Source organism: Hyaena hyaena, unplaced genomic scaffold (assembly GCF_003009895.1).
Source record: "Hyaena hyaena isolate Hyena2069 unplaced genomic scaffold, ASM300989v1 scaffold_748, whole genome shotgun sequence".
Taxonomy (NCBI): Eukaryota; Metazoa; Chordata; class Mammalia; order Carnivora; family Hyaenidae; genus Hyaena; species Hyaena hyaena.
In genome coordinates, this window is record NW_024081382.1 from 749,441 (window position 1) to 893,619 (window position 144,179).

The 144,179-nt window shown below is 43.6% G+C and overlaps 2 protein-coding genes and 1 pseudogene across 2 annotated transcripts in view; 2 read left to right on the forward strand and 1 right to left on the reverse strand.

Annotated features, from left to right (window-relative positions):
* Nucleotides 1-45,258: 45,258 nt before the first annotated feature.
* On the reverse strand, nt 45,259-80,599 carry DDX1 (DEAD-box helicase 1). Its single transcript, XM_039218317.1, has 26 exons — nt 80,510-80,599; nt 77,181-77,232; nt 76,826-76,889; nt 75,892-75,921; nt 74,809-74,905; nt 72,511-72,558; nt 70,735-70,818; nt 70,423-70,506; nt 69,963-70,039; nt 69,216-69,288; nt 67,479-67,555; nt 67,252-67,366; nt 66,371-66,509; nt 60,957-61,017; nt 57,563-57,661; nt 56,659-56,748; nt 55,766-55,954; nt 55,088-55,139; nt 52,987-53,133; nt 49,507-49,598; nt 48,146-48,218; nt 47,922-47,994; nt 47,798-47,840; nt 46,671-46,766; nt 46,277-46,397; nt 45,259-45,593 (listed from the first exon to the last, which is right to left on the reverse strand). The coding sequence occupies exons 1-26, from the start codon at nt 80,523-80,525 to the stop codon at nt 45,463-45,465; spliced, it is 2,223 nt and encodes a 740-aa protein (XP_039074248.1). The 5' UTR covers nt 80,526-80,599; the 3' UTR covers nt 45,259-45,462.
* LOC120221050 lies at nt 63,146-64,077 on the forward strand (annotated as a pseudogene).
* A 23,743-nt stretch (nt 80,600-104,342) lies between the features above and the next one.
* Nucleotides 104,343-144,179, forward strand: part of NBAS (NBAS subunit of NRZ tethering complex) — a 93,983-nt gene continuing 54,146 nt past the window's right edge. Inside the window, exons 1-9 of the mRNA XM_039218316.1 lie at nt 104,343-104,484; nt 106,784-106,838; nt 109,006-109,042; nt 111,794-111,871; nt 112,454-112,501; nt 117,094-117,137; nt 127,209-127,342; nt 129,720-129,853; nt 131,321-131,419. Coding sequence (XP_039074247.1) covers nt 104,368-104,484; nt 106,784-106,838; nt 109,006-109,042; nt 111,794-111,871; nt 112,454-112,501; nt 117,094-117,137; nt 127,209-127,342; nt 129,720-129,853; nt 131,321-131,419 — 746 coding nt within the window. The 5' untranslated portion in view covers nt 104,343-104,367. The remainder of the gene's footprint in view (nt 104,485-106,783; nt 106,839-109,005; nt 109,043-111,793; nt 111,872-112,453; nt 112,502-117,093; nt 117,138-127,208; nt 127,343-129,719; nt 129,854-131,320; nt 131,420-144,179) is intronic.

Genomic DNA, 144,179 nt, shown 5'->3' on the forward strand with positions numbered 1-144,179 from the left:
CAGATATGTAAGGAATGGTGATAGTAATGTTTCCATATTTGTGCAGAAAACCAAAACACTGATGTCTTTTATCAGACAGAATGAAAATAATTGAAAGAATAAACGAGGATTGTTGACAAGTCATACCCCACGGAAAAGAAATTTTAAGACAAATGACCTGAATAACATACTTCCCTCACATGGTCCAGCTTGGCATGCAGTAGATCTGAGGTCCTACGGTCAGCCCGGCGTGTCACTAGCAGGGCGACAGCTAGGTTTGTAGTCAGTTGTTTACTGTGGAGTCCATTTTTTTTGGAAATAATCAAATTGATACTTTTATACTACTACCTGGTAAGACTCTTTTTCTCCGTTTCTCCTCATCCTCCACCACTACTATTGCTGAGTTGGGGAGAATGAGAAGTACACTGTGGCTAGGAAAATGGGAAGAAGATGGAGAGAAATGGTCCAAAGTTGAGCCCAGGGCCAGAGGAAGCCACAAAGGACCCTGAGAGGTCAACATAGCTTAGGTGTGAAGTATGTTAAATTCAATTCAACAAATACGTGTTGAGATCCCACTGAAGACATTGACGAAGGATCTGATGGGGGCTCCTTCCACAGCTCATTATCTGGTGGAAATAAATCACTGCATTACTATGTTGTCCTTGTATTAGACCAGCAAAGAGTCCTAGGGAAACTGCAGGTGATTCTCATTGTATGGAGAATAATTGGAAACCCCCTGAGACGATGTAATATTTGAGCTCAACTTAGAACTATAAAGCAGTGTATGCCGGTGGCATAAGGGAAAATAGGGGATTCCAGGCAAAGTAAATAGGATGCCTAGACCTGCACGGAATGCTTAGGCAAGATCCCATGAAATATGTGTGATATGCATGGGGGTAAAGTTGAGGGGTGTGTAAGTTAGGAAGAGTTTGTTATGCTGCAGTGACAAACACCCCCGAATCTCAGTTGCTTATAACATGAAGGATTGAAGAGGCTCCATGTCCCTCATGGCCAGTGATGGACACGTTCATCCATGTCACCTAACTCCAGGGCCTTGGCTGATAAAACAGCCACTGTCTAGAACCACTTGTCCGATATAGTAGGTAGTAGCCCCAAGAGGCTACTTAAATTTTGAATAGACACATATGGCTAGTAGCTACCATATTGGGCAGCATAGATATTATAGAACATTTCCATCATTGCAGAAATTTCTACTGGACAGCTTGGTCTAGAACAGGGGTCTGCAAACTATAGCCCATGGACCAAATTAAATCTGCACTTGTTTCTATAAATAAAAATTTTTATTGGAGCACAGCCATGCTTATTCATTTGTATACTATCTGTGATGGCTTTCACAAAACAGGGGTAGAGCTGAGAAGCTACAGAAGAGACCATATAGCCCACAGGGTTGAACACGACCATTGTCCCAGTTGTCATGGTAGAGGGGGAAAGGGACCAGCTGTTTACCTCTGCTCACAATGCAGAGCCAAAACTAGTTGTTTGCCCCCAGACAACCAGATGGGATCAGGAAGTGCAGTATTTACCATTCTCCCAGAAGGATGGGAGACTGGAAACATTTGGCACTCTGTGACAACCACAGGGGACATGGCATAAAGTTGAACTGAGTCTACAGGACCCAGAGGTTTGGCTGTTATGCTGACAGGGTGAGGCATTATCAGATGAGGAAAGGGATGGGTCCATGATGTATATCGGCACCAGAGGCTGTTGGGAAATGGATGAGAGTGACCAATACTGGCAGGAAGGAAGCCAGGGAAGAAAAGGGGGGAATCAAGAGATGCATGGTACATCCCCAGCTCCAGAAACTCCCCTAGGCTTGGTCTATTCCCAAGGACCCACAGTTCTGCCCTAACCAGGTAGTAGCTTATTCCCGAGGCAGAGACTAACGATTGCAGATTGATTCGGGCACTTATTTTCCAAGTGCTTGGCACATAGTCACACATTGAACCTTCCCAACACACCTATGAGGTGGGTACTATTTTATCTCCATTTTCCAAACGAGGAACCTGAGGCCCAGCGGGATAAATAACCTGCCCAAGGTCACACAGTGAGTGAGCGGTGGAGCAGGAATGGAGGAGTGGAGCCCACGCATCTGGCTGCTCTGGGGTCCTGCGCAGGGAGCACCATCCACCTGCCACCATCGCGGGACATGGATCGCTGGCCTGGCGGCTCTTCAGGTCCCCTGATCCGGCTCCATGACTCTGTAGAAAACTACCCAAATTTATGGATTATGTGGACTGTTGCCTTTTACTCTCCAAAACACATTAAGTGATTTTGTCTGGAAATGTTTTACAAGCCCCAATTATGCCTCCTACATTCCCTCCCCGGTACAGCCCAGGTCCCCAGCCAGGACTGTAAAAGAGCCTTTTCTTCTTTCTAAAGCCTCTTAACTCTCTGCCCCCAGAGAGGGCTGGTTCTCCCCGAGTCTGGGAAAAGCAAAGCTCCCGTTCTGGCCCACGGGGAGATTTTAGACGGACCGTCATGTCTCAGCTCAGCTCTCCCCCTTTTCACGAGACTCTTTAATTAGGTTCAGAAACATGTTTATGATCCTGAGAACCAGCCCGTGTTATATTAGGCAAGTTCAAAGCTCCATTTCCCCCCAGCAACTCTCAGAACATTTCAGTCAACTCAGAGGCCTGGCTCAGAGCCAACTCTGAACAAAATCAGATTGTGGGCAAACAGCGCCTCCAGCACCCCCCTGCCCCAGGCAGCTTTGGAGAGGCGATGGGCTTCCGGCTTGGACAGAGCTGGGTCTTCACACCAGCCCCTCTCCACCAGCGGAATGACCTTGAACACCTTACTAAACCGCTCTGACTGCGGTATTCTAATCCGGGCAATGTGTGTATTTGGAATTTAGAACAGACTTAGGGTAGCTATGAAGATCATGAACTTGAAAAGACAGGTTCCTCTTCCTTGTTGGGCCTGTTCCTGACCCTTCTAGGGGCCTGAAGGGGTCGTGCTCTCAGGACAGGTAGGCAACCGCCATGCACGGGAGCCGGGACCCTTGTCTATTCCCGGAGACACTCTCCCCTCCCCGTGTAGACCTCAGCTTCCAACAGGGGCCTGTGTTCCAGGTGGCGTGAAAACCTTCACAGTGCCAGGAAATGTGTTTCTGCAGCTGGGAGCAGCCCACGTAAGCAGAACCCACGACACAAAGTCACAGTAGAACACGGCACAGATTCCCCAGACAGAGCCCATCTCATCTCACTGCTCAGAAAACCGGGTATGATTCTTATTCCCATGTTTGCTTTCTAATAACGGCTTTATTGGCCTAGGATTCCCGTCCCATACAATTCACCCATTTATGGTGTACAATTCCGTGCTTTTGAGCGCAGTCACAGAGGTTTACGTGGCCATCACTGCAATCAGTTGTTGACCAGTTCATCAGCCCAAAAGAAGCCCATACCCATTAGCACTTGCTCCCCATTCCCCCCCGCCCCCCACTCCCAGCCTAAGCAACCACTAATCTACTTTCTGTCTCTGCGGATTTGCCTATTTGGGACATTTCCTATCAATGGAATCACGTAATATGTGGGTTTTCGTGTCTGGCTTCTTTCACTTCATGTAATGTGTTCAAGGTTCCTCCACACCGCAGCACATCAGTCTCGCTGGCCTTGTCTGCCTCCTGCCTCCCTGGCTCCCCCTGCCTGCTCTAGGTGGGACTGCAGCCTGTGGCCACTGGCCCACCTCCCTGTTAGGGTTTCCCAAACACCAGGCGCCCCTCCCTCTGGAATGCTCTGCGCAGGCCACCTTGGGGGTGCGCAGCCCTCAGCCCACTGCCCCCTGCCCCAGGAAATACATTTCTCAGTTCTTTCCACAATTTGAAAGGTTTTAAGACAAACTGGCCTGCTGTTGACAGCACTAATTCCTTTCTTCCTCTCCAATGCTCCTGTCTCTTCTCTCTTTTTTTTTTCACTCGAAAGGAATTCTTTTTTTTTTTTTTTTTTTTTTTGATGTTGTGTGTATGGGTTTTTTCCCTGCCTCCAGCTGTCACTTTGGTATGGGGATTGATGTTAAGTAGCACTTACCGGCTCTATGTTCCAATTGCTTTATATACAGTATGTCATGGACTCTCCATGGGGCAGGCATCATTATCCCCACTTTTTTTCATTATCCCCATTTTATTTTTTTTTTTAATGTTTTATTTATTTTTGAGAGAGAGATAGAGACAGCATGAGCAGGGGAGGGTCAGAGAGAGCGGGAGATACAGAATCTGAAATAGGCTCCAGGCTCTGAGCTAGCTGTCAGCACAGAGCCCGATGCAGGGCTCGAACCTACAACCTGTGAGATCATGACCTGAGCTGAAGTCAGACACTTAACTGACTGAGCCACCCAGGCACCCCTCATTATCCCCATTTTATAAATGAAGGCACTGAGGCTCTGAAAGACACTCGGATTTTCCAAGACCACCCCAGTAAATGGCAGAGTCAGGATTAGACCCTTATCTGCCTGGCTTATTCTGCCTCCCCAGGGACCAAAGTCTGTGACCAGCTGGTGGTAGTTCTGACAATTTTGCCCAGTGGCTTAGACACGGTCAAACTCCCTGCAGGCTGTGGGAGCAAGTGCACATTCATGGTTGCTCAGGGAGGGTCAACCCACAGGCCTTCCTGACCTCTGCAAGAAAGAGGCCACAGAAGTGGCTTTGTTAATATGAGGTCTTCTAGAGGGAGGTGTTTAAAGACCTGTTTCGTAGCACTTTGTTCTAATCATCAATGAAATAAGCCATTGATATCCTCGTTATTTATCTCTCTACACTCTATCCCTGGACCCAAAATCTTTGATGGATGCTACTACCTACAGAAGCATTCCCAAGCTTCCTCCCTTGGCACAAAAGGCACTTCTTGATTAGGGGGACCGTCTTCTCTGACACTGGGTCCCTGTGATGCCCTCCTTGATCCTCATTGTCCACCTCTCGAAATCTTTCCAAATGATGATGTCAAGTGAAAATATTTACAAGCTGAGCTGAAGCACAGTGGAAGCACTAGACAATCAGAGGGGTAGGTAGGCACTGAGTGACGTGGCTCCTTACTACCAGACAAAGGCATGGAGGTTGGGTCCTGAAGATCACGGAGAGATTCCAAGATGATTAGTGCAGGGTCAGATCTGGGTGCTAGGTCAAAAAGAATGGATTTGTAAGGAAATGAAAAGGCTATTAATAAGCAGGCTGGCAGCCTCCTCTTTACCTGTGAAGTGGCTGGTGAGAAGCTGCCGGAGAAGATGAAGAACATGAAGCAAGTAGAGAAGATAGGTGTGGGTCAACAAGAGGTGGCCATAGCAAATACCACTCCCGTTCCAGGAAGCCTCAGTATTGGGAACCATGAAGAGCTGTCCACTGGGTAGCCCAGGATGCCAACAAAGAGGGTGAGGTGAGGGCAGAGAGGTGGCCCCCAAATCAGCTGACAAGTAAATTGGCCAAAGAAGCAAAGGGGGGCCTTGGGGAAAGAGAAGAGGGTAACTTGCATGAGTTACCTATCGCTATATAATAAATCACCCAAGATTTATGGCCACAGTCCTTTATTACCTGTTATAGGTTCCAGAAGTTTGAATTTTGAAGTGGTTGGACTAGGGAACCCTCTCATGAGGTTATGGTCAGATGCCATCTGGAGCTAGCCAACTGGGAGACCCTTCTAGACCCTTCCGGGGCCACTCCCACACATGCCTGGTGAGTCGGTCACAAGCCTCAGCCAGTCTACATGCAGGTCCCTCCAGCAGCTGCTTGAGTATCCTCATGGCATGGTGCTGGCTTTCCCCACGTGACTGACTCCAGAGATCAGGGCAAGACCTTTGATAATTGTATGACCTGGGCTCAGAGGTCATCACTTCCGCCATGTTCTATTGATCAGAAGCAGTCACTCCTGACTCAGTGTGAGAGGAGACCACTCAGGAATGTGATTCCTGAGAAGCAAGGATTCTTCTGGCCACCTTGGAGGATCTCTACTACAAAATGCAGTTATGAAGCCTCTACTCTGTGCTGTGAAAGGTAGTCATCATTGGTCAAGAATCTACATTACTGTTATCTCATTACTCCCTCAAGATCTCCAGCACGGGCACCTTGCTTGTGCTGGGTAATAACTCAATTAAAAATGTTGGATAAGTGGCCAATCCTTCCAGATTTTATAACCCCTACCCTCCACCTTCCCATCCCCTCTGTTTGCAGTCGATGAGACAACTGAGGCCCAGGGCTATTAGGCAACTTGCCCAAGGTCACACAGCCAGTGAAAGAATGAGCTGTGACTCAAGGCCAAAAATCCTTGACATCAAAGCCAGCGTGCTCGCTGTTCCACTAGGCCCCCTTCACAGACACCATCTGTCAGTAAAGAGGATGCTTCCAGCCTCCTAGGCTGGGGGGACCTCAGAACTATATCTCTAGCAGGAGACAGCCTCTCAGGGGCTCTTCTCAAGAACTGAGGCCTCTAAAGGCTGAGGCCTCCCCCCAGAGAGTGAGGCCAAGCCAGCCTCCAAGAGACCAAGGAAAGCACTGAGTCATGTGTTTATACCTTTGCCTATTCTACCTGCGTTTTCCTCTTCCTGTATACAACTCCCAACAGACTATTCCGGACTCTCATCCCTCAGGAACTTCCGGTTTCAGAGCCAGAGTCTCCAGCCAGGCCAAGGAGGAAGGATGGGGACCTCAGGGGACTCAGGGAGCTGGAGCCCACGCTTGGGTTAAACCTTCCTTTCCAGTGGATTTGGAAATCCCCGTTTCCTACTGCATCCCCAGCAAGCTCCTGTGCAGGCCTCCCAGCCACGCCTGGGTGTGCTCCCAGGCTAGCCCCGGGCTCCATCTAGGAGGCCCTTTCCCCCCAGAGCACTGGAGAGAAGCATGGGCAACAGTCAAGACCAATGGCTTCGAGTCTCAACCTTGCCACTTACCAGCTACAGCTTAGTAACATGAACCTCTCTGAGCTTCAGTTTTGTTCTACTTAAAAATACCGGGCTTCCTTCTCTCCCTCGGCACTGCCTATGCCAGTGGCAGCCATCTTTTACTAGGCATCATGGCCACCCTCAGATTTCTGGTGAAGCCTGGGATCATTAAAAAGAAGATCAACAAGTTCATCCAGCACCAGTCAGACCCATATGTCAAAATTAAATGCAACTGAAGGAAACCCAGAGGCATTGGTGAAATGGTGGGCAGAAGATCTAAGGGCCAGATCTTGATGCCCAACAGTGGTTACGGGGGCAACAAGAAAATAAAGCACAGGGGTGCCTGGGTGGCTTAGTCGGTTAAGCGTCCGACTTTCGCTTAGGTCATGATCTCGCGGTTCGTGGGTTCGAGCCCCGTGTCGGGCCCTGTGCTGACTGCCAGCTCAGAGCCTGGAGCCTGTTTCAGTCTGTGACTCCCTCTCTCTCTGACCCTCCCCTGCTCACGCTGTCTCTCTCTCTGTCTCTCCCCTAGAAATAAATAAAACATTTAAAAAAACAAAAAAACAAAAAAGAAAAGAAAAGAAAGCACATTCTGCTCCGGAAGTTCCTGGTCCACCACGTCAAGGAGCTTGAAGTGCTGCTGATTTACAAGAAGTCATACTGCACAGAAATCACTCACAATGTCTCCTCCCAGACCCACCAAGCCATTGTGGAAAGAGCAGCCCAGCTGGCCACCAGAGTCGCCAATCCCAATGTCAGACCACCCAGCAAAGAAAATGGATAGACAGACAGTTTATGCGCACGTCATATTTCTGCTAATAAAACCATAAAACTAAAAAACAGAAAAAAACAATGTACGATGTAGGGGTAAAAGCATCCTGCCGTTTGCAGTGGTGACCTCGACCCGTGGTAAGCGGTCTGATATTTTGCCCCACCTCCTCCCTTCAGCAAGAATTGCCTGGGTTGGTTTAAAGACTAGAAGCAACGTGTCGTAAAGGCCTGCTCATCGTAAGCATACAGTATTTTCCACAGTGGCACGGTGCTGTCCTTCGGCCTTCCACATCTACCTGTCCTTCAGGGCCTAAGGCATCACTTCCAGTTTCTAGAACACCAGCCGACTCAGCACCCTCGGTGCCCTGGAGCTTTTCTAAGGTGGGGACAGCCACATAGGTGGCCCCAAACACACATACTGTTTCTTCCTGTGTATCTATTCACAGCCACCGGCGCCTTAACTTGCTTTGCAGATTTCAGAGTTAGCATTTGGCAAAGAAGTTTCGCGTCACTTTATTCTCCTTCATAGATTGAGGACATCAAATATCTAGTGAGTGAATGAACGAGCGAGCACAGACACCTTCAGAACTTTTAGAAGACCATCGGCTGGGCCAGCCTGGGGCTGGCAGCGGGGAGCAGAGCAGCACTCGGGCCTGTTGGTGGTCTCGGTGTTGATGGAGGAGAGTCAGCAGAGCCTCACCCCTGCCCTCCCTCAGCCCTCCCCTCCCACTGTCCACACACCCCCTCCCCATTCCCTATCCGTGTCTCCCCACTCCATATCACACGTGAGCCCCCAGCTGTTTCCTGCGGGGCCCCGGATCAGTTGACCCTAAGAACAGCACAGCCGACAGCCCACTCCCCACTTCCTCACTCGGGCCTCCCACCCGGTCACCTTGCCACACTCAGAAGGCGGTTACAGTTGCCTGTCGATTTTTAAACGATGCCCCGTTCCCACACGCTACTTCTAAAATGCTGCTTTGACTGGGTGAAGAATTCTTTTCTTTTCTTTTTTTTTTCCCCCTAGAATGGAATTTGCAGTGTGTTTTCCCAACCCACCCCCATCAGACTTGAGTGAAATGAACTCTGGGCATGCCTGCTTCTTCCAGCGAGCCTCGCCTGATCTGAGGACAGTCATTAACTTGTTATTCTAAGTAATCCTCTGCTGAAAGCTATGAGCCGCCTGTGGTGGACGAGAGCAGACTTTTCAAGCACAAAAACGTCAGACTCGCCGGCTCACAGGACAGACAGCTTCCCGGGAGGAGGGCAGTAGCAGAGAGGGCAGCCTTCCTCCCAGACAGGACAGAAATAGCCATTACGGATCAAGAGCATTTGAGGGTGGCCATGCTACATACTCTTGTCATTGCCTGGGGAGTAGTTCATCAGCCCCCCACTCACTCACATTTAGGTCACTGTCATCAACAGTGGCTTCCCCACCTATCACATCAGATTAACGGATTACATCCCCTGCCTAACGTCCTGAAACCTGGCCCAACCCTGTTATTGTACCTTCTTTGAGGCCTTCCTCACTTGACTATTTGCTGTCAGTTCCTTCTCTGACCACATCCCTCTGCTTATCAACCCCCCAATTCTATTAGGCTCCTCTAAGCCAAAAATCTCATGTGCACCCTTCTGTTCCCGGTGCCCAAGGCATCGTTCCCCACTTTTCTGATAACAAATCCACGCTGACTTTCAAGGCAACTCACATCTCTTGGGCAGAATGTGCTGTTCCCAAACACCTACCTGCATCCTTAGCGTGTTGAGATCATTCGCGTTCACATCTGGTTTTCCCCACCATGGCTCCTCCCATGAACTTGGCTCCTTCCTCTCTGTTCACCTAGGCCCTGCACCTGATAGGTCTTGAGCCCACGTTTGTTTGGTCAATGTAAGAAAAACTGACTGAACGTATGTCTACTGGAGGGAGGTACTGGGATAAGATACTGTAACCAACGAAAGAAGAAATAGAATGTCAGTCCAGCATTCTAGACCTGAATGAGCATATGAATATGTGAACTTATAAAAATTCAATAATCCATAGTCAAAAGTAATGAAACAAACAAACAAAGAGACACGGGGCAGGGCTTCTAGGGAGCTTACAATCTAGTTCCCAGATTCACGTAAAGGATTCACATTTCACAAGTCTGCATGTCCCCAGCCAAGTAAGCACCCAGATGCTCTAGAGGAGGCCATCTCTGTGGCCCAGGTAGTCAGGGAAGTCTTCCTGGAGGAGGTGCAGCTTGAGCTGGGTCTCGAAGGATAGGCAGGACTCAGAGATAAAGAGACCTTCCAAGCACAGGGAAGAGAATGAGCACAGCGGAGACGTGGGAAAGTGAATTCAGGAAGCTGCCCCTACAAAATAATAATAATTAATCTTACTAAAGGGTTCTGTGAGCCGAGAAGCTATTATAAGGCTTTGCAGATACTGTACGGTTTTGTTGTGGTGGTGGCGCTAATTTCAAATGAGGTGAAGGCCTTGATCAACAGCCACTCCAACCAAATCTTCTCCTGATTAGACAAGGGTGCACACCCAGACAAGTGGTAAAGCAAATTGTCTCTTAATACATTGGTTTCAACTTGGTATGAGATATGCTTGCTTAATATTCTTCAGTATCTTTTGCCAAAGGATAAGGCAGTGTAAGGCTAGTGGAAAGGGCACAAGTATGTATTCCTCAAGTTCATAGCCTGACTCCACTTTTTTCCCCAGTGATGAGGCCATGAGCTCATCATCATTATCACCAACATTCACCCAGTGCCAGCTTGGTGCCAGGCACTGTTGTAAGCAAACCTGTACTAAAAACCTATATCATTTTATCATCCCCATTTTCCAGATGAGGAAACTGATGTGCAGAGAATAAATAACTTCCCTAGAGCGATCTGTAGCTAACGATGGAAGAGCTGGGATTTGAACCCACGTAGTTTGACTCCATGAGCCCCACCCTGAACTGTTTGAGCCTCAGCTCCTCATCTGTAAAATGAGGATAGTAGTCACCAACCGCTCACTGGTGCTTCTACACGGCGTGAAGCTGCATCACTGCCTGAGTGTCCTGGAGAATGAAAACAAAAGCCCCTTTAATGTTTCCAGAAGCATCACCTTCTCCCACTACTGAAGTGCCTCCGATCCAGTCTAAGCTCGAACAGACATTGCTCTTGTCTTCACCATTCTCTTCTCGAGCCTGTTTCTGAGTGGCCATTCTGTGCACCTCCCTGCTGCCTGCTCCCACAAATTCTTTTTATCTCCCAACCCTCCACTGTCCCAACATGCAGCCTTTGATGGGCAAACGTGCACACAGCTGCTGCCTCGCCGAATTCCAGCCCAGAAGCTCCAAGCGCCTCTTCCGATTTCCCCCCTTTAAATGCCAGGCAAGTTCCTGGAGGAGACCGGGGCTGCCAGACTGACGGGGACTGTGCTGTGGCCCTGGCACGCAGAGGAGGCAGATAGGTCATGCCTAGACCCCCAAACCTTCCTCTCCAAGCTCTCACCTGCTAGGTCTGCCTCTGAAATTAATGACAGAGCCAAGCTTAGCAGACATTTTGGTCTTCTCTGCAAGCAGAGACATGTTCCTTCCTCGAATGGAATTTGACGTCTCCAATAATAATAAACAAAAAAAAAAACAAGGGGCATTTTTTTTCTTCTTGCCTGCTACGCACTGAGCGCTATTTGAGGTCATTCACATAGACATTTTAATTGAACGACTGCACTCTCTCCTCTGGATTAAGAACTGTTCCACAGCCCTCCCTGCCCCCATTTCACATATGAGGAAGCTGGCATCTCCTTCCCTTTAGTGACCCTATAAATAAACAGCACTCGGTGCCTGGTACAGGAAATGCTCTGTGTATCAGGGAAAATCATTCACCAAGACAAGCACGGATGTTAATGTTACGAGCACTGTGTGGTTGGAATATATTATCACCAGCTCAAGCATGATAATGCTCAGCCACCCCAGGCCAGGAAATGTAAGCACAGGGATGACTGGGTAGTCTTCCCATGCCTCCCTTGCCTGCTCCCAAGGGCCGAGGCTGCCCAGAGAGGGAGCTTGTCCCCCTCCTCTGATCCCCAGGAAGTGGTCACCGCATGGCCGTGCCTACAAAGCACTAGGAAAATGGGCAGGTGGAGGTCAGGCCTGGAGGGTGTGGCTAATGGTGATGGAGCACTTAGCGCAGGGATTTGTGTGTGTGTTGTTTACTTGGGTATCCCCAGGGCGTAGATGCATGACCGGTACACAGTAGGCACCCAATAAATACTTACTGAATGAATGAGTGAGTAAATGAATGAATGAGTGACTGAGTGAATGAATGAATGGATGGATGGATGGATGAATAGATGGATGAATGAGGTAAGTAACTTACTCATGAGCAATCAGCTAGGAAAGTTGGAATCTAAACCCAGGGTTGACTTTTGAGGTTCGTACGAGCATCTACTTACTGCCCAGAGACACACAGATGCAGACGAGGCAGAGATGCCTGAGGGTCCTTCCCCTGCAATGGAGAGAGGATGAGTGGTCAGTCTGATGGGCAGCCTACAGTCTTGTGGCCAGAGCACTGGACAGGACATCGGCCAACCCAGTTCCTGGCCCTGCAACGGCCATACTTGGATCTGCACTGTTGGGCAGATCCCTTCCCCTGTGTGGTCCTCACTGTACCCAGAGGTAAAATGGAGCTGTTAATGCCCGCCGGCTCCCACAAAGAGAATCAAATGCAATAACACAGGCAAAAGTATTTTCTTCATTGCAAAGGCAAATTACATACCAATTGAGCCAAGCGTCCCCGGCCTTTGCTCTCCCACCCACACCGAGCATCCAGTGGGCACTGTCAGCTTTTGCACGTCAAGAGCTCAGCTGATGGGCAGGGCTCTCGCACTGCATGAGTCTATGAGGCTCCATCACATAGGCATCAGAGTCCATTGAACCGCCTGCACACCTCCAGGGAATGAATGGCCAGTGCACAGCCTACGCAACGGGGCCCAGTAGTTCTCGATCAGGGCCTGCTTTGGGTGAGACCATGAAGTCAGTACTGTAATGAGCAAGAAGGTAAGAAAGTTGTTCCCTGCCGCTAGGAGCTCTCAGAGAGGAGGCAGTCATTTCCAGAGAGCAGGGCTGGTGAGGTCTCCCTGGACCTGGCAGGCTGCCCGCACCAGGATTTGAGGATCTAGATCGGCTCTCCCATGCTCTCCAGACCCAAGGCCTTGCCTGCATTTCTTCTCACCCAGGGATAGGTGAGTCCTCAGGCCCATGGGAGGGTGTAGAAGAGGTGGGGGAGAGGCCGCCCCCCTGGCTGCTGACCCCTGCTGGCCCCCACCCCCTCCTCAGCTCACAGCCACACAGTGTGGACGAGGGAGCTCAGAATCAACCCATCAGGCCCTAAGAGCCTGAGAGCGGAGGCCCACCCAAGGTCATGATGTAAGACAAGCTCTGAGGCCAGACCTGGATGTCACTGCTTCCGGCCCCGTTCTTTCTGCGGCCCCACACACATCGACACTAGCGCTGAACTTAGCTGGAATCCCAAGGGAAGAAATTTCACCTACTGTCAAAACATCCAAACATATTAAAACGGTTAGAAATCCTTCTACTGGCTGGGAATCTATGGCCGGGATTTGGGGAAAGGACAGGGGCGGGGGGTTCTCTGGCCACACCACAGTCCGCCCTGGGCATCCCAGCCCCATGCTGTGCTTTCTGGGGATGGGGGCTTCTCCCGGGGTGGGGGGTCCGTCACACCTTCAGGCTTCCACACCTGTTCTGACACTGGCCATTGCGATGGCCCCAGCCTGATGCTCGGTCACCTCCAGTGTGGCATTCTAAGCTCCCCGAGGGAAGGAACCGATGCCTGTTCACACGTGAGCCCTCCCAGAGAGGTGGTACCCTGTCGCCCTGGGTCCCCTGAGTCAGGTGCAAACCGTAGGCTGACCCCCACCATGCCTCCCACCCAGCCCCTCGGGGCTGGCACGGCATCAAGGTTCCGTTAAAAGGGGCCCTCGGAGCGCTTGCATGTGGCCCGGGGTCCGAGCCCCTCATTAGGCCAAGGCCGCTCTCATGTAAGGCCTTTAATGTGGTGCGATGGTATTTTTCAGGCTTCTTTTCAGAAAGAAAAAGTTAATAACGTGAAAGCTTTATTACCCCTCTCTTCCCCCCTCCGAGACATGCCCTTTGGTGGTGGAACGCCGGGCTAGTTAAGGCCGAGGCCCGGGACTTCCTTCTCTCTGGGAACGGCTGTAATTACGCACACGGAGAGGCCAGAGCAGTAAAGAGGCAACACACGAGGCCGCCTTCACCTCGGAGGCTGGAGGAGGCTAGGTGTTGGCCGCCGTGCCCCGGTCTGCAAAGCAGAAACATATGGGGAATCCATTACCTGCTCTACAAAGGAGGCGGCCTTGCTAATAAACATATTTACTGGGTTAAATAAATACGCCGAGGGTTGTTAAAAGCCTGGCCTGTGCCTTAAAGTCACCAACATTTTTCATTTGTCAGAAAGGGGCTTTTGGAAGCTTTCAGGCGGCTTGCCTTCCTGCCCGTGTTTATGCCTCCACTGCGCCTCTCCGCTCCTCCTGACCACGGGGAAAGAAAGGGGCTTTGTCTGGCAGCACGGGGGCCCTGCGGGTGGGCCGGCCCATAGCACAGGCCGAGTGAGCCCTGGGCCGCGGGCAGAGGGATCCCTGCCCGGAGCTGGTTCGAGGCCCAGCCGGTGGGGAAAGGCATCTTTCCGCGGTGACATGGCCTCCGGATCCCAAACACAGCATTCACCGGCATGACCATGGAGTGCCATAGAGCCTTCACGGCTACATGCTTTATTTATTTAATATTGTGGTACAATGCACACACGGTTTACCGTTTCAACCGTTTTAAAATGGCACTTCGTACACTCGTAACATTGTGCAGCCGTCACTACTGCCTACGTCCAGAGCTCTGTCATGGCCCTGACAGGAAGCCTTTGTACTCGTCAGCCTCCATTTCCTGCTCTCCCCTGACAGTCGCAAATCTGTTTTGTGTCCTGTGCATTTGGCTGTGTTGGAGCATTTCGTATAAATGGAATCATATGATATGTGGCTTTGGTGTCCCTCCCGCTTCACCTAGCATGTTATCAAGGCTCACGTGTTATAGCACGTATCAGCACCACGTTTTGCTTTCTGGTGGAATGTTCCTCCCCTGTGTGGACAGACCACGTTTGGCGGAGCCACTCATCGGCCTCCAGACATGTACTCTCTTCCTGCCTTTGGCTATTGTGAGCCGTGCTGCCGTGAACTTGTATAAGTGTTTGTTTGAACACTAGCGGCAGACCCAGGAGAAAGATTGGCGAGCCGTATCGTAATTCTGTTGAACTTGCTAAGGAACGGCCAGACTATGGGCTGTGGTCTTCATTCCTGGTAAGAAGTGGAGGAGCAAGAAACACCTTTTACTCAAAATCTCAAGTTCTGATAAGACATGGACCTGACATTTTCAAAGGTGGGAGAAAGCTGACATTTGATGTCCCAGGCACCTACTTCCACGGCCCCCATAGAAGCACCCCACTATTACAGGGACTATCGTCTTCATGATACAGACCAGGAAGCCGAGGGGTTTATGGTCACACCACATATGTATGCCAGGGATTTAAAGCCTGGTCCTTTAGACCATGGAATAGTTTACTTTTTCTTTTTTTTAAGATTTTTTAATGTTTATTCATGTTTGAGAGACAGAGATAGAGTGCGCGTGGGGGAGGGACAGAGAGAGACGGAGACACAGAATCTAAAGCAGGCTCCAGGCTCTGAGCTGTCAGCACAGAGACCAATGTGGAGTTTGAACTCACAAACCAGGAGACCATGACCTGAGCCAAAGTCGGATGCTTAACTGACTGAGCCACCCAGGTACCCTGAAATAGTTTCCTCTTTCCATCACCCTCAGTGACTTGAGAATCTAGAAGGAATGGCATGAGCTCCTAGGGCCCCAAGAAGATCTCAACGAATTGTTAAATGACATTCTAGATAATGCCACACAGCAGGTGAGCTGAGGCCTGGGCAGCTGCAGCTCTGCTGTATCCTAAGGGGGAACAGGACTCTGGAAGTGTCCCCTGAGCTCTAGTCAGTTGGGGAAGCAAATGGCTTCTGACATCACATACTCAAGGACACCAGGGTGACTTATTTGTCCCTCACCAAAAGGGTTTATCTTCTTCCCAAAGAGGATGCTATCACATTAAAATAGTATTTGTTGATTCTAGAAACATGGTAAGTTCCGCACACATGCACTCTTCAGTGCTAATTGTTGTGTGTATGTAACCTCACTTGTAGACCCTTTCCATGGTAAGAGTCCATTTAGCAACAGTTTTGCTAAATCAAGCATAATGTTATCATGTCCATTTCTCCCTTTGACTGGTATTTGTTTCACTATCTTATCTAGATTTTATTGCCATACCCCAAGTAATTTCTCTCAGCATATTTTAGTCTAATCCTTGCTTTCACTTTATTTTTGTAAATTTTTAAACTTTATTTATTTTGAGAGAGAGAGGCAGAGAGAGAGAGGGAGAGAGATCCAAAACAGGCTCCGTGCTGTCAGCACAGAGCTTGATGTGGGGCTCGAACTCATGAACCGCAAGATCGTGACCTGACCCAAAATCCAAAGTCAGTCAGACACTCCAGCAGACTGAGTCATCCAGGTGCCTCTACTTTCTCTTTAATCCTTTAGCTTCTTGTACATCAGCCAGTTCACACACACACACACACACACACACACACAAGCACATACAAGCACACAGAGACGTATACACAGAGACATATGCAGATACACACAGAAATACACATACATGCATGCACACAACACATACACACAGACACACGCATGCATGCACACACACAGACACACAAGCACATGCATGCACACATGTGTGAAAACACACGTAAATATGCATATGTGCATAGATATACCCACACGGGCACACATATGTGCACACACATGCCTTCATTCACATATACACATGCACATGCATGCACATGCACACATACATACACACAGAGACACAGACATGTACCCAGTTATACACGCACAAACTCCTATACCTGCCTATGCCTCTGGTGGCCATACTTGACCTCTCGGACCACTAGCCAGTCCCCATGGTCCAGCAGACATGACAGAGTCAGGGGAAGGAGTCTAGGTTTTGGCATCACTACCCCTGGGCTTGAGGCCCAGCTGCAACACCAACCCTCTAAGTGTGGTTAAGCAACACACGTCGCTCATCTTTGCCTCCATTGTCTCATCTGTGATGATAATGTAACTAACTCATGCAGGGTTGTTAGGAGAATTTAATTAAATAAAGTTTCTTTAAAAAAATTTTTTTTTAATGTTTATTTTCGAAAGAGAGACAGCATGAGTGAGGGAAGGGCAGAGAGAGAGCGAGACACAGAATCTGAACCAGGCTCCAGGCTCTGAGCTGACAGCACAGAGCCTGATGCGGGGCTCAAACCCACGAACCGTGAGATCATGACCTGAGCCAAAATTGGATGCTTAACCAAGGTAGTCGCCCAGGTGCCCCTCATTAAATAATGTTTCTAAAAGCCCAATGCTCAGCACAGCAGCTGGCTTGGGATAAATAGCATTGTGTTTTCTCTTATTCCAGGGTGGGAGGTGAGGGGGGTGGGGGGAGTTAGGGGAAAGGAAGGAAAAAAGGAACGAAACAAACTGAAATCATTCCATAAACTGTGGAGCGTGTTACTCCTGTATATATATGTCATAGAGATCACAACTGTTATTCAGATACTATAACTTCGTTAGAACTTAATCTCATTGTAGCCTAAACTGTAGATAATCTAAGACACCATTCAACAGCCAAGTTAAGGGATTTTGGAAAAATGAAAACCTGAATGTTCCACCAAATTCTGAAAGCTGCCTCCTACCCGGAAGTCCACGTAGGTGGGAAAGAAAGCCTTCAACACCCCCAAGGCCACTTTAGACTGGACACAACTTTCTGGCTTAGATCCACATCATTCTACTCTTTGCAGTGAAACTAGGCTGCAAAGGTAAATGCCTTCCTTTGGGAACACCAAACAGGGAAATGTAGAAAAGGCGTTGTGCGATAATGAGCAGAAGTTTGCCATCAGTTTGATGCTTGTCAGATTCTCTAAAGATGAGCTATGTGTGGCAAAGCCCCTTCTTTCAAGTCGTGTTTACGGTTGGTTAAGTAAGCAATGGAGTCATCTGTGACCTCCCCTCTCCGGCCGGTGACTGGAGACAGCAACAAGCCCATCTGATGTGAAATGATTTGGACAGTAAGTAAATAAATCCCACCTTGATAAGCTGGCCTCTGCTGGAGCTCTCCCACGGGCCCTAAACATTTTGATTAAGGCCTGATGAGGGCTTCCCAGGAGGAGGCCAGTTACTCCTCTTCCCTGGAGGTCCCTGCAAACAGAGCCTTGCCCCGTCCGTTGGCAATAATTTAGGTGGAAGACAGTAAGTACGGAAAGGGTGACCATTTTAGGTCCCTTCCGCCAAGGAGTCTTAGAGACAATATCCGATTCCCATCAGAGGCAGCCAACTCAACTTTGGAGTGTTGGACTTACCCAGATTTCCGCTCCCTAGATGCATGGATGGATAAATAGATGTGTGGCCAGGGGAGAGCATTTTACGCTTGTTTTGCCCAAGCAATTTTCATAAGCCCAAGTGCATGATGTATCTCCCATCTGAAAGGCAGATTCCCAGAGCAGACATACAAACACAAAAATTGCTGCTTTCTTGGGTAAGGAGTGTCTCTTCCTGTTTGGGGAATCTCCTCTGCTCTTGGTGGAAACTTTTTTCTTTTCCCAATGAGAGATGGAAATGTTTTATTTATGTGCAGCTTTTCCTAGGTTTATACCTATTTCCTAATCATGAACCATTCAAAAACATTGCCCCAAAGCAAGAAGCCGTTTCCTTTAAAATGCCCCCAAACTAACAGCTTGCATTTTTTCCCCGTGTTTTGAGCTGTTCCAAGCTCTTTTCTGTATCGCATCTCATTCCAAGCTGAGAAGATGTCCTTCAGCACAATGCAGTGGTCACAACCACATCCAGTTCACTAGACAGCCAGACTGCTTGGACTCAAGTCTTATCTCTACACCTATCAATCATGTGACCCTGGGCAGGTCCATTCCATGCTTTGTACCTACTTTTCCTCCTCATACAGCGGGGATGATATTGTTATCTAAATGAAGTTTACATGAGTGGATCCATGTAAAGCACCTATGATAGCAAGGACTCACTGATCTTCTAGCAACTCACAGCAGACTTCAAAAGGTGATCAAGCAGATACAGTTCAATTTTTTTGGCAGATTTCCCATTTGGCAGAAGAAGAGGGTAGAGATTTTCCAAGGCCCATGGTGAGAGGGACAGCCAACCTCAAGCTAGAACCCAAGATGCCCCCTCAAGGCTTTTTGCAGACATCAAACTCATGCTCAACTACCCCATTACTGCTCAATATTGAGTGAGCTAATTGTGGTCCAAAGTTATTTATTACTGGAAATTCTAAGAGAGCATTTGCCCAACAATGAGAATTTCAGCTGTTTGCCCAAGCCCAGAACACAGGTCCACAGAGATGGGCTTCATTGGGAAAGCTCCAGGGACCTCGAAGTCAAGTTCTCTTCTCTTCCACTCCTGTTTGGATTTGGATCGAGTGGTGCTTCTTGCTTTCTTTCTCTCTTTTATTTTTATTTTAGAGCGAGAGCACACAAGTGGAGCAGAGGGCCAAAAGGAGAGAGAGAGAATCTCAAGCAGGCTTCATGCTCAGCACAGTGCCCAAAGTGGGGCTTGATCCCATGACCCTGGGATCATGACCTGAGCCAAAATCAAGAGTCTGATGCTCAATGAGCTAAACTGCTCAGGCGCCCCTCTCTTTGTTATTCTTATTTTACTAATGAGAAAGGAACTTTTCAGAAAAATAATGTTTTTAGATGATAAATTATAATACATTCTATAGTGTTAAAAAAGTAGGAGATAGCTGGAAAATAAAAGAAGAATAAAATTTTTAACCGTCCAAAATTCTATAGCTCAGAAATCATCATTGTTTGGGTATATTCTTTTCATGCCTTTTTCTATGTGATAAGAATATGTACATTTTTTTCCTTTTACATCATTTGGATTTTGGTGATGGTAATGGACGGGGTGGTTTATGTAACATATTGCAAGCATCTTGTTTGTTCACCTTTTAATTGCTTTGGGGTTAATTCCCCAAAATATAGACAAAATAGCAGAGTGCAAGGGTGAAAAGCAAAGACAGCTTGGGTTTGAGTCCTGGCTCTGGCACTTGTTAGCTGGGTGGCCTTTAACAGGTTACTTAGCTTTGCTGGGTCTCAGTTTTCTCTGGGCAAGATAAGAATAGTACACACTCCAGAGGATTGACGTACTTATGGAATCGGATGAGTTAATGTTAGAAGCAGTAGAGGTGTTGCTTGGTGATGCATTTATTTTATTAGTCTGGACTAGAGCTACATTCCTTGTAGGATTTTTGACTGCAAACAGACACAAACCAACATAAACCAAAAGAAGACTTGATAGGATGTTGGGTAAGACATCTAGTCTTCCACTGGGAAGGCCATTTGGATGATGACCACACGCATTACTTGAGTACCTGCTGTGTACCAGACACAAGGACTATTCCAGGCACCTCTCACACCCATGTCATTTGTCTTCATGAAGCAGCTATAAGGCTCTTCTGTATATTCAGCATCTAAGTGTCAGGATTAAATGATTTGTTCAAGATCACAGCTAAGGAAGTAGTTGAACCAAGATTCAAGCCCAAGTCTGACTTACTTAATGGTGTGTCTCACTCATTCATTCATTCATTCGTTCATTCATTCAGTATTCTACAATGCTTACTCTACACCAGATGAGGGTTTTTTTGATGAGCACTCAGACATGGTCCCTGTCAGCATGGAGCTTACAATCTAATGGGAGAGAAAGACGTGTGTCCTGTTACTACACAAATAAAAGTGACATTGTAGCTGTAATATGGGCTCTAGAGGAGAGGTCTGTGGTGTTCTGAGAGCCTGTACTAGGGAGTTGACCTTGACACAGAGGTGATAAAGATGCTGTTAAGAAAGTAATGCCTGAGCAGAGATGGGATGTGAGTGGAGTTGATGGCCAGGGCCTGGGAATGGGGGTGGGGGGTGAGTGGATAGGAGCACTTCAGGAAGAAGAAACTGCAAAGGTTCTATGAAAGAAAGAAGAATGAGCTTGTGAGAGACTGACACCCACCAAAGGATATATTTGAAATGGGGAAAAGCAGAGAGGGCTGGAGAGGTGCATCGAGTCAGAGGAGGGGATGGGCCATATAAGGTTTTCAAGTTAACCAAGGAGTTTTGGCTTCTCCTAAGGTCAATGGAAGTCTTTAAAGGATTGAAACCAGGGAGACAACGCTGTTAGATTTCACTTCAAAGATGTCATCCTGGTTTCAATGGGGAGAATACATCAGGGTGGTAACTGGTTTACCAATCTTGATGGCCAACATGGCAATGGCCCAACATGGCGATGGCCCAACATGGCGACGGCAGTAGCTAAGGCCAGGGACATGGAGAGATGTGAACAGACTCAGGAGAACTTTGGGAGGTAACGCTTACAGAGTTTGGTGAGAGACTGGATATGGAAAGAGAAGGAGGGGGAGGGGTGGAAAATGATGTCAGGACTTCCAGCTGATCTAACTCAGACAGTGATGGTGCTATTCACTGACCTGGTGGTTACTGGGAAGATTCAGATTTAGGAAGGGTTATCATCAGTTTTGGATACGTTAAGTTTGAGGTGTCTTTAAAATATCTCCCCAGGGGCACTTGGGTGGCTCAGTCGGTTAAGCGTCTGACTTTGGCTCAGGTCACGATCTCACGGTTCATAGGTTCGAGCCACACATGAGGCTCTGTGCTGACAGCTAGCTCAGAGCCTGGAGTCTGCTTTGGATTCTGTGTCTCCCTCTCTCTCTGACCCTCCCCTGCTCGCGCTGTCTCTCTCTGACCCTCAAAAATAAATAAAAAACATTAAAAAATTTTTTAATTTTTTTTAATTTTTCTTTTTGTGTTTTATTTATTTCTAGGAGAGAGAGAGAGAGACAGCGTGAGCAGGGGAGGGTCAGAGAGAGAGGGAGTCACAGACTGAAACAGTCTCCAGGCTCCGAGCTGGCAGTCAGCGCAGAACATGACGTGGGCCTCAAACCCACAAATCTCGAGATCATGACCTAAGCGAAAGTCGGACGCCTAACCGACTAAGCCACCCAGGCGCCCCTAAAAATTTTTTTTTAATTTAAAAAAAAAAATATCTCCCCAAATAAAATACAGAGGTCTGGAGTTTACAAGAGAGGCCTGGGATGGAATTGTGTAAATGGGCATCATTACCTATGAATAAAGGTTAGTGGGCATTTGTCATTCTTTTGGGCTCTCCCCCATCTAAACCCCCTTCCATGTTTGGGAAATCCTTCACCTTATGAGGCAAAGCCCACCACCCACTGTAGAAGCCAAGAAAACCAGCTTGGGGATGACCTACAACAGTTTGGATCTAAGCCCACATCTCCCAAGACCTCTGTGGTCCCTCCATCTCTTGGTTTGGCTTGGCATTGAATTAGCTCCTCCTACATGCAAGGGCAAGTCTTTCCCCATTTATAGCTAACTAGACCAAGGTGCAGGGTCAAAAGAGAGGTTGTCCGTGGCTTGCTAAAGAGAAAGAGCTGGGGACAAGCTAGCCATGTAGCCTTGGATAAGCCCCCTCCACCCACACTCCTACTTTTGCCAGTCGTACGTGGGGAGGGGACCTCAGGGCTCTTCAAGGCCCTGACTGCCCCTATTATGCTCTGATGTTGTCTAAGGACAACCAGCCAGAGCAATTACCTAGTTAATTCAGACAGGGGAATTATCTTACTGGGATGAGAAAGCAGATTTTATTTTTCTGGCCCTGAATAATCGAGACCGTTCATCCCCAAAGCTGTAAATATGCCACCCAAAATAGCAAAGAATTGAAAGAAAATGAGCTCATCAGCAGATTGAAAACAAAGTTTCTTTCTTTCTCATTAACAATAGATTTTTTTTTTAATCTACAGTTTTCTTCAGTATGAACTTTAGTTCATTTTGCTTACCTAGGCTAATGTAATAAAACAGTCCCGGGGGTAACAGTTACTGATAACTGAGACAAAACAGAAGCAGTCAGGGTACTGAGAGGTTTTGCCTGAAGAATAGATCAGTGCTGTCCGATAGAACTTTCTGCGGTGATAGAAGTGTCCTATTCTGTGCTGTAAGTCAGTAGCTACTAACCACGTGTGGCTATTGGATAGTTGAAGTGTGGCCGGTGCGAGTAAAGAACAGAATTTTTTTATTTTAATGAATTTAAATTAAATTTAAAGAGCCACATGAGGCTAGTGGCTACCGTACTGGACAGGGCAGAAGACTTTGGCAGCCGAGTGGACCTTCCCACGGACATGTCTTCTGTCCCTACCAGAAGCCCCATTTCCAGAAGCTAGTCATTTGGAGTTTGGGGAAAGGGGGTCAGGGGGTGGGGACAGAATTCACTCTTTCCCAGTGCCGTGTGTGGGTTTATTAATTGCCTACATGATTGCTTTTGTTAGAAGACTACCTCTCTGAACCGAGAATTAGGAGCTCTGAATTTGAAGCCATTTATTAGGCTTAAATTTATGTGGTGTGAAATGTGTTAGATCATTTGCTCATCAGTAGGTTGTCTAGAAAAAAGGCCCATCTACAAAGGCTTTTCAGGGTGAAGGTCACCAGTGTAATCAGAAACATACCAAGCCTGGCCTCCAGCAAAAGATTGTGTGCTTTCAAGTAAATTTTGAGTTTGCAAAGTGGCCTTTTGAAGACCTTGCCATTGGTAACATTTCCTCTCTTATGAAAAAAGGGGGAAAAAAGCAATTATTTTTCACTATTGTTCAACGTAACTGAAAGGTAGAAGCCTCTCTGGGGGTTCACCGTTGGAAATATGGAGCGTACAGGACTTCCCTGCTGATAGGAAGCCATCGAAGCCAATGGGCAGATGGCGGAATCCAGTAAGAAAGCTTGACCAGATTCCGGACAAATCGTGCACTAGGAATGGCCAAACACCGCAGGGGTCAACGGCACGGCTGGAAATTTGCTGCAGCTTACGAGAGGAAACAATTTGTCTTAGGCGGGAGATCGGTTCATTCACTCCCCAAGTGCTGCCCGTGGGCCCCACGAGGCTTGGAGCAGGGCTCCGGGGACAGCTGCTGGCCCGGGTCTCACAGCGTGCCATCCCTTGTGACTGTGTTTCCCAGACTCGTCTGATCCTAAGAGTCATCCCAGGCACATTTTAAAACATGGATTCCCAGCCCCTTCTCTCCAAATACCCTGATTCTGTAGGTCTGTGGCCGGTCCTGAAAACAAGTGGTTTCAAGGAGCGTCCCTAGAAGACTCTTGTTAAAGGCAACTTGGGAACTCTCTCCAAGCGAATGCATCTTCTCTCCACCCATAGCTCTTCCTCATCATCTCACTCACTCCAGCGAGAACAGAGGAGCACCCTAGGCCCTGGACCTCCCTGGCCGTGTCACGAAGCCCAGCTGAGGGTCTCTGCCTTGTCCCTTCACACCTGGACTGGGACAACGGTCCCTAACCCCGCTCCAGTCCCAATTCTTCCATCTCTGACGCCATTCTCCGCAAAGCTGTCAGCGTGATCTTTTCAAAACACAAAGCTGAAGTTGTCTCACTCTTGCTAAAACCACATTGTGGCTCCCAGTGCCTGGGAACAGAGGCTCCCGGCAGCCCCCAGCTGTCCCCTCCCCGTTCTGCAGCCCCTGTTGGGGGCATGGATGTTACTGCTTCACCTTCAAGTCTCACCACACACACACCTTCTCTGTGACGTCTTTCCAGATCCTGCCAGATCGTATCGTCTGCCTGCCTCTGGCCAGAGCACAGGTGGAGAGAAACGGACGTAGGAATTGAGACTGAGAAATATAAATGGTCCCAGCGGCCAGAGTGTGGGCCACAGTGAGACCTGCATGGGGAAGAAAAGGCAGCCTGGGTGGGGAAAGGCATTAATGCCAGCTGTAGAGTCTGGCTTTTATTCTGTAGGAATGGGGACAAAATCTGGATAAGCATTGCTTCATCTCGAGGAAGAGGCACAGACAGCCGGGGGGCGGTGGGGGGGAGGAAGGGAGCGGGGGATGGGAGGGTGGTGAGTGGAGGTTGTTATTCTTTTATTTGTTTTTTACTGTGTATTCTGGAAAATGTCTAAAATGTTTCAAAATAGGGAAAATAGAATCATGAAGCCTCATAAATATTCAAGGATTAATTGGATCTGGAACATTCTATTCAATCAAGGGGAAACGGGGGGAGCTTCAAACTGACATATTCCAATAATAACCACCGAGGCCCAGGCGCCTCTACCTCCAAGGCCTCCGCACGCCTGACTCACACCTTCTCAAGGCTCCCACCTCATTCGGGAAATTGCTGCCCAGAGGGACAGAGGGGAGCTGCACCCCTTGCCCTGGCGTGGGGCCGCCGTCTCCCCAGGAGGCTCTGGGCCAAGCTGGCAAGGGCAACAGCAGCACACTTTCCTTCCATCCGATCCCATAAGGTGTTCGATGCCGGAAGAGACAGTGGGCACCGCAGTGCGTTAGAGCAGCGGCAGGTGCTGGACAGAGAGGGGAGGGCGGGCTGGACAGACAGCCTCGGGGGCCCTGCCGTGAGCCTGGAGGTGGGGCGGCCACGCAGGGCTCCCGGGGAGGAGAGTGACAGGCTCAGACTGTGGTTTGGGAAGAGCAGAGTGGCGGAGCGGAGGCCACGAGCCTGGAGCCTGGAGTCAGGGCGTCTTGACGACCGCGTCCACGAGAAGGATGTCCCTTAAGCGAACGCTGTGGCAGAGGGCAGGTGAGGAGCTGTGTGCCGAGGTAAGGGGAGGAACTCCACAGGCCTTCCTTGGGGACCACGGCCGAGGGGGCGGTCAGAGACAGCACCAGCTCCCTCCCCGGGAAACCTCCGGACTCGAGCCCCTGCCCCCCTCAGTGCTCCATTAATGCTAACCACCTGGCGCCTGCCATTTGGTGGCCTGACGCTGGCCAGGCCTCCTCGGCCACCTTTCATGTGACGTTCCTCCCTCTTTGGCTTTCACAGGACCAAGGGTTACTGCCCGCGGTGCTGGGAGATGAGAAGCAGGCCCCAAGGGGGGAAGGGAGTCTGCTGGGACCCTCAGCTTCCCTGGGGCAGGAGCCACAGCTCTGGTTCCCAGAGAATTCAACGCTGCCGGAGCTGGACAGGAGGTGTGAAGGCCATGGAGGGGGTTATTTGCACAGTCCCCTCCATGTGGGGGCCCAGAGAAGGCTGAGACGCTGCCTGCCAAAACAGTGGCCACAGTGTGTCACCAAAAGGCAGGGAAAAGGTCTTCTGATGGCACCCAAGCTTTTCTGAGAAACCCAGGGATACTGACGATTGTCAGCCGTGGGTGTCATTGCCCGCACCCCTTCGAGGAGGACATTCTTCACGTCTGCAGGGCGTGTTTGCAAACCCCTTTGGTCTCCAGCCTCTGCAGACCACGAGGGAGTAAAGTATTAGGTATCATTTCTGGTGCTATTACTGTAGTGGGGAGATTATTCAGAAGGTTCTTAGTCATTTTAGGCATAAATCTCTGACAGCCAAGCTAATCCAAGAGGCAGGGAGAGAAGACGGCACTGGGGGTCCAGGAGGGCCAAATCCCAGTCCTGAGGCTGACACTTTCCATCCAAGTGACCTTGGCTTAGTCATGGATCTCTAATTCCTCCAGCAGGGACAACGTGTGCCTATCATGCTGGGCTTTGTGAGGCTTAAATGAGGTGACGGTTGTGAAATCCTTTTGTGGGGAGCTGGCAGGGAGAAGGGCGCCAGCATTTCCTAGGTGTCAGCCACGCATCGGGGGCTCGGGCAGGCTATCCCCGCTGATCTCCAGCAAACGTGGAAGGTAACTGGTTTTGTCCCTCTGTTACAAATGGTGGTGTGTAACGTGTCTCACATCACGCAGCCCAGACGTGGCTACAAGTTTTGAATCTGGGCTGTTACTCTCCACCATGTCACAGAAGGCGTGCAAGGGCTAAATTACTGCAGGGACCCCCGTCCAAAGCTCGGCCATTGAAGAATCCCACAGTGGGGGCTGGGTTCCAGAGTGTCTGGGTTCCCAGGGCATGCGAGACACACACCTCACCCCCAAGGGGCAGCAGGGAGGACCCGATGGCAGTGTCGGATGTCTGTGGGAACTGTCGAGTTCGCTGGTCATTTGGAACTGCGTCTCTTTGAGGGCTGATTTACGTGCAGTGCAGCCCTTGAGGCTGGCCTGTTTGATCTCCGGCCTGAGAGCTAAGTGCACGAGTGTGGCCATCCCGCCCCCATCCCAAGGGGCTCCCATCACCAGCCATGCCTGGCTTGGCCCAGGAGGGCCAGACAAATAGATGGGGCCAGGCTTACAGGCCTGGTGGGCATCAGGAGGTGAAGAGCTGGGGAGAATGTTCTTCAGTATTATTTCCAGGGAGACAGAGCAGGATGGCAGAAAGAACTTGATCTCCGAGTCAGAGATCCCAAAATTTTGATCCCAAGTGCAGACTTACCAGTTGGGAGTCTCTGGGGACATTTCTCGACAGCCCCTTGCGTCTCCGTTTCCTTATTTGTAAATAAGTGGAGGTGGGATGGCCTACTTTGATGATGGGTCTAGAGCCCCTGCTTTAGGGAAGGCACTCAATGAAAAGTATCTGTCATTGTTATCATTTAATCTGAAAACCAGCCCTGTGACAATAGCCCTACTGCTAATCATTGGCCCCCAACTCTAGTTTGGCTTAGTTAAATGAAAGGGAGGGTCACGGGGCTGTTTTTCGAGGTGGCCAGCCCGTGCATCCTGCCGCCGAGCCCCAAGCTAGGGCTGGGGAACTGACTTTTGATTCCTGCCCTGCCTTGGATCTGCTGTGCACCTGAACCCTCTGAGCGGAGCCATGTGGCAGGCAGGTAGGCGGGGACTTAGATGCAGCTCCCGCAACTTCAGGCTGCAGACGAGCTTATGGGGTCGAGAGCATTGGCCTCACCTGGTGAGAGTTCTCTACAATCAGGGCTTGTTTAACACCTGTGCAGAGAACTGAAGACTCTGGAGCGCTGAGGGGCACCTGGGTGGCTTAGTCGGTTAAGCGTCCGACTTTCACTTAGGTCACGATCTCGCGGTTCGTGGGTTCGAGCCCCACGTCGGGCTCTGTGCTGACTGCCAGCTCAGAGCCTGGAGCCTGTTTCAGAGTCTGTGTCTCCCTCTCTCTCTGACCCTCCCCTGCTCACGCTGTCTCTCTCTCTCTCTCTCCTAGAAATAAATTAAAAAATATTAAAAAAAAAAAAAGACTCTGGAGCGCTGGAAGGGATACTGTCTGGGCAGTTAGTCTTTTTTAAAAGAGAGACAAAGCAAAAGTATAGCAGCAGTGACAAAGCAGGTACCATGAAGCTCCCGCAGATGGTCAAATCAGGGCCTGCAGTATCAGGGGAGAGACGCGTAGGGCGTGCGAAGAAGGCCCCCCCCTCTGCGGGAGGGACCTGCTCCCCTCCGCCTCCTCCTGGGCCAGGCGCACCTGCACCGGCCCCAGCACACGAGTGCACATCTATCCTCAATGATCTCTGTTGGTTCATTCATAGCCCGGTTTTGTGTCACGATGCAGGCCTGCCTGTAAGTCTCTGCTGACCAGAGGTGGCCGGACCATCCCTCCTGGCCCCTCCAGGCTGGCTGTTCCAGCTTCCTGTGCCTCCCCGTGAGCCCCCCAGTGTGTCCGACTATGTCTGCCCCATGTGGTAAGTCCCTGGAAGTGATAAAGGAAGAGGGAGGCCCAGCCCCGTCTGTAAGTCCTGGCAAGCTGCTGCACCTAAAGACGCTGCTTGATATGCCAATCAGCCACAGGATAAATGTGGGACTGAGCCAGGAGAGGCAGAGCTAACATATGAAAACAGAGAAAGAGAGAAAATATAAAAGAACCAAATTCACACTGTATACAGGACCAAGAAGGTGCCATCGAGCCCTGAGGGACAGGAAGCAAAAAAGGAAGCCGGGAGCCCAGGTGTATCAGGCAACCCCGGCCTCCCTTCACCACGCTGGAGGCTGTCAGCAGCAAAGTGCGACCACAGTTCGCCATGGATCAGCTGCTGTATCTCCCAGGACAGACGGGTCCTAAGACTAGATGCTCAGAAACTGGAGGGAGGGATCACGGTCCTCTATGAGCTGAAAAGCAAAACATCTGGGGCAAAGAACAGGATTGAAGCTGTGGAGCCCTGATGTTCTGCAGCAAGGTCATCTCTACCGGGGTAAAAGCCACAGATTTGGGCTCAAGGTGCCAATTTGGGAAGGAAGGTCTACTGGCTGGGAAGGGCTAGGGGCAGGATGGAAATGCAGCTGGGCTGCTCCTAAGGCCTCACAGCTGCCAACCTGTAAGGCCTCCCTTTGCTATATTAATAGAGGTCAAACATCCAGTTCTGAGGAGGTGAGGACCCTGCTTCATTCCACACCAACAGGTGCTACTTCTGCATTGCATTGGTCCTGGGTTCCATCTCTTAATCATTTTGAAATTCAGACCAAAGTGGCCAGGACAAGGAGGACCCTGAAGTCATGTCAAAGAAGCCCAACTATTCAGGTCGTGATCTCACGGTTTGTGAGTTTGAGCCCCACATCGGGCTCTGCGCTGACAGCTCGGAGCCTGGAGCCTGCTTTGTCTCCCCCTCTCTCTGCCCCTCCCCCGCTCACGCTCTTTGTCTGTCTCTCTCAAAAAATAAGTAGACATTAAAAAAATTTTAATGTTTAAAAAGAGGCCTAGTTAAAGGGGTGCTGGCTCTTTGGTCTGGAGAAAAAGAGCCCAGTGGGAGATACTTCTGAAGGACTCGAAGGAGTAGAGATTTATCTGGTGTAGGTGGGTGGAAAAGTGAGGAGCAGTGGAGAGAATTATAGGATCTATATTTCAACATAGAGCTGGAATTGGTCCCAGCAGTGAACCCACAGCCTTGCGCAGAGTGAGCTTCCCATCTCTGGAAGCATGCAACTGGCATGAGCCAACACCGTGTGCGTGGTGAATCCCTCTCTCTTTTTCTGTATCCTTGAGATAAGATTCTGTGGTTACAGACGAATTCTTCCAGCGGAGACACCCGCGGGTGCAACGCAAAATGTGCCTGAGCAGATGCGCAAGCCCCGGCTGCCAGGCTCTTTTCCAGCAACGCGGGCTGTATGTGCTCATTAAGTCCGAGACACCAGCCTTGGGTCCACAGCAGAGGTGATGTCACTGTGGAAACACGAACATTCCGGCCCACACCTTTCCAGGTCACCGAGCTGTCCCTGCAGCAGGAAGAAGTATTTCCTGGCTCTGGTCCCTCTCAGGGGTCCCCCGCCTGGTATCCTGTTTCTCGTCTGTCAGGGCCATCCTGTGATGGTCACCAGGGTCCCCAAGAGGCCACGGGCCTGGCAGAGCCATCGGTGCCGACCACAGACATCACAGCGCCCGGGTCAGCCGGGGGCCCGGGGAGGAGCCGGCGCCGCTGGGGACCAGCCTGGGAGCAGCCTTCCCACAGCGGGAGGCCGGCCGGCCCCAGAGAAGGTCCCCCTGCCTTCCTGACACCACCCTCGGTCCCCCGCGGCTACGTCTCTAATAAAAGCCCTTTCCCAGTGTGCGGGAGGCTGTCCCTGCGACCACGAGCCAGGCCACATAACTGGCGGGAAGCCCCCACAGGGCAGGCTAAGACACGGCTGCTCTCAGAGATTGAGGCCGGGCATCTGTCCCCGAGGAGTGCTCTGTGTGGAAGGGGCTTACACCCAGTGGGGAAGGGGTTTCTGTCCCCCGGCGGGAGCCTGAGCACAGCAGCCAGGACTGGCTGGCACAAATGGACTGTGGCCGCTCGGGCCTGTCCACACCGGAGCCCATTCCCGAGGGAGGAGTCGGTGGTCGGCCAGCTCTGCGTTTAGGGAACCCCGAGCCTGAATACACGGGGTGTGGTGTGACCGGCCACAGGTCTTAAAGTGACCAAAATCATGAGAGACAAACAGTAACCTAAGGAAGTGGGACAGAGCACTCAGGGGATGTTGTTCAATATGCAGATGGGAAAGCTGAGGCCCTGGTCAGGCTAGCTTTTTCCTCCTCTATGTTCTAAAGCCCATTTCGGTAGCATCCCTGAGCAAAGCCACCAGGCTGCAGGTCTCTAGGGTGTCAGTCATTCCCGTCCCACGGGGACAGTCACCCTTGCCTGAGGCGTCATCCAGCCCCTGACGGAAGCAGGGCTGTCCTTCTAGACGGCCCACCAGCACCAGCGCCTGGGTCTGGTCCCCACACTGAGGGTGTGATTGCTCCTGGGTGTGGATTTGCCACGTAGTGTTTTCAGGTTAGAGGCACAGCCCTACCCATTCCCAAGAGAAAATCCGAACCCCAGAAGAACCCAGCGTGCTGGGCTTGGCCAAGCACCACGTCTGTGAGGCAGATTCTGCCCCGCAGAACGGTGGCCCTCTCGGGTCCGGCGGGTGCCCACCCCCCCCACAGGACACCCTGGCGCCGCTTTCCTCAGCCGGGTCTATGGCTTCACCTACGAGATTTGGATGTAGACAGACACGCACGGGTGGACCTTTCCTTACCGTGCTGTGTGGAAGGTAAAGTGGAAGACTCTCCTTCCTTGATCAACAACTGCTTGTCCCTCAAGACACAAACCCAGTTTCACCTTCCGATGGCCTCCCTGATTTCCAGGGCCCAGATGCCAACTCGCTGCTCACCAGCCTTGGCTGGGGGAAAATGTATGCAACCTCGCTGAACCTAGTCATTTTCATCAGGATAGACACCCACGCTGACCCCCTCTGCATCTAGCGCTGCCCACCTGCTGTGGGTATCGGGTGTTTGGTGTAGTGGGTACTGGGACGTCTCCATGCCCCTTCCTTCCAACCACAGCTCTGCAGTGGGGACCTGAGCAAGCATGTGACTGAGGCCTGGCCAATTGTGTGCCAAGTGCCCCAGCCACAGTGGTCATGAGTGGGCATAGGTTCCAGACTGTTCAAATCATCATACTATATCGGGGTCTTGTGCGCATCAGCTCTCTGCTTTAGCTGGACTTGGCGGGTCTGAGCCTGGGACTGTCACCGGCCATCATATGCAGCCTGAGAATGAAGCCAACATGGGTAACACCAGAGCCCAAGAATGCAGAGAAACCAAGGCTCGTTGAGTTCGTGTGCGGCCCTGGATGGAGGCCCCTTTGAGGCCACTCTGCGTCTGGGCTTCTCGGTTATGTAGGCCGATACCTTCACTTTTAGGCTTTAGCCAGGTTGAGTTGAATTTTTTGTCTCTTATAACTGGGGGTTCCTAACTGATGCATAGTGAAGTCTCTCATCTTCTCTCATACCATCTGAGTGAAGCAGGAATCGCTCCTGGGGTATCTCCAGGGTGGTGGGGGCGGCGCACTGCACGCTGACAAGGAATATATGTGTTTAAATAAGCTGGTGTTCCCATCTCCAAGCACGAGCTCCTCCATCTCCTCTGACGCCCCCAGGTCGGGCCTGGTGCTCTGGGCTGTCCGTGTTCTGTCATCACGGCTGTGGCTCCTTTTGTGCTCTGTCTGCTTGTCTATCTCCCAAACATTAGGAGGAAAAGGACTGGGTACACGTCTTTTCTGTGTGCACGGTGCAAGCAGGTGGTGGGGAGTAGATGATGAACAGAGTTGATGAGAAAAAGTCACATGCATGGACACCAGATTCACATAATGCTGCCATCAGACATATACACTGTATGTGGCAGAGGGTGTTAGCTGCCTCCTCAAAAACCACCTAACCTTTCTGGCTTAGACACAGCACGCCAATGTGCCCAGATATTAAAGAAGGAAGGAGGGAAGGAAGGAAGGAAGGAAGGGAGGGAGGAAGGAAGGAAGGAAGGGAGGGAGGAAGGAAGGAAGGAAGGAAGGGGAAAGAAAGAAAACCTACATGGTCTGGCCTTCCTTGCAGAGATGTGACCCCAAGTTCTGGCTAACAAGATGTAACAGAAGTTGTTGGGTCAGACTCTGAGAAGACTCTTCAAAAGGATGACAATCAGATAGGAGATTCCCTTTGGCCCTTCTTCCCCCCGCTCCCCACCACCTTTATTTTGATTTAGTGCAGATGTGATGGCTGGAGCCCCAGCAGCAAACTAAGACCACGAGGCATCTTTGAGGATGGAAGCTATGAGCTCAGTACAGCAGAGCAGAAGGAACCCAGAATCTAATGTAAAGGACCAATCACACCAGCTTCAGACTGCCTGTCTCCATACTCTGTTTACATTAACACACACACACACACGCTAAATCCTTTGTGTTTAAGCCACCGTTTTTAATACACTGCTGTATGTAAATGAACCTCATCCTGCTGTATCACCAAATTTTTATACTAATATTCATTGATAATAGGTATTTCTTTTATTCTAATTATAAAATGAACATTTTAAATCCGTGTCCAACATCTTGCACAGTGCATGTGCTCCAGATCTCCAGGCGGTATTAACAGCGGGAGACGCGGACATACGAACAAGCGGAGGGAGACGTTTTACAGTTACCTCACTTTTTCTGGGAAAAAAAGGGGGGATATTATTTTAATGATTTTATGGCATGGAAATTAGAGGTTGCTAATTTTAAAGTTAGAGTTAAAACTTCTATTTCCTTATGCTTAATTCCGGTTCCTTCCGCCCCATCAGCAGCAGGTGGGAGGGCCCTGGGTGATCAGAGTAATTCCTCCACGTCTTCCTGCCACAGAGCCTGAGTGGATCAAAAGGCCAGAAGAATGGGGAGACTTTTCTCCCTCAAAACGGCTCCTCGGCCCCTTGAAATGAATGAGCAGCTTCTTTAACAGACTTTTCCTCCAGCTCACATTCCCCACGGTTGGTGAGGCAGAAAATTCACAAGAACAAAGCTCTTGCCCTAAAAAGATCTTCTTTTCAATTTAGGGTCAATTCCACATTTGGGGCTTCCAGGAGAGTCACCTTTAAATTAAGAAAAGAAAAAAAGGGGGCTGTTGCGTATAAGCCGGGGAAATCACACACATGAGTGTGCACGGCGCCCGCCCTCCCGCCCCGCACCACACACACACCCTTCATGGGAAACTCACAACGCTGTTCCTCACGCAGGCTCCCAAGAGGCAGGGCTGTGCCAGAAACCACTGGACCCGGGAGTCCCCAGATGGATTCGTTTTCCTCCCCACTGTGCGTCCTTGGGTGACTTCTAGGGGCCTCGAGTAGTCCTTCTGGAAAATGGGCCAACAGCCTGCATCCCGCCTTCCTCACACAGCCCTTGTCTGTCCGAGATCTGCCCTTTGTGAAGGCGCTCAGCCTCCCCCCCCGGCCCGTGCCCCCCAGGAGAGTGGCCTCGTTTCTCCAGCCTCAACATGTGGTAGCATTCTGGCATATAATCTACCTGGGATCACCTTCTCCCCTCAGCCTTTCGGGACATATCAGCATGCACTTGGGTTAATTAAAGTCAACATTCTTTACATTTCACCCCTTATAAAATGTCAGAAAGCTAGATTCCACACGGAGCCCCATCTGGCTCTGTGGGGGTGCCAAGGCTGAACCCCTGTTCCTAACCTATCGGTCTGGGGCGAGATTCAGCACCTTGTGTCCTGCGACCAGCTGCTCCCGGAGCCGGCCCGCCCTCGCCAGGAGTGGAAACGGGCACCGGGGGAGGGGTGGCCGGGCGGCCAGTGCACACCCAGGGGCCAGGTCAAGGTGATCGAGTTTCTCGCTCTAGTCGGAAGCCCCATCACCCCCTGGCTCCAGGGTCATAAACTCAATCTTAGGGCTTGAGCTGTAACACGGTTCATTTCTGGGCCAAATCCCTGAAGCTGAGGGTTTATTTTTAAGGACAAGCAGTTTGCTGTTTTCAGCGTTTCTCATCAGAAATAGTGCAATTCAGCCCGATCTGCATGGGAAGCATCATTTATCATCTCACACAGATGGTTGGCTGAGGGTGGGGAGGAGGTTTACTTTCCATTTTAGTTCAGCAAACATTTCCTGAGCCCCTGCGTGTGCCAGGCAGTGGGGATCACAGATGAGGAGGGCAGAGCTCCCGGCCCCTGAGGCACAGTGCAGGGAAGGGCAGACCCCCAGCCTCCACTTCGGCAACAGTGGCGCGGCCGGGAGTCCTGGCTCTGCCGTTTACCACCGAGGTCACACTGGGAAACCGCCTCTTTCCAAGGTTGGCCAACTATGTTGATCTTTTCAAAAACCAACTTTGGTTTTGTTGGTTTTCTATTTCCTATTTCGCTAATTTCCATTCTCATCTTTATTATTTCCTTCCTTCTGCTTGCTTTGGGTTATTTCATCTCCTCACCGCTCCCCTCCACACATGCCTTAAAGGAGAAGATTAGGTTGATTAGAAATCTTTCTTAATATAGTCACTCACATGGGGCACCTGGGTGGCCCAGTCGGCTAAGCGTCTGACTTTGGCTCAGGTCATGACCTCACAGTTCGTGGGTTCGAGCCCAGCGTCAGGCTCTGTGCTGATTGTCAGCTCAGAGCCTGGAGGTTGTTTCAGATTCTGTGTCCTCTCTCTCTGAACCTCCCCTGCTCACGCTGTCTCTCTCTCTCTCTCTCTCTCAGAAATGAATAAAAAACAATAAAAAAGAATATAGTCACTCACAGCTATAAATTTCCCTTCAAGCACTGCTTTACCCACATCCCATAAGAGTTCCTATGCCGTGTTTCTGTTTTCCGTGAGCTCAGAGTATTTTCTCTTTTCCCCTTTGGTTTCTCCTTGGACTCACGAGTTGGTGAGCAGTATGCTGTTTAATTCACGAAGTTCCCAAAGTCCTCTGTTACTGATTTCTAGTTTCATCCCAATGTGACTGAAGAACATATTTCACATAATTTCAAATGTCCAGAAGATTACTTTATGTCCAAGGCTATGGTCCGCCTTGGAGAATGGGCCATGTGCACCTGAGAAGAATGTGTATATTGCTGTTGCTGGGTGGAATGTTCTAGAGATGCCTGTCCAGTCCAGTTTATCGTGTCGTTCAAGACTTCTATTTCCTTATTCATCTCCTGTCTAATTGTTCTGTCTTTTGTTAAACGTGGGATCCCGAAGTTTCCGAGTACAATTGCTGAATTGTTACATCACTTCCTCGGACCTCTGTTTCCTTGGGGGAAAAGGATTATTCCTGTCCTATAGAGGAGTAGATGTAAAGGATGCAGAGTGTGGTGGCACAGCTTGCCACACACTGGATGTCACTGCTGTGTCGCAGAACGACTGGACGGAGTAGAGCACAGTGGGGGTGAAGATTTCCTCCAAAGGTGGGTCTCAGCTAAGCCAGCATAGCTTCAGCCCAGAAAGCATAAGTCCTCTTAAAGAGAAAGATGATGCTCAAAGCCTGTTTTTCCTGTGGCCTTATATTCAACGTATGCAGATCTATCCAAAACAAACACTAAGTAGCAAACAAATCCTAACCTCTCATCTTTATTTTGTTGGCTAATGTCTAAGATCCCCTCATAGCAGTTTCTTGTGATAATTCATCCATCCACCCATCCTTCCTTCCTTCCTTCCTTCTCAACAAATGTTTGCGAATATTCTCTGGGCCACACTCTGCCCCAAGTATGGAGGATACTGAAACCAGACCTGCTGGAAAGGACTGACCCTATATGGGGAGAGGCACTGACATGTAAGCTAGCGAAGGAGGAAAAGGTTTGCCGGGCACATGACCTGCCTGGGCGGGAGTGGGGGTGGGGGGTGGGGGGAGGAGGAGACAAGACACAATGTTAACAAAACTGAAAACCCCCCCAGCCCCGCGGGTCCCCACAGGTAGGAGGGCCCCTGGAGGAAAAAGGAAAACAAGGGGATGTTACACAACGTGAGTCATCAGCCTCAAATAACCAAGAACCGCACAGGCAGAAAGTTCTTGACTTGGAAGTTTGCCAACATCAATGCTACAGAAATAACCATGATGAATTCACATATTTCTGTGCACGTATCGGTCCACCATAACACGGAAATCTCAGCCATCGGAAATTGGAGCTTTGGGCCCCATATGTTCAAAATCATGCTCGTATTTTGGTCAAGATTTTCCTGAGGAAGCTAAAAGTTCCATTTTCCTATTGAAAGTGGCACCGGTCTTCCGCTCTGGCCTGGATGAGACACAGAAGAACAGCTCCTGCTCGGGTAAGAAGTCACATCTACAGAAGTGTTGCCGTCGGGGAAGTTGATGGACTCTCCCCATAGCCTGAAGGTAGGCTGGTCAGCAACACTCACCGTGTGCCCACCGTGTACGCTGCAGGGAGAGGGGAGCCCAGATCCCCACCCTTCACTGGAAGAGCTTTTGATCCACCTGAAAACACTGGAGAAAAAGAATCACAGAACAGTTTTTGGTTTTTGGTTTGTTTGTTTATTTTTTTTAAATGAAGAGCTACCTAAAGTATAAAGGAAAAACAAAGAGTAACATGCTGGAAAGCTTCCTCGGGCAGAGCCTAGGGATGGAAAAGCACAGGCTCCAGGGCCTGATAGACCACCTGATGGACTTGGCCTTCTCTCTCTCTGGGCCTTGGATTTTGTATCTGCAAAAAAAAACAAAAACAAACAAACAAAAAACCCTCTGGCTTTTACATGAGGCAGAATATAAAATACCTGGCTCATGGTAGGTATTCAAAAACATGGAGTTCTCTTGCCCCCACGAAGGAGGTAGAAGTGACTCAGATCGTTAGGATGGGTGGCATCCTGACAGGCAGGGGGTAGGCGGGAAGGTCTACCGGGAGGCAACAGCAGCCATGCAATCCCAGCAGCAGGAACAGCCGGGCACATATGTGGTGAAGAGCCTGCCCTCAAATTCTGGCTCCACTGCTATTAGCCAGGTCATCTTAAGCAAGCACTAACTGCTGCGTACCTCAGTTTCCTCACCTGTAAAATGGAAATACTAATAGAACCTATTTCCTGAAGTTGTTAGAAGATTTCATAAAGACAAGTAAGTAATCACACAGGATACCTGGTACATGGTGAACGGTCAGGTAATGTTGGCTATTTTTTTAATGTTTATTTATTTATTTTTGAGAGAGAGAGAGAATGAGTGGGAAAGGGGCGGAGAGAGAGGGAGAGAGAGAATCCCAAGCAAGCTGTCAGCACAGATCCTGATGCAGGGCTTCAACTCATGAACTGTGAGATCGTGACCTGAGCCAAAACCAAGAGTCAGAGGCTTAACCAACTGAGCCCCCCAGGCGCCCCAAAGTTACCTGTTTTTATTATGTATGGAAGGGAATGAGGTTCAGTATGAATTGCGGAACAAAGGACATCACAATAGTAAGGCTGGAGTCACATTTTAGAGAATCCTAAGTGCCCAAGTTAGTCTGGACTTAATTAAGGAGATAAAAGCCCATTGCAGGTTCCTGAATGGAGGTTGACACAGATTAATTATACGTTGAAAATGATAGAATCAAATGAGTTCCTGTCATAGCTTTAAATTACACCAGAAAAGGCTGTTCTTGAATAGTGACTCAAGTCTCCTCCTGTCTCTACCCCTCAAAGATGGTATTCTTTGGAAAAAAAAAAAAGGAGAAGGCAAATGGCAGATCGTATATCTGGTCATTTTTCTGGTCTCTCAATTTACAGTCCCATGAAGTCACGCGGTCGCCAGGGACACTGGCACTTGGGGATGTCCCATCATTCTGACGTCTCAAATTAAGTAGCCATGAGCTACTTTCTGAAGTGACTAGGCTCATTGTTTAGGCTGTCTGTCTAAGCCCACACATCCTGCCCTCACCCCCACCCGGACCCACCCACACACAGGCAGGCGAAGTCAGTCGGGGACCATTCCGCAAATCCCCACCGTGCTCTCCAAGGGCAATGCCGTAATTCCTAGGATCAGCAGAGTGTCAGGAAGGTGAGTGGGTGAGAACACGACTCCCCACCTCACTTCATTCAGATGTGGGCCGTTAGAGACAGGCAGAATCAAAGGAAACGACTGACTGAGGAAAAGCATTCTGCATTCTAGAGATGGTAATGAGAAGGGCAATTAGCATAAGTGCAATTTTGACATGTGTGGAAGTTCTTTGTACCGAGAACTCCAAACGCTGGGTCTGGGACAAAGTTGGTGCCCACGATCCTGGAAGCACTTTGTGACAGGGGAAACCACTGGACCACAAACCGTGTGCAGCCAACTCGTGGAAAAAATCCGAATGCACGTTTCTTGGCCTTCAGGATCCAGTGAAAAAGACCACAGACTCTGACAGATGTAATGGGAAGTAATTCCTTTGAATCTATGATTTGCTTAGCAGGGAAAAAAAAAAAAAAAAAAAAAAGGAAGTCAGGTAATCCTTAACTGACCCCAAGTGGTAAAAATACACCAGCCTAAGTGTGCAGCTCTTTGTGGGTATTCACGGTGTGACACTAGCGCCACCTGCTGCACTCAATGGGGGAATGACGGCGCACAGACCCACCAGAGCTAGCATAGGCGGGCCCTGCGGCATTCATTCATGTCATTTTGTAGGAAAGTATTCTTTTGGTGCTGGGTGGTGAGACGCCAGTGGGAAAGTAAATAACAATTTGTGGATGGAAGCAAAGATCGAGTTTGTTATTAGAGCCAATAGAACTAATATTTTAACTGAACAGTATTTAGTGATCTGGGTATAATCCTGGGTCTCCAAATTGCTAGCCTTTTGGGAGCTAACGTACCTCGAGTTCCAGCCTGTGTAGACTGCGGGTTAGCCAGTTCTGTCTAAATATGTCAAAAAATCTTGGGAGTGCCTGCGGAACCTGACCGCCACTAAGCCCGAGTGTCATCTTTCTAAGCTTTGGTTTAGACCACTGTTCCCAAGAGGTTTCTTGTCTCCCGCCCCCTGCAATTTGTAACAATTTCCCACTGGCTGGGGTCCTAAGGAAACCCCACACCCTCCGACAGCACTGTGTCAAAACACAGATAGAGCCTTCCCTTTTTTTTTTTTTTTAATGTTTTTATTTATTTCTGAGAGAGATAGAGAGACAGCGTGAGCAGGGCAGGGTCAGAAAGAGAGAGGGAGGCACAGAATCCGAAGCAGGCTCCGGGCTCTGAGCTGTCAGCACAGAGCCCGACAGGGGGCTCGAACCCACAAGCCGTGAGATCATGACCTGAGCCGAAGTCAGACGCTTAACCAACTGAGCCACCCGGGCGCCCCAAGAGCCTTCCCTTTAATACCTGATTTGTCCTGACATGCCTACTTGACAGCAAGGTAGCAAACGTTTGCGGATGCCAAGGGGACCGCCATGTAGAAAAGAAAACCCAAAGTCATCATCAGACCCTCTTGCTCCCACACTCAACTGCCCCCATCCCTACCAGCTTGCTCTCTCTGACTCCACCCTCCATCCTGGCAATTCTTATTCTGATCAGGATTTCCCGTGCTGGACTCTCTTGCGGGAGACCCTGACCCACCACAAAGATACTAGAAAGCCCTTAACACCCAATTTATCGCCTTACGGAGAGACAACCTCCGGCTGCCTCCTCAAAGTCCTACTTTGGCAGCAGCAAGCATCTATCCTTTGGTTGGGATTTAAGGAAACACGGCTAAGAACCAGTCAGAACCTTTCCCGGTGGACAGGAGGAGTAACCAAGTGGCGGAACAAGATTTAAGGTAAAATAATGGGTTGAACCAATGATTTTCCAGAACTCTGTAAGGTAGCTGTGAGGCATTAGAAAGGTTTTAAGTAAAAACAAAGTGGCAATGTCAAAAACAAAAAGAAAACAATTAAAAGGGCCAAACAGGTTCTGAAAGATTGAAGCATCCTTAAAAGATATGCCTGAATCCCCAGAATAACTATTTTGAAGGGAACTAAACTCTTCTGGCTACAAAATTTATTTTTTAAAATAATCTTAGTTTCTCAAAAATGATACATGATACCATTTTCATAAAATGGTTTTTTGGGGGCACATGGATAGATTAATCGGTTAAGTGTCCGACTTCAGCTCAAGTCATGATCTCACAGTTCATGGGTTCCAGCCCCACATCGGGCTCTGTACTGAACACTTCCTCAGAGCCTGGAGCCTGCTTCAGATTCTGTGTCTCGTTCTCTCTCTGCCCCTCCTTCATTCGTACTCTGTCTCACTCTGTCTCTCAAAAATAAATAAGTGTAAAAAAAAAATTTAATAAATAAGAATGCTTTTTCTACGATAACCTCCACTGCATAATACAATAGCAAAGCGTCCCCGAACCTGAACTATACTTAACCTTAAGACCTGTACCAGCTCAGGCCTGTGCAGAGGACACACAATGATTTGCGACAGGATCGAGAACCCCCTGGAGTCAGGCTCGGGTTAAAGCAGCAGCTCTGCATCCTGGCAGTGTACTGGCATCGCCTGGGCTACCCAGACCCCACTCCAGAACGATAAAATCAGAATTTCTGGAGGTGAAGGGCAGACATCGGAACCATCGCTGAAAGCTCCCCCCAAGTGATCGCAATGTGCGGCCAGGATCGAGAGCCAGTAACCTCAGGACAGGAAGCAAGGTCTCGCTTTTGGTATAAAGACTGCAGACCAGCAGTGAATGACTGATGATTCTAGAACAGCAAGCCTCTCTCTCAGGTATCAGTTTGAATCATCTTGCCTGAGTCTTAGGGTAAAAGATTGCAGTGAGAATTATCCTTCTAAGGGCGGCTTCTCTGTAACAGTGTTTCTTGCTCTGCGGTCCAAGGTGCACACGTGCCGCCATCTTCTGAGGAATTTGTTAAAATGCCCTTCCCGGGGCCCACCTGGCATCTGCTGACCTCTGCGTGTGATTAACTTGAAGCTGGTGACTGAGGCCAAGGTCAGATCCGGGCCTGTCCGACTCCAGGTTCTTCCAAATCCCCTCAACACTACTGACCACTGAGAGTACAACCCAGTCAGAGAAACCAGAGCCTGAGATGATCTTAATGGAGAGGTAATTATTTAAAGCAACAGAATGGAAAACAACAGCAAAAGTTCCCCTTCCACTCCTCCCTCCAAAGGAATCCTCTATCAATTACTGTAGAGTAGCAAAATAGTATCCCTCCCTTTCCTTCCTGTTCCACTACATTTTTTCCCTTCTAACAAATATTCCTTTTTCCCCCCAAATAAGGTCACTTGGAAAAATCCCTGGTACGTGTCAGCATCTATAAGAACATAATAAAATCACTGCATAGGGAACCTGCCCCAGAGCTCAGGTTCTATTTCCCCGCGCGGCCCTTGAACCTCACGTCTCCCACGCAGGCCGTGGGAAAGTGTGTAGTTCCCTCTTACATCAGAATAAGGTGAAAACTGTAACTAAGTGGTTTGCCCCTTTAGAACTGGCTGGGAGACAGCTTTTTTTTACTTTTAATCCATGTTGTCCTCAGTCACTGCCACATACACTTCTACTTAAACAAAAAAGAAAAGAAGAGAAAGAAAGAAAAAGAAAGGGAGAGAGAGAGAGAGAGAGAGAGAGAAAGAAAGAAAGAAAGAAAGAAAGAAAGAAAGAAAGAAAGAAAGAAAGAGCAAGCAAATTACAGCAAGCTGAGGCCTTGTCTGTAGATGAGCCAGGAGTGGGGGGAGGGCGCAGGTAAGTAAGGAGTTGTGTGCAAAGAAGCGGCGCGTGAGACATGGGCGACCTCCGCACACCACTAACAATTCACACACCGTACAAAAAGTCAGTACGGAAACAAACTTTAAATGCAAAAAATACTTTGGAAAATAAATTGTACAGAATTTTTCCTGTATTGTCAGTGTGAATGCCAACAAGGACAACCTTGCAGAAAGTGACCTGGTAATGACCTTGACAAGTGTTCATAAGCACCATTCATTTTAATTCGACAATCCAGTTTCCAGGAACCTGGTAGAAAGCCACCCAAAGAGAGAACGAGAGTGTTCACAGCATGGAACAACATAAATATTAGAAAACATGGTAGAAGTACTCATCCGCTGGACTTTGCTGAATGCTCATCATAATCCTGAATGATGAGAGTTATTTTCGCCACTTCTATAAACAAAGAAACTACATCAGAGAGGCTGAGGAGCTGGCCTTGTGTCTTCCGGCTCACATGCGTTAGGGCCGGATTCACACCCAGGTTCACACCCTCCTCAGTCCCCTCAGTGTTCAAGGGCAGCAAGAACGCACGTCACATAAATCACAGCACATTCCATGGATTACGCAGCCATCATTTACAACAAGAGAGGTACTCAGGTCAAATGAAGATACAAAATTGTATACGCAGTGGGACCTAAACTGTATGCCAAAGACCTCAAAGAAAAAAATGAACCAGTGTTACCGAGTGATTCCCTCTGAGAGCGGGAACAGAAGTCAAACGTATGGAGGGGTGGGTATCGCTAACCTGAAATTTCCATTTCTGTTTATAATCGGAAAGTATGTACTAATGAGGGAAGCAAGGTTTTGGCAATCGTATAACTAATGCCACTGGTTAGAGAGAGTCCTTGAGAATCCATTCTCTTTCACACAATGATGCATAAGTGGAGACAGAGAAGCTCAGCTAAGTTTATTAAAATCTGAAATAGAGGGGGGGAAAGGCCCCAAACACAAAACCAGTCACTTTGAAAGTGTAACTTGACCAATCAAAGCCTGAAGCTGGCTTCCAAGAGAACAGTGAATGCAAGGTGCCGGGCCTCCCACGGCCCCAGCCACGTCCGGGGTAAGGTGCGGGTGGGGCAGGCCTGCAGCGGGGAGGCTGACGGCAGAGCTACAGGCACAGGTCTGCGGGTTCGTCTCGGAGCTCTCACCCCTGCATAGGAAACAACGCTGAAGCTGAGCCAGGACGACGGACAGGCGGTTGATATTGAACATTCTCCAGCCTTGCCTGTGCCCCTACAGCCCTGTATCGGCTTGGGTGGAGACCTAACGGTACGGTGGCTCAGAAGCTACTGTGCCAGGCCAGCCAGGGAGGGTGGCAGGTCCCCTCCGGGGGCCTCCAGGTTGTCTGGCCGCCATGTTGTGCCCTAAGTGTGACACTCTCTTAACGTGGATGCCGGCTCACTAATAGCACAGCCACGTTCCGGCTTGGGAGAATAGAGACAAAGCAGGTAATGCGACCTAGAGGTCGTACCCATCACTCTGACTCGTACCGCACTGACCAGGACCTGAGAAAGACGGTCTCCAGCGAGGCGACCTGGTACCGACTAAACTCGGGAGGTGCTATTTCTAAGAAGGGGGCAACTGGCATCTCTCATGGCACAGTGAGCATCTCCAGGCGGACGCTTAACAGTTTCTTAGCATGAACCCAGAGGCCTGAGGAATGGGTATCTGGAGGCAGGGACGAGGCGTGACAGGAAGGCTTCCTGAGGTGAGGAGAAAGGGCAGGCGGGGCGTCCAGGCCAGGTCACACACAGCCTGCCCTTCTAGAACCTGTGCTGCCCCGGTCAGGACGGCCAGATGGTCGTTCGAAGAGGAGATCGCCCACTCCACGCCTCCCGGCCCTTGGCAGCTGCCCGCCCGGCCCACCCGCCCCCTTCCAAACGCAGACAAGGAGCAGAAGCTGACCAGGGAACCCAGGCTGCAGGTCCGGGGCCGCAAACCGGGCCACGCGGCCATATGGTCCTCGCAACGGCGCGGCTGCGCCCAGAAGACGAGGGCGCGAGCAAGGTGAGGCCTGTCCAGGCTCCAGCGTGTGAACGGTCCAGATGGGTCTTTCCTCTGCCGTTATACTGGCTCGAGACTCCCTTTCTAAAGCAGTGACGAAAGTATGCGACCACTGCAGAGAGCTGTCACCGCCCAGCTCCGAGGTCGGCTGGGGTCGTCCTAGGAAATCTCCAACGAACACGGGCAAAACGTGACAGAACGGGACCCCGCCTCGTTTCACACAGACTGTGACGATATACTGGGCAGTGGTTTTCCACTGTTAACGTCTACACTGACTCTCACTCAAGATTTTGTCTGAAGAAACGATTTCAGTGCTAAGAGGTCTGAAAACCATCACACAAGAAATCAGAAGGGCCCAGGGGCGCCTGGGTGGCTTAGTCAGTTAAGCGTCCGACTTTCGCTCAGGTCATGATCTCGCGGTTCGTGGGTTCGAGCCCCGCGTCGGGCTCTGTGCTGACTGCCAGCTCGGAGCCTGGAGCCTGTTTCAGTCTCTGACTCCCTCTCTCTCTGACCCTCCCCTGCTCACGCTGTCTCTCTCTCTCTCTCCTAGAAATAAATAAAACATTAAAAAAAAAATTTTTTTAAAAGAAATCAGAAGAGCCCGTGTGCTTAAGGAGTCCAAGACAGGAACAGCACTTTACTGAGACACAAAATAACCATTCAATTGTATCTGTTTAAATTTTTCCCGTTCCTTCTGGTATTTCAGGGAAAAGGGATTGAGGAAACGTATTCCAGAGAACTGTGCTTAATTTTAAAACCTAGAGTGGCAGCAGAATAATTTCATCTTCATGACTGACTATCCTCTACAAAGAAAAGTTTCCTACAAAGAAGGTAAACTGTCCAAGACCCACCTTCAGGGTCACGGTCACAAGTCAGTCCTCACTCTGAGACACGGACCCTCCTGCCTCTCTCAAAGTCTCCAGGCCCTACAACTAACCAGGTGGTCCTTCTGCCTTGGCATCACCCAATTTTCTCTCCTGTCACGAGTCGCTTGTAGCTTGGGTGCTCACCCAGCCAACTATAACCATCTCAAGAACGTCTCCATTCAGAACCACTTCCTGTGAAAATGTCTACTCAGGATACCCACTGTTGGCTCCACACAGGTGCTCCAGCAAATTCACATACCCACAGACGTGACTTCATAAACCCACAGTTTTCTTGAAAAAGGAAAACTATCAAATTACTTTAAAAATAAGACACAAACCTTCATAAAAATATAGTCATCGAATTTATTACTCTCATTAGGTTGCCATTTTATGAAGAATTCCTGACACTGATGTTTTTTGACATGCAAGAGTTAGCATTAATAGCTTATGTTACTATAAATACTACTGCTTGGAAGCAGTACAACTGTTTTAGAGTTTTAAGACTACAGACTTTTATTATTCAAATCTTATTCAGTTTATGTTAAAATCAGAAGGTTCTGAACAGCTGGTTAGGAAGGTAGCCAAGATGCAGGAAAGATGTCTGCGCCTCCTTTTCAAGGGCAGCCAACTCTTGAACCGTAGGTGCCAAAATATCCACGTGGCCTTTATAGTTTCCACCTGCATCACACAAAGAAATTATAAACTCATATAAATGACAGGCTCGAAAAAACTTGTCAGCGATACTTTGGCTCAATCACATCCGCTTCAACATTGCTTCTAGCAATAAACATGTACTACTGGGCAAATTATCTCCAAAAGTGAGTTTTAAAAATGTAAAATCAACATAAACAAACAATTGGGCCTCACTAAGAGTGTCTCAACACCCCTAGCAACCCCTCCCCTCTTTTTTTTTTTTTTTTTTGGTTTGGAAACCACTAGCTTAGTAGTCTGAATCTTAACAAAAATCTTCAGGAATGAACTAAGGGCATTCCAGGCAAAGGGAATGGCAGTACATCGGGTTACCACTTGAATTAAATCAAAGGTTTTCAATCTTGTTCAAAATTGCCATTATAGTTTTGCTTTCTAATAATTCCATAAATGTTCAACTACTCATTATGACACAAATACCTCAAGAGACACAGGTAAGCTGCTGTCCTTCGTTGGCACACAAATCACACAACCAAAAAGTGCAACAAGACAGGTCTAGATAAACTGCCATGAGGGCTGTAAGGCGGAGATGATCAACATGTCACAGTACACACTTAGCCCGGTGAGAAGAGATGGCACACGCTTCTGCACACTGACGCTCAGAAAGGACACATTCGCACTTAGAACAGAAATGAAAGTAACTCAAAGCTTACCACCAGCGGCCCTTTTTTGGCCGTAGGTAACTTTCCCATCAAATTCATCCACTGGTACCTTTATATCTGGTTCAACCTGAGAAATGGTGCAATTCAGATGTTCTTCTATCTCAGATAGCAACTAAGAAGGGCAGGGAATGAAAAGCATTTTTAAGTAAAAATTTCATTTTGACAGAGTTGCATTTTAATAGCATCAAATAAACCAGGAAGACTATAATACTTAGTATAAGTGGAAGTCAGATTCCTGAAGAGAGAAATTTGCGAGTTACAATCTACAAACTATAACATTATAATAAATTACTTCTCCTCACAATAGATAAAAACCGAGGCATAATTTTTATAACTAAACACAGTCTATTTTTGCCAATTTCAGTTAAGTTTTCATGAGTCTTACCTGCATCTCATTGTACCATATGGTACAGCCGCCATCGTCCTTAAGTCTCGTGTTGTAACAGCCCTTCCCACGGCTGCTACATACATGGTACCAAACCTACGTTAAAGACCGAAAAAGATTAACATGTACAGAGACTGAAACATGCCAGCTACCTTTATTCCCAATTAGTTTCTTAGTGTTTTCTGTCCCCAGGGAACAAGAGAGATAAACTGCCGTGTGGTGTGTTGGCCACTCACGACCAGCACTCAGGAGCCATTAAGTGGGAATCCTGAAGGAGTTCTTTTGGAGAATCATCCCCAAGCTTTCCTAAAATGCGTGTCATTATAGAAAGGAATTCTCAGGTAAAAACAAGGATGGACAAGATATACTGAGATTGTATCACAAATGAAGCCCACATGTTTTCTCTAAGAAATAAAGCAAATAGCAAAAAGCAAAATGAACAATGAGTTTGAACACGAAGTTTGTGGGAGCTCCTTATTCTTTCAGCTTTCCTGTAAATTTTTATCAAATTATATTTCCAAATAAGAGTCTTCTGTGGCATGTCAAGGAGGATTTAAATAGCTTTTGGTGAAATCAAGTATATTAAAGCTATTAGTAAAAAGCACATTTTGCATTTTTCCTTTCTAAACATGATCCTGTTGCTCCATTCAAAAATATAGAAAAAAGATGCCATTAAAAAGTTCAATGATATTCCAGGGGTGCCTGGGTGGCTCAGTCGGTTGAGCATCTGACTTTGGCTCAGGTCATGATCTCGCCATTCCCGAGTTCGAGCCCCGCGTCGGGCTCTGTGCTGACAGCTCAGAGCCTGGGACCTGCTTCAGATTCTGTGTCTCCCTCTCTCTCTGTCCCTCCCCCGCTCACCCTCTGTCTCTCTCATAAACATTAAAAAAATTTCTTTAATAAAAAAAAGTTCAGTTATATTCCATATGTATCTGAATTCAGTGCAAATGGAAAAATCAAACTGCTTTTATTTCCGACATCTAAAACACCACAAACAACGATGATAATACAGCACAGAAAAGATTGCCTTTTCTCTCTCTGCCCCTCCCCCACTCACACTCTCTCATAAACATTAAAAAAAAAGTTCAATTATATTCCATATGCAACTGAATTCAGTTTACATTTACCTTTTCTTTCTCTGTTGCCACCAGGGAAATGGCCAGGCCCATCCTGAAAGATCAGAGTCCTCATTAGACTTTATTCAAGAAGGAGGCACATATAAAAAGAAAAGAAGAAAAACGCCAGCAGCACCTTTCAGCCCTTCCCACTCTGCCAATTCGGTGGACGTAGTTTTGCTTCTCATCAGGCAAGGTGACATTTATAACTGAAAATAAAAACAATCATTACCAATTGCCATTAGTTCTACAATTTTCAAACATACTAGATATTCGATGTTCTAAATATTTCAAATGTATTCGAGAGTGAGTCTGAATCCCATAAAATGTAAACCGCAGGGATCAGAACTTGCTTCTTACCGTAGGGAACACCATGGATGTCAATTCCTCTGGCAGCTACATCTGTGCAGATCAAGAACCTCACATCTCCTTTCTAAAAAGAACAGAGAAGGAATTTACTGGTACGTATACTAAACAATAAGCACGTGTACTATCATTCCACTAAATGAAACCTCTGATAACCAACGTGTCACTATCAGACTAGAGGTCCGGATATTCATAATTCACTGTACCATGTTTTAAATTTTTAAGTCATGATCTGCTAAAATAAGACACTGAATATATCAATAATTGGATTCATTTTTTATTTTCTTTTTTCCCACACCAAAGATATTAAACTGCTATAATGTGGCTTCATCTTTAGAAATCCTGACTGGTAATTCAAGACAGATAAAACAAAATGTTAAAATATAAGCATTATCTTTACCCTTGTATTACAATAAAGTCAGAATACTTTATTCTGACTTTTACCTTGAGGTGACACTTTTTGTGACAAGAGACAAAATCCTAAAGAGAAGGGACCACAGAGGGGGCCCCTGTGCTGTCACCAAGGAAATACAAATTAGCCTTTGGATGTCATTTGTGCCCCCAAGGCACCGCAGAGTGAGAGACAGGAAGGGGAAGGGCATGCTGACCTGGGCCCAGGAAAAGGCCCAGCGTAGAGAAGCGCACACGACGTGGCTCAAGTGCGACGCGGCTCAAGTGCGGCCAGGCGACACGCTCTACTACCCACGTCAAGTCTGCTCAGCATGAAAGCATAATCCAAAGTCCCTCAGCCCAGCACTTCCCACCTTCCCCTCCCATGGCGGATCTGAGAGAAAATGATATTCGTACTCTGCACTGGGGCAAACGCACTGGTGAGCCGTGAGAGCACGGGGGATGGGGGATCAAACCCTACCCACCTCCACCAAGAGCTGCACCGCCTGTTCAGGGCTGCAAGCACGTAACCAGGACAGTGTGCCCCGAACAATTACGAATAGTCTTAATTCCACAAAACCATATTCTGACACCTGTCTTAATTAATCTATAAATTCTCTATGGAGATTAGTACAAACTATTTAAAAAAAAAAAAAAAAAGACTCCCAGACTTGGGTTAACTATCCCATGATGCTTCTCCTAAAAATGTCCACCTGAAAGAATTTATCTAAACCTTCGTTAGGTTGAAGATTCGTATTCCAGTGGTGGTGTGCCGAAGAGAGCTTTTAAGTCAGCAGTGACGGCTAAAGGGACTAAGCCCTGCCACGGGGAGGCTGCGCCAACAGGGTAAACGTCTTTCGAAATTCCTAGGACGACTGCTTTAATAATATTTACTGGAACTAATAAAACCAGCTACGATTCCCCTCTTATGTATCAAGGAAATGCAGTCAACTCAGTATTAGTACCTTAAATCTTTCCAAGTTTTGCTTCCTCTCATGAGGCTTTCTGTCACCATGAAGACAAACACACGAGAACTGGTGTCCTTTTTTATCAGGCCCTAGTGAAAAGAACATTCAACAGTTAACCTGGAAAACATTATACCTAAGACCATGTAAAAAACCAATCGCACTCAGACTGCACTGTCACCATAGAATTCCACAGAAATCTATACCCCAATGTGCCATGAACCACGGTTAACACAATTTCTATCACAGGCGAAATGCCATTGAAACAAACTCTGTGAGCATTAAAACTGATTGGCTTTGAAGGAAAGTTTAAATCACTCTTCCTGAACTACAGAAGTAGACAGAACAGTATACCAACGAAGATGTGTCAGTGAAATGAAAACATGTGTTTATACCAGGAACCTCATCTGTCCTGTATAAAGCAAAGAACCAAAAAGTAGACCACAGAGATCAATCTTGGAAGAACCAAAACAGGCATTATGAAGTTCAGGCCCTTCCTAAAAGGCCACTCCCACAACCCCACCCTCCTCAAGGTATCCTCAGCAGCTTAGTTATCTGGTCCCCGACCAAAGTGCAGGTTAGAAGAACCAAGCTGGTCAGATGGAGAGAGATGACCATAGGGCAGGGGCAGTGGTAGCCAATCCTAGAAAAGCTCAAGCAGATACAGTAACAAGAGCAGTATAATCCAGGCTAGAGTAAGAGCAAACAACCTTCTAGAACTTAACAGAATGTACAGGCTCCACTGTGAGATAGCCCAGAGTAACAATTATGCCATAATTACTCTTCATAATAAATTTTAGGTTCAATACAATATACTTCAGAACTCAAGAAAAACAGAGTATGAAAGCTATCCACCCAAAATGACTAACACCAGAACTGATTACACAGAGGAGAAATAGCATGAATCAGAATTTGCAGAGGCTTACAGCTGGCCTACCACATTCTGAATTCAAGTGGCTTAGGAAAGGACCACAGACACACTCCTACTCCCCAGCTGAGCTGTGTAGAGCGAAGGGAGGGACCCTTGACTTCCCCCTCTTTTAAACCTCTGAAGTGTAGTATATAGTGTGCTGTGTTATTTTGGTTTTAATAATGGTTTGGAGAGTTGGTTTTTAGGTAAAGGTATTCAGAATATTTAGGGAAGGAAGATGAAAGGAACCAAGGAATATTACTGCTTGATTAACGGCATTCCCAACCAAATAACCAAATCCTCCATTTAAACCAACATGGACAGGAAGCAGTATTTATTACGAAACAGTCACTATAACTAAAACAACCAAGCAAGTCTGTTTCCCATGACTTGGGGGGGAAAAAGATACTAAACTATTCACTGTAATGAACAATGTAATGTGTTTTTTATATGACCATTACTTCAAATCTTTTTATATTTTCCACTTTCTTTTAGAGTCTTTGGTCTCCTTGGTGTACAATTATAAAGAGATGTGTTAGAGTTTTTCCCATTATGAAAACAGGATTTTTCTGTTACCTCATACATCTATCAAATTTTGCTTTATATGTATTTTACATTTACTATATTTTAAGAAAATGTTTTAATGTTTATTTTTGAGAGCGAGAGACAGAGCACAAGATGGGGAGGGGCAGAGAAAGACACACAGAATCCAAAGCAGGCTCCAGGCTCTGGGCTGTCAGCACAGAGCCCAAGATCATGACCGGAGGTGAAGTCAGATCCTTAAGCGACTGAGCCACCCAGGCACCCCTATATTTTCAAACACAGCAACAATGAATTAATTACAAAAGTGAACAGCTATATTTTCACCTCCTGGATAACACCATTAACATTTACTATATTTGCTTTATTCCATATCTGTCCCTTTATCCTATTAATTCATTTTTATATTTCTGATGCATTTTACTGTAGACTACAAATATCTATACACAGTTTAGCATGCATTTCATTAACTAGAATGCAGTTATTTGTTTAGGTTTTATTGTTTTCCTTCAACATGAAATACTACAAAACAAGGAAATGTACAAATCTTAAGTATATATTTGCTGAGTTTTGACAAATGCATGTACCCATATAGCTTGAAGCCCTACCCAGACAGAGAATATGCATGTCAGCCCACAAACAACCTGCATGCCCTTTCCCAGATAACTGCCACTCCCGTTCCCCTAGGGAAAACCACTGTAGACTAGTTCTGATTCTTCTAGAACTTCACAAGTGGAATCATTACAGCACATACACACTCACACATACACACACACACATATATATATATAGACACACACATACACACTCTTGTGTAAGAAACCTTTCATTCAGCATCATGCCTGAGATTCACCCATAGTTGCTGCATCCACCAGTAGTCCATTCCTTTGTACTGCTGAGCAGTATTCCACTGGATAAATATTTCACATCTGGTTTAAGCTATTCCCCTACTGATGGCCACTTAATGTATATTCAGTTTGGAGCTATTATAAAGAAAGATGCTATGACCATTCTTGCCCACATGTTCTCACTATATCTTGGGTAAATATTTAGGAGTTGGATTACTAAGCCATAAGACACCAATGTTAATCTTATTAAAACATATAAGACCGTTTATCAAGGTGGCTGGACAACAGTGTATGAATGCGCCAGTTGCTCCACATCCTTGCTAAACTGTGGCACTGTATCTGAATCTAGCTATTCCAATGAGCATACATGGTATTAACTGTGATTTTGTATTTCCCTAATGACAGGACATGCTGATCATTTTTTCACGTTGGTTCATATGTATCATGTCATAAAGAGCATTTAACATTAGAACCATCATGTAGTCATTGTAGATTAAATACTTTATTACATAGTGACCTTCTTTATTTCTAGTTAAGATTTTTGTCCTAAATTCTACTGCATCTCTTATTAATACAGCTAAACCAAGTTTCTTCTGATTAGTAGTTTACCGGATACATTTTTTCAGCCTCTTTTGATCTTTCCACGTCCTCAGGTTTTAAGTAGGTCTCTTGTAAACAGCATACAGTTAGATTTTATCCAGTTTAACAATCTATGCCTTTTAACAGAGGACTTCAGTCCACTGATATATACTAGAGCATTCACTCATACATTCAGATTTTTCCATCAGCCATTTTACTCTGTAGTTTCTAACCATTCTGCTTTTTCTCATTTTTTTCCTCTTCCTTTCTGAGCCTTTTTTAGATGGCTTTTCCTCACTTATTGGTTTAGAAGACATATACACTCTATTACTTAATGATTACACTTAAATCTTTAATATGAAGTTAAATAATAACATTACCTTTCTTCAACGGAAAGCAGTGCCTCTGCAATGAAACTGTACCTGCGTGGAAAGCTGGTTCCTAGGGCTTATCACATGAAAAAGTACTGGATAAGCACAGCCCTGACACAGCGCCAGCGCTGCTTTAAATTCTGTGCACGCATTCTAGACCGCATCAACATGAGACTAATAATCTATTAAATGAGGAAATAAACACAATTTATTTCAAGTGAGGAAACATTACCTCCTCCTTGTTGCATAAAATATTGCTCCAAGTTATCACAGTCAATTTTGGTTCTACAGAAAATAATTGCTTGATCCATCTTGTGTTCCTTGATCGCCCGGACAGCATACTCCCCCTTCAGGATTTTAATAGCTTCAGACCACATCTCTTGAATACCACCACCACCACAACAACAAAAAAGAATTTTAATTTAAAATGGTTATAAACACACATAATTACAGTTACAGACTTACAGCTTTACTCACCTAAAAAACTCTACTTTAATATAACTATTATAGACAACAATAAGACATATTAAGATAGGATGAAATGGTGAGAATATCCATTCACTCATTTTTACTTAAGTTTTATTTTTATTTATTTTGAGAGAAGAGAGTACATGTGTGAGAGGAGGAGCGGCAGAGAGAGGGGGACAGACAGAATCCCAAGCAGGCTCTGCCCTGTCAGCACAGAGCCCAATGTGGGGCTCGATCCCACAAACTGAGATCATGACCTATGCCAAAATCAAGATGCTTAACCCAATGAGCCACCCAGTCACCCCAACTCGTTTATTTTTATTGCTGTTAATATAGGTTTATGTCATTTTATAGTGTACCAAAAACACCTATACCACACCTTTTGTGAGGGAAAACGGACATATAAACACACAAACAGAACTTCATATCTACAACAAAACTTTGTTCTTACCTCCCATGGAGATGTTTACTCAATTATTTTAACCTCTTTTGAAAATAATTAATGGACTTTTTAAATCAATCTAACACCAGAAAGCTCATGCTTCTTGCTACAGAATAAAAACCGTTTAACAAACCTAGTAATTTCTTAGTCATCATCCACCCAATCTCTATTTTTCAGTGTGAAGCTGCACTACAGTTACTCAACTATCTAATGCAAACTTTTAATTCTGTAATCCATCATATAGCTAAAGGCTCTCTGGTCATAGCTAATTGTTGCATAAACTAAGCAAAATATTTATAGGAAAAAATATACGAAGAAGTAAAGTCTGCATCTTATGACACGCCTGCCCTAACAGTGGGAGAGCATGCTACTTTGACCTACCAAGGTGTCTGCTCTTCAACAAGAAGGCTGGCTGAACACGCACCTGACGAATGTGGGACTGCACACAAAACTGAATCAAAGGAACTCTATTTAATCAGGATTTCAGAGAACTCACCTTTTAGATATTGATCATAAACCTACCAATGAATCCAACTATAGTGACGGCAGTCTAGCCCTTCCCGGTGACCCACCTGAGACATCGGACCCCATGCATAGGGCGCGAGGGCCCGAGGTCACTCTAGGTGACAGGCACTATCCTTCCCATACGGTGTACCTTCACAGACCTTTAAAACATTATGCACCTGAAACACAGGGTCTCTGCTCTGCACAGGAGTATCTTCAATGAATCAGGACTTAGTGGCAGACTTTTTAAAAACTGGTAAATCTTTCATGACATGGAGTGTCAGTTTAGGAGGAGGAACAAGTCCTAGAGACAGATGGTGGGAATGACTGCAACGTAGGGATGTACTTCATGCCACTGAGCTTGACCACTTCAAAACAGTTAAAACGGGAAATTTTGTGTTGGGAATATTCTACCACACACAAAAAGAACAAATAAACGATTTCAAGATCATGTCTGTATCTTTCATAAAGTTGTAAACTAGACACACTTTTCTTTGTTAATTCCCTGAGTGAAGAATCTACGTGACATTTCTCCTGGGATTCATGGCCAATATAAAATCTGTTGCCAGAGAAGTCTGCTGATACCCTCCGATCAGTAAGAATTCCATAATCCAAAATATCTGAGTCAGATGCCAGGAGACTAACATCTGAAATCTAGTGATTAATACTGCTCTGAGCTGACTGACACCAGTCAACTTTTTCCCCCATTTCTTTACTACTTCTGTTGCCTTTATTTTCAGCATTCCCGTTCTAATTTTGTAGGTCACCTCAAATCCTTCATGAGAACAGATAGGGCATAAATTCAGTAAGACCAACCAATTTGTTTTCAAAATCTTTCAGCCCCATTCATTCATGAATTCATTCACCCATCCATTCATTCATTCACTCACTCATGCATTTATTTACTCATTCAACTTACCTGGACTATTGGCACCAGGCCTTGTGTTATCTTTTGCATGTACATCGTCAGTCTATGAAAAGACAAGGATAAAAACAGGGTGGCAAGTGGGTAAGGAAGGATTCCTTTTTTTCTTTTTAAAGGGAAAGCTGTTTCTAACTTTAGATACAGACCTATATCTTTATAGCATGTGGGCAAAACCATTCTTCAGATTCAGAAAAACACTTTATAAACTGAGGCCAATCAATTTTAAATGTAACAATAAAGATGCAAAGGTGGCTCTTAGAATACTGTACATTTACCATAATTTTACAAAGGTAAATCTAAGATCAGTGGGAAAAATGACCAGACAGGCACATGAAATTGATTTTTAGGAAAATAAGGAGCCTCAAAAGGACACCAAAATACTACTAAAAACGGCAATCATTATATCTGAAATTAGATCTATATACACACGTAATCATCTATTTATAAAAACTATATCAAGATGATCATAAAAGTAACTCTTACAGAGGAAAAAATAAAAGTTGAGCCCATCATTTATTCCAAGCCCTCAAGGCCTGAACTTTTCTGGTCAATGTGCTAGACTCCTCTTTTCTTACGTACAGTATCTGGCTGGAAGAATCACTAAGAGCCCAAGGTGAAGCTAGTTTATGAATGTTTTATTCTACACAAATGTTAACACTCTAAAGTACTTACTCTAATGTGGTTTTTCCCAAGCCTTTCCCAGAGTCTGTCAGTTTTGGGATTCACTGGGACAACCACATGGTGCACGGTATCCGGAACAGAATCTTCTCCTTTTAAATCAACCCATGTGGGAAAATGCATGATCTTCTCAGACAGCTTCTTTACATCGAAAGAGTGCAAAGTAGCAGAGCAAACAATCACCTAAGGAAACAAGAAATCAAAATTTAGGTAAACTTTTATAATAATAATTCCACCTAATGTGGGGCCCAAAGTATGTCAACCTGGAAGCTAAAGATGGTTTAACACCTGCCCCTAAAGCAGCAACTAGTGGCATGACTCTGGGCAGGCTGACCTCGGAGCTGCAGCCCCTCACCGCCATGGAGACCACGCCTCGATTCCATGAGGTCCGACAAAAACTACTAAAGATGAAAAGGTTTCTGAAGATCTAAAATCGTAAGTTACTATGTGTCCCCTCCCTTCCCCTTAAAGCCCCCACACCTCTCAAATTCTCCCTAGGAAACAAGGGTGAGAAAAATAAGAGTAATATTTTAAGAAATAATTACAAAGGAAATGACTGTTTTTCAACAGCTCAAGATATTTTCCCCTCAAAAAGGAAGCTGTACTCAGTCTGGAACATAAACGCTACATGCTCTATAGAAAACAACTAAGAATGTTTTATTTATCGGCTTCAGTGACCTAATTTCCTCAAGCTCCCTCCTTCATTTCTACGGGCAGCTTTTAAGACTATTTGTGTGTACTATGTAGTCAGGTAATGAAGAAAACGCTTTCTACGGCAGTTAACTTAATCAGAAGACACGGAGACAAGATGTAAATGTAAAACAAAACAAGCATAAACACATAACAACTGTCTACATGTATTTTAAGATGTATCAGTCATTTCATACCTGAAGTCTTTTCCCATCAGAGGTAATCTGAGGAATCTGACTGTGAATCCTATTTATAAAATCAGAGTAACCTTGAGAAAGAAGTCCATCCTGAAGGAGAAGCAAAGAAAGCATAAATTTTTAAATCAACACCTAAACCTTTCTGTTGAAAATCAACTGTAGAAAGATAATGGGAATGAATTCATAAGCGTATGTATCCCCACCATATTATCAAAATGATTATTTTCTATCAGATAAAGACAAATTATAAATGCAGCTTTCAATTCCATGTAACTAAAATATGAAAAAGGTGACAATAAACAATCCAAAAACTATAATGTTTTTAGAGTTAATAGCTCCTACACATCCTTAAACATAGTATTTTAACTTGGAAAACTGAAAACAAAAATCATCTGTGTTATAAAGCTACCTCAACCCATCTTGAAAATACTTTAGAAGTGTGTCAGACATTAATGTCCTTACAGTTCACATTTTACAACTATGACATAAAGAAATAATTGTACTGTGTAATTTATGTACCAACAAAGACTGCTATTTGGAGTAAAAAAACCAGTCCATGTATCTATTAATAAGAGTGGTTAAACAAACCATGAAGTATCCATATAATAGAGCACCAGTCAGCCTTTAAAACCTGTTTACAAATAAGAATGTGAAATACTTACAATGCTACATTTAAAGAAAAAAAAAGATTCCCCAGATTCTACATAGCCTGATTTACTATATAAAACAATATTAACATAAATACAAGGAGTGGATGAAAATATACCAAACTGGTAACAATGATTATTTCTATGTGTTGGGATCATGAATGAATTGTATTTTTTCATCATTCTACATATTTTTACCTCCAAAAACATAAGCAAACATTTTTTTTTTTTTAAAGCATGACTATACTCCAACATACAGCTTCATCCAGGACCAAGAATCTAACTTGAGACAAGTTCAGCTTTCCCGTTGACACCAAGTCATCTAGTCTTCCCGGGGTGCCGACGACTATATCGACCTGAAACATATCAAAAGCAGCACCTACTGAAAACTGAAGCACTATTATGATCACCATAAAACAGCAGCCAACAAGGGTCTACTTACAAAGAAAACATGCACAGTGAAGCAGTTACAGTCAACTCTAAATTCAGAGAAAAGGAGCTGTAGAAAATGCTCTATTATCAAACCTGTATTTGGTGTGAAATTAATGTGAAGACTTTAGTAACTGATTTTGACATCCTTAACTGCTATATATAGTCTAATATAAAACAATATATATATATATACAGTCTAATATATAAAATAATTTATAAAACTACATACAATCTAGTATATAAAATACATAAATGTTTTCCAAGTGAAAACCAGATGAATCTTATGGGAACTCTGAAATCAAACCAGGAGTCGATTCCCAGCTCCACCATTACCCAGCTGTATGACCTCAACTTATTTAATTAATCTCTTCTAGTTTCAAATTTCTCATTTTTGAAATCTGCTTTGCAAGATGGCTGTGACAACTGAGAGATGAGATTCATAAGGCACTAGATGCCTAGTGTGCCAGGTGCTCGATAAATGCGGTTATAATTAATCACGACGGTGCTCTGACCACCCAGGCACACAATCATAATTACTCTTTGTCAAGTGCTTATAATGAACAGGCACTGTGCTAATGTTTTACAAGTACTGTATCATCTCATGACCACTACAGAAAACATTACTATTTTTATTCCTATTTTTAAATGAGCAAACTGAAGTCTAGAACACTAAAGTCGTAAGAATTTAAATGATACAGCTCCTAAGTACCCAAACTAAATTTCAAACTCAAAGTCCAAACCTGAGAAAAGGTCTAAGTCAAATAAGAACAAGTTTTATTTTTTTTATTATAAAATTTTTCAAATATACACCAAGGGAACAGAACAATGAACCCCCACATCAGTACAAATCATGAACATTTAGCATTCACACACACGTCTTTTAATCAAGCTCATAGGTACAGTGATCAGGAACACGGGCTTTGAAGGAAGGCCTACCGACAAGTCATAAGATCTTGGGCAAGTGACCTAATATTTCGTATAAGCTCTCTTCCCAGTCTGTAAAAATGGAGAGGAGCATCATTTTAGAGGGCCACCATGGGAACTGAATAAGAAAATGTAGGTAAGCATTTAGCTGTGCTTGGTTCAGTTCTACAAAGCAGCCAATAAAGGTAGATGGTTTTTAAAGTATATGAATGGATGTATGTGTGAGCACAAATAAAATATTACATCAAACCATTCAATAAATTAGACAACTCAAAACAAAACTTCTACTTGATTAATAGGCATGAAAACTCACTGCTATCCTTCACTTGTTGTCTCCACTGTAGATTAAAAACATAACTTTCTCCTAACAAATTTATCACCAGGTCTCATTAGTTCAGTATCTCAGACACTTGAAGAAGCACAATACTGTGTTGGACTTTTAATTTGAACCAAGAGAAGGCATTTATATTCCCACGAAAAGTAAAACAGACATTTCTGAAGCGACTGTTTCATCTGTATTGATAACAATAAGCAAATCTCAGTTAAATGTAGAGAATATGGCCTGAAAATATGAAAATAAAGTGTATCAAGAACCAACTATGTTTGAGCACTGTGACAGGGACTCCACACGGCAATGAACAAAGTATCACTCTGGTTCTGTGCGCAACATCTCTCCACTAGAGGATTCCAACCCACATGTGATTTCCTCTCTCCTCTATTTCAGCAGTGAAAATCTGCATGAAAACTCACTTTACGTGAAATACAGACACTAGGTTTAAAAAAAAAAAAGTCAGTTAAATTGGAAATATCTACGTAACTTGTGTAAGAGCACCAAGCACTTCTCCAGGCCTCAGGTGCACAGGCTACATTACTGTGGAAACGCTACAATATTTTTTAAATTAAATAGTTATACTCTCTTACTCCAAAGCTGACTTCTGGCCCAGCGTAAGACACAACACAGTACTAGGGCCAAGCCAGAGGGTGATGGGAGACAGTACAAGAAGAGAATACAGATGGAAAGAAGGGCAGAGAGAGAACATATTAGATCAGCTAAGTAGAATGGAAGTGAATCTGGTCAAGAAAGCTACAGAATAACACTGCCTTAACTTTGCCATTGAATTTGCCCAGTGCCGAATGTTCGAGGACTGATAGAAGCATATAGGATTCCTAAAAGCTCTGCAGCTGTAAAGCAGGAGTTAAGAAGCTTAGTAACTTATGGGGAAAACAGATTTGGGTTTGAGAAATCAAGAATGGGAATGAATATATTAAATCTCTCTTTTTTTTGGTCTTTAAGTTTATTAATTTATTTCTTGAGAGTGAGCGAGGGAACAAGTGGGGGAGGGGCAGAGAGAGAGGGAGACACAGAATCCGAAACAGGCTCCAGGCTCTGAGCTGTCAGCATAGGGCTCAACATGGGGCTCAAACCCACAAATCACGAGATCATGACCTGAGCCAAAGTCAGATGCTTAACCAACTGAGGCACCCCAGCATCCCAAACATATTAAATCTCTTACAAACACTAAAAAATATAACACAGCAAATAAAAATCTACGAAAGTAATTTTACTATCTTAGAATAGTATCATCAAGTCCAGTAATAGGATTCCTTGCTTTTAATATGCCGTACCAGGTCAAATCTAAACCATTCGGTGTAACATTTGACAGGGGCACCAGTGGAACTGGAGGAAGTGGACATATTTCCTCACTGTGACTCAGTATCAGGTGGTTTAGATTAAACGATAAAATATTTAGGGAAGGAAATGGAAGAGAAGTTGGAAAGAAGCAAGTTATTTCATACACATGAAATATTTTATGAAGTCCTATCTATATCTGGCTTCACAGAATTGATGAGCACAGTTAAGAATATCCCATCACGAGGATCACTGTCTTAGCTTTGCCCTTTGTCACTGGCTGTCTGAGCGCGGTCTGAGACTCCCCTTTCCCACTTCTGGACTTCCCTCCCTCCTCCTGGAACCACACTGTATCATTCTCCATCGTTCCTTTGAGTCCCTGCCTCAACTTTTACATTCTCTGCAATCCACCTGATCTTCATTTCTATTCTTAACTCTACTTTCTTTTTTCTCCATTATCCTCAAAAGAAAGAATCTGAATTCACGAGAAAGCAAGAAGGAAACCTTCAGGTGCTCAAAAGGTAAATGAAAAAAACAAAACCCTGTATGCTGAATTTTGCATGAGGGGTTTGGAAGCGTGTGGACGCTCTTGGGAAAAGACAAGCCTACACTGCCAAAATGACAACCCATAATGCAACCTCTTAAAAACTGAAAGTACAACTTACCCCATTATCCAAAACAGAGAGCTGATCTCGTGCGGCAACACCTCCAATTATCAGAAGCTCCCTGAAATAAATACCATCATGACAATGTAGAAAAAGATTAAAACTCGCTTCATTGTTTGACTTGCATCCATTTCTTTTCAAAGGAAACGAAGGCTGAGTAAGTAACTGAGAAGAATGTACCACAAAAGCCTGGAGAAGCTCGGGAAGCAAGCACTTCATTCCGCGCAGCCGCTCACATGCGAGGGCAGGCTGAAGTGCGAGCAGGGTGTGAGAGCTCAGAGCACAGAAAACATCTCCGTAGCTCCCTGTGTTCGGAAAACTCCTGGTGCTCCAAAATCTGCTTTCAAGCTACCTTCTTAGATGTCTGTGGTTCTATGTGCATAAGATGTCTCAGAAAGAATACATGAACATCAAGTTTTAAAAGCTGCCCCCAGGTACGATAACTAAAAACTGGGAGATGAAAGGAGACTTACGTTTCACCAGATATTCTTTAGTATTGTTTGAATTTTTCTCATTCCACATATATATTTTTTTAATGTTTAGGTTTAAAAAGACCACCTTATGCCAGGGCAATTCTATGGGGTGCTGGAACGTACGGATACACACATGCCAAAGGGTCAAATTAACCGTCTTTTCTACACTACACACAAAGATTAACTCAAAATGAATCACAGATGCAACTGTAAGATACAAAACCATTAAACTCTCTGAAGAAAACATAGGAGTAAATTTTCATAACCTTGGGTTACGCAAAGTCTCATCATACTCCAAAAACAAAAACCAAGAGATGAAAACCAGGTAAGTTGAACTTCATCAATATTAAAAACTTTTGTGCTTCAAAGACATTACCAAAAGAGTGAAAAGACATCCCACCAAATGAGCAAAAATATCTGCTCATCCCTCCAAATGAGCAAAAATATTTGCAAACCATATACCTAATAAATAATATTACATGTGTATCAATATATGAAGAACTTATAACTCAACAACGAAAAGACAACTCAACTGAAAAATGGGCAAAGAATCTGGAGATTACAAATGGCCAATAAGCACAAAAAAAGATATTCAACATTACTAGCGATCAGGAAAATGCAAATGAAAGCCACAATAAGATACCACTGCACAGCCACAAGGATGGCTATAATCAAAGTAAGAGAGAATGTTGATGAGGATTTGGAACCCCTGTACGTTACTAGCAGGCATGTAAAACGGTGGTGTTACTTAGAACAGTCAGATGGCTCCTGAAAACACCACACACGAAGCTACAGCCAGCAATTCCACTCCCCGGTACAGATCCAGGAGAAATAAAAATGATGTCCACACAAAAACTAGCACACTAATGTTCACAGCACAGTAGCGAAAAAGTGGTAACAACCCAATGTCCATCAACTAATAAATGGATAAATGGACAAACAAAAATATGGCACATGCATCTAATGAGATACTTTTTGGCAATAAAAAAAGAACTAAGCACTGATACATGCTGCATCATGAACAAATCCTGAACACATGCTAAGTGAGAAAAGCCAGTCATAAATGAGCATATATCATCCAATCCCATTCATGTAAAATGTCCAAAAAAGGCAAATCTACAGAGAGAAAATAAATCAGGGGTTGCCTAGTAGGAAGGTTATGAGGAAATGGAATGGCTGTTCATGGGTACATTGCTTCTTTTGAGTGTGATGAAAAGGTTTAAAAATTGGTTTTGGTGACAGTGGCACATCTCTGTGAATATAATAAAAACTAAAAGCAATCTGTACGCTTTAAGCAGTAGATTGTATGATATGTAAATTAGATCTCACTAAAGCTATTTACAAAAAGATTGTCTTTTTTTTCTTTAAATATTCATTAATTTTTGAGAGAGAGAGAGTATACACACACACACACACACAAGTGTGGGGCAGGGGCAGAGCAGGAGTGGGGGTGTGGGGAGAGAATCCCAGGCACGCTCCACACCCTCAGCACAGAGCCCAAAATGGGGCTAGAACATAAGAACCGTGAGATCATGACCTGAGCTGAAATCAAGAGTTGGATGCTCAACTGACTGAGCCACTCAGGTGCCCCAAGACTGTCTCCTTTTTATAAAGCAGACAAAATTACTTTCAACGCAGCCAGATAACTTTCAATCAGACATATCTGTCAAACATCTTCCTTTACTTATTTTATTCTTATTTGATCAGTTTTTTAAAAATACCAGAAAACACTAAGAAAGTAGATGACAGGGTCTCTGTCCTGCAGGATGGAATCTGTTAAAGTTGTCAAGAATAAGGCTTACCGCAAGAGATACCAAGTGAAATTTAGAAGATGACAAGAGGGTAAAACTGACTAATATGCTTGGAAACACTTGGTAACTTGGGATAAAGATAAATACCACACACCTAAACACAGGATGATAGCTCATGTAACCATCAAGGAGATCATTGGTCAGACTGCTTGTGCCCAAACAGGAGACATGATAGTCTGTGCAGCTCATGCTCATGAACTCCCAAAGATGTGTGAAGTTTGGCCTGAGAAATTAAGCATACCGTACCAGCCCGCTGCTGGCCTGCAGACTTCTCAACAGGTTTGATATGGACAAGACCTGTGAAAGCCAAGTGGAGGTGACTGGAGACGAATACAATGTGGAAAGCACCAGTGGTCCACATGGTGCCTTCGCCTGCTACCTGGATGCAGGGCCTGCCAGAGCTACTACTGGAGATAAGTTTAGGGGCCCCTCAAGGGAGCTGCAGATGGAGGCCTGTCTATTCCTCACAGTACCAAGTGATTCCCTGCTTATGATTCAGAGAGCAAGGAATCCAATGCAGGAGGACATCAAAAGCACATCATGGGTTGGAACGTTGCAGATTATATGAGTTACCTAGTAGAAGAAGACGAAGACACTTCTGAGAAACAATTTTCCCAACACCGAAGAACAATGTTAACTCCACACATGATGGAGGAGATGTGTAAGAAAGCTCACAGTCCTATACAAGAGAATCCAACCTATGAGAAGAAGCCTAAGGAAGAAGCTAAAAAGAGGTGGAACCATCCCAAAATGTCTCTTGCCCTGAACAAAGAGCAGGTAGCTCAGAAGAAGGCAAGCTTCCTTGGATCTCAGGAGTGGGCCGCTGAGAGCCAATAAACCAAACCACAATTTTCTATGAAGATTTTCCAGGTAAAGACAATAATAAACTTATTCACCAAACAGCTAAAAAAAAAAAAAAAAAGAAAAGAAAAGGAAAGGAAAAAAAAAGAAAGATGACCTTAACAGAGTCTTATAATTCTAAGGCTGATTAAAAATTGGATTTATGGCTTCCTATCTTCATCTTGAGCAACTTGGATAGTAAAAATAAACAACACAGAGACTTCCAGCCTGTGAATGTCCACGGTCTTGGCATCTTCCCTAATCACCTACTATATTAGAGCCTTTATGTCTCCTAAATCTGATAATACCAGATTTCAGAATGTCTCTAAAAGGATCGTCTGGAAGAGCTGCCATTCTTTCTCAAGAAAACTACAAAGTTCTAATTCCTCTTCCCTGGAAATTCTGATTCAGTACATTCAGGAGAGGACCAACCAATACATCTGTATCATTAAATAAGGCCCTAAACTTCCCAGGTTTGGAGACGATGGTCCTAAATCTATCATTTCATCTCCCACAATGCTTGACTCTTATCCATAATCTCAATCAGATATACTTATCCCTATAAATGTAGCAGAAGATACACACACACACACCGATCTATGCTTGTGTACAAAGCACTGTAGACTGGAGGAATATAAAAGAACAGCCCCTGCCTTAAGCAGTGTAAAACTAAGTTAGGATGAGCAAAGCTGTGCTTATTTAAAACAAGGACCACCAGCACATGACAGTGTGTAAGGATGAAGGCACACAGTCAGCGGTATCTAAGGAAGGAGAAAGGACTGGCCTGGAACAGTTAGGTTAGCCTCACAGATGGGAACTGGAGCTGGGCTGTCAAGGAAGGCTCGTTTGCAGAGAATACCAAAATGAGTAACTCAGAATTTTACCATCTTAATAAATAGATTTTATTAGTCATCTTCCCTTCCAGTCCCTGTCCACACACATGATAACCTTTACACGTAACTATAGCAGAAAAATCAATTCATAATAGCATTTTACATTCTTCCAAAAACATTCCTACAAATTCTGAGTCCCGCACCCAAAGCAGATGCCCTGATCTCATCCGGAAGGCATTTTGCCCAACTTGTTCTGTTGTCTCTCCCTTTCACACCACCCCCACACTCCCACGCTTAATTCTGCGGAAGCAAAACTTTCTCACTGTTAGTTCCTGACCCTGAGCCGGAGACTTCACACGTGGTAGGTATTCAAACAGTTCCCAAATGAGCAACATCATCAGTCCCTAAACAAAACTAGGAACTATTTCACCTACAAAGTTGTATCAGGTCTAACTCATCCCTGAATAGGTTTAACGTGGAAGAAACATCAGTATTACGAAGATGGTCCTGCGTGAGGTCAGCAATCCCGGGCTTCTGAAACTGCCAGTAGTGACGGCGGCACAACCTGACCAAGCCAAGAACCACCGAACTGGACGCTTTAAACGGGGAATTTTATGGTGTGTGAATTGTTTCAATAAAAAAAGGCACAAAGCAAAATTAGCAAAAATCAAGTGACAAATCAACTCAGAGAGTAAGCAGTTTATAAGGCACGGCCTTTCTCAAAACAAGAGGGACTGTCACTGAGCAGGAAGCTCCCCAGACCCCTGAAGTCGTGGTGTCCCTGCAGCGCAGGAGGAGCCCTGTGCCCGGGGAGGGAGCGGCCCGTGTGCCCAGACGGAAAGTCCTCATCCCTCACCACTGGGAGACTGGCTGCACTCACCCTCCCCAAGCTGGGTGCCAGCACGCCAGACACAGCGACAGGCCCTCTGTGTGAATGCAGTGACACGTCTCACACTGAACGAACCGCTTCCTTAGGACAGTGTGCAGGGGCGCCTGGGGGCCTCAGCCGGCTAAGCATCCAACTCTTAATTTCAGCTCAGGTCATGATCCCAGGGTTGTGGGATTGAGCCCCGCATCAGGCTCTGCACTGAGAGAGAGGCCTACTTGGGACTTTCTCTCTCCCTTTCTCTCTCTGCCCCTCTTCCACACTCTCTTTCTCTCTCTCTCTCAAAATAAATAAACATTTTTTAAAAATTTAATTTTTACTCTGATAGTTTTGCAAACCATCACACTTCATGGAAGAGTAAAATCTCCATTTACTTTTTATTGAACTGACCAAACAGGAGTTTTATATAACAAGTAATTGCTACCATGTATCAAAGTTAAATCATCAAACACTCACACTTGTGCATATGTAGGCATACTGAATTCCTATCTCATTGTTTTTCTTTCATTCTTTTTCCAAAACATCGCAAACCTACAAACAATAGGCATTTGAACACAAAAGGAAGCTTTACCTTAATTTAGGGTTATCAATGTATTTCTTAAACTGCTTGACGTTATTCAGAGTTTGCTCCGCTAACTCTCGGGAGGGCTCGACGATGAGAGCTTTGGGAGCATTGGGGAGAAACTTCGTCTGTGCCACCTGCGCGTTACCTTAAGAAAACAGAAATGATTGGAACACATTCAAATCACACCTCAATACTTTTATTGGTAAAGCACGAGCGCAAATATCCCATTTCAAAGTTTTCAATAACAACTGTTAAAAAGTATAGGAGATGGTCACAAAACAAAGCTAAAATTTCTAAAATGAATCTTAAGGAATCTTCAGATTCCTTAAAGAATCTTCTTTAAATTTACTTGCAATAAATGCAACTGATATGTTTTGTGATAAAGTAAACAAGGTATGAAATGTATTTACTTTAAATAACTGAAATAGATTAGGCAACACAGTGGCTAAGAGCATGAGCTCCAGGCTCGAACTGCTTGGGTTTAAATTCAGCTCTTCCACTTACTTGTTATGTGTGACCTTGAACAAGTTATGTCAAGTCCCTACTCCTCGAGGTCTTGTCTGTAAAATGGGCAGAGTGCTACCTTACAGGGCCGTGAACACCAATCCAGGTAAAGCACCCGACACGGCGCCGCAGCACAGAATAAGCACAAGTCTAGAAAGACCAGACATCATCGCGATCGGGTTCCCCAGGATGCCTACAGTGAAACCGAATACTCAGGAGTTTATGAATTGGGTTTGAAACTGGATTTTACCAACATGTTAAGTAAAGATGTGTGACTAGACAAGCAAAGGGAGCACATGTAACCCACTCACGATGAGATGCCTCCGTACTGGACTTTCCCCCAGCACCCCAGTCGTGAAACCCCGTCTCATCAGGCACAGTACCTGTGTGCTGCGATTTGACAACATAACCCTCCGCTGCCTTGGAAAGAGCAACAAAACCATCTTTCGGTGGAAACTTAAATTCTTCTTCACCGAAGTTAAATTTTAGTTCAGCATTCTAGCAATGAATAAAGGAGAAAATGAAAATTCTTAACCTACTAGCAAACTAACCAGCACAAAATAATGCAGATCAGAATAGCTTATAATCATAGCAACATTGTTCTAATTACCTTCAAAACACAAGCAGGAAAGAGGGCTTGGTTCTTCATATGTGGTGGGATTTCAAATGCCAAACCAAGGTCTTTTCCTTAAAATAAGAAAGAGAGAGAGAAAAACTGAAACTATCATAAAAGAACTTCCACACACTCGCACCATCGCCATCTATCAACCTAACTGCATTCATGTTTTTGTGTCCTGTTCCCATGGATAAATTGTGCTGCCTAATGCCAAACTCTTCACTTTTTTACTTTCCTAAAAGTGGCCCCTACTTTCTGCCCCCTATATTTCTAATCATTCCCTTCCTACTGGATCACTTCCATTAGACACTTCAACTAGACCTTCCGTGGCATACAAGCACGCTGTAAGAGCTCCCATATTAAGATGCAGACAACCTCCTTGAATCCACATCTTCCTCCATTTACCTTCTATTTTTTTTTTCTTTTGTAGTAAAACTCCCTGATCTGCGATTTCACTGTGTCGCTTCATGTCATCCCATTCTCTATTAAAGTGAGTCTCCATCAGGCTCCCCCAACTCACCCATCACGCTCACTAAAAGAGGTCCTTCTCCAGCTCATCAGTGATATCCACTTGCCAAACCCGGTGGTTAATTCTCATCCGTCACCTTCCCAGGCTACACCATCAGCAGCTCTGGACACAGTATGACTATTCCCTCCTCCTTCAAATACTTCCTTCACCTGGACTGCAGGACCTCGATCCCTCTTGCTTCTCCTCCTGGCTTTCCTCCTCCTTCGCCTCTGCTGGATCCTCCTCAATCTGCCCACCTCTAGCCACAGAAACACCCCAGACCCCAGATCTCTCCTATTCCTCATCTACTCTCATTCTCTAGATGATCTCATCCCATCCTCCAGCTTTAAATATCATCGCTAAGACAATGTCTCCCAAAGGTGTATCTCCAACCCGGACGCTTACACATTTAACCACTTACTTGACTTTACCACTTAGGTGTATACTAAGTATCTCCAATTTAATATGCCCCAAATAGAAACCCCAGCATCCAAATGGCTCCCTATCTACTGCCAGCACCCTCGCCACTCATTTGTAACACAGAAGCCATAATGATATCCTAAGATACCAATTCTCTACTCAAGACCCTAATGGCTTCCAATCTCACTCAAAAACTTTGTATCACAGCCAATAACGCCCTATCCTAAAGGGCCTCACTACCTCAACTGACCTAACATTCCACCACTCCTCTCCATGCCCAGTGTTCTCCAGCCCCACTGGCCTCCTCACTGTTACTCAAATACCTCAAGCACACTTTCATCTCAGCGCCGTTGCATTTACTGTTCACTCTCCTCGAAACACTTGGAGATTTTTTGCGCGGCCCACCACCCAATTCATTTGGATCACTACTCAAATGTCACCTTATCAGAGGTGGCTTTTCTGACAACCCTGTATAAAGTAGCAGAGCCCTAGACTGTTATCACCCTCCATTGCCTTACCCTGATTATTATCTCCTTCAGGGCACAGGTCCCCACCTACCATGTTATGCATTTGTCTCCCCCCACTGGTAGGTAAGCCTCACAAGAGTAAATGTGTTGGTCTACTCCATCTTCTACTCTATCTTTAGCACCTACCAGTGTGCCTGGCATAGAGGAAATGCTCAGTAGTACTGATTCAAAGGAAAGACAGGGAGGGAGAACTGAAGAAGAGCGTAAGGGAATTATAAATTATAAATATTTGTTATCATGTATCTTCTCTAATAAGACAATCCATAGAAAGCTTACCATTTTTGGAGAATTTGACATGCCCTTTATCTATATCTAGGTAACATCCAATGGTATCATGCATAGTGAATTCCTAGAAAAGCAGAAAGTGTAAAATCATAATGCAAAAATCATAAAGTTAAAAGTTCACATACAGCTACATCAAAAGTACATGTCAATTCTTTAAAATAATTCCTTGAAGCACTAATGTAGGTGCTTAAAAATGCTATGAGAGGTGCCTGACTGGCTCAGTCAGTGGAGCATGAGAGCCTTGATCTTGGTGTCATGAGTTTAAGTCCCATGCTGGGTACAGAGATTACTTAAAATCTTTGAAAACAAAACAAACAAAATTGCCCATTACAGCACATCATATGTGGCAGCAGAGACATCATGACAGGCTTTTTAGAATCAACAGGATTTTCAGGCTCATCCATATTAAAAACTAGATTCACGATTAGATTTTCATGATCAAAATCAAGAAATGAGAAGAACATAGGCATTCAAGTCAAAGCCTAAATCAAAATGGATAAAAACAGAAAACAAAGTAATAGACTTTGTAGAGGCTGATAAATGGCCTAAGGGGAAAATATTTATCTCATTTTATAACATTTCTTCACTGAAATCTAAATCCAAACTTTCTGTGGAAAACATTCTGAAAATCCACTTGAATTTGAGAGTCACTCTGATATCCCAGTCATGTCATCAGTGATCAGGTAAGCATGCGAGGGAACTTAGTGACGCTACAATTAGGTTGAGAATGCAACTCACCTCTCCATAATTATCAAATTGTTTATTATGGGATTTCTTTCCTGTTCCACCAAAGCCAAATCCAAACTTGTCAGTACCTAGATTTTAAAATGCGCATTATTTATGTGCTACGAGTAAATGTAAAAGTCAACGTTCCGCCCATAAAAGCAGCTCACAAGCCCAGCATAACTTGAAGCATCTGTGCAACACAGTGTGGGACACATCTGTCCATGCTAACTTTCCTCTGATTTCACTCTTAACCTTTACCTTACTCTTCCTCATTTTATACTGTTACAGTATGTATTTTTTAATACTTCAAATCTTTCTGGAACACAGTGAGTATACATAAATTTATTATTTCCAAGTCTTGAAAATATAAATTTTGTACGGTTACACTCATTGTTTTGCTCCCCACTGTAATAAAATGTCAACAATCCACACACATAAATCTGTAAATTCAGTTTATTCTAGAAACGCTTACCTAGGTCTAAGGAAGCCTGCATGGAAGACCACCCAACTCTGCACAATCCTTGGTCATGACAGGACACTTCATAGTAGTGCTTCCCTGTAAGGGCAAAATACTTTGAGATTTATACACACCTACGATTCCTTTGCCATGCAGCCACTTTCCCACTGTTGTTGAATTACTATCCGTATGTTCCAAATGAAGAATTGTCTATCTTTTTTAACAGTAGAAATCTTTTCAGACCCTTACTTAAAGCTACAGCAGGAAAGTCCACGTATGATTAAATTAAGACACAAGTTGAGACAAGGACAAATGCTACTGAAGTACCTTTCGTCAATCCCTTAGTCGCTCGGCACCCGTGCCACTCCTTCACTTCTCGGCTCTGACAACAAAGACCGTCTGACCCAATTGCTGGAGTTGAGAAAAATGAAAAACCACGTCTGTGCAATTATATAAATTAAGCATTCAATATCACCAATAATTCTTTCCCTGTTGCAATGTTCCAGACACTGAGACTTACTGATCCTGAGTAGTAAGATCTTCCCCATAAATATCACCCTTATTCATCCCCTGCAAGGTGGTAGCCATGTGGCAGACTAGCTTCTATACTGCCATCTATTAACTTGGATGAGACTTTACTGAATCAAGTCTGGAAAGCAGTCAACACGGCACCTAATCTCACTCATGCTGAGAAGGTAGCCACATCATCAACACAACATTCTCCGGAGTCTTTTAAGGAAGTAGACACTCAGAGGTGATGCAACACTCACTCATCCATACTGACTGTTCTGACTTTAGGCTTATATTGGAGCTTGAGTGAAAACTACACTAAAAGAAAAACAGGAATTATCTCTGGCTTGTTCCCCAAACCATGAATCCAGAAACCGCAGAGAAGGCAGGGAAAAGCCCAAATAAATAAGCCTGTGGTTGTCCTTTGCTAATATTAGGACCCTAAAAAGTGACTATCCCTCACAGTCAGTCACAGTGCGTATTAGTGCTTACTGGCTCTAAGTAAAGCATACGGCCTTTGTCTGTCCTGGAAAGAAACTGTAACTTCTGTCCCAGCTCAGGCTGACGACCCACATTCCCTACCTGAACGCAGAACGAACCTTCAGGAGAAGCATCTCAACACACATTTTACTTCGATCAGAGATTAAATTATTTATTCAAAGTATAAATTCTTATTCATGTGGGCACTACATTCTATAAAACTTTGAACTTTTTAAAAGTTATCTAAGCAAATCCTTAAACTTTCTATATTTAAAATTCTTTATGCACGTAGACAGACGCAAACTTTATGTACAGTAGAAGTCACGTGGTGGAGAGCAACACTTAGGGGTGTTGGTTGGTCTGTTTGGGGCAGGATTCCACACGCTCACTGGTGAAACTTCTTCAAGTCAGCACGATAGGTCTGCTTCATTCTCTATGGTGGCCACACAATGGTCCTCAGATACACCCTCATCCTGGCTAACCAATCTCTGGGCAATAGCAACATTCATTCTCATCAGTTTGTACCATTACAGATAATGCTGCACCAAACAGCTCTGCATGTACGTCCTCACACACTGGCACTTTTATTCCAATGAGCTAGACCTTCCAGAAGTGTACACATATTTTTAATTTTAATTGGTAATGCAGAAGTGCTTTCCAAAAAGGCAATAATTTATTAGGTTGGTCATCACTGTATTTGATTCTTGCCAATCAAATGTATATAAAATAATACCTCACTGTAACTTTAATTTCCATTTACCCACTATCTATAAACATTATCTTTGAACGCTTATTATCATTTGGATTTGCTCTTCTGTGCACTGCCTATTCACATCTTTTACCCACTTTTGTTACTGGTTATCTTTCTTACCAAAACAGGTGACTTAATACGTTATCTACACAAGACCCCCTCACCAGTGTATAAGTATTCTGTATCTTTCATCAACATTGCAAGTGTTCTTTCTGTACTTTTTTTTTGGGGGGGGGGGGGATCTACTGACTTTTTTCTGTGGCATCTTTTCCACATATGTTCTTAAACATGAAGCAAACACACGTCTATCTTTTACAATTTCCAAGTTTCCTATTTGGGTTAGGAAAAATCTATCTACTTACCAAAAGCAGAGCCTCTGTCGTATGGGTTCATTTGCCATTTGTTGAGCACTAAAAATAAGTTACAAACATATGAAATTGAAAATTCTCTAAAAAACAAGCCAAGTATTTTATATACCTTAATTCCTCTAGATTTAATATGGTTTTACACATTATTTAGAATGTTCAAGTAAAAGCTTTGCTGATTTTATTAAAGGCAAAATTGTAAGTGAAAATTGAAACAGGTCAAAGGCAATAATTACGGGCTTTCTGGGCTAAAACCTTTTCTCCTACTTCCCTCGCCGCACTTTGCAGTAGAGGAAACTGATCCTTCTCAGAACTACGAAGGCACTGATAAAGTTTTTTGTAACTAAACAACTTAATTACAATCATAATGGAAATAACTGACCAAAATATCAGGGCTAGTTAAGTATCACTATCATTTTTTTTTAAAGTCCTTTATTTTAATATCACATTCAAAAGTCACCATTTTTTTTTCCTCCTCCCTTGCATGGGATCAGCATTTTTCTTTTCAAAAACATCTTAGTAGTCTATGGATAATCAAAGAACTGTAATAGCTAGAGAACTCTACATATATTCAGGCCCAATTTCCTGCCCAGTATAGACGTCTTTCCTAGATTATTTGTGGTCAAATGATACCTATCGTCTGCTTAAACACTCTGACGAAAAAGTAACTTTCTCTTGAGGCTCTCTCTTTCATTGTGGGCTCAATCAAGTAACTAGTAAGTATTTAAACAGAAACTTTCATTAGGTTATTTCTAATTAGTCCTGCTGCTTTCTAGAACAATTATTTTCTCTCCAGACAGATTCCTTCAATGATTTAACAATTATCCCATCACTTTTTTACTTGTTTCTCTATGTTTAAACGTCTAGTTTCTTGATCTCCCAGTTCAAGGCATTGAGACCTGATTCAGGTTCCCATATTAATAGGGCAGAGCCTGCTTGGGAATCTCCCACTCTCTCTCTGCCCCTCCCCGCTCATGCACTCTCTCTCTTTCTCTCTCTCTCTCAAAATAAATAAATAAGCATTTCAAATAAATAAATATCTGGTTAGTTTATTCCTCACAGGCTATCATATTAGAAACTACCATCGTTCTGACTATCCTCTTTTGGAAACATTCTCCTTTAACACCATCTCTCATAAAAGATGGTTTACAGTCGTCCCAAGTTTGAAACTACTTTTGAGGAGGCCAATAGCCTAAAGACTTCATATTCATATCCATCACCTCACAACACCTCTACAGATGAGTTCATTCTATGAGCTACGCAACACTGTTACCTCCAAATTACAGAGAAGAAAAAACGTTGAGACACCCAGTTCACTCCACTGAAGCTTGCAATTATGTCACAATCCTGTTTTATACCATGAAACAAACGTGATATAAAAAATGGAATAATTTTTGTCAAAGTTTTAACAAAATCATAAGGTTACTCAAGGTGGAATGGAATTCAGAACCATTTAACAAAAGCAACACAATTTACAGATGAGGAAAGACTGTTAACAGAACAGATACAACCAGAAATCCTAGTAAAAGACTGTTCTCCAGGTAAATGAGACCAAACAGAAGAAACTGACTTTAAAATTTATACTTTGCATTTTAACTTCCTGGATCCCTTTCTTATGTTAAAGAGAAAATGCATGCCTCTTTTCCCTGTGGAAGGCAGTATTTCCCACCATCGTGGATTTTTACTCCATCAATCTTTTAATAAAATCCTTAATACTTTTGTAAAATACTATACCAATGTATCTTTAATATTAGACATAAAGACTATTAAGAAAAACATTAAAATTATTTCAAAAATGCCAGTGTTCTCTTAAAGAGAGCACTATTATTATAAGGAGTGACAATAATTTTTTTTAATGTTTATTTTTGAGAGAGAAAGAGAGACAGAGGGTGAGCTGGGGAGAGCAGAGAGAGAGGAAGAGAGACAGAGGGTGAGCCAGGGAGAGCAGAGAGAGAGGAGACACAGAATCTGAAACAGGCTCCAGGCTCTGAGCTAGCTGTCAGCACAGAGCCCGACGCGAGGCTCGAACCCACGCACCATGAGATCATGACCTGAGCCGAATTCGGACGCTTAACCGACTAAGCCACCCAGGTGCCCCTAGAAGGACAATCTTTCACTGTTCATGCTATAAATGACATTTAGTATTACTGGTTTCCAAGGCAGCAAATGCCAACACCCCTCCCCCCAGATATTGACAATAAAAATACACACACACTCTGACCTCCCATCTGTCAATGCCAGGAATGAGAATCACTATTTTTATGCGAAAGGTAAATATTACTATGCAAAAATTACCTGAAGCACCAGTTTTAATTGTTGTTTTTCCTTTTTTGCCTTCCTGTTGGTCTTTCAGAGTTTCATAAACTATCTGGATAACTGGAATACTGAAGGCCTGTCAAAGAAACAATTGTTCTCTACATTAGTATTCAAATATTAATGAGTTTATCAATGTTACAGATGTTATGCATACACGTTAAGTAATTACATATTCCAGACTGCTACTCTAATTTTATTTGCCCAAACCCAAAATACCAGCAAGGTAACAAGAGTTGATTAAATTAGGAGAAAGGAGGCAGCTGATAGCCCATAACAATGAACAACGCAGAACTAGCCTAAACTCAAGCGGAAATATACCTTCCAAGCTGACACACGACTTCTCTGGTCCAGGCCAACAGGAGAGCAACCCCTATTTTCAGCCTCTTTATTATAGACCCATTGCATTAAAATTCAGAATAAGTGTAAATACAGAAGATACTGTAACTCATTATACAACATCAGTTTAAAACTGTACTCTTTCAAGGTATACTCTTGTAGATCTTACTTCACAATTATCTGGCAACAAGAATATCACTCTTGGTGGCACTCAATTCCTTACATTTCTTTTAAGTGTTTGTTCATTTTTGAGGGAGAGCATGTGTGTGTGCACGCGTGCGTGCCAGCGACAGGACAGAGAGAGGGAGACAGAGCATCCCAAGCAGGCCAGGTGCCGGCAGCAGCGAGCCCGACACAGAGCTGGAACTCAGGACCCGAGCCAAAGTCGGGCTTGGCCACCCAGACGCCCCTCAATTCCTTACGTTTTGGGAAAGGTTGTTTTATTAAATATTTCAAAGTAAAAATGGTTCAAACTTACTTTAAAAATTAACTCTTACAAGGGCACCTGGGGGGCTCAGTCAGTTGAGCATCTTTTGATTTCAGCTCAGGTCATTATCTCACAGTCGTGAGAGCCACACTGAGCAGGGAGCCTGCTGGAGACTCTCTCTCCCTCTCTCTCTGCCTCTCCCCTGCTCTTGCATACATGCACTTGCACTATCTCTCAAAATAAATAATCTTAAAAAAAACTAACTCTTACAAAGTAATCAATTTAAGTTTATTACTTACACCAGTTTTTCCACTTCCTGTTTCTGCAGCCTAAATGAAAAAAAAAGTTGATTTTATAACTTGTCAATTAAAAAAGTCAAATTGACATGACACTATATAGAAATCCTTACGACTTGACCTGCTACCCCGATTGTCACCGCGCCTCTAGATGACTCAGGTTTCTGCAGCCAACTCTTTTGTCTTGTCACTTCCCTCCCATCCCAGAGACCTGCTCTCTCCTCTCTGCACACTGCCACCATTCAAATCCAAGCCCTCATCATTCTAACCTAGATCATTACAGAAGTAACCTAACAGTGTCTCATCTCCGAGCTATACTATAAGCTGCTATCAAACTAGTCTTCATAAACAGCCATAACTATGTGACACATCCCCACTTAAAAATGTCCAGTGATCCCCACTGCCAACAAACACCAATTCTCTAACATGACACTTGAGAAAGAGCCCAAATAATTTGACCCACTATGGACTTCCCATCTTATGCCAAGTTACGCGCACCCCCCCGCCCCCCGTCCCCAACACACACATCTTATGCTACCAGCAAACTGAACTACTCAGGGGTCGCCTCCTGCACCTCTTTCTCACTGCTTTTGTTGATACACTCTCTACTTATAAGATTTTCTCTTTCATCTTTCCTTTGTCCAAAATCTCTTTTCCCCAAATAGAGCCTCTTGTATGACACTTCTCTGTGCACCTGTCTTACTGGGCTACAGGCTTTAAGTTTCTCAAGAGTAAAGAGTGCATCTTATCCACCTCTGGGTTCCCCACAACTTCACCTCTGTACTTCGAATGCTGTATATGTATCCTAAACGTTTATGAATGAAAATAATTTGGTGAAAGTATCCTTTTCAAGCCTAGGGAGCTCTTAAAGTGGCCACAAACAGCCCTAGAACCGTGTGTCCTCGACTCAGAAATGCCTCACCAAGTACAAACATACCATAAGTACATCACCGCCTCCTAGGATCAATGGGATAGATTCGGCCTGGATATCAGTTGGGAGACTAAAAGAATGATATTTTGAAGAATCTTAGTTAGTTTAAAAAAAAATCATTTTAGCCAAATAAGTCATGTTAAACTATGAATCTAAAAGAGAATTTTATTTGGTAAACAGCAGCAATCTTTTCCAACTAAAAATATATCAAAGTTTTAAAAGGAAGCTTTCTAGAGAAGCATAAGACAAACTGAATTTTACTTACCCACTAGACTGAAAAATACTTGCTACAATCTCTAGCAACTGCAATTTAAATTACTGAATGTTCTGTCACAGGCACATTTACGTTTTATGTACTTACAGCCAATCCATCTCTTCTACAGCTTGAGCAATCTCAGGCATAACTCCCATCTCTGAAAACAAAAATTAATTTTAAGAAATGGAGTACACTAAATTAAATTAAATTCAATTGCTCTTAAAATGACTGTTCTGAGAACAGGGAAGAGGCTTTGAAGCACAGCCATGCTTCAGTACCTGCTGCGTATGGCCCTGTTAAAATAGCATTGTTTTGGAGAAAGACTTGAGTTCATGTTTAAACTCTCACTCACGAGCAGTGTTACCCTGGCACGCTCTACAGCTTGCAAAGCTATAACCCTGTTTCTTCCACATAAAATCAGAGGGAGAGGATCTGCGTTGTAGAGCTACAGGAAGATTACAGATAAAAACATGCGATACACAGTAGCCACCAGCCAGTGCTTCCTTCCTAGGACTAGTGAAGACAAATCGACCAGACTTGGAGAGAAGATTCTTTCTTGACCAACGTGATGGTTCTTTGATCTAGAGACAATGAGGAAGTTATGCACCTTGACAATCCGAGGACCAAGCGATTAGCCTCAGCGACCTGAGAAAAATGTACAAGTGGGGAGAGAGGCCCGCACTTACTGGCAGCCAGAATCAAACTCCAGCTAACTGGAAAGGGAAGGGCCAGTGGTGAAAACTTGGGTAATCAGAAATCACTGCTGAATAACTACTATTCTTAATTGTTCACATATTTGAATAATTCACTTTGAAGCCAGTTCTAAATGAATAGATTGGGCTATATCCGATTGAATTTTGTCTTTTTTTTTTTTTTTGGTCATTTCTCAAATGAACTGTAGAGGCACACACGGAGTAATTGGATTGTGTAAATCTCCTTTCCAAGTAAGTGGTTTTTAAGTCTGCATTTACAAAAATGCAACTTTTATTATTATTATTACAAAAATATATATTTCTATTAAAAATTTAACAATACTCAAACATTCCTAAATCCCAGGGATAACCAATCTGGGATTTTTTTTCCCAAAATTTTTAAGGGAAATTGTTTATTTCTTATCATTGTGAAAAGGAATATGTAAATTTAATATATCCACTGCAAAAACTGCTTTTTCTTTGCATCAGGTGAGAATCATACTAGCAATTAACACAATAGGCAACACTAAAACTTCAGTACACAGTGAACTAGTTAATATAAGTACTGATGACATGGGAAAGTATGAAAATCGTTTTCAAAAAAGGTTCTCCTACCTCTAATCTCCCCAGGAAAAGCCACAAATTGAAAAAACTAATCAAGATCTAAAGCTGTGTATATCCAAGCAGACCTTTCTAAGAATTGTTCCCATTAGGGTCTAGCTATATTCTCTCTACAATGCAAACTGCTTAAAAAAAAGGAGACAGTCTTAAATATGCTGCACTGAGTATACAAGCTGAAGCTGCCTATGAAATCGTTACACCACCAGGTAGTAACCAGATACTGCTTTCAGCAAATTCCAGACTTTTTTTTAATTTCTTTTTAATTTTTAGTGTTTTTTTATTTATTTCTGAAAGAGAGAGCATGAGAAGGGGAGGGTCAGAGAGAGAGGGAGACACAGAATCCGCAACAGGCTCCAGGCTCTGAGCTGACAGTCGGCACACAGCCTGATACGGGGCTTGAACCCACGAACCGTGAGATCATGACCCGAGCCGAAGTCGGACGCTCAACCAACTGAGCCACCCAGGCGCCCCTCCAGACTTTTTTTTAGTTTATTTTTTATTTTATTAAAAAACATTTATATTTTATTTATTTATGAGAAAGAGAGAGAGACAGCGTGAGCAAGGGAGGGTCAGAGAGAGAGGGAGACACAGAATCCGCAACAGGCTCCAGGCTCTAAGCTGGCTGTCAGCACAGAGCCTGATGCGGGGCTCAAACACATGAACCAAGAGATCATGACCTGAGCCGAAGTCGGATGCTTAACCGACTGAGCCACCCAGGCGCCCCTAGTTCATTTTTTGAGAGAAACAGAGAGCTAGAGTGAGCAGGAGAGGGGCAGAGAGAGGGAGGGAGAGAGAATCCCAAGCGGCTCCACACTGTCAGCACAGAGTAGGCACAGAGCAGGATACGAGGCTCAAACTCACCAACCCTGAGATCATGACCTGAGCCGACATCAAGAGTCTGACCCTTAACCGACTGAGCCACTCAGGTGCCCCTGGACAACTTCTCGTTCCATCTGGTCATGTTCTCTGCATGTGTGCTTTGAAAGCATGTTTTCTCTAAATGTAACACTTGAATATTTAAGGCAAAAATTAGAATATTCGTGTTCTGTAATTCTACTTGCCTTTATTTCGTATCAGACTCTTCTAGTCCTTCACCCTAACATTCTTGAAATTTGTGCATGACTCCCAAAAAGTGGACCTAATAAAATGACAATCTGAAACTGCTCTGCACACCTTGGCTCTAACATCTGGTTCTAGGGTTGCTGGGCAAAGAGAAACAGCTACCACTCTGAGTAGATTTCCCCTTGCCTCCTATTATGAGATGCAACTAAAACAAATTGGAAAGCGTCTCTCATGACTACAGGTGTGGAGTTCCGAATGTTCTTCTAGGTGTAAACTGAACAAAGTGCAGCACTGTGTTATATCTGAAGTCATCGTAGTAGGTTAAGCACATTAACAGAGAGTAGGCCTCACGGGATACGTATATTGCTCCAGAAATTCACCACCTTCCGTGTATCTATAAAGCGTCGTAAACTGGATGTAAAAAGGAAGACAGAGAAGATGGGAAAACGATCACTTTGGGGTTAGATCAACAGCCTCAAATTCCTGTTTGGAATAAAGGAGGGCATCCCACCGCGAATTAAGAACAAGTGAGTTTTCAAAATGTGAGCTGGGCTAGTGTGTCTGCGGACGAAGAGGCTTCAACATGTAGCGTTCATGTTGCTATAGCAGCGCTTAACCACAGTAACCATCAGAGGTGTGCTGGGGGCCTTTGGTTTTAGGAAGGCCTGAAAAGCCTGGACAGAGCCCTCCCCACGCCCCGCTGCGCCTCGGCCTGGCCCGGCCCGGCGGAGAGGGCTCCCGGGCGCCACTGCCACGTCCAGCGGGCCGCAGGCCTAGCGCCGCGCCGCCGCGTCGTTTTCGCGGCCGCGGGGGCCGCGGAGCAGGCCGGCCGACGGCGGGGGACACAGAGAGGCGCAGGGGGAGGCCCGGCCGGGGGCACCGGCCGACAACGGCCCTCGCCAACACCGAGGCGGAGGCCGCCCCTGGTCCCCCCGCAGTTCGGGGACCGCTGCGGACAGCTCCCTCCCGGAGCGTGCCGCACTCGTTCCCCCGCCCCCACGGCTTCCCGCCCGCCGCCCGCCGCCCGCACCACTCCCCCTCCCCGCTCCGAAGACGCACCAGAAAAGGCCGCCATCTTCGCCGTGTCCCGCGCGGCCCCGCTCGCTCGTCCTCCCTCCCCCCAGCGCTGACACGCTTCGCCGTGGCAGCGCGCGCTTCCGGCCCTCGGCCTGCGGCTTTCCCGGTCCGGGTAGGACCTCAGGCCCGGGAGAACGGTTCCGGCCGAGAGAAAGGCCCGGCTCGGACCCCGTAGCGCGCTGACCACGTTCCGCGGGACCTCGCCTTGCGTAGGTAGCCAGGACCCGTCAACATTAGCCGCGCTGAGAGTTATCGGGTATGTAGAACACGCCATGTGTCGTCAGCACCACTTTTCCACATGTGAGGAAGCAGACGTTATGTGAGGAGGGCCACACGAGGGTCCTGGATGGTCAGACGGTAAAACGTTTCCCTCTCTGCTGCCTCACTCAGCGCCTCCAACTTCTGAAGACAAGCAGCACACAAACAGGGCTTTGTGGTGTGTGAAAGATGGAGAGGGTGTACTGCGCTCATTGCCCACAAAACCTATGCTAGTGAGGGCCTGCACCCAGTAGGCATTCACTTAACACCTTTGATTTAGGTCTCCCGATGTCCCTTACACTGTGTTTGATGTAGTACTGATAATTCCAGTTGATTTGACATACATACAGTTATGACTCCTTTCTCTTTGCAAAGAGATGGGAAAAGTAAATAAATGTTTAATTTCCACCCACTCCCCCTCCCCCCCCCCCCCCACAGGAAGTATTAGCATCTTTAGATGAGGAAAGGAAGATTCAGAGAAGTAAGTCATCTAAAGCCAGACGCAGCTACTAAACGGCAGCAGGGGATCTGAGCCACATCTACCTAACCCCAAGGTGCATGCTGGACCATCTTTAGCTGACCACAGAACTCATGGAGAATAGAGAACCCCTCAGGCAAGATGTATGGGTAGAGTTGGAAGTCCAGCTTCAGGAGACCTGCTTCCTTGAGTAACCTGTGTAACTTTAGCAAGTCTGAGCTTCAGTTTACTCATCTGTAAAATGCCATGAAATAGTCCCTGCTTATAGGATTGTTAGGAAAATTAAATAGGTAAAACATAGAACATGGAAACAATATATAAGTGTTAGCTGTATTACTGCTGCATGTAGCAGGATTCTCTTGAAGCTCCAACAGCCAAAGACAATACATTTACGCCTGCAGCTTCCCACCTCCGGGGCACCGTTTACAGTATATTCTGTATTGTCATACATTTTATACACATTTCTATAACTGATACCCCTGAGAGTTGTGCAGTGTAGCAATTCTGAATAGATGCCACATTCTAAAGACAGACTTGAGTTCCCATATCATGCAGGACTTGCAAAAGGGAAATCTGAAATCTACCTTTTGGGCCTTTAGCCATTTGCTACCTGAAATGTGTGAGGGGATTGAAGGTTTAAGAAAGAAGATCTCCCTGAAGAGAGCCGTTGAGACCCTATGCATTTTTCCTCGCTCAAGAGTGAAAGTGTTTTCCAGGGGACTACTCAGAGAACTTTTGATCTCTAGGGGTTGGGAGGCATAAGGCATGCTGTGAGATGTGGCAGTAAGGGACAAAGGGAAAGACCAGGCTGCTGAGGGAGTAGGCCACATTTCTAACATCTGAAGTGGAAACACATGAGATTTTTCTCCCAAAGACTAACTGGACCCCTGGGAACAGACTTGAAGCTATCTTTAAAGGCAATGTGCTCAGGAGAGCTGCCTGGAGAAGCTAAAAGACACAGCAGAGGGGCTCCCAAAGAACCCTGTTGTATTCATGCCTTCTGGCCAGAGGAGAGATGTCACTGCTTTATGTGAGTTGTACCTGGAAGATACCAGCAAAAGACTCTCCAAAACACCTACAGAAAGTACCCCCTCAAAGAAAAAAGATCAGCCTTGCACGTGACTGAATCAGAGAGCACCAGAATCAGACCAGCATGGCACCAGCCAGAGGAAGGTAGGTACCTTCCCCACCACACATGACTTTATCTCTCGCCAGACACCAGAAATGATGACTAATGGGAGAGGGGAGAGCAGGGGCTGACCACACACTGCACTCATTGCCAACCTGGGGAGGGAGGAAGCTATAATTTTGGTTAAAGTTGTGAATTTTGATCATGACACTGGACTTGATAGTTAAAATTTTTTAATGTTTATTTATTTTTGAGAGAGAGAGAGAAAAACAGAGGATGAGCAAGGAAGGGGCAGAGAGAGAGGGAGACATAGGATCTGAAGCAGACTCCCGACTCTGAGCTGTCAGCACAGAGCCTGACATGGGGATCGAAACCACAAACCGTGAGATCATGAACTGAGCCAAAGTCGGACGCTTGACCAACTGAGCCACCCTGGCACCCCTTGATAGTTTCATTAGAAATGAGGCTACAATTGTGATGAAAGTAACCAGACAACTTTTCATTATCTGAGAGTAACCAGAAAAGCTTTAGAAGATGCCAGAGGCTCTACCTAGATCAGGAAAAGAAATAGCCCATAGAGAGGGTTTCAAGGTAACGAATTATGTTTTCTCCTTATGCCTTATCAAGTTGATCTCATTTACTATACTATTTTAATGATTATCGTGTGTGTGTGTGTGTGTGTGTGTATGTGTATGTGTGTGGTAATACTGTCAATAATGTCAGTTAGTATAAAATGTGATTGACTACCCATCTCTTCAGGCAAGGACAAGGCCAGACAAAGAAGTGGCAGGAAACTCCTTCACTAAACCAAGAAATAGAGGATGGGTGCTCCCAGGCCAGCATCCTGCTGGTCTACCCTTCCCAGAACAATCTGATAACATGGAGGCCTACTACTAGGGACACAGTGCTAGAGTCCATGCCTGTTACAGAAATCCCGCTACAGGTAGTTAGGTGGGAGGACAGCCACCACTAGGTGGCACCAAACTGCAGCTGAGCCTGGTGTAGTTCCCACTGGATTTAAAACTACCAGCTGGCACTGCCCCGCCCCCCCCATTTATTTCTATAACCTTAGATATAACCCCACATTTTATGAACTTGGGTATTATGTAACATGACCCTGCTAATCATGTTATGGTGAAATGTTACTACCTTACTGGTGCACCCAGAAGGATTGTGCTGTGTTTTCAAGTTAAGCTGGTCTTGTCTACTGAAAAACAAACACATGGTTAGTTTTGCAACTAAGACAGACATGAGACGTAATGTCTTTCAGATAGCCAGGACAGCTTAAAGAGCAGGGGGCCAGTGAGGGACTCTGTAGACTGGCAAAAGCCACACAGAGTCCTCTTCCTCCTTGCGTTTCTTTATTGTACAGACTGGGAAAGCCAAAACAAAACACCAATCCCTTTGCAGACTCCCTTGTAGAGAGAGAGAGAGAGAGAGAGAGAGAGCAATGAGCCCTGGTTCTGTCTGGAGAGATATAAGTGGAACCCCCATGTAAGGGCTCTTTAAAACAGAAAGTCATGACTAGCATGTGCTCTTCTTCCTGGGACACGGACATGGGGCCTGTACAGGCAGCAATGCATCGTGAAGATGAAAGCTTCATGCTATGGCTATTGAAGCATAAGACAGGAGAAGAGTGGATCCTTGATGACAATGTAATCCAAGTTGCCAGCACAGATCTGTCTACCTCCAGACCTCTTGTGGTTTGAGAATGCCTTGTGTAGTTAAGCCACTGATAATTCTCTCTGGTTTGCAGCCCAACACATCCCTAATAGGTACAGAAAAGGATGGAGATGAAGCATTCATCAGTACGGATTTCGTGTAATGAATCCTTCAGAAATGTTTTTCAGGTGATCTAGAATACAGCGATAAGCAACCAACTGTGACTCTAAGGAGGAAGAGACATTTTTGCCTGGATGGTAAAGGCAACCATCGAAAACAATGCTTGAATATATGGTCATTTCCTTACAACCAAAAATAAGAATGACATGTGTCGTATAGAATGGAAAAAGTGACGCTGAATCCAGCCTAGGAAATAGAAGTCACATCAGATTGTTTACTGTATCCTTTCATTGACACCCAACCCCCGCCCCAGACTCCATTCTGGCTCTTGATAGAGATAAAGCCAGCTGCCTAGTTCCTAAGGGTCCAGCCCCTAAGAAGAAGGAAGCAGTAAGGGAGAGAAATTGTTTTAAGGTAAAAGAACTTGATTGGATAAGGCGATATCTTCACTATATAAACCCAAGTCCTTCCTCATATGATACAACCGCCCCCGCCCCCATCATTCCACACAAACAGCCACAAGCTTCTCCCTCCTCAAATGCTACCCAGGGAGTTGGCCTTCACATCCCCAGGGAGGAGGGAGGACTCTAGAGCACTTGGCTCTGGGTCCTGAATCCTGCTATCAGTAAACCTGATGTAGCCAACCTTCATCAGGAAGGCCCCTTCCCTTTGATTCAGCTCATAGCTGGTAAGCCTCCTGAATACCCCCTCCTTAGGGGGCACACGCCAGACCCTCCACATCCAGCCTCCTGCTCGCTTCCGGCTTATCACCTGGGGTCATTTCATCCTCGAGTATATTAAATTACGTAGGATTTCTGGCATATGCCAGATTGCCACTTACTGCTTTGTATTTTCTTATGCTGTTTCTTCTCAGAAGAGCCTTTCTTTTTAAGTTTTAGTTATCTGTTGCTGTGCAACATCCACTCCCAAACCCATACCCCGATCAGATTATTTGCTCATGATTCTCTGAGTCACGAGTTGAGGCAGGGCCTAGCTGGCTGGTCCTTCTGTTCCAATCACGTGACCTGGGGTCACTCTCTCGCGTGCCATCAGCTGGAGTCTGGCTGGGCTGGAAGATCTGAGACTTCCCTGCCATGGGTGGGGCCACAGTGCTCCTGTACCCGGACTCAGTCTCTCCACAGGTCAGCTTGGATCTCCTCACAGAAGAGTTTGCACCAGAGAAGAAGAAGAACGTGCTAGCTGGGTTCCAAGGGGATGTGTTCTAAAAATCAAAAGCAGATGCTGCATATTTCTTAAGTCAGCCTGGGAAGTGGTAAATGTCACTCTTGTCAAATTCTATCGGTCAACACAAATCACATGGCCTACCTATATTCATAAAAAGGGGAAATAAGCTCCTCCTTTTGGCAAAGAGTTTGAGGACATCAGTGGCATAACCACACCTGTCTTCTCGGCACACTCCTGATTATTACTGAGAGTTAGCTAGGCTAGCACCTAGCGGCAAATCCTGTTTAATGCCAATCCCCAGCTAGCAAATACTGCTAGTTTGCCCTGATTTTAATTTCTCTTTTTCCTTAAAGTTCTGACTCTTAGGTGGACATATAGCTGCCCAGAATAAGGACTCCTCAGCCTCCCTGGGACTGGCCTGTTGCACGTACACAAAATCTTCCTTAAGGGAGGTGACACATCCTTCTTGCTCTTCCCCCTTGCTGTTGGCTGGACAGAGGTTTGAGTGGCCATATTGAACCATGGAAAGAGGGCCATATACCAAGTACGGCAGAACAAGAAGAGAGAAGTAGCTTGGGTTGCTAGTGAGGAGCACCATGCTAGCCAAAACTGTGACTCTAGATTTCTTACAGAGGGGAGAAATAAACAGCTCTCTTATTTCTTTTGGGTTCTTTGTCCCACACAGGCAAATCTAATCCCAATTTATATATCCCCATTACGTATCTTTTGCTACAAAACAAGTTGCCCCACAATCTAGTGACTTACAACAGTAAACATTTATTGTCACTCACAGTTTCTGGGGAATAGGAATTCAGGAGCAGCATGGCTGGGCACTTCCACTGGGAGTCATTCTGCTGGCCGGGATTGCAGTCATCCGAGGCTAGGGAGGGAGGCTCAGCTTAGAAAGGTAGCTTGCTCTCATGACTGCGTGGTCGTTAGCTGGAGGCTTCTGTCCTTCTCCACATAGACCTCTTCCTCAGCTGCTTGAATGTTCTCATGGTATGGCTACCAGTGCCCCGCCAAGCCCACTCCCTTGTCACCAGAACGAGTGGTCATAGAAAACAAGGCAGAGTGAGTGATATCTTTCAGGGGCTAGCCATCAAAGCCAACAGTCACTTCTGCAATCGCTTATTGGTCACAAAGGCCTATTCAGTGTGGAAACACAGAGGGTATGAGCACTAGAAGATAAGGATCATTTGGAGGCCATCTTGGAGGCTGGCTACCACACCCCTTGCTTCCCTAACAGACCTCTGATTTGTTCACGCAGCAGGTGGTAATCCCTCAAAATCAGGAAACAGTATGTTTATACAGCATCCTCTGGGATAAATCATATTCCTTCTAGACCAGCCATTGTTGTCACTAAATTTGTTGGCTTAGCTTACCTGGTTTTTCTCAATTTTCCTGACTCGGAAAACAGTTTGGAGACAGCAAGGTTCACATTTAAACAACCTCTTTTTTTGCTCTGAATTTCCTGCAGCTTCTAAGCCAAGCAACAATCATTGAATTTTTATGCTTTTGTCAAAATAAGCTGTCAGAAACTGGTCCAGATCTATTAGAATGCAACATCATTCTCGTTGCCCCAGCATTCACCTTATGGTGCGGAGACCAGAGGGGGCCTAGCAAACAAACATAAATCCAGAGATCTATAATTCTCTATCCCCTGAAGAAGTGGCCATAAAGTCCATCACTCCAGATATATGGGGAGAGGGAGACAAAGGACAACCCAGATGAGTTTCAGAGGGACTGTAAAACAGAAAAAGAGATCTCACTAACTGTGTTGGTCTCATTATACACAAGCCAGGCAGCGACATGATTTACGGTTGGGTGCTGACTGGCCAGCAGACATGAATGTTACTCTCTCTCCCATGGCCGCCATCTTGAGTGCCCATGAGTCCCTGTGAATCATGCTGCTGGCTCTTGGGGAGATGGCTCTGTGCTTGGAGCCTGCGCAGGAAAACATGGCCTGGAGGTTGTGTGTGTTTAAGAATAGACTATGCACCAGAAAAATGTTCTGAATCCAGCTGCCCAGAATCTGCCAGGACCCCTGCGTTCCATTGCCTATGGAAGAGAGCCATTTTGCATCTGCACACAGGCTTCAGGCTTGCTTTCTTAGCCTCCCTCCTGGTGTCCTTGTTTCCATGGATCTCCTGCCTGTCTCCAAAACCCATCACAGGTTTTCTTATTAATAAGGTCTATGATTTTTATTTAAATCTGGCTGAAACAAGACAATTTGCTATATTTAAAAAAAAAAGAAGCAGGGCCAATAAGAAAGATGGCCAAGAATTCTTCAAAATGCCTTGAGAAAATAATTCGGAATATGGAAATTTATACTACCTGGTCATAGGTTCCTATGAAGTTACAATAATAAGAATGGGAATTCATGAAGGCTGCTTCAAGTATAGCTCTGAATAGTGATGTTCCAGTTACTTTGGCTGCATAACAAATTACTCCAAAATGTAGTGGCATAAAATATCCATTTATTACACTCATAGATTTTCTGGGTGAGAAACCCATGCAAGGCATAGCAGGAATGACTTACCTCTGTTCCCCAATACCTGTCGATTCAACTGAAAGATTAGGTGTTGAAATCATTTGAAGTTTCCTTCACTCACACACCCTAATTGATGCTCTCATGTCACTGATGTCCTGGCCGGGGCTGTTGGCCAGCTGTGGCCTCTCCATGTGAGTTGGACCTCCTCATAACATAATGGTTATATTCCAAAGGCAGCATCCCAAGGACCAGGTAATCTTTAATGACCAAGTCACTCCTGAAGTCAAGCAGTATCACTTCCTCCCCATTCTATTACTCGGGGCATTTACAAAGGTCTGTCCAGGTTCAAGGGGATTCTAGATACTAGCATTTGAAGAGTGAGTGGCAATATTTCATTACAAGAAAAGCACGTGGGGCAGGGTACAAATTTGTGTGACCATGTATTAGAGTTCTCCAGAGAACAGAACCAATAGAATGTATATATATGAAGAAAGAGATAAAGAGATTTAAGAGATTGGCTCATGCAGTTAGAGAGGCTGGCAAGTTCAGAATCTACAAGGATGGGTTATCAGCCTGGAGAACCAGGAATTGCTGATAATATGGTTCGGGTGTGAAGGTTGTCTGCTGGCAAAATTTCCTCTTGCTTGGGGGGGGTCAGCGTTGCATTCTGTCAAGGCCTTCCACTCTTTGGATGAAGCCCAACTTTACCCAGACAGGTTGACGCATAAAGTTAAGCATCGCAAACCCACCTTGTCAACTTGGCACCCATATGTACCTTCTTAACCTATGCTTAATCTCCAAAGACAATGACAAGGTCGTGCTCCTGCCCAACATAGTACAAACATACTATTGATAGCTCGCTGACCCTTTCCTGAGATGAGGATGCAAAGTCCTTACATGATGTTTACTCTTCTTGATATCTTGTAATTTGAATACCATGATGTAAAGTTAGCAATCCTTAAATACTATGACATGAAGTAAGTACATCTTATGTTACATGATAAAGGGATAAGAGAGGAAAGGCCATAAAGATATTTGCCTAGTGTGCATATATATATCACATACACACATTCATAATAAAATAAGGAAGAAATACTCTCGACAGTTGTGGTCCACAGTTCTGAAACTGGTCACGCGGTCACAGCTACTATTTACAACTGCCTCCTTCCACTACCCACTCCATATTTCCCTGCCCTGTGCCTCATGCCATCACTGTCACAGCATCCTACCGGTTACATTGATGAGCTACACAAGGGATAGAAAAAAGAAGGCTGGGATTGTTGGAAGACAATTTGGGAGATGAGTTCCTACACCTGAAAATAACTAGTATTTCTCCATTCTTTAGATATCAAGTACAAATCATAAAATGGATACAAAGAAGACTAAAGCATTTGGACCTAGATGGGATCAGAGAGGACTGTGTATGTCAGATGCAGAAGATTGGTTTAATAGGGTAAGTTAGTAGTTCCCAGCCCTTGGTATGCATCAGAATCACCTGCTGGCCTGGCTAAACTGCAGACATAGGGCCCTCCTCCCCCACAGTTTCTGATTCTGGTAGACCTGGGGTTAGCAGACCTATCATTTGCATTTCTCACAAGTTCCCAGGTGATGCCGGTGCTGCTGGTCTGGGGACTGCAGTCTGAGAACCACTGTCGTGAATGAAACAGATTTTAAGCAAGCAAGACAGTGATCTGATCAGATTTTTGTTTTCTATAACTCTTTCTGGTGGCTTTGTGCAGAATATGTGTGTAGAGGTATACCACTAACAGGTTACTACGGTAGTATACATAAGAGGTAACTGAAACTTGAACCAAGACAGTGGATGAATGTCAGACAGGAAGGGACAGGTAGGAGCAATATTGTTAAGCTGGCAGAATTGGATTTAATTGGGGGGCAGTAGAGGGTTTAGGTAGAGGAAGAGGAGTAAATGAGAGAGGAAGAAAGGCATGGGTACCACTCCTGTTTCTAGTGGGGATCGCTGGGTGAATGGTGTTAGCATCAGCTGAGAAAGAAGTGCACAGGAGGGGCAGCAGGTTGACAAATAAGTCCATTCCTTCGGGATGCTGCCAGTCACCTTCCTTTGGAGCTTCTCCACTGGGTCTCTCTCTCCAGTAACGTTGCAAGGACTTCTTGGCACCTCCAGAATCTAAGAGGGAGGACAGAGAAGCTGCTAGGCCTTAAAGTCTGGGCTCTGGTCTGAGAACAATCACACACAGACCCAGTGTAGATTCAAGAAGAGGGGACATATAAGCTTCTTGCATTTATCCAAGGGACTGCAGGCCCCCATGGAAGGACTGGAAGACTTGAGGTACTTTGAAGTTCTGATTGAAATGGGCAGAATTCCATACCTGCTCCCGTCTCACCCCACCCTCCACTCCCTGTTTTTATATGAGATATCTTACCTAATAAGTGCTTAGGCCAACAGAACATGTACTATCCCTATCTGCTTGCTTAGAAGAAAATTTTCACCTGTGCATTTGTACTTCCTCCATCAGGTCACTGATATTCAAACTTAAGTAGATCAGAATTACTCTGATCTACGCAGAGCTCTAGATTCCTGGGTCCAGCCATCAGGAATTCTGATTGCTCACACTTGAAGTGGAGTCCAGGAATGTGCATTTAAAAGCATTTTGATGGTGCACCTTGGGGGCGGGGGGCGAGGGGAGGGGCTCAGTGGATTGAGCATCCAGCTCTTGATCTGGGCTCAGGTCATGACCCCAGGATTATGGGATGGAGCCCTTTGTCAGACTGCATGCTGAGCATGGAGCTTGCTTAATATTCTCTCTCTCTCTCTCTCTCTCTCTCTCTCAATCTCTCAATCTCTCTCTCTCTCTTTCTCCCCACCCCCCTGCTACTCTCCACTGCTTGCATGTATGTGCACGCACTTTCTTTCTCAAAATAAAATAAGTCTTTAAAAAAATAAAACATAAAAACATTTTGATGTATGTGGACATCCCTGGCCCACATATGTAGAAAGATTATTTTAGAATTCACGTTTCTGTTGTTATTTTTAGAGCTCACCTGCTTGGTCATGTCTATTTTATTATTTTATTTATTTTATTTTATATTTTATTTTACTAAACATTTTTTTCTCACATCTTGAACTGTCAAAGATAAAAAAAAAAGCCAGCCACTCATTAAAGTGGTAAGGACAGGTTTTAATCAGTAACATACTGTTGCATTAGAGAAGAGAGTCCCACATGAACTAGACTAAACTTTGATTTGTATAGTGGCGGCCAGGCATTTTAAAGGGAAAATGAGAGACTAGGGAAGGAAAGAGGTGGAAGCTTGAGCAAAGTCAGGGAAGTGAAAAATGACAAAGGGCTGGTCAGTGGAGACGCACATTAGGCCATCTGTGTCGGTTAGCTGGCCAGTTATCATAAGTTAGGATTCTATCCTGCACAGAGACTGGGAGACAGAGGCCCAGTCCTTGCTGAGGATTACATTTCAAAGGAAAGCTTTCAGGTCCTTGAGAAAGAGTTGCAGGAGATACATATACATCTCAAAGGGACAGAGGGAGGATTCACAAAAGTAAACTCATTTTAGGGAATGAGAAAGAGTGGTCGGGCCCTATGCCAGGCATTGGCTAGCTTTCTTGAACAGACGCTTTGGAGGTTGGACACTAGGTCCATCCTAGGGATGTGTCTGGAGCTGTTAGGAACTTTCAGTGTTTAAGTCTTTTAGTGGCAGGAGAAGGTGGTAGACAAGATAATTTGTGCTGCGAATCTACTGGTTTTAATAGACTGAGGTTGAGGCTCAGTCAAGAAGACTCAGAGGAGCCTATCTTGAATTTGGTCAAGGAGAGAATTTTTGTCAGAACAGTGCCGTTAGGTCTTCCTACTTAAGTTAGGACTCTAAGGCACAGACAGATTAAATGAAAGGTGCAAAGCAATAGTAAAACAAGTCCATAACAGAGCTGTGATTCAAAACGAGGTTTTCCAGACTCTGGAGTCTATGTCAGAGGCAGAGAAGGAAATAGAAGATTGTACAAGTCAAGACCCACTGGGGTCGAAGAAATGACATTCTATAAATGTGCTTTCACTGCAAAACTATTGAGTTTTATCTCTTAGGTTCAATGTTAATTCTAGAGCAATTCCTAGCATATCAGTACATTTGATTTTAACATACTATTTTCTTACTCGGTGACCTAAATTTGGTAAAGATTTGTGTCTCCTCTAAAACGCCTTTAATTTTTCTTTCGTTAATTCCTTTAGGACTTAATTAGGTTGGAAATCTTCTTCTTAAAATTGTTAATCTCATGTCTGTATCAGGATATAACAATTTAAACTTAAAAAAAAAAAAAACTCCAAGAGTTTAACATTGGGTATACATTTTTCTCTAAAGGGAAACCTAAAATGATAAGAACTTCTCCAGGAAACAGTTGACTGTGTGAAATTCCACTGAAGAGCTAACATCATTAAAATTGAGAGACATTTAATAATTCTACCTCAAATGGTTCTTAATCCTCAGTGTTTAATTTAGCTTTGTAGAGAGTGTCTGATCGCTGTGTAATAGCTTCTACATTTTCAGTTAGTACTTTGCCCTACCAAACACATTATTAATTCCTCATCAGCTTCATTGAATCCTTGTTCTGTTGGTTAATATTTCCATTGCAGGTTTTCATTAGCGGAAACTCAAGGAGGATAAACTGGACTTGACCATAATTTATTTTTTTAAACATAATTTATTGTCAAATTGGTTTCCATTGACCGTAATTTCAATACAACCACAGGGAAAAGAAATTATAGCTCACGAATGGACTATTTATCGAGAGAATTTTTCCTTGGATAAATTATTATTTTGTTGGAGAAAATAAAAGATTTTAAAAAGTTGCAGTCCCTCTTTTAAGCAAAAAAAAAAAAGGTTAATCTGTAACAATGGCAAACATAACCATGAATAATACATGCAGTCAAGAAAAATGTATTCAGGGCCAACCTTCAAGCTGGGTTTACAGAGATTAAAAAGCCATTGTTCCTGTCCACAAAAAAATTACTGTATTTTGGTTTTGTAGTTGCCTTTTGAATTCTTGAATTACTGGTGTTATTTGAGACTCCCTAGGTGTCCCTAGTCTGAGGACATGAATGGTAATCATCATCATAACATGAAACACTGTAATTTCACTGGTCTTGCTCCCAGTTGGTGACATAGGACCCCCAGGCATTTTGTAAACTCCCCTACCAAATATTTCTGGGGAGCCTCAGAAGTGTCTTATGCATCTTGGCAAACAAGACCATTTCTTTTGGATGCTGCCGGTTGGCTCCCTTTGGAGCTGCTGTTGATCTGCTGCTATGCGTGGTCTGCTCATCTGAGCAGCTTGGCTGTTTGTGGCAAAGCTGGGGAGAATGCTTTCCCCTGTTGCGTTTCCCTCTGTGACGTTCAGAGAAGTTTCATTTCAGAGAATTTGTCAGACAAGACACCCTGAAAGGCTCTTGCAAACACCAAAAGTGCTGGCTAAAATATAAAAGCAAAAACACAACTTTTTTTTTTTAAATAGTTTATTGTCAAATTAGTTTCCACATAACACCCAGTACTCATCCCCAAAGTGCCCTCCTCCATGCCCATCCCCCCCTCCCCCCCACATCCATCAGTCCTCAGTTTTTGTCAGCATTCAAGAGTCTCTCATGGTTTGCCTCTCTCCCTTTCCCCCACCATTTCCGCCCTTCTTCTCCCCCTTGTTCCACAGTTAAGTTCCTCCTAATCCTCCTATATGTGCAAACATATGATATTTGTCCTTCTCTGCCTGACTTATTTCGCTCAGCATAACACCCTCAAGGTCCATCCATGTTGCTACACATGGCCAGATTTCATTGTTTCTCATTGCCATGTAGTATTCCATGGTATAGATAAACCACATCTTCTTGATCCATTCATCTGTTGATGGACACTTAGGCTCTTTCCATGTTTTAGCTATTGTGGAGAGTGCTGCTATGAACATTGGGGTACATGTGCTCCTATGCCTCAGCATTTCTGTATCCCTTGGGTAAATTCCTAGCAGTGCTATTGCTGGGTCATAAGGGAGTTCTATTGTTAGTTTCCTGAGGAACCTCCACACTGTTTTCCAGAGGGGCTGTACCAGTTTACATTCCCACCAACAGTGTAGGAGGGTGCCCGTTTCTCCACATCCTCGCCAGCATCTAGAGTTCTCTGATTTGCTCATTTTAGCCACTCTGACTGGCGTGAGGTGGTATCTCAGTGTGGTTTTGATTTGTATTTCCCTGATGAGGAGGGATGCTGAGCATCGTTTCATGTGTCTGTTGGCCATCTGGATGTCCTCTTTGGAGAAGTGTCTGTTCATGTCTTCTGCCCATTTCTTCACTGGGTTGTTTGTTTTTCGGGCGTGTAGTTTGGTGAGTTCCTTATAGATTCTGGATATTAACCCTTTATCTGATATGTCATTTGCAACTATCTTTTCCCATTCCGTTGGTTGCCTATTAATTTTCTGGGTTGTTTCCTTGGCTGTGCAGAAGCTTTTAATCTTGATGAGGTCCCAACAGTTTATTTTTGCTCTTGATTCCCTTGCTTTTGGGGATGTGTCAAGTAAGAAGTTGCTGCGGTGGAGGTCAAGGAGGTTGTTTCCTGCTTTCTCCTCTAGGGTGTTGATAGTTTCCTGTCTCACGTTCAGGTCCTTTATCCATTTTGAGTTGATTTTTGTGCATGGTGTGAGAAAATGATCTAGTTTCATTCTTCTGCATGTTGCTGTCCAGTTCTCCCAACACCATCTGTTAAAAAGGCTGTCTTTTTTCCATTGGATATTCTTTCCTGCTTTGTCAAAGATCAGTTGGCTGTATACTTTTGGGTCCACTTCTGAGTTCTCAATTCTGTTCCATTGGTCTATGGGTCTGTTTTTGTGCCAATACCATACTGTCTTGAGGATGACAGCTTTGTAGTAGAGGCTGAAGTCTGGGATGGTGATACCTCCCGTTTTGGTTTTATTTTTCAGTATTACTTTGGCTATTCGGGGTCTTTTGTGGTTCCATACAAATTTTTGGATAGTTTGTTCTAGTTTTGAGAAGTATGCTGGTGCAATTTTGATTGGAATTGCATTGAATGTGTAGAGTGCTTTAGGTAGTAATGACATCTTAACTATATTTATTCTTCCTATCCATGAGCATGGAATGTTTTTCCATTTCTTTGTGTCTTCTTCAATTTCCTTCATAAGTTTTCTATAGTTTTCATCATACAGATCTCTTGTATCCTTGGTTAGGTTTATTCCGAGGTATTTTATGGTTTTTTGTGCAATTGTGAATGGGATCAGTTTCTTGATTTCTCTTTCTGTTGCTTCATTGTTGGTGTATAAAAATGCAACCGATTTCTGTACGTTGATTTTGTACCCTGCAACTTGGCTGAATTCTTGGATCAGTTCTAGTAGGCTTCTGGTGGAGTCTGTCGGGTTTTCTATGTAGAGTATCATGTCATCTGCGAAGAGTGAAAGTTTGACTTCCTCTTTGCCAATTCTGATGCCTTTGATTTCCTTTTGTTGTCTGATGGCTGATGCTAGGACTTCCAGCACTATGTTAAACAGCAGTGGTGAGAGTGGACATCCCTGTCGTGTTCCTGATCTCAGGGGGAAAGCTCTCAGTTTTTCCCCGTTGAGGATGATGTTAGCTGAAGGCTTCTCATAGATGGCTTTGATGATGTTTAAGTAGGTTCCTTCTATCCCCACTTTCTCGAGAGTCTTTATTAAGAAGGGATGCTGTATTTTGTCAAATGCTTTTTCTGCGTCTATTGACAGGATCATATGGTTTTTATCTTTTCTTTTATTGATGTGATGTATCACATTGATTGATTTGCGAATGTTGAACCAGCCCTGTAACCCGGAAATGAATCCCACTTGATCTTGGTGGATGATTCTTTTTATGTGCTGCTGGATTCGATTTGCAAGGATCTTGTTGAGGATGCAAAAACACAACTTTTAAAATAAATGGGTGAGTTTGTCAGAAAGCGGAGGAAACCCTGAACCTTGGCAACAGACAAAAGGATCTGTGGAAGAAGCAGTGAGGTCACCAGCTGCTCTAGGGATGAGTTTTGACGTCAGGGCGGTTGGTAGAGGTCCCGTGGGATAGGCAGGCTGGGGTCAGAGCCTCAGGCTGGTGAGGGCAGGGGGTTTGGAGAATCCATCCCTCCACATGACCTGTGATTAGCAACACTATTAAAATAAAACCTCCTCAACCAGAGCCAGACAGCAAATAAACTTGTCTGCTCAGCCTGGAATCTGACATAAAAGTCTCATTTGGAGACTGGATGTAAAAGTCTCCTTTGAGAATCTGTGGCCACACTCTGCCTGGACTTACAGTATTTGTAACATCTGAAATAATTCAGGATCTTAATTTAAAGTGGACCCAAGTCCCACAGGTGCCTTGCGAAAGTGAAGGCAAGTCTTCCCAGGGGAAGGCACCATCTAATCCAGGCTTCTGAAGCTGCTCACAGAATGGATTCCAAAGCATATGAGCAACTAGTAACACACACACACACACACACACACAGTGCATAAAGAAACAAGTCACCATAGCAAGAGTCTGCAGGAAATTTTTAAAAAGGTTCTTAAAGACTTTAGGTACTAGGAATATCAGGTAGAGAATACAAATTACGTTCGATATATTTCTAAAGGTAGGAAAATGGCCAGCATATTTGATTTTTAAAAGAAAATGAGTTCCAGAAATAAGATATCTCTAATAATTGAGATTAAAAACCTGGTGGAAAGGTTACACATAGATTAACCTGGAAAGTAAACTAGAGTAGACCAGAAGAGAGAGAGATTTATACTGAATTCAGAACAGAAACACAAAAAGGAAAGACAAAGTGTGAGAGGGAAGTTGTGACAAATGGAGGCTGTAAAAGTCTGTCATGGCTCTCGTGACAATGGTGCACAGGCAGTATTTGAAGACAAAATGACCGAGAAATTTCCTATATGTGATTAAAATAAATGAATAGGGGTGCCTGGGTGGCTCAGTCAGTTAAGCCTCTGACTTTGGTTCAAGTCACGATCTCACAGTTGAGCCCCGTGTCGGGCTCTGTGCTGACAGCTAGCTCAGAGCCCGGAGCCTGTTTCAGATTCTGTGTTTCTCTCTCTCTCTGACCCTCCCCTGCTCATGGTGTCTCTCTCTCAGAAAAAAATAAAAAACATTAAAAAATTTAAAAAAAAAGATAAATGAATAGATCAGGGAAGAAATGCTATCCCAAACTTCTGAAAATACTCTTTATAAGACAAGGTGGGATGGAAAGTCAGTATGTAGTGTGTGTATGGCATACATGTGGATGCACATGTGTGCGTGTGTGTATGTGTAAGTGTGTATGTGTAAGTGGAATTAGCTTAATGATTATTGTACTACTTTATTCCAGTGGGAGGATTTTCTCTTTATTCTGGTCTATATTTGCTTGTTTATTCTGCTCTTCCCTGCCTCAAATTGATAGTTTTTAAAATATCCTTTATTCCATTTTCTAGTTTGGAAGATATAGGTCTTCTTTCTTTCTTTTTTAAAATTTTATTATTTTTTTAAAGTTTATTTATTTATTTTGAGAGAGAAAGTACAAGTAGGGGAGCAGCAGAGAGAGAGGGAGAGAGAATCCCAAGCAGGCTCCATGCTGTCAACAAGGAGCCTGACACAAAGCTCAATCCCACAAACCATGAGATTATGACCTGAGCCAAAACCAAGAGTCGGATGCTTGACTGACTGAACCATCCAGGCTCCCCTACCTTTGTTATTAAACCAAATAAAACAAAACAACTCATCTTACCAGCAATTCAATATTCACTTATTTACTAATATAAATTTATCTAAATTAAATACACTTAATGTACCTTTTTTTTTTAGCCAATTTATTTGCTTGCCTCTCACACTTGCTGCTCACATTTGCATTTGTGTCACTGTATGAGGCTCTGAAAGGCCTCTTCCCCAGTTAGTTATTCCATATGATTTGTGAGCAAGGAAAATGGTGGGGCAGAGGGGGAATGGCCTGTGTCAGTTGTGTAGCAAATTACAGGATCTTTAAGTAAGGGGCTGGAGGATTTTTCTTACCTAATACCATTTATGAACATTATGATGTCTAGTTGGCTTCCAAGAGATGTTATGGCAAACTTAGAGTAGCTTTAGAAGAATTGACTGGGGGGGCGCCTGGGTGGCTTAGTCAGTTAAGCGTCCGACTTTCGCTTAGGTCATGATCTCACGGTTCGTGGGTTCGAGCCCCGCGTCGGGCTCTGTGCTGACTGCCAGCTCAGAGCCTGGAGCCTGTTTCAGTTGTGACTCCCTCTCTCTGGTCCTCCCCTGCTCGTGCTTTCTCTCTCTCTCTCCTAGAAATAAATAAAACATTAAAAAAAAAAAAAAAAGAATTGACTGGGTTTCTCCAAGCTTTCTGGAGGAAATACAATGTCCTGAGTTGCACTCAATATTATTTTATTATTATGACTACATTTCTCTTCATAAAGAGCTAGTTTACCATTTAATCAAGTACAAATGCTTGACACCTTTAACAGGCTAGCAATTAAGTGTCCAAATTCAATTTTATTATGCAATTTCAGATTAAAAATGGAAACAACTTCATATGATATATTAATCTCTTTGATCTTTAATATGCAGAAGCATAAAGGGTTAAATGTTGAATTGTTAATGGGTTTTGGAATAGTAGGCTTTTTTAGCTGAAATGAATCTATCAGTTAATGATAGCTCTACATGGAGAGGTAGGAAAAAATTAATAGGAAATATTAATAGGAAAAAGATGACTCCTTTCTGTAAGATATTAGTAAGTAATTTTTGTCTGATTTGAAGGTAGAAATATCTATGGCCATTAGCAAATTGAAAGGGAATTATATTTTAGTTCATCTGAGGTATAATAATATGATGTGAGGATGGGAAGAAATGAAAAAAAAATTTCTTCATGGGCTTCATGCCCAGTGTGGAGCCCAATGCAGCGCTTGAACTCATGACCCTGAGATCAAGACCTGAGTTGAGATCAAGAGTTGGATGCTTAACCAACTGAGCTTCCTGGGCACCTCAAAATGAAAAATTATTTCCTGATTTTTTCCCCATGTCCTCATCAAAGGCTTATAAAAACATCAGATTATTTCTCTTTAAAATGCCTATTTTGGAATTGTCTCAATTTTTATTTCAGCCTTACTTCTTAGCAGTTCACAGAGTTACTATATGTGTTGGTTATTTGAAAACATAATTTAAAAAAAAAAACTTATTCATGATTTAAACTATCTTCAAACCAGGCCTGGACTCTCTGCTAGATTAAGAAGTATGCTGGATGACCATGGTAGCATGTGGCAACAAACTCTAATATGCCGTATATTGAATTTCCCCACTGACAGAACAGGTTGACAGTATTCCCATTCCACATTTTGGTCCTTGTAGCCAAAACAACTGATTGCCACTTTCAACCATGTAAGGGCTCTGTCTATACTCTGGGTGATGTGCTATGGTGTGGGGAAAAGAGCACAGGATCAAGACCTGATGAGGTGTGTTTGAATTTTGGCTCTGTTGTGATCTGGGGCTGCTCTGAGCTTCAGTTTTTCATGAGGATGAGAGTTTTGTAAGCCATGAATACTATCAGTGTATTCATGCAGTAAAACCATTAATAACTCAGAAGCAGCATTACAGATAGCCACACAGTAAATATAGATTCTAAATGAGATAAATCTGCAAAATCTGTTGGTAGAAATGTTCGGGTGAGAGAAGTGGTTTCAATGTATTGAAATTCAACTCAAATTAGTTTAAGGTGAATGCACTGGCTCACTTAGCTAGGAAGACAGAAGCACACAGATGTCACTTGTTTCGGTCATGTTAATATCAAATGAGGTCTTTATATCTCCTCTGTTTTCTTTTCATTCTCATTGGCTTCTTTCTCATTCCATGAAGACAGGGTTCTGTGTGTGGTAATATGGCTGCTGAAACTCCCAATTTGTGTCCTTCAAATTCTGTGATCCAAAAAGGAAAGGTGCTTTTCCTCTATTTCTATTTTAAATCCTTCCATCCATCCATCCATCCATCCATCCATCCATCCATCCCAGGAAGAATCCTCCAGCCAGTTCTTGAAGTCAGAGGAATTGGGCTCTCTGAGTGGGCAGATGTGGATTGAGGAGGGGAAGATAGGGGATTGGCAGCCCCACTAGAATTACGTGGCTTGAGTGAAGGGAGAGCAATTGAAACAATTCTCCAAAAGCTAAAAGCTGGGCAGACACTCTGGAGAACAGTTTAGCGGTTCCTGAAAAAACTAAAAATAGAACTACCCTATGATCCAGCAATTGCACTGTTAGGTATTTACCTCAAGGATACAAAAATACAGGTTTGAAGGGGTGCATGCACCCCAGTGTATATAGCAATATATAGTAGTCTTATCAACAATAGCCAAACCATGGAGAGAGACCAAATGTCCATTGACTGATGAATGGATAGAGAAGAGGTGATACACACACACACACACACACACACACACACACACACACACAAATACAATGGGATGTTACTTGGCGATCAAAAAGAATGAAATCTTGCCATTTGCAACAACATGAGTGGAGCTAGAATGTATTATATGCTAAACGAACTGAGTCAGTCAGAGGAAGACAATACCATATGACTTCACTCATATGTGAAATTTAAGAAACAAAACATATGGGAACGGGGGCAAGAGGAGAAAGGGAAACTAAAAATAAGAGGCTCTTAGCCATAGAGAACAAAAGGAGGCTTGATGGAGGGAGAAGGGAGGGGGATGGGCTAGATGGGTGATAGGTATTAAGGAGGGCACTTGTTTGATGAGCACTGAGTAGTCTACGTAAGTGATGAATCACTGCATTCTACTCCTGAAACCAATACTACACCATATGTCAACTAAAATTAAAAAAAAAAAAAAAGAATGGCCACTGTCACTACATCAATCACTAAGAGAATCAGGAAAATAGTCTTGTTGTACTTATGAAATACCCACATCCTCTTCACTGTATAATTACTCTGTTGTTCTAGATTAGTGTGCCCATCATCTCAGTTTCTCCAGGACAGTCCTGTTTCATGTCTGTTTTCCTAGTAGAATTTTTAAAATCATTCCTTTTCATTCTCAAAGGGTCTCAGTTTGGACAATTAACCATATAGTTACTGAAAGTAAGATCAATTAGCAATGCGGCTTGAGCTCCACATCTGTCTTAAATCATCCTGATCCTTAGACTCAGCTGAACTTTGATTTGAGCTCTGATCACTTCTCTGCCTTTCTTGCCCACCCCAGTGTCAAATGCTCTACATTCGGAACTCTTAGGACATACAGGACATATTCTTTCCACTTTCTTTCCCTTGGGGGTCACCCCACCTTCTTTTTCCTGGGCTCTTCCAGATATTAACTAGTGGTGAAGAGGACTTCATAACCTGCCTATCTATCTGCTCAGAGCATCTGTGGGAGTGGAATTTTCCCTCTGGAAATTGCTCCGAGTTAAATGTACAGTCAAATAATGTAGTTCCAGCCCATGCTTTTTGTTTCTTTAGAATAGAAGCTTGCCTGGATCGGTTAGGTATGGTTTTATGTTTCCTGTTCTGTTGTATAAGCTCAGGCAGGTGGGGGCTGGGGGAGGACGGATGATGCAATGAATACAGTGTGATGATGCCAAAAGAAAAACTTTTTCTTGGTGATATGTTTGCAATTGTCCTCTTCACATACCACCTGAGAAGAAAGCACCCGTGTCAGCTTGGCCAGCTTGGCTGTGTGCTCTATCAGGTGCCGGTCGTGAAGGGCATGGATAAAGCAGAAAGCAATCTCCATCTCTGTCTGAAATTCTTGGCTGAGATGGGGAGGAGTGGAGAGCCCTGGTGTGTAGAACTGGGAGAGGGCGGGATCGAGGCCGTGCAAGTTCAGGGTCCACCCTCACAGCGGGTTCTGAGGGAATGGAGCTCCTACCCTTTCGTATTCTATTGCGTACAGCATCCACATGCAAATGTCTGGTGTCTGCTGCAATGAAGAAAAGCACTTTGGGGGAGACAGTGCGTAAAAAAGGTTTTGGGAGAAGGTTTTCATTTATTCAACAAATAATATGTAGTTTGTCCTGTGCTTTGTGCCAGGTACTGTTATATATTCTGGGGGATGTAGCAGGGATGTATATAGTGTTTGTGAAACAGAAAATACACATGTTGGTCTCTGCCCCTGGTTCCTAGCACAGAGCTCCCAATATCCTTGTAATTTCTTAAATGATAATCCTAGGAGTATATCTTGTTCTAGTATTTGTCTTTGACCCTGTCCCTAATCCAGGGCTCCTAAAACCTTAGTAAATTCCTAAGTAATAAGACCACTAGGAGTGTCTTTTGTTCTAAGGAAGGAAGTCTGAGGGGGCCCCTGGGTGACTCCTCAGTGGCCGCTGGTCACGAGAAAGACCGAGCCGTTCTTAGAAGTGTGGAATTTTCAGCCCTGTCCTCCATTCTTCAGAGAGAGGAGAGGAGCTGGAAATTGAATTAATAATTGATCATGCCTCCTGAGGAAACCTCTATACAATCTCAATAGTCAGGGAGTTGAAGAGCTTCCAGGCTGGTGAAAACAAGCACACTGGGGGGAGGGGGAGCGTGGGTGATGCACCCCAACTCCACAGGAACAGTGCTCCAGAACTCAGAACGCTCCCAGACCTCCCCTAGGTATCTCTTCATCTGGCTGCTCAACTGTATCCTTTAACGTATCCCTTAACAATCTGGTAAACAGCAGTGTTTCCCTGAGTTCTGTGAAGAGCTCTAGAAAATTAATTGGACCTGAAGATGGGGGTGTCTTTGGAATCCCTGACCTATACCTGGTTGGTCAGAAGCACAAGTGATAGGGCTCTCCAGTGGCACAGTGTGTGGTGCTTATACAGAAGCACAGGTGACGCTCTGGGCTTGCGACTGGCATCTGAGGTGTATGTTTCGGGGTGTGTGTATGTGTGTGTGTTGGGGGGAACAGTCCTGTGAGACTGAGTCCTTAACCTGTGGAATCCGATGCTATCTCTGGTTTGATAGTGTTGAATCTTGGACACTCTGCTGGTCTGAGAATTGCTTGGTGGTGTGGGGAAAAATCTCCCTCCAACTGGTAACCAGAAGTGTTTTTGTGTGAGTAGGAGGCTCACAGGGAAGAAACACATAGTAGGGAAGAACTGGATTTTCCCTATGCGGGTTAAAAGCTGAGTTTTTTCCATTTAAGCATTTGTAGGTATATAGTAGTGCTCTCTGTCATGGCAGAGTCTACATTTTAGTGAATGATGACAGACAATAAACAAATATAATAAAACATACATTATATAGCGTTTTGGGTGATAAAATGTTATGGAAAAAAGCAGAGAAGGTAAGGGAGATCTACAGTGCAGGGAAGGTGGTTGTAAATTTAAAAACAAGCAATCAGAATAGGCTTCAGAGAAAAGGATATGAGCAAAAACTTGGAAATAAGGGAGAGAGACAGACAAGTATCTGGCAGAACGCCTTCCCAACAGAGGGGACAACCCATGTAAAGTCCCCGAAGGGGAAATGAGCCTGGTGTGTTCCGAAGGAGTAAGGCCAGTGTGGCTGAAGGGGGGGGGGGAGGGGGAGCAGGAGATGAGATCAAAGAGCAAGGGGAGCTGTTAGGTGACATAGGGCAGGCTTTAAGGTCATTTAACTTTGAAAGAAATGGGAGGCCTAGGCTTCCCAGCTGAGGCTTTTAATTGCATTACTACCTAATGCATCTTGATGGATATTATGCAATATAATTCCTGCAGGAAATGTTCAGTATTTGTGTTTCTTTTGAATGTGAGACATGGCTAATTCCTTGTACACTGTATATTCATTAGGTTTACAACAGGCTCTGCTTTCAAGTACAGGGCTTTCCACATAGAGGCGCTTGTTAAATGAATAACTGAACGAATGAGGCTGGCATTTTAGCTGGCTCCAAGCAGGTCCTCAATGTATTATTTCAAGTTTCTTGCCTCCGTAACCTTTTCTCACTTGGGCTCTATTCAGCTGCCTGCTCTTTCAAGTATACATTTTTCTACCTGTCTTTGCTCATCCCATTTCCCTTTGTTTGAGATGCTCTCCGCAAACCTTCACACTTGATTCAAATTCTGCGTAATATTAAATACCCAGGACAAGCTCCACTTCCTCCAGGAAGCCGCTCCAGACTCTGAACTTCGTTACCTTTTTTTCTGAGCTCCTAGAGGATCATTCGTCTGACAGCTATCACTGACTTAGTATCTACTGAGTTGCATAATTTTTGGTGTTTATTTAAAAAAACACTGATGCACTCTATGTATTTGGCAACAAATACACAGGAATGCTAGCATCTTAGGGAGATACTTTTACCATTTTTGACTTGGCGCATCGCACGCAGATTAACAGACAAGGAGTGCGCTGGGACCAGGACCTAAACCGTATTTCGGACGAGCCAAAGTCGCCGTACCTCCTACTCATTAAGGGGTTAATCTTGCATTTCCTTTCCACGCCCAGTTAACCCCACCCCCTCCCCGCGAAGCTGCAGCCGGCGCGGTGTGGGAAGCTTGTCCGTTGCGGGATGCCGTAGTGGCCCTGCCTCCGCGGCTCCGGTCCCGGGCGAACATGGCGGCCTCCGAGTCAGCGCCGGCTGCGGGTCCAGGCGCTGCGGAGGGCGAGGAGGAGACGATTCTCTATGACTTGCTGGTCAACACCGAGTGGCCCTCGGAGACAGAAGTACAGGTGAACCAGGCCTCTCCAGAGCTGCGGCCAGCATGGCGCGGGCCCTGTCCGGGCAGAGCCACGTAACTAGAGCCACGTAGAGGAGTGGAGCCGGGTGGGAGGGGGAGCGCGGTTCCGCCGCTTGTACTGTCGCCTTGGCAACGGCACCGCAGGTTAGCTGGGGTCTGGGTCCCCTAAAGCAGGGCTACCTGAGATCCCTCGTGGGCTCCGAATTCTGTTGTCGGGGCAGCACCTCGGGCTCTGGATCTCAGTTTCACTGTATTTGGAGGGGACGCACAGCGTTGGACTCCGGGGCCCTTCTGCTGCCTGGACTCCGGGTGGTCCTTTCTGGGAGGCGAGGCCAGAGCTGCCCGGGACCGATCCTCATCCTCGGCGGGAGAACTTTCCAGGACCCTGCAGTCAGTCATCTCAGCAGCCGGAGGGCCGCCGCTGAAACCAGCCCTCCTTGGGGCTGACCTGGCCCATACTTGTGTACTTAGTAAAGAAGCTTTTAATGTGCTTGAGTGTCCGTGTCTGTCCCAGACTGTGCTGGGTGCTGGGCATAGGACGGTGAATACTTTTGTGGCGCCTGCGGTCTAGACTGGAGCCGATCCAGTTAACATTTTTCATCACTTAGCGTAATTGCGCTGCGCTAGTGGTAAGAACAGAATGCTGCTTCTGTTCTTACAGGGGGAAGAGGGAAGAGTGAGGAGGTGCTGATCCAGGGTTACGTTTCCTGCTAAAGAAGGGGTTCTAGAGGTTGGTAACCTTAACTGCACCTTAGGGTTTACAGTCGTTCAGTAGACAGGGGCCTCCCAGCACGAGGTGAATAGTAGGGACTAGGAATGCGCATTTATTCAACACAGTTTTTGAGTGCCTAACCGGTGCCAGCCATTGGTTTAGACCCAGAGGATGCAGCAAGTTCCAAAAGGACTTTTATTAAAATCAGGGAGTCCCATCATCTGAGTTCTTTTTTTTACAACATCTTTCTTGAGTGTTTTCCTTCCTGGGGAAACTACTCATTCATTCTCCTCTAAAGTTTGTAGGTTTTCTTTAACCTCCTTCCCATTGCAGTTTCTGCCTGTCATGAATAATGTATTTTTCAGACTGGCAGAGATCTGCATACATAGTACTGTTTTTCAAGTACGATATTAGTTTCTGTTTGTCTTGAACAATGTGAATATTGTAGGTCCTGCATTTAGGATGTTGCTGCTGCTTCTATTGGTTGAACAAATACTTGTTTTCACTGCTTGGTACTCACTGGTTAATTACGGGGATATTTCAGAATGATTAACATTTTAAATTGATTTTAAAAAGCACAGTACAATTTACATTGAAACCAGAGCACTTTTTTTTTTTTTTTTTTGGTTCTATTGATTTCAGCTGTCCAACTTCAAGCTGTCGGAGGGTGATTGCATCTGATTATAACCCTCCCCAGGACCAAATTGTGTCCTAACTGCAAAGTGGATAATCAGTTCATGTTTGTGGAATGCAGCCACTTTTTTGTGCTTTTAAGACCTACCTGTCTGCACTTCTTGTTCCTTTCCGAACTGTACGTTAGTACATTTTATTCATTATTTGTTGCTTCTGCTATTGTTTACCCTACTCCGAGTTTAGTCTATACTTAAGGAACTATTTAATACAACAGTCATTTATCAGTGTGTTAGTGGCATTTCCTCTGTGGACATACAACAAATAATAAGTTTGCCTCCAACGTAGGAGTTTATTAATCCGTGTGACCTCTTTCCCTGCAAGCAAAACTTATTCTAGGCCTCTGTAACTCACCCAAGTCACCTTTGCTGGACCGGCAGCCAGTATGGGCTTTGGCTGGTGTTTTGATGTTTGGTATTTGAGGGGTGCCTGGGTGGCTTAGTTGGTTAAGGTCCAACTTTAGCTCAGGTCATGATCTCGCAGTCTGTGAGTTTGAGCCCGGCGTCGGGCTCTGTGCTGACAGCTGAGCCTGGAGCCTGCTTCAGATTCTGTGTCTCCCTCTCTCTCTGCCCTTCCCCTACTCAATGCTCTGTCTCTCTTTCAAAAATGTGTAAATATTAAAAAAAAAAATCATGTGATGTTTGGTATTTGAGTTTCTGTCTTGAATCCTTGCAAAATTTGTGCTGACAAATGCCTGTAACTCCTCGGTGCTCAGTTTTGCCCCCACTCTTTTCAGTCCTGCTTTTCTTTTGTCTCTGAATAGTACTTTTTAAATACTGGTTGCTTGTACCCTGTACTGAGTATTAGCAAAAGAATATAACTTTACCTATTGTGTAAGTATTACAAGAAAATTCTCAAATATAAAAACAATTTTTTTTTCCAATTGCAGTCCAGAGGCAGTCGGAAACACGGTGCATCCTTTATCATCACCAAAGCCATTAGAGGTAAATGTAGCTGATTTATTTTTCTCTATATAATGATAAGAGCAGATAATTTTTTTCTCATTTCATTTATAACTACTGTTTTTGAAACTTTAGAAATTTTAAAAGCGTTCCTCAGACTTATAATGTAGAGCCTGATAAAAGTGAATAGCATACATGTTGCCTGAATTTAATTTTATATGTGTACGCATATTATATGTGATATATGGGTATGTATGTGTGGATACCGGTATATGTATGTATACACACATTTTTAATGCACCTGAGAGCTAAAGTATGGCTTAAGTTAACCATTCTGAATGTCTTCTAGAAGAAATGAAGAAAATCAAATCCAGTATGGGTCTCAGAGCATCTAGACATTGGGAGTGAAAGGACAGTCACAGGCTCTTTTAAGTGGATTACATGATGTTTCAGCTACATCTGGTCACAGTTATTCAGATTGAAAATATGATTAACCAGAGCATTCATGTAACTCCTAACCGAGTTTACATAGGAGCTACGGTACCAGAGAAAGTCTGGAGCACTGGTTGCTAAGCTCGTGCTATGGGGACTTTATGTACGTTTATTGATATAAGCCTTTAGCAGACCAGCAAGGTAGGTGCTGTCACGACTTCGTGTTTTCAGATGAGGAAACTTGCCCAGGATCATTCATTTGGAATTTGCCTGCATGTCTTTCTGCCTCCAAAGCTCATCCTTATAATGCCGGTGAATTTGAGCTACTCACACAGAGAAGATTCAGTTTCAAAGGAGTGGAGTACTTGAAATTAACTATCATTTTATCTCCTGATAAAGATTATTATTTGATACAAGTGCTAGCATATTCAGTTTTCATTGTGATTAATATTTTGAAATTTTGAAAATTTAGAAAATGTACCCAGGTGATAAAATTTGTTTAGGGAATTTTAGAGAATATGGAAAACCACAAACTAGAATGAACAATTTCTCAGAAAAGCCCAGAGAAAATGTTACCCTTTAGATTTTTTTCTCATTGATATACATCTATATATTCACACATACATACAAATTTTATTTTATTCAAAAAAAATTTTTAATGATTATTTTTTTGAGAGAGAAAAAGCATGGAAGCAGATGAGGGGTAGAGAGAGAGAGAGAGAGAGAGAGGGAGAGAGAGAAGTCCAAGCAGGCTCCACAGTGTCTGCGCAGAGCCTGACCGTGGGGCTGAATCTCACAAACTCAGATCATAACCTGAGCTGAAATCAAGAATCGGACACTCAACCGACTGAACGACTCAAGCGCTGCCACACACATACAATTTAGATAGGATCATGTAAAACATTATTTGTCAGTAGGGTAGTTAACCTTAAAAATAAAACTCAGTTATTTTACCAGCAAAAATGAGTTTATTCAGGAATAGCAGAATTGCAATTCAGGACATGCAAATTAACAGCAAAACTATAACCAAATTCAACAGAAGAGAGGAACATTATTTTCTGGAGGAGGAGGAAGTTGTGAGGGATTGTTTTGAACTAAAAGTCCATTGGAGAAAAGAGTTCAGGGTGCTGATGGTTTCTCATTGCCTGAGTTGCAGAGGTAGTCGAGTTCTTATTGGCGATGTGACAGTGCATCTCTTTCTTGCTGGGGCCCATAACTGAGGATATTTTCCTGCTGATGATTCTTGTTGAGGTCTGACACTTCTTCCTTAGTTAGTGTTGAGTGGTACTGTTCTCCTGTCTGGCCTCCTGACTCTACTTAAGTGAGGTGTCCCTTTATTTTCAGTGTGTTAGCTGGACTTCTGCATTTTAGGTATTATTTTTTAAAACCTTTGTTATAAAGTATAATAGTATCTTAATTTTTGTACAGATATTTTGATTTTAATATTTTATTTGGGGGATTACTATGACTTCGACTCTGGCTTTATTAAAGCCTCTTACATGAAATTTACATCTCAAACCACATTTATACTTTTTTGTAGTGTTACAAAATCCTTCAAAGTTTTGAGTAACTTGGGCCTTGATATAAACAAATACTTGGTCTTGTAAAAGTTACAGTACATATTAGATTATATTCTCTTATTTTAAGAATTTTGTTCTCTGTACTTTGTAATGACTCAGTCAACAGTATAGCTTAGATTTATTGTCAATGAAGCTATTTTGAAAATGACTCTTGAAGAATAGCTGATTCATACTTGGTTTTGCTATTTTTATTACAGATCGTTTATTATTTTTACGCCAGTACATCTGGTACAGGTGAGTATCGCTTCTTCAGAGAATGGTATGAATGTCAAATACAAATATTATCCTATTTATGATTCAAGTTTTAAGAATTGGATCCCAGATTGTGATACAGATGCTGACATTCAGGTGAATAAAATAGACCTCAAACATTTGATATACAGACAAGGTAGCTCAGTCTACTCAGGGTAATGTCTGTTCCCGAGTCCTTATTAAGAATATCTCAGGATGACTTCTGCTTCCTCTGGTGAATGTTCTCAGTTTTATCTTGAATGCCCACACGATGGGTCTGTAGCTTGGGGATCTTTTTTAAGAAGAGTTTTGTTTTTACTGTATCAGCAGCTCTCGTGATCAGTATTTAGTTGCTGTGCAGGAGGGGAGGGGGTCCTTTAGGTTTCTGGCCTTGGGCACTTTTTAATTCTTTTCAGTGTTAAGAATGTTTTCAGCCTTAAGGGGAACAAAGAAATGATTATTCTGACAACTGATACAGTTCTGCTCTTAGCTAGGTATATAGGAATTGTTTTATAGATTTAATTAACACAGATGTTTTTTCTCTTAAGGACATTTAATCTTAAACGTTCCAGAGATAATAGAGTTTTATAAAAGAGACCTTTGGCTCTTCTCTGGGATTGGCTCTGATGTTTTCCGGCTGTGTGTGTGTGTGTGTGTGTAAGTGTAAATGTAATCTTGGTTTTGGTTTTTTTTTTGTAATCTTGTTTTTTAAGGGGTGTGGACTATGATGGGGTAAAGAGATGAGAGCAGAGGGAGGGGCAAGGACGGGAGAGGGGTTTAAGAGGTAGGCTATTTTTTCCTGAGCTCACTAGGTGATCTAGCTTGCTAGTTCTGAACATCTTCGGGAAGTGTGGGCAGAAAATCCCCAGTGTAGGCCAGTGCACCATAAAGTGATGATCTGATCTTCCCCAGGACATGTTTTGTTACTTTCATAAGTAATGTGAAGTTAACTGAAAAAAGTTCAGTTTTTGCTCTTGAGTTTTTGGTAATTAAACCTAAAGGTTTTGGGGCCAATATTTGATTCAAGTGACTTTTTCTTTTAAAGTTTTTCTTCTCTTAATCATGAAATATCACAAACAGAATTATAGACACTGTAAGTTATAACAGGTTTATTATCTACATGTGATTTAGGCAGTTGTCACTGTTTGCTTCAGATAGCCTTCTCTCTTTCTCAGTGCAAAATGTTACAACTCAAGGTGTCCCCTCTAGACCCCCCGTCTTCCTCTTCCTTTCTAGAGGAAATTATCGTCCATCTATTGATGCTATCTTTCATATGTGTTTCATATCTTTGTTATAGTATTTCTATAATTACTATGGTATTAAATATTTTGTGTTTTAGAAATGAACACAAGTACACTGAATGTGTAGGACTGAGAAATACACACGTGCACACACACACACATATATTTACTCTTTTTTTTAAGTTTATTTTGAGAGAGAGGGAGAGAGTGTTCGTGAGACAGGGAGAGAGGATCCTAAGTGGATGCTAAACCACCCACGCTCCCCTATTTCTGACATATTTTATTTATTTATTTTTAAAACAAGTATTATCATTTTATTTCATTTTTAAAAAATGTTTTTGAGAGAAAGAGGGTACAAGCGAGTGGGGGGGGGGCGGAGAGAGAGAGAGAGAGAAAGAGAAAGAAGTGGGGCTTGAGCTCATCTGATGTGGGATTTGAATTCACGAACTGTGACATCATGACCTGAGCTGAAGTCAGATGCTTAAAGACTGAGCCACCCAGGCGCCCATTGATTTATTTTAATTACAGGTCTTTTTAGCCTACTTTTTTTGTTTTCTGTTTTCCATAATGTTTTTTTCTGTGTGATTTTGTTCTGTGTTCCTCCCCTCTGCACCCCCCCCCCCCACCCGTTGGCTCGTTCTCTGTATTCTTCTTTTCCATCTATTTTCTTGATTTCCTCCTGTGTTACTTTTGATTTGTCTTATCTGCTCACGCACCCACGGTGGATCCTTCTGTCTTTTGTGAAGGATGTTAGTGTGAGCTTCTGCTTGGCTCTTATTGCACCACTTGAGTGAATTTAAATTGCAGTCTGATCTCGCATGTGGTAAAGGCTTGGGGTTTTGGTTTTTCATAGGGGAGTTCATTCCCATGCCCCCACAGACCAAATTCTAGACCGAGATGAGCTTCTAGAACGCCCCCCTGGGGCCCTTGGGGAGCCTCGGCTGGCTCTTTCTTTCAGTGAGCCTGCAGCCTCTGGCGGGTGCTGGCCTTTGCAGGAGTCTCCCTTCCAATCTTGTTCTCCTGTGTCCTGCACCTCGATTCCTGTCCCACGTGTTCCCTCCTGATGCCGCGCCGGTAGCCAATTCTAACTTCAAGTTCCCTTTTCGTTTCTAGTACTTGCAGATTTCTCTTTCTTTCTTAAGAATTTAGCTGTACACTAGAATTTGTTAAAGTTGAGTCGGAATTTCTAGGCGTGCACAGAAGGAAGGGTTTCTTACAAGCTCACCTGTGCTAGGTTGCTGGCATCTTCGATATCCTTTCCTTAAAAAGGTTTTAACATTTATACCTTTGAATATACCACCACGTTTTTCTGGAAGAAGAGTCATGGATGTGGTCTAAAGTTTCAGGTAAGCAATTAGGGACTTTCAGTTTCAGGTTTGCCCATGTTCAAATTTTATATTTTAATGTAAAAAAAAAAAAAATCCTCTCTTGTTATAGACCTGTGTGCTTTTTATAACATTTATCTACTTGTATGTGTTTTTCCTGATTAAAGTTAGCTAATGTGTTGTTTCAGCCCTGTGCCTTTTTTGCTCCCTGATGGACTGGTTCGCTTGGTTAATAAACAGATAAACTGGCATTTGGTACTTGCGAGGTAAGGTATTAAAAATTCATATCATTTTCTCTTTTTTTTTTTAATGTTTTTTAATTCATTTCTGAGAGAGAGAGAGACAGCGCAAGCAGGGGAGGGTCAGAGAGAGAGGGAGACACAGAATCTGAAGCAGGCTCCAGGCTCTGAGCTGTCAGCACAGAGCCCAACATGGGGCTCGAACCCACGAACCGTGAGATCATGATCTGATCTTGGATGCTTAACGGATTGAGCCACCCAGACGCCCCTCATATTGTTTTCTCTAGTGGGGTTAGCATTTAAATTTCATTATGGATATTAATTTTGGGGTCCTTTTTGTCTTGCATTCTTGTTTTTTTTTTTTTTTTATTGTATATAAGTTCCTTTTGTTACATATGATTTGTATCTCTTAAATGTATTAATTCTCTATATTGAATCATTTTGTTCATGCTTTTGTACCTTTGATACTCATTTAATTTTAAGGTTAAATTAAGATGAAGATGTGAATAATTGAAGATGTGAAAAAAATTAATTTCTTAAAATAATTTCATCTTTAAAGACTGCTACAAATATTCATGTAGCATCTGTGTTTTTTTCTCTCAATGAAAGCAATGGAAAACTTTTGGCTGCCGTTCAAGATCAGTGTGTGGAAATCAGGTAATTGTTAATATTACTCCTATTCAGAATTTCCCTTGAGAAAAATTTCCTTGATTTATGGGAGCTAAATTTTTTGAAGGGTGTATTTAAATGGCTTTTACTATTAACACATAATTTTGTGAGGTGTCAGACAGCAACTTATGCCAGGTGCAGAACAGAGGGTACTGTGTTAGTGTAGCTGGTCTACTTCCCCAACGCCCTCTGCTCTCCCCTGGGAAATTTTACTTTTTCATGAGACCAGGCGTTCCTCCAGAACTCTGGGAGTCACTCTTGTTTGACTAGTTACTGTCGAGTCCACTAAAGCAGATGCTCAAGAAGGTATTGAAAAAAGTAGGGGATACTTGGCTCTGTTGGCATAAAGCTGTACATGGAACAGGAGTCTGCAAGGCGAAGATTACACGTTTCTTGAGACCAGTGATAGTCTCTGTCCTTTTGAGACCTTCATTGGCGTTACATACACATCTAGAAGTCTTCTCTAAGCTGAGCTTTTCACGGACTTTATTTTTAAGTAATCTATCAGTTGTGGAAAAAATAGCAACAGGAGAAGCTAACTCAGGAAAACTAGTTGATTATTTTGGAAATTAGCAATAGAGGACGAAGCATGTTGCATTGCTAAAATTAGAGGCTATGTCTTCCTCCAGGCAAGGCCTGACTCTTTGTTTTTAAAAACTAAGTAAGGTGACCAAAATTTTAGGATCCCTAGATATTGGTCAAAAGTTTTTGCTGATACTTCACTATTCTTGACTAAACAAGTATAATGTGCATTCGGTTGTTCCCACCCTCGTGTCAGCTTTTTGTTTGTGCAGTTTCTTTCTTTTTCCAGTTACTCAAACAGAACTGGACCCCTCACCTTTTTGGGGAGTAGACAGAGGGCTTACCCCCACTGGGGCATCAACTTCAGATGGGGAGGCTTTGTTTTGTGATCCCTCTTAAAATCCCCAGGATGGAGAGGATAGGCACTAATGACAAGCCTTTCAAAACGACAGTGTCTAATTTGGCATGGCTTTAAAAGGCAGACCCTTCTTTTTTTCACAGCGTCAGTAAGCATCAAGCTGGCACAGTTTTGAACTTAACATTGTTCGTAGAAATGGGTGAGCACTTGCTATTCCGTGTGTTGCAGTAATGTGAAATCTGTCTTTTTGAGATACGTGCTTATGGTGTGACTTTATAAATAGCGGTTACTTGTCAAAACTTCCATCTTTCTCCCATGAAATGAGAACATCAGCAGCATGATTGTAGGTGTTAGGGTCAGAATGTGCATGCGGGGGTGGGACTGATATTTAGGCCAGTGAAGAGGAGTTTGACCAAGGGTCTCTAGAACATGTTAATAGCATTTTTGGTGAAAAGAATAAGAAAAATTGTTTTTGTAAAAGGATTTGCTACTGGATTGGTAGAGTGTAAAATATTTATAAAACTTGTACATAAATCCAGCTCTAGGACTTCATGCGTGTATTCGAGATTAGGTGGTGAGGGAGGATTCCCAGGCAGCCAAAGGGATGGTCATCAAGATCTTATTTGTCTGGTCTGTAATTTGCAAAAGCTTTTGATCACATTAGTGTATCTGAGGACTCTTCCATGTCTAACACGGATTCCGCTAGGAAGCCTTTTAGGAACATACTCTCTGTGGTTCCACCCCCGCCCCCCTGCTTTGGTTAGGTGCTGATTCTTTATGCTCCCAAAATAATCAACACGCTATTCTACTTAGTGATAAGACTGTACCAAGGATGTTGGGCAATCTTATGGGTACTTTACATGTGTTAATTCATTTAATCCTTGCAGAAGCCCTGGGAGGTAGCTTTTGCCATTTTTCTCCATCTTAGCAGCGAGGAAGCTGACGTAATACGGTTCAGTTACTTTCTTGAGGATTTGAAATCTGCCATCCCAGCTTCGGTGTTGCTGCTCTTAACCACTAATCTACACTACCTTGGGGTCTTGTTGTTTAGCCTTGTGTGCTTGTGTTTTTACACGTGGGCTCCCCTGGTATAGTTAGGGCCGCTCCAGGTCATCCTTTACTTAGAATTCAGCGTGAATGGCAGCTTCTGTCTGAAGTCTAGTTACGCTGTGTGTTCCTTGGAAGCCGGCCCTGTCCTTTTCCCTAGAAGTTTATATTTCCTTGAACATCATAGGTGCTTCGTTGATGTTTGATGAATAAGTAAGGTGTTTGCAAGTGGGACAGAGGAGGCAGATGTGGGAGGTGCGTTATAGGGCGTAGCCCGCTGACCTGCTCAGAGTCAGCAGTCCATCCCTTTCTCCCGAATTAATAGACACACACCCTTTGTAGTGACCTGAACGGAGAGTCTTTGAGGAAAGAAGTGAGATGGTCAGCAAAGAAAAAGGGCCAGGTAGGTCTTCAAAGTAAACCCTATGGACAGTGGCCAAACCTGAATCTGTAAGACCTTTGTTCTTGCTCTCCAACGTGTATTTTATACTGCGGTGTGAAGAACACGTACAATGCAAGATTGGCTCCAGCAGCGATAGTAGTCGGCAGCTGGCATTTGGTAAATATTGTTGATTGTATTGGAATATGAGTGAGAACTCTGATGTCTGGGGTCCTTCTTCAGTACTTGGAAGCAGTCATAAATAGCAAATGGCTTTTGAGGAAGAAAGCTGAAAAGCTGAAACACATGTTAGTTTCAGTTTGGAGAGAGCCCTGCCTTTGGTAAGATGGTGCCGGGGCTGCTGCTCTGTGTGCCGCAGTGGCAGACGGTTCCAGTCCTTTGCTCCGATCGGCCCTACCAACCTGCTTGTGTGCGAGGCTCTAGTGGATAAAAAGTGACTTGTTGTGAATTGCTACTTTGGTAATTTGGCACTGAGTAGGTATTATAAGAGGCTAATATGTGTTTTCTCCCCCCCCCCCATAATGAAGTAACAATTTCTTACTGTTATGAGCTGTTACAAATATGGGAATTAGGAACCATCATGGAATGCAACAAAAACAACAACAAAGAGACTCTTATAAAAAAAGGCACCTGCCTCCAAATTTGCTTAAGTGAATACATATACGAAGTTTTGACAAAACCAAATTTATGTCTCCCTCCTTCACCTTTCCAAGCAAAAGAGCAATTATTATTTGTGATAATATATTAAGGACAAAAGTAATGAATACTGACATAGGCCTAGTTTGTGCTAATTTATATGTAATGTCTTCTTTAATCCTTCCCTAAGCTACGAAGTGATATTACCCATCCCATTTTATTGAAAGGAAAATGAAATTCCCACTAAATATTTTCTCCAGGTTACCCAGATAGAGCTGGAATCAGGTCAGCCTCATTTCAAAGACTATGTTCTCTATTCCACGTGGAGGCTGAATAGTCAATTTCTTGAGGAAGTTTATTACCATATTTAATAATTGGCTTTTGTCCTAATACAATATTTTAATAAATGGCTAAAAATATTAGTGTTTAAAATGTGTTTTAAAAGTAATGCTTTGTCACTTTACCCATATTAGAAAACAGTTAAGTATTCAAGAAAGAATGACAAAATACAGTTCAGCCAAAATGTTGTATGTTCTTTGGAACTTTTCTGTGTGTGTGTGTGTGTGTGTATGTGTGTGTGTATAATGCTTAGTCTAACAATACTATACGTTCTGTTTGATATGTCTTTTCTTGAAATGTTTTGAAAATTATGAACATCTTTCCATGTCACATATAGTAATTGCATAATATTTCATTGAGTGCAGATAGCGAATCTAATCTTATACTGGGTGTATATTTCTCTTTTATAAATTAGGCTGCATGTATTTCCTTGAGATCTGTGTGTATCTGTAATTATTCCCTAGAGATAACTTTATTATAGAAATTGAGTCTGGATCAAATTACTGTAGGCATTAGGTTTTAGATAATTGTTACTAAATTGTTTTCTAGATGGTTTACCATTTTTCTTTTTTTAACATACAATAATTAAATTACTTTGGTATATATTTCAAGATCACAGATTTTAAATAGGTCATTGGTAGCAAATATGGTCACTTATTCAAGCTATTTGATTTATTAAAATAAGACCTTTTTTTCCCTTAAAATGTTTATTCTTGAGGGAGCCAGGTGGAGGGGCAGAGAGTGAGGGAGACAGAGGATCCTAAGCTGCACTGTCAGTGCAGAGCCTGATGCGGAACTTGAACTCGTGACTGACCGTGGGATCATGACCTGAGCCGAAATCAGGAATCAGACACTTACTCGACTGAGCTAGCCAGGCACCCCAAGACTTTGTTTTCCTAAATGATTTAAACTTTATAATATGATACAAACCATGGTTTGTGACCAACATCAATCTGTGGAGCTTCAGAACATATTATTTCTTAGGCCCTGTCCCATATTTGCTGAATCAGAACCTGTTGTATTAAAAGACCATGCTTAATCTCATTCTCGTATCACTGTATTCCAGGTATAGCTCCATTTCTGGTGAAATAAGGTTGGAAGAAAATGTTGTCACCAATGAGAGGGTCTTATTTGAGCACAAATCCATGTCTGAGAGAAGGACTGGTTTAGTGCCATACAGACAAGTTGTCTACTTTGTTTTTGTGGGGTTTCCTAGTGCGACAAAATGTGTTATTGTTATGGTGACACTGTTGGCTTAATTTTACACCTATTTTGCAGGTCTGCAAAAGATGACTTTACATCTATTATTGGGAAATGTCAAGGTAAGAGTTTCGAAAATATTTAAAAAATGGAAATTTCAATTTTGCTACAGTTAAAGTATTTCTTAAAAGTCAGGATATATGTTAAATATTAACAAGGATTGTTGTGACTTTATTAAAATACTTTTAAAACATCTTAACTGATTTTTCTTACTGCGTTAAATGATTTGCTTAGTCCATTTGGGACCATTTTTTTTGAAGAGATTTGAAGTCGAAACTTTTAAAATAAAAGTCTGTGCCAGTTTTGGGATAAAGTATTTTTGTCTCTTGTCCTTTTTTTTTTTTTCCTTTTTAAAAATTGTAATCTCTCTGCTCATTGTGGAGCTTGAGATAATGACCCGGAGATCCAAGGGTCCCATGCTGTACTGACTGAACCAGCCAGGCGTCTCTAGTCTTATATTTTGAATTCAATGCAAAAAAAAAAAAAAATCTGTAAGTCAAGAGTTGGAATTTGTTCATTCTCCTGGTGTTGTATTCAGCGCAAATTACTATCCTTTATGTATCTGAATCATTTTGCGGGGTGCTAGGGATATAATTATGAGCAAAAAGTCACGGTCTCCTACCTCTTGAGGTGTGTAGACACTCAAAATATAAATACAAACTGTGACAAATCTGATGAAGGAAAAATACAGAGCAGGGTGAGAGTTTAACCAGGGCTGTGTGATGAGATTGTTGAGAAAAAGTGACTTTTGAAAGCAGTCTGAAGGATGAGTAGAAAGGAAGCCAGGGGACATGTTTCTGTCTGCAGGAGCAGGTATGAAGAGGCAGAGGGAACCTTCCAGAAAGAATAGAATTAGGAGGGTGCTATTAGGTAATTGCAACTACTGTGTATGTTTTACTTAAGGACCTGCAGTCCCATCTGTCTGACCTTGGGTTGGTTAGTAAGTGCAGTTGTAGGAATCGTCAGGATGGTAATCATGGTTGTTGTGATGACAATGAATATTTATAGTGTCCTGACTGTGTGCCAGGCACTGTATTCAGTGTCTTACTTTCACTTTCTTTCTTTAAAAAAAAAAAAATAAATGTTTTTTATTCACTTCTGAGAGAGAGAGCGTGAGCAGGGGAGGGTCAGAGAGAGAGGGAGACACAGAATCTGAAACAGGCTCCAGGCTCTGAGCTAGCTGTCAGCACAGAGCCCGAGGCGGGGCTCGAACCTACGAACTGTGAGATCGTGACCTGAGCCGAAGTCAGACGCTTAACCGACTGAGCCACCCAGGTGCCCCTACATGTTTTACCATAAAGTAGCATTAAGGTAAAATAAATCCTTGACAGTGAAAGAGAGCTAGGAGAAGGAAGACCTCGATAGTTTTGAAATCTACAAAATGATGGTTCTGTTGAGGATTTGCCCCAGCTTTCCCCAGGAAATGCTGAAGCTCCTTGACAGATGCACCCTCAGTGAGTGGCTCAGGGTGAGTTACCTTCTCACTTTTGTCATTTTTGGCCACCCACATATGTTCTGAAAATTCAAGGTCAGGTGTTTGAAAAACGTTTTCAGTTTTCCTATGAATGGCGATCATTCTATTAGTATGTCAGAATTGCTTTAATAATTTTATGATTCCACATATGCTAGTGGGCAAAGCAGTAAAAGAGTTCTTACAGAGTCATCTTTACAAATAATAGATGTTATAACTTAAGAGCAAATGTAAAATTGCCTATTTGCCTATATAATCTTATTTCTCCTTCTTAGAATCTGTTCTTTGGCTCTGTTCCCTAGATTGTCAGTGATACCATTAGCTGTATCAAGCCAGTTACCAACATATTTGCTCATTCTTTTTCCTTCTCTGTCTTCTATCTTCTTTGACAAATATTTATTAAGCTGCTACCATGTGCGAGGCACTCTCCTGGGCACTGCATATAAAATGAGGAGTAAGCCATAGGCCATCTGGATTGAAGGCTTTGCACTCTGCCGGGGGAAGAGAGAAGTAACTCACTGCAGTGTCGTGAGTGACACAGTGGGGAAGGATCGCCTTTGCTTAACATCACCAAGCCCTGGGAACCTGTTCAAATAGCCCTTGCCTCTGCTTTTGCACTTCTGCCACCACAGCTCTAGCACAGGCTTTTAACATTTTCTCTCTCTCTCTCTCTTTTTTTTAGTAATAGTCTCCTGACAAGGTTTTCTTCTGTTTGCCTCTCACAGATCCACACTTCACAGCAAATTCATTACTTTTAAATGAGAATTCTTTCAGGTTACCCTTCAGATCTGGCTCCCCTGCTTTCTAGAAATATGACCTTGGATGTTACCTTACCTCTCTGAGCTTTAATTAATCTGTAATATGGACATAATATTATAGGTTGGATTGTTGAAAAACCACAAGCTAATACATGTAAAGCTCTTAGCATAATGTCTGATGTATCCTAAGTATGTAGGAGACCTTAAGCTATTGCTACCGCTACCACTACCAATGTGGTTATTCTGCCTAAAATCTTTCAGTTGTTTCCCACTGATTGTAGAATATGGCTCATTTTTTCCTGACCTTTCAGTCTGTGTGTCCCTTAAGATCTCCCTGCCCTACATCCTGTGTTCTAGCACAAACCTGCTGTGCCTTTCCAGCCCCACCGTGCTTTTCACGCCTCGGTACAGATAGTTCCTTTTGCCTAGAGGCTCTCACTTTTATATTTAATTAATGAGTCTTGCATATTTTCGGTTTAGACATCAGCTCTTTTGGGAACCCTCCCTCCCTGCCTGCTTCCTCCTCATTTGTGCCTCTTTCTTAATGTTTTCCTAGGACTTGTTTGAACATGTATCACCATACATAGGCTAATCTGCCTTTTTCCCCTTCGTTGTTGAGATGCTTGTCTGTTTCCTGGGTAAGCCTACCCAGTAAATTCTTTGAAGGCAGGGCTCCCATATTACTCAGCTTTTTTTGTTCCTGGTGCCTAACATGGTGTCTTACAGCGTAGTAGGCACACAGCGTTTGACCCTATCAAATGGGTAATGACACTTGAGAACGGTTATAGCGATATTTACAATTTTATTATGAAAAAGTATATTTTCCTATTTCTTGTGAGTTAATTTTAGAAGTTCATGACTGTATATATATAGATTTATAATTTGTATGTAGAGAGAGAGTGTGTGAGTGAGCAAAGGAGGGGCAGAGGAAGAGGGTGAGAGATTGTTACACAGGCTCCATGACTGACATGGGGCTCGATCTCACAACCCTGGGATCATGGCCTGAGCTGGAATAAAGAGTCGGACACCTAACTTAGGGATCCAGGTGCCCCTGGCCCCATGCTTTTATTTTTATTGCACACCAGTGTGTACACATACCACAAATAAGGGTAGATAAGAGGTCTTGTTTGCTTAATAACCTGTTGAGAATAATAGAAGGAGTGCAGTGTGTGTGCTTGGAGCTCTAGCCTTTTCTAAATTTACTCTCAGTAATCTTCACCAGCACTCATTAAAGTAGACCAGACCTGGCTTAAATAATGTGTAAGGATCAAGATGTTCCCAGAAGAATAATTTAGGGATAGACATTCAGTTATGTTTTCCCCAGAGCTTTGCTTCTGTTGGGTGAGAACTGGGGGAGCCTGAGGTGAGCTGCTGAGAAGCACGTTCAGAATGTTGGAGTGATTCAGACCTGCAGGGTCCTTTTGAGTGGTGACATTAGACACCCACTCTTAACCAGTACGTAAACTGAGAAATCTACCAGTTAACGTGAAAATGGGAAGCTTAACCCTCTGTATTTCACACAAATTATAATATTTGTTGGAGGTTTTAGTGCGTACCGTTAATGTGGCAGCATGGATGGGTAATAATGCTTTGCGAACTAATGTTTTATTTCATTGGCTTCCGAATGTTTGAATTTATGACCTTAATGCTGCATTAATGGCTTCTTTCCATTTCATATAATTTGAGGTAATGATTATTTGCTTATTATCTGACTCTTCTTTATAGGATAACTCTCATATTCCAAATGAGGTTTCCTGTGTATGCCTGGAGAAAAGGAGCCAGATTGTTGTTAATGCATTTTTGAAACTACATATTGCAGAGTCTGCAAACTAAAATAGGAACTATTTGGTTCCACTTTGATATTTTTCAATTATTGCCTTATAAAATATATGCCATTTGAGAATGTTTTAAATGTGGGTTGCAACTTGTTTTGGCTCTGTTTGCGAGGCCATAAATACCAGTCTTCTCTCCCTGTCTTGGATAGTGACCTAAATAATACCACATGGAATGAGTGGTTACATTTTTTTGTTTTTTAGAGCTGTACTGTGTTAATCAAGAGGTTTTTCTCATATTTCTGATTTTGAAATCTCATAAACCAGAGCTTCCAGTAGGAGGCAGCAGTTTGCCGGTTGTAAGTATGCGGAGGACCCATCAGTAAACTGGTGGCCTGCTGGGCCCCATGATGGCCCAAGCCCCAACACCATCTTTTGTATTTTTGTATTTCTAAGACCTGGCTTCTATATTTTGTGGTTTCCATCACATTTCTTTTGAGATTCTCTCTATACTGCCTATGTTTATGTTTTGCTTTGAATTCCCAAATATGCTATAATAGCTGTAAAATGCTACAAAAGCAGTCCTTGTCTGCTTATTCCTCAATTTGTAGCATTTCTGGGCGTGTTTTTGTTGGTTGGGTTTTCCCATGATTATGTATATCTTCCTGCACTTAAATATTTATTTTATGTTTGAGAGACAGAGAGCACACAAGGGGGGGTGGGGGAGTGAGAGAATGAGACACAGAATCCGAAGCAGGCTCCAGGCTCTGAGGTGTCAGCACACAGCCCGATGCGGGGCTTGAACCCATGAACCACAGGATCATGACCTGAGCCGAAGTCAGACGCTCAACCGACTGAGCCACCCAGGTGCCCCTGTTTTCCTGTACTTTAGATTGTATGCTCAACATTAAGGAGCTGACTAGTGAGCCTTGTTATCTTCCCTAATAGAGTATTGAGGTTTGTTCTGGGAAGTAGTTAATCAGCTTAATTTTTTAAGGTTTATTTTTATTTTAATTTTTTTATAATGTTCTAGGATATGGCTTAGAATAGCTTTTATTTTGGGGTTAGGTTAGTCCTACTTTACAGTGGAGTCTTTCTGGGATCTCTTATGAGAGCTCTGAGTGTTCACGGACTTCTCTCCACTCTGACAAGGTGGAGCTCAAACATTTCCAAATCCTCTCCCAGCTCTGGAAGTACCTTTCCCCAACAGTCTTCTCCTTGGCTCTGTGGAATCTGTGTGTGTGTGTGTGACCAAAGACTCAGGGTTCATCTCTGCAGATTTTTGAATCTCCTTCTCTGCCTCACTCACCTCCCTCTGGAATGCTGCCTCGCAGACTGTATTCAGCTCAGTGGCCCCAGACTCCTTTATCTGCTCAGTTCCTGGGGACTTGCGTGTGCAGCTGGAGGTCCCTCTTCCTGTACCACGGGAAGGTGCCGACGGGCCGAAAGTAGCTTCTCCCCATGATCACGGTCTTGCACTGCTTGTAGGATGACCTCTGAAAGTGCTTCTTTGACATATTTTTTTCTTTTACGGTAGGAGATCTAGTCTGATACTAGTTACCCTGTTTGTTTGTCTTAATTACAAAAGCAGTACATATGTGTAACATTCAAACAGTACAGAAGTAGAGAACCTAAAAAAGTTTCTTTTCTACTTGCATTTCTCATAGGAACTTCTATTAATGATTTAATATAAAACCTTCTTTGCTTCTATCAGCCTGTGTGTACATGCATCGATCGACTTTTTCTTTAACAAATCGAGCTCCTCTTGTAGACTGTTCCCCAGCATGCTCTCCCTCTGACTGTACCCATGTCTTTCCTCGTCAGTGCGTACAGGTGCACTTCAGTCTTTCCAGTGCAGCCTCAGCCTTCCATTGTAAGAATGTGAACCACATTTTATTCATCTGTTCTTCTCTTGATAGAAATTTAGGTTGTTTACAGTGGCTTGTTTCCTTTCTCTTTTTCTTACCCATCTTTGCCCCCATCCCTCTCCACCGGCACTGGAAAGACATTGTTCGTCCCTGGGTGTAGTATTCAAATAGCTACTGCTGTAATTCTTTCCAGAAAGTTTCACCTATGTATACAACTATGAAAAAGGTATGATGGAAGCAGTTTCTTTGCCCCACTGCCAGCACCGTATGTTTACCTATTTGAAAAGTATTCGTTAGGTTCACTGGCAAAGGAAGAGAAGTATCTCATTTTAAATTTGAATTTTTTACTTATTAGGTAGAGCATATGTTAAGTGGCTTTATTTATTTATTCATTTATTTATTTATGTAAATTGTTAGGTCAGACCCTTTTGCCTGTATTCTCAGCCTGCTTGACTTGTTCTTACTGGTCTGATAGTATGAATGTTAATCCTTTGTCACATATGTTGCAAATATTTTCACCCAGTCGATTTCCTTTTAAATTTGTTATGGTAGTGGTGGGTTTTTGGTTTTGGTTTTGGTCTGTGGTTTTTTTTTTGTTTGTTTTGTTTTTCGTAACTACATTTGCCATTTTTTTCTGTATAATTTCAGAGTTTCTTGTGATGGTTAGACATTTCTCATTCTAGGATCGTAAGATTTTTCTTGTGTCTTTGCCAGCACTTATTTCTAATATTCAAATATTTAGCTTCCCTGCAAGTCTTCATTGCCCCCACTAGTTTGCTTTTGCTCACTGGTTCTCGATTTAGAAGTCAAAGAGTCTGGGAGAGATGGTTCATTCAACCCTTCATTTTGCAAATGACCAAGCTACACCTGGGCGATCTCCTCAAGGACACACCCCTTTGTTTTATGGCAGCACTGAAAAGAGAACCCCGTGTTCGTCGTAATCTTGTCCCCTGTTGGTTTCTAATCTGGGTGGCTGAGCACTGGGTCAGATGTACTCTGAGAGCACTTGAGTGCCGATTACTACCACCAGTGTGTTAGGCCCTGGGGATGCAGTTAGGAACAAAATGGACCTAGGGCCAGGCATTTTGGAATTTATAGTTTAAGCCAATAGGCAGATGATAAAGTGTAAACATGTACATAATTGTTTGGGATCAGAGTTGTGGAGGGAATGAAACCAGTGGGCAGTGAAGAATAATGGGGCCTTGGGTTGCTTCAGCCAGGGTGGTCAGAGAAAGCATCGAGGGGAAGTGGTGCATAAACTGAGATCTGAGATGAAAAGGAGCCAGGAGAGGGCTCAGGGAGAAGGTTCCAGGCTGAGAAAACAGCACAGACAAAAAGCACAAGGTGGGAAAGAACTTGGCACCCAGGCAGGCTGAAGGGGCTGCAGCTGGCCCAAGATAGGAGCAAGAATGAACAGTCTGACCATGAACGTGGCAGTTGTCAGATTGCTGGTTAACTTGACTGGCAGCCTTTCTGAATACTCTTCAGACAGACCCATTGACACTTGCTTTGTAAAAATCTGGACTGTTTGTTCCTCTCCAAAACCACACAGTCAGCTGGAAAAAACTGGTGATAAAGTCTTTATTTTTACATCGTTGTGTGAAATCTTATTTTGTGATGAAAACATCTTTGTCTGGGTCAGAACACATGTGGAGTTTCTGGAGCTACTGGTTATAATTAGAAGTAATAGTAAAAACAAATCCCCTTCAGATGGGACCTGTTTTAGATGGAAACAGAATGTGGTGAATAAATCTATTTATCCTACCTATCAAAATGAAATAAGAGAGAAAAAATCTACCACAGGTAAAACAGTAATAATGGAAAAATACCACTGTGTTTCTTGAGCACATGAATATTTTCCAGGGCATTAAAGTGTTCTCTTACTGATGTTTACATGGCGTCTGTGTGTATGTGGGTCTTGCACTCTTGTGTTGTTTATCATTTTGTGCCTGTGTTTACTTCCAAGTTTGGATTTTTTTTTTTTTAACCTTATAAAGACAGAGAACTGATCTTTTTCTTCATTTTATTCCTATTAAAAAAGTTGTCTTCTGGAGTGTAGGTAGTATTTTGTTAGTCTTTAATAAATTCATTAGACTCTCTTGTATTCAAAGACCCCTTGGAATTTTTTTTGGGGGGGTAAGCTTTTTACCTATTGATAAACAGAGAAACTCATTGATGTCTGGTACACTTCCCTTATATAAAGAACATATATTATGGGTATTACAGAGATAAGAGGGAAGTCAATTCTGTGTTACTTCTTGTAGGTGGAAAGAAGACTTCAGTTATGTGATTCACATTTAATTGGTAGTCCTTGAGGGATGCTGAACTCTTACCATTACCTTGTCCTATTAATGCACACTTTTCTGAAAGATGTAGTCTTCACTTACTAGTGAAGATTAGAAAGTGAAACTCCTTTCTGTTTCAGGTCCCAGGATGGCCATGTTGAGTAGGACATTGTCTGTGATTTCATGGAGCTGAGACACTGGTGTGGGCAATAGTCATGGAAACAGCATAATAGGATGCGATCAATGCTACGGAAGAGTTTTGTACAGCATATTTGGGGCCCAGAGAGGAGAGCAGTCAGTTTGGAAGAGTGTCAAGGAAGGAGGAGGTAACCACTTGTTCCCACAGGTGGTTGTGACAAAAGAGAACCCTTTGACGAATACTAAGAAAAAATGTTCCAGGTGGAGGCAGAATGTGTATGAAAGACTGAGACTCGAGGATGCATGGTTTGCTTCTTTGCCAGTTGTTGTGTCGTTGGTGGCTTGTTAGATGTGTGGTGGAGGACGTGGTAGGAGGGGACATGGGGGGCTGTGATGGGGCCATTTGTAAGGGGCCGTTCATGCATGTGGAGGAGCTTGGACTTGATTGATTCTCTTGGAAATGGAGAACCGTGCTGCTGCAGGATGGGGTCTGTACCCCTTCTGAGAAAGATCTCTTTGGAGAGTGTTGAGGAAGGATCGGGGAGAAAAATGGAAGGGAGGAGACCAGCTGGGGCTGTTGTGAGAGTCTCTGCAACAGACTGTGAAGCCTGAACTGGGAGATTTTATTAGGGGAGTAGAAAGAAGCCGATGAATCTCCGAAGCCTTTCTGCGGCTGTCCTGAGGGGCTGTCCCAACTCTGAGAGGCAGTGAGTGTGTGGTGGTGAAGTGTTCACTGTGTGGGAAGGCCTGACACATAGGTTTCTTTGCTCTTGACTCACGATGTCACCTTGTCAGTCCCCCAATCATCTGGAATCCCTGCTGTAAAGGGGAGGCAGTGGCCCTGTCTCTGCAGAGCTGGCATTTGAATGAGGGACAACGGAAGCCAACAAAACATCAAAAGCCTCAAACAAATCCAACAGAGTTGAGAGTTTCACTGTCCCTTTTTTTTTTTTTTTTTTGTAGCCAACAGCCTTACTCTTCATTGTTGTACCGAAAAATTCAGAACAGAAAAAATACCGGTGTTAGATTAAGATTGGTTATTAAATATTATGATTGCGTGACAGATCCAGGATAGTACTTGATTTACCTAATGTCTGTGTATGTATACTACACGTGTACATAAGCATTTCTTTAGTACTGTGTCCGCATAATGCTGCATTGTATTTCTTCGGTATCTGTATTTGATACGCTTAGAAGATTTCATTCAGTTGAGATTTTTATTTATTTTTTTTAAATGTTTTATTTATTTCTAGGAGAGAGAGAGAGAGAGACAGCGTGAGCAGGGGAGGGTCAGAGAGAGAGGGAGTCACAGACTGAAACAGGCTCCAGGCTCTGAGCTGGCAGTCAGCACAGGGCCCAACGCGGGGCTCGAACCCACGAACCGCGAGATCATGACCTAAGCGAAAGTCAGATGCTTAACCAACTAAGCCACCCAGGCGCCCCGAGATTTTTATTTTTTGCTGATAGAGATGTTGAACTCACTGGATCGGAATTATTTTCTGCCCATTCTCTATGTTTTTTTGATCCATCTTAACTTTATAAAAGTGTTCCAAGGTGTGCTGTTCCCGGGCCTTTGCCAGACCGGGCAGGGTCAGCCTTCACTTGAACCCTGGGGCCGTAGTCTGTCCTTCATACGTAAGTGCGGCAGAGCCAGCTCTGGTTCATATTTCCCACTCTTCCTTCAAGCAGCTTTCTGGGAACTGTTCTTTTCTATTGAACTGAAGGATTAGAAATCCTTGGAAGAGGATGTAATAGAATTGAGTAGTTTGCATTAATAGTTACTGCAACTAAACTATCTGTATAACACATTGTTAAAAGCACTTCTTTTCCTTTCATTGTAGTTCCCAAAGACCCCAAGCCCCAGTGGAGACGGGTAGCATGGAGTTACGATTGTACCTTGCTGGCCTACGCTGAAAGTACAGGAACCGTGAGGGTATTTGATCTCATGGGAAGCGAACTCTTTGTTATTGCCCCGGTATGTATGTAACAGGAAGCTGATTACATGAAAGGCAAAAAAAATATGTGAAGGTGCTTGAGTGAATGAGTGTGAAAGAGGGGAAATAGAAATATAAATGTAAGTTGTGAACTTAAGATGTTCATAATCTAGTAGGTAGATATCTGTACATGAAGTACTTCTTCTTTGTGTTTTGTAGTACAGTGTTCAGAGGTCATCCACCAGTATCAAAACACGATGGGAAGTAGGGCGCCTGGGGGGCTCGTTCGGTTGAATGTCCGACTCTTGATTTTGGCTCAGGTCATGATCTCATGGTATGTGGGTTCAAGCCTCGCATTGGGCTCTCTACTGACAGTGCGAAACCTGCTTGGGATTCTCTGTCTCCCTCCCTCTCTGCCCCTCTCCTGTTCATGTTATCTCCTCTCAAAAAAAAAAAAAAAAACCCAAAAAACCAAAAACTAAAACAAGAACAACAACCCCCCCCCCCGCCAAAAAAAAAAAGCCATGGTGGGAAGTAAATACTAAACAGAGGTATGGAAAGCTGTTGTGCAGTTCCAGTGGAGAGCAGTCAGTGGGCTGCTCCAGTAGGAAACAGCTTTCAGAGGAGCTGGGGTTTGTTATCCTAACGGAGTAGAAATTGAAAGGGAGAGTGAAGAAATTATGGTAGTAATAACTTGTATTTATGTAGTGCTGTATACTTTATTAATGGGTTTGATATATATTCTTTTTTTTTTTTTTACAAATAGTTTATTGTCAAATTAGTTTCCACATTATATATTCTTATTTAATATTCACAAGAACCCTTCAAGGAGATTGGCCAGATATTGTCTGCACTTTACAGTTTGGAAAGCTGAAATTGAGGTTGGGGTGGGTTCCAGACTGTTGCCATGGCAACCCAGCTCCTAAGTGCTTGTTTTAGGGACCCAGTGCTTTTCACTTTGTGTCCTTCCTTGGATGACCAGGATACGGAGACAGCACAACAGCTGCATCTCAGAATTGCCTGGGAAGCTTTATAAAGAAAAGAGAAACAAACAATTAACTCAATTTTCTAGGCTCAACCCACCGAAATTCTGATTTAATTTGATAGGAGTGGGTTCTGGGAATTAATATTGTTTATAAGTGTGTGTTTTTTTTTAAGTTTTTAAATGTTTATTTATTTTTGAGAGAGAGAGAGAGACAGAGACCGAGACAGAATGTGAGTGGGGGTAGGGAGAGGGTGAGAGGGTGAGGGAGACACAGAATCCGAAGCAGGCTCCTGGCTCTGAACTGTCAGCACAGAGCTTGACACTGGAATCCATTAACCGTGAGATCATGACCTGAGCTGAAGTTGGACGCTTAACTGGCTGAGCCACCCAGGTGCCTCTGTTTATAGGTTTTTCAGCTGATTCTAATGAGAAGCTAAGGATAAGAACTTATGATATAGAGAATGGTTTTTGTTTAGAAATAATGAATGGAAAAACTTGAAAAAATATATTAGGCTCCTATGATGGAAGTCCTGGGGAACCAAACTGGAAAGTTTGGATCACTGTTTTCTGGACCAGCACTATCTGATAGAAAACTAATGTGCACTATATATATGAACACACGTGTAATTTTAAATCTTCTAGTAGCTGCATTAAGAGTTAAAGAAAACAGGTGAAATTTATTTAACATTTAATCCTGTATATCATAAATGCTATTTCAGCATGTAATCAATGTAAAGAACATTAATGACTTGACTTTCCATACCAAGGCTTTAAAATTTCATGTTTATTTTTGTATTTATAGTGTGTCTAAATTAGGACTAGCCACATGTCCAGTATTCAGTAGCCACATGTGGTCACAGTCTTTGTGGCTCTAGACACTGAGGAGTCATTCCGGGTGATAAACTTTATTATGTGTGCTTCCTAAGGTGCACATGCCTTCAAATCCTTAGCAATATAGCCTGATATTTAGTTAATGGAAAAAGGTTGCCATTGAACCTGCCATTGAGTGTTTTAAGTGTCTTTTACTTGTTGATGGAGCAAATGGGAAGCAACTGAGGCTTTTTTCCTTAAGCGTTGGTTCCTGCAGGCAATGCAAATCAACATTTGGAAGGTGACTTCTGAATTCTGTATCTTGGAGTTCTTTGAAGTTGAATGCTGGCATTGCCTCCCCACCTCCAACAGAAGTACAGCGTGAACAGAAATTCTCTATTTCTCATCCAAAGAGAATTGTATACTTCTAGCCTTTGGTTGAGGGCTAGAGTTGGGTGTCTGGTTCTAGGCACTCTGATTTGCATAATTCTTTAGTATACAGATCAGTTCGGGGGCTGTCTTAATGTGCACCTGGCAGGGCCAATGTCTGGGACATCTTCCAACTGCGCACGTGTTAAGTTCTATCTGGTATCTTTTTAGTAACAATGTCCCCCCTTCTACAGGCATCTGGTTTGGCAGGTGATTTGAGCTATGCCATTGCTGGGTTGATATTTTTAGAATATAAAGCCAGCGCGCAGTGGTCTGCAGAACTGCTGGTCATCAATTACCGAGGAGAACTTAAAAGTTACCTTGTAAGGTAAAAATACACTATTTGGGAACTCCAGTTTGAAGTAATGTTTATTTCTCTGCCGCAGTATCAGATTTTTTTCTTTCAGTATTTTACTGTGAAAAATTGCAAATATAATAGGAAGGTTGAAACAACTGTATAGTGAATATTCATATACCTTCACTTAAATTCTTGAATTAGCATATTATTATATTTGCTGTATTGCATTTCTGTCCATCCCTGTATTTAGCCATTTAATCATTGTTCTTTTTTAATGAATTTCAGAGTTGGTACTTAAATATCCCCACATCGTGTCATTAATTAAAGTTCAATATTTGCTTATAGTTTTCTCTTTTGAAGTAAAATTTGTATGCAATGAAATACACAGATCTTAAGTGTACCAGCCAGTGGGTTATGACAGACAAATTCACTTATCCAATTCAAACCCCTGGTAAGATGCAGAACATTACCATCATGCTAGAAAGTTCCCTCATTTTCTTTCCCAGTGAATCTGTCTACACCCATCCTTAGAGCAACTGCTCGGGTTTTTTTGTTTTGTTTATTTTTGTTTTTTTTCTCATAGATAAGGTTTTCATGTTCTGGTAATTCACATTAATGGTGTCATAGTATTCATCCTCCATCTAAGACTTCCTTCATTTAGCATATTTTGAGATTTATTTGTGTTTTTTCATGTATTAGTAGTTTATTCCATTTTATTATAATACTAATGTATTTCACTGCATGAATATTTCATGTGTCGTAGTTTGATTTGTTACAACAAAGTACCATAAACTGGGTGACTTATCAACAACAGAAATTGCCTGCTGACATTTCCTGAGGGTGGAATTCTAGGTACCAGCACGGCTGGGCTCTGGTCCTTTGGCTTACGGACTGCTATTATCAGGTGGTGGAAGTAGAGGTAGCTGACCCTCTTGACCTCTTAGAAGGGCGGTAATTCCTTTGTGAGGGCATCATCCTCATGACCTAATTAATTCGCAAACATCCCATCTCCAAATGCCATCATATTGGCATTAGAGTTCAACATATGAACATTCTGGGAGGTGCAGCCATTCATTCAGTCCGTGGGTGGGAGGGGCCCACCAACATTCAGACCATAACAATGTTATTTGTGTATTCTCTCTTCTTTTGATGGAATTCTGATTTCCCGTATGGGGCTACTGTGAATAAAGCTGTTGTGACCACTCACATAAGTGTTTGTGGATCTACGTTGTCATTTCTCTTTGGTCACTGTCTTTGAGCAGAACTGCTGAGTCATAGGGTAGATATAGTTTATTTTTATAGGAAATTTCTAGATCTTTTTCCATAGTTTTTATATCCTTCATATTCCCACCAGTAATATCTGCATTCTGGTTGTTTTACATCCTCAGCTATATTTGGTGGTGTCTGTGTTTTAAGTGTAGACATTTCAGTGGGTAGTTTTTGGTCTCTCCCTATGCCTTACTGGTATTTATTTCTGATTTACCTTCTTAAATTTAGTGTTGGAACAAATCAGAGCTACCAAGAGAGCCATTGTTTCAGCTTCAGCAGTCATTACCCTCATGGAATCAACACAGCTATGTACCATCCTGGTCACAGGTAAGCAGCCATTTCTTCTCTTACTTGGTGGAGTATCAGGTAGATGTAGAGGTCTTGGCGCCATTTCAGAGAGGTGACACTGTTCATGGTGATCATTTTGGCTTTTTCGTTTCTTCCTCTCAGGCATAGTTCTCTTAAGTGTCTGTAATATGTATGTGTTCCTCTTGTGAGCATTTCTGTTCATCTGGAGAACAGCTCCGAGCCAGATGGGGCAAGGGGAATATTCACTGAGGAAGTCTTCCTTCCCTCTTCACTTTCTTAGGCTTGTTTTTCTCATCTGCGAAATGAGAAAATACCTAACTTTGAGCTCTCCAGCATGTTGAGAGAACTCCTCAAACAGTGGATGTGAAGTGGCCTCGAGTATGAGGCCTCAGTAGACATTCCTTCCTTCCTCCTCTCCTCCTCTGCAGGCTTGAGCTGCTGTGATTGTTGCATGGCTCGTTCCTACAGCTCTCGCCCCTTCTTCTTACATGACACTTCTCCATGTATTGGCCACCTACATTGAGGATTACTTGAAAATTGGACGTTTTCTACTTCCAGTGATTTCTCTCTTTTAATTTTGTTATTTGAGAATGAAAATTACATCTTTTTTTTTTTTTTTTTTTAAGTTAGCCAAGCAAACTTTTTGGTATTCTACATGGGAAGAATATCAAGTTGTAAATCAGGCAAATCTAGCTTGAATTCTGAATTTTGACACAGTCTGTATCTATTTGCAAGTCCTTAAACTCTCTGATCCTCTGTGTACTTAAGTCTTTTGGATGAAAAAGGTATGCATTTTTTGTATTTTATTCAGTCCTAGGTCTGACCTTTTGTGTTTTGAAATTTTATACTGCAGAGGAACTCACACCCATCAGAGTCCCCTTTGTGCTCTTCCCTGATCCCCTCCCCACTAGAGATAACCACTGTCCTGAATCTTGTGTCGATCATTCTTTTGCTTTCTTTATAGTTTTGCCACTTATTTATATTCAGTTTTGTTGTTTGATTTTATATAAATGGAATCATAAGGAAGACACACAAGTCTTGCTTTGAGATTCAGTTTTAATTTCTGGTAGGATATTTCATGTTATGGGGGGGCTCCTGGGTGGCTCATTCGGGTAAGCATCCAGCTCTCACTTTGGGCTCAGGTCATGATCTCATGTTTTTTTTTGGATCAAGCCCTGCGTTGGGCCCCACAGGGTCAGCATGGAGCCTGCTTGGGATTCTCTCTCTCTGGCCCTCCCCCTGCTTACGGGCTTGCTCTCTCAAAATAAAATAAACATCAACAACAAAAAGAATATTTCCTGTTTTGAATATATTGCAGCATAATTATTCATTCTCCTATAGATGAAAATTTGGTCAGAATGATTGTACATTCCCCCGACACAGAGGTGCGAGGATCTCTGTAAGATATACAAATAGATGTGGAATTGCTGAGTTGTTGAGGAAGTGCATCCTCAACCTTACTGGTAATGTAGACGTTTTGCAGAATGGTTCTGCAAGCATATGATGGTGTGTATGAAAGTTTCTATAGTTTCAGATTGTTTTATAGCACTCTCGATTCCAGACTTCTAAATATTTGCTGAGCTGGTATAAAATAATGTCTCATTGTGAGTTTTTTTTTTTTTTTTAAGTTTATTTATTTATTTTGAGAGAGAGTTTGCAAGCATGTGAGCAGGGAAGGGGTAGGGAGAGGGTCGGGGGAGAGAGAGAGAATCCCAAGCAAGCTCCATGTTGTCAGCGCAGAGCCCAACACACAGCTCAATCCCATGAACTATGAGATTATGACATGAGCTTAGATCAAGAGTTGGGACACTTAACTGACTCAGCCACCCAGGTGCCCCTTTCACTGTGGTTTTAGTTTTCATTTCCCTGATGAGGTTGGTCCCCCTTTCAGGTTATTGGCCATTCATTTTTTGTCATCTATGAAATGCTTTCCTATATAATTTCTTAATTTTCATTGCATATTTCATGTTGACATCCTTAGTGTGATCTAGATATTAATTTTGGATTATGTGCCTATTGAGTATCTTCTTCGAACATAATGGATTTTTAAAAATTCACCTTTTCTGAGTTATAGCTGCGTGTAGTTTCAGCTGTTAAACAATTTTAAAAAACTGATCTTTTCATCCAGTTTATTTCCAAAGATAACTACTTCGAGTTCTTTTATTTAGATGTTTTATTTGATATCTTTGGCTGTTGTCATACATAAAAATAACATGCTTATGTTGTTACTTCTTGATTTCTCAGCTTTACACCTTATCTATGAATGTCCCTTTATGGAAGATGAGTATATAGTTTTCTTTGGTCTGTCCATCGCAGACCTGGCATTCTCTTATCCTCCTATTAAATTGTGATGTTTGAAGGATGAATATTATGGTTAGATGCTGTCCACAGATGAGACCAGAACCTTCTGTAGTATTGTGCAATTGCCTTTCTGTCCTTAAATCGTCATTTATTCACTCATTCATTCAGTAGACATTTATTCATTTCCTGCTCTGTGCCACGTGCTATTATATACCTTGGTATGTTCCTTATGGAACTTACTTCCAGAGGGAGAGACAGACAACAAGCGATGGACATAATGTGTTTGAGGAACTGATACGTGCCATGGGAAAAAGAATGGGCAGTGGATGGAGGAAAGAGGCAGCAGCGGGGTGGGGGGTAGGGTGCGGGTTGTAATTTTAACTGGGGTTGACCCCCTACCCTCACTGAGAAAGCGACTTTTGCGTGAAGACCTGCGAGGGGTGAGAGTATTTAGTTATTTGACTGTCTGAGGGAAGAATGTTCTATGCAGAAGGAATAGCCAAAGCAAAATGAGTTGGGAGTGTACTGGCCATTTTCTAGAAACAGCAAGGAGGCCAGTTTGGTTGAAGCTGACTGAGTCGACTAATATACCGATATGAGAGCAACAAGGTGATTGCTAAATCGTGGAGGGGCTTTGTAGGCTCTAGCTAGCTGTCTGGTAACTTCTCACTTGTGTGTATTCTTGTACTGAATTTTTTTTGTTTGTTTGCCTTAACCCTAAACTCCTCCCCATTAGCGTAGACCCCCCTGTAGTACGTCATATTCTTTTTTTTTTTAATTTTTTTTTTTTAAATTTCTAGGAGAGAGAGAGAGACAGCGTGAGCAGGGGAGGGTCAGAGAGAGAGGGAGATACAGACTCTGAAATAGGCTCCAGGCTCTGAGCTGGCAGTCAGCACAGAGCCCGACGCAGGGCTTGAACCCACAAACCGCGAAATCATGACCTAAGCGAAAGTCGGATGCTCAACCGACTAAGCCACCCAGGCGCCCCAATAGTACGTCATATTCTGTAGGTATTGTCTTCTTGAAGTCTTTCTCAGGACTCTGACCTGCTCTGATTTGGGTTTGCAGCTTCAGTTAAGAATTTCACTTCATCATCATGCTGAGGATTGCTTTCACTTTTTCTTTTCTTTTCTTTTTTTTTTTGGTGGTGTCACCTGGATCCTATGGTTTTTTCTTTTTTGGCTTATTTCACTGTTTTGGTGAATCTCTGTAATCCTCTGAGGAAGAGTACATGGGAAGTGTATATTTTTTTTTGAGGCCTTGCCTGTCTAAAATGACTTTTATTCTATCTTCATGCTTCATTGATAATGTGGCTGGGTACAGTTGTCGGCTGGAAGTAATTTTCCTTTCAGAATTTTGAAGATATTGCTCCATTGCTGTCGAGCTTCTGGTGCTGCCCTTGAGAATTCTTATGTACTTTTTTCTCTATTTTTTTTTTGACGTTCTTCCCTCTGGAAACTCAGATTCTTTTTTATTTCCCCATAGTGTTCTGAAGCTTGACCATGTTATGTCTTAGAGTAGCTTTTTGTTATAGCCACAGTGTTGACCCTTCAGTTTGAATACTCACTTTTAGGAAATTTCTCTGACTTATTTCTTTGATTATTTCTTCCCGTGTTTTCTCTTTTTCTCTCTGGAATGTCCGTTCTCTAGATGTTGAGTCCCCTTTATTCTCACTCTTTCCCCCCACCCTTTATTTTTTGTTGAAAAAAAGAAGAGGTTGTTTTAATTCTTTCCATATAAATATAGACACTAGTGAAGAAAGTAGTTTGAAGCACTTTTGAGATCTGTTGCTCCCATATGATATGTATGATACATATGATATCCCATTTAGAAAGAAAATTCTGCGTTCAGGTTAATTTTTTCTGATATATCTTCTATTTTTTTCCTTTTTATTGGTTCCATGTCTCCTCTTTTTTTTTTTTAAATGTTTATTTTTGAGAGAGAGAGAGAGGAGAGAGAGAGGGAGAACAAGTGGGGGAGGGTCAGAGAGAGAGGGAGACACAGAGCCGAAGCAGCTCCAGGCTCTGAGCTGTCAGCACCAAGCCCAACACGGGGCTTGAACTCATGAACCGTGAGATCATGACCTCAACTGAAGTTGGAGACTTAACTGGCTGAGCCACACAGGTGCCCCATGTGCCTCCTTTTTAAATTAGGCATTAGGTTTTTTGCTTCAGTTGTTGTCATTCTCCTTTCTAGAAGTTTTCTGTAGTTATTTTATGATTCTCTCTTAAGGGAAGAAAGGAATTGATATGAGTATTAAGTGAGTCACCAGTTATTTTGAGGGTTAGATACATAGTAGGTACTCAGGAAATGATAGTGGTGAATAGATATAATACTATTAATTACTTCCTCTTGGTTTGTGTGGCTCTTGCCTTAAAGAGTCAGTTTGGTATATGCTTAAGAAATTGAACATCAGTTGCAAGTCTAGTTAGTAAAAAATTTAAAAAATTGTTTATTTAGCATATTGTTTTCCAGGCTGAAATAATAGACTTTTATTTTGGATACAGTTGAGTGATCACACGCATAGTTAGAAGTCTTTACATTTCTATAAAATTGAATATAATTGTATATGCTGCAAGTTACTGCCATTTTCTTAAAGCATTCCTTTTGATTATAAAATAAACACATTACAAGAATTAGAAAATTGTGTTTTTATTTTATTCTTGTCAACTTATATGAAGTGGGGCCTTTTAATGTTCCTTTTTATAGTTGAGAATACTGTGTTTTCCTTGCATAGCTTCATATTAAGCCTTGAATTTAAATTTTGCTGCTAGAAAGGGGGTAGCACGTGTTTTACTTGTACACGCTCAGCTCTCCGTTGTGAATTTTGCCAAGCCAGACAGTGTGCGCATTATACCCTTGACGCTCCTCTGGCTGGTTTGGTTTCTGTTGAGGGTGACCTTTTGTTTATGTTTGCATCTTCTCTGATACAGTATTTTATTATGTTCAAGCCAGGTTTTGCTGTTTTGCTCTTTTAAGGCCTTTTTTGTTTGTTTTATTCAACTTGATTTCATTATTTTAAAGTGTAGGTATTAATACCTTTCTTGGTACTTATACACATTTAAAAAACTACCTTTCTTAGCACATATATACATTTATAAAAATTTAATCTGTCATCCATTACAAGCGCACTCTGTTAGAAGAATTATCTGTATTATAAAGATTGATGAAGTAGAAAGTCTGTTTTATTGTTGGCCCGCTTTCCTTTGCTCTTATTTATTGTGACTTGCTTGTATGCGACACACTCTGTCAGGTGTTGTGGAAGATGTGAGGATGGACAGTCCTGACCTCAAGGTCTTGAGGGAAATGATACACGTATCTGTTACTTCTATATATGTGCATATATTTCTCATGTCTAACACACATTTTCTCTATTGAAATGTGTATACAAATAGTATGTGTGTATATATTATACGTGCATGTGTGTGTACTGGAATGTAAGCTAGAAGTATGAAAGTGCCCTTAAAGAGGTGCAGGGAAGGTGGTGTGGGGATCCAGATGAAGGAGACACTTCCTGATCCTTCAAGGAAGGACCATGGCAGGCTGCACTTGCAGTTGCTTTGGAGAACGGATACAATCTGGGTATGGTGGATATTCCAGAGTAGGTGCCGGCGTGAACAGTGAGGGAACGGGTACGATCCGGGCATGGTGGATATTCCAGAGTAGGTGCCAGCGTGAACAGTGAGGGAACAGGTACGATCCGGGCATGGTGGATATTCCAGAGTGGGTGCCGGTGTGAACAGTGAGGGAACAGGTACGATCCGGGCATGGTGGATATTCCAGAGTGGGTGCCGGTGTGAACAGTGAGGGAACGCGTACGATCCGGGATGGTGGATATTCCAGAGTGGGTGCTGGTGTGAACAGTGAGGGAACGCGTATGATTTGGGCATGGTGGTTATTCCAGAGTGGGTGCTGGAGTGAACAGTGACCAGAGGAAGGAAGCCACAGTGTGTCTGGGGAAATGGCAGGGGGTGTGTTTTGGTTGACACTGTAGGGCGTGTGTGGCAGGGCAAGAGCAGTGATGGTCACCATGGGAGATGGGGCCTTGGGAAGGCAAGTTGAGGGTCAGATAATTGGGAGCTTGGGTGGCAGCTTGTTCTCTAGGGACCTCAGATTTTTGAGAACAAAAATATGGTCACCTATGTCGGAGGAATGTTGGTTCGGTTGGCAGATCTGGAGGCTGGGTGACGCTGGGCTGAGAATGTTCCAGTTCAGGCCATAGGCAGTGAGGGCCTATTTGTTTTCTTACATGGACTTGCTGTTCTGTGTTTGTGCTACATTTTGGGCACCTCTTATGTATACGTCACATTTTATTTTTCTTTCTATTTTGGTGAATGAATCCTATATCACCACTTAGAATGTTAGATAGCTGAAGGCAAAGAATGTGTAGTATACATGTTTCTAGAAGCCCTCATATCTAGTATCAGATTCTGTTTTGCTGAATGATACCTTTTTCTCTGTGGGTTTCTTAGATAAGTAATTTAATTGCCCGAGTGGAAAAGGAAAATTAAGTTTGTTTTGATCTCTTCTTTTTTCTTCTATTTTGTGTTCTTATTCATCCCTAACATTTCTATTTTATTTTCCTTGTCCCTTTCAAAAGAAGTGTATTTTGTATCTTAATCCTTTCCTGTTTTGTTGGTTTTGCTTAGTTTATTTCCTTATGGTCAGCTCCACTGTCTTGATTTATTATAAAGGTCAATATTTGATTTCTTTTTTCCCAGCAGCATTTCAGGAGGGTGAGTGGGGTTCTCTTGGCACCATCGGTTTGAAATTATCATGTACTAAATAGTACATGATAACAAGTTGTCAAAAGTCAGTTTCCTTTTATGACTCTTAAGGTTTTCACTTTCTAGCCCAGGATCTAAGCAAATTGAACCTTCAATTTTGGGTGGGGGGGGCAGTCTCTTTAAAAATTTTAGAAATTTAAATATGTTAACCCACAGAAGGAAGACCTATTCTTGGTTCTGCAATCATATACAATTCTTGGCAGCAGTCAAGTTGGAGATGGATGACTGCATTAAGATTTCTGAATAAAAATTGTTATAAAGCGAGGGGTATGTTACATGTAAATGCCCTGTTGTGCCTGACAAAAATATTGCTCGGTTGTTTATTTTTTCCATTATGCAGTCTTTTTTTTAAATGAAAGAAGCTGAAATATTCATCACATTTTTATTTATTTTTGGTTACTCTAGTAATGTGAGCCTGTGATATTTATCATCTACAAGGATTTTATAAATGTGAAATAAATCAGCCAGAGTGGAGTTGGAATAAATTGGTAATGTACAAACTCAAGGTTTTATGAAATTCATTGTTTTGCCTGATGCTGCTAGCACTGTTGGAGAAGAGGAATCGAGGTGGTAAATTGGGTAATAAGAAACAAAAATTAATTGAGCATCTTCAGGTTAGCTGTATGGATTTGCTGATTTTGACCATTTTCATCTTTACATGTCCTCGCTGCCTAATGAACGTATTTTATCCACCTCCCTCCCCCCACTTACTGCTCCTGCTCCCCTTCTACGCCCACCCTGATACCTCTCTGCCTTTCATGCCTGTTTTTAGTGTTTGTTAATTTTGGCTTACCTGGCACCGTGATTACAGCTAAGAGGACTTTCTTACCTCCTCTGCAGTCGCTTTGAATGCTATTCTCAGTGGTGGAGATTCACATGCAGTGTTTCCCCTCTGGCCGGGTCCAGTCTTTTGGGAGTCCTATTCCCAAATAAGGGTGCTCAGTGTTAGCAGAGTTCAAATTCAAGACTTTATCTATTTTTAAATGACACCGCTTTAGACAGCATATAGCTTTTTTTTTAAGGTTTTGTTTCTATTTTTTTAAATTTTTTTAATGTTTTATTTATTTCTAGGAGAGGGAGAGAGAGACAGCGTGAGCAGGGGAGGGTCAGAGAGTGAGGGAGTCACAGACTGAAACAGGCTCCAGGCTCTGAGCCCAGTCAGCTGACTGAGCTCCAGTCAGCACAGAGCCCGACGCGGGGCTTGAACCCACGAACCACGAGATCATGACCTAAGCGAAAGCCGGACGCTTAACCGACTAAGGCACCCAGGTGTCCCTAAGGTTTTGTTTCTAACTTCACTGGAAATTCCTATAAGCAAAATCTGATGTATTTGATTTTTTTTCAGATTTGAACTCTGAATGTTCAAAAATTCCTTGATAACTACACAGACTGTTTGACTATAACTTCTTCTAGACTCTAATTTACATCGCAAAAGTGACAAAAAGTAGAGAATATGCCTTCTTTCTCAGACCCCTCAGAGAAGCCACCCATGCCTCAAATCCTTGATGACTCTTTGATACCGACTTTGTGTGTAATTCAGTGATTTCTTTAGTAAATGCACATAATTGTGCAATCACTAGTATAGTCAGTTGTAGGGTATTTCCATTACCCCTAACTCTTTCTCCTCCTGGCAAGTTTCAGGGAATGTAAATCACACCTCAGTAAACCTGGAATAAAGGATGAATAAGAAAGAAAAGATCTTTTAAACAGGACTTCATTTGAACCTTTTTTATATTAGGAAAGATATTCAGGTTTATGGTAAGAAAGACCCTCCTCCTGCCTGTGGAGAACCAAAACTAATAATATGTGTCACTGGGTGCAGAGGAAGAATCCAAGCATTTGGATGATCATAACATTTTTTTCCTCTTAATCAACTATTTTAGGGCAAATAGAGTTTGTATAGAAGGAACTTGAAACAGTGTTTACAGGAAATAATAAGCTATGGTTGTCTTAAAGTAGGTTACAATCAGATTATAAGGACTCCGATTGAAGAGTTGTTAGGTAATTGATGCACTGATTGGAGCCGCTGCTCTGCTGAGGCAGGCTCAGAGGTGGAATAGGGCACAGTCTGTAGAAAGCTGTTCATTTCAGGGTAGACTAAGGGACACCTCTAAGTAATGACATGTTGAAGTGTTAGAGGGCTGTGCCTTATCCATATTGATTTGGTAATTTCACGTGGGTTTCTGATTTCCCCTAAACAAAGCCTTCACTGTTTTAAATACATGAGCCCTTTATACCCATGGGATAAAGGCAGTAGTCCAAAGGGGGGAAATAAAGGCTAGTACTTAGTGGGGAAATAAAAAATTAAAAAAATTTTGTTGTGTGATGAGTGCTCAGGTGACAGAATGAGAACTTCACTGGCACAAAATGGAAGGAAAAGAGTCTTGGGCATGGATTGGGAAGGGGCTCACCAGAGTACACAGAAGGGCCAGTCTCTTCTTAATATATCACCTGTGTCTGGGAAGTAGCACTGGGGCCTATAAAGCTTTAAATTTGATCTTGTGAAGAGGGTAGTGTTGAGAGTTCCTTACCTTAAAGGTTTATCTAAGAGCTTAGGCAAATTTTATTCTCCTACTAGGAGGTATAAGTTCTATTTAGAACTATGAGATGCATTCGGAAGTCAGCGAGTGGATTTTCACAGCCATTACATTGCTGTAACATTGCCCATCTTTCTGGTTCATAAGGTGATATATATTCTGTGAGAATCAGGGCATTGATAAGTGAAAAGATACACTGGGGCACCTGGGTGGGGCTCCGTCGGTGAAGTGTCTGACTCTTGGTTTCACCTCAGGTCATGATCTCACGGTTTGGTGGATTCAGGCCCCATGTCATGCTCTGTGCTGATGGTGTGGAACCTGCGTAGGATTCTCTCTCGCTCTCTTTGCCCCTTCCCCACTCATGCTGTCTCTGTCTCAAATAAACTTAAAAAAAAAAAAAAAAAAAAGATACGCTATATTGACAGCTGGAGGACCAGTTAGGTATAAATTGCATTAAGAATTTTTCTTAAACCCTAACTAGATAAGATTGATAACTTCATGAAGGATTGCTTCTGGAAAAGAATACTGTAGTTATGATCATTGCTGATTGTCTCCCACTGAAGGGAGATCGTACACTTGGCCTGTGATAATGTAAGGGCTATTGGCATTTGAGAGATTAATTGTGCAGCCTTGTACCTGAGAAGTATGGATGTCAGTAATCGAGTTGACCTCATATTAAGGATTTTTTCATTTTGCCTCTCAATTTCTCATTTCTCCAGCATGAGAAAATTCTCCTTTCTCTAAGTTCAGGTCATTTTTTTGCAGAGAATGAAAGGTGCTATTGTCTGTAGAGAAAGCAGCGTTGTTTTATAGAGGTGAAAGCTTTTGGATGTGAATAAGGGACTTCTGAGCTTGACAGACTAAATTTTTTGGCTTTACAGGCATTTATTTGTCTTTGGAGAGACAGGGAAGTGGGGTGCCTTGGCCACATCCTGTGATCTGTTTTCATCAGAATATGTTACAGATACGTAGTCATGTGTGACTCCAGCAATATCTTGGTCCTTGGGAGCTTTCAGCTGGCTGTCTTTTTTTTTTTTTTTTTAAATGTTTATTTTATTTTTTTTATTTTTTTTATTTATTTATTTTTTTCCTAATGTTTTTTATTTATTTCTAGGAGAGAGAGAGAGACAGCGTGAGCAGGGGAGGGTCAGACAGAGAGGGAGTCACAGACTGAAACAGGCTCCAGGCTCTGAGCTGGCAGCCAGCACAGAGCCCGATGCGGGGCCCGAACCCACGAACCGCGAGATCACGACCCAAGAGAAAGTCGGACGCTCAACCGACTAAGCCACCCAGGCGCCCCTAAATGTTTATTTTATTTTTGAGCGAGAGAGAGAATAAGAGAGCGAGCAGAGGAGGGGCAGAGAGAGAGAGAGAATCCCAAGCAGGCTTTGCACCACCAGTGCAGATCCCAGTTTGAGGCTCAATCCCACGAACTGCGAGATCATGACCTGAGACAAAATGAAGAGTTAGACACTTAACCAAATGAGCCACCCCGAGCTGACTGTCTTTCAAGTCGAAGACTTCTATGTTTGGAGATTCTTTGATAGGAGGGGCTCATCCCTTTTATGTTACAGCCTGGGTGGCTCAGTCGGTTAAGTGTCTACCTTCGGCTCAGGTCATGATCTCCCGTTTGTGAGCTCGAGCCCCGCATCTGGCTCTTTGTGGACAACTCAGAGTCTAGAGCCTGCTTCAGATTCTGTGTCTCCCTGTCTCTCTCTGCCCCTCCCCTACTTGTGCTCTGGCTCTCTCTCTTTCTTTCTCAAAATTAAATAAACAATAAAAACAATTTATGTTACAGTTATTTATAAATAGGCCTTTGAAGACCTTTATAAGTTTTTTACTCTGTTCAGCTGACAAATCAATCAACTGATTCCCCTTTTCTCTCTCTCATCTCTTGCTTTCAGAGTGTTTTGGTTGTAGTTTAACTTGATATGATAACTTTATATGTTTATGAATGTCATTAAAATCTTGGGGAAGATATTTTGTACCGCAGTTATAAGGACTACTCTACAGTCCCTCTGCAAAGATTTGTGGGAATGCAGTTTAAATAAAAAAGTAACTTGGGCCTGATTGAATTTTTGCTTCTACTTGGAGCTATGGTAGCTGTTGTGCATTCCTTTTTGGAGGGGAGAGCTAAAAGAAGACTCTTGAGTTACCTTTAGCTTTTTTTATAGGAATGAAGGAGTGATGTTTAATTATGTCTTAAGGACAAATTGAAAATTGAAAATATATAGTGCTTATACTAATGCACTGGAACGTAAATTCTGTGAGGGCAGGAACTTTATCTGTGTTATTTGTAGCTGTTTTTTTCCAGAGTATAGAATGCGGCCTGGTGCATAGGGTGCTCAATAAGTATTTGTTGAGTAAATGAATGAAAGCCTGAGAATGGAAGAATTAAAATGTAAGAGCTCAGGTTAAACAACTACATGAATGGAAGACCTGAAACAGGTTTTTGCAAACCTTTTTTTAGGTGAAATCACAGCCCCATTACCCCATGGGACTGTAAACTCCTACAGGGCAGGAGAAATTTGGTTTCCTTATATAACATTTCTTACACTGCTAGCACAGTACCTTGAAAAATTAAGGCACTTCCTGAATTGAACTAAACCTGAAGCTGTTAAGGTTATAATCGAAACATTTTAGCATCCTTATTGACTACCAGATATTTATTGAATTTCAATCTTTACAGTCCAGTCAGATGGTTTGATAACTGTCGATGGAGAAAACAAAGCTCTGCAAGGTTGAGAGGGCCTCCTAAGATGAGATGGCTGTGCGTGGTAAGCTCAGATCTCCCGATGCTCACGCTCAGTAAGCTTTTCTCTGAACCAGAGTCTGGAACACTATGGGCTATGGGCCAAATCCGACCTGCTTTTGGGTAGCTTATAACCAAGAATGGATTTTACATTTTAAAAAATGTTTGGGAAAAAAAACCCAAAAGAATATTCCATGACCCATGAAAATTATATGAAGTTCAAATTTCAGTGTCCACAAATAAAATTTTATTAGAACTTTGTAATGCTTTTTTTTTTTTTTTTTTTTAAACATACTCTCTGTGCTTTTTTGTACTATGATAGAGTAGTTGTGAAGGAGACCATTTATGGTCCACAGCACATAACATACGTGCTCTCTGGCTTTTTATAGAAAGTGTTGGCT

Coding starts and splice junctions, on each gene's coding strand:
- DDX1 (XM_039218317.1), bottom strand. Junction 67,556..69,215: donor TGTCAAATTCTCCAAAAATG/GTAAGCTTTCTA, acceptor TCTTATTTTAAG/GAAAAGACCTTGGTTTGGCA. Junction 67,367..67,478: donor TTCCTGCTTGTGTTTTGAAG/GTAATTAGAACA, acceptor ATTCATTGCTAG/AATGCTGAACTAAAATTTAA.